We start from the raw sequence: 143,603 nt of genomic DNA, 5'->3' as shown, positions 1-143,603 counted from the left end.
CTGCCAATGCATACACTTTGTTTACTTATGGTGTTTATCACTGGCCTCCTTCACTAGAACATAAGCTCTTAAAGGGCAGGGGCCTTGAGTTCCCAAATGAATTCCAAGAACCTAGAACAGTGCCCTGGTAGATTCTCAGTAAATTTTTTTTTAACGTGTGATGAAAAACACATTTAAGGACCTAGCATGATACTCTGTACACAGCAGCCAATTGGTAAATGAAATATTACAGCTGTGATTTGCTGCCAAAAGAAAACAAAGCCCAGCAGAGCCCAGAGAGGCAGCAGACCCTGGGCAAGTCCTGGTGTTCAACCAACATTCTCCATGTGGTCTGCAGCAGCATCCACACAGGCTGTTGTCCAGCAGAGATAGCCGGCTTTCTGTAGCATCTATCAGCCATGCCTACACAATGACACTATGGGCTGCATCCTTGACAAATACCAAGGAACTTCAAAATGAATTCACCAGGATTTAGAGAAATATCTTCCAGTATAGGTAGCAAAGGCCTCCCAGGTACTGCACCAATGGCTGGTAGGTACACCTGTGTACAGCTGTGGCTAGAAAAGTGCAGACATTGCGCAATCATGAGGATTAGCTGTTAAAAATCTACCTGGAACAAGAATTCACAGCTGGGGACATTAAACCCTTAGAACAGGGACCAAAACAGGGTCAGAAGACCTAGGGGAAGTGTGTGCCCAAGAAAACACTTAGCTGAAAGGAAGGACAGTCCTCTGACTACCTGAAACTCCTCACAGCTCTTTATAGGACACTGGGAACTACCACTCCTTCCTTGGGTGCTAAGATCATTCCTGTTCTTGTGCTCCCAGCCTCTAGGAGGCAGTCTTCCCTCCCTGGGAACTGGCTGACCACAAATTCCATCAATCCAGTGGCAGGCCAGAGAAGCAAAGCTGACATCAGCCTCCTGCCCTTTCGTTTAGAGCCTGTTGTGACAGGTGGAAAAGGCCTTCTCTACCTGCTTGCCCTCAATGGCTCGAGAGGGGACTCAATTCTCCTTGAAGGAGAAGCCTCAGTGCCCTTATAAAGACATGCAGGGTCAATCCCCGGACCTGGGTTAGAGCTCTCCAAACTTCTTCCTCCCCTGCCACCAGTACTGGCCCATAACACCTGCACAGCAGCTGCCTCTCATTTCCTCTCTTCTCTCCAGCCAAGCTCCCCTTCTTTCTGATCAGGGTGCACATTACCAGAGGCAGGGTGGTATCTTTGATGGACTTCAGAATTAGCAAGTGAATATCAGAGCACAGCTCTGCTGGATGCCCAGTGAGCCTCTCCAACCTGCCTCCAGTGGGCTGTGAAATGCCTGAGAGAGAATGTAAAGTGCTGGGCAGGGCAGAGCTGGGCAGCCTCTGCCTCCACAAGGGGAACTGCTGCTGCTGGAGGACCCCTTCAGCTAACCAGTTTAAACCCTCTCATATCTAGCAGCTCATCCCACTCCTGCAGAGGCCTTTTTCTCACCGTTTGGTCCTGCCATGCTTTGAGCTGCGGGTCTCCTCGTGGGTCCCAAGCCCTACCCACAAGGTCTCCCTGCTTTGTGTACTTCTCTCTTCACATCCTCATCCTGCTGCAGAGGGACCTACGCAGGGGCTATGGCAAAAGCCCGCCCATATTGGAATCTTCCTGCTCCCCTTCTGCCAGCACTTGAAGCTCATCACCTTGATCAGACTGCTCCTTTCATCATAACCCTGTAAGGTGGGAACAGAACATGGCCCCAGAGACACTAAGTGCTGGCCTCATCCAAGCCCATGGGTCAGCACGCAGCTAGGTCAACAGAACACCACCTGGCACTCCTCCCCAGGCACAAGCACAAGCACAAGCACACACCAGCAGTCACTCTGGCACACAGCAAGTATTTTCTGTCCGTCCCTAATTCCAGGGCAAAGTTACAAGAAACATTAACAGGTCTTGCAGGAAAGCCGATGTTAAAATGTTACAGCTCAGTTCACTACTGCTAATTCTAAAATGGTCAAAGCTGTAGAAAACAAGTCAGGCAACATAAAAAAATTGACTAGACATGAAAATGCCTGCCACGTGCCTGCTGCTTCACATTCAGATATAGTCCCTCCCCATTTAACCTCAACAACCTTCTGATCAGACTTACATAAACTTGTTCCTATTGTACAGATGAGAAACCTAAAGGTCAGAGACCCAAGCCCTAGCAAGCTCTCTAACCACCCCTGCCTCAACTTCCTTACATAAAACAATAATTAAGAGTAGGTTCCCGAATCAATCCACTTCCAGTGCAAGACAGACACCATGCTAAGTATTTTAAGCAGAAAGGGACTTAATTCAAGGAATCGGAATAATTCGAAAACTATAGGAAGGAGTCGGCTCTGAATCAGGCTCCAGGAATGGCTCCCTGAACAACACAGGAGAGATGCACCAGGGGAGCGGCTACATTGAGTGCACTGGAACTGCTGAATTCAGGGAGTGCTGCTGGCACCAGAACAAGAGACGCAGCCTCCCTCCCTCTGCAACCACTCTCAAAATCCAGGAACTGGTACAGAGATTATACTGCAGGACAGGCTCTCAGCTCTACCACACTGCTAGGCCTAGGAAGCACAAAACAGTCACAAGAAGAAAAAGGGTCTCTGCCTCACTTCTGCCACAAATCTCTCACAAGTGGGAGAATTTGATGGTGCTAATTCACGTTCAGCTGCAAGAAGCTCCAGTAATAGACATTTGCTGCCCAGCTGCTGCAGTCCAGGAAAGACTCACTGGAAGGAAAGTGGCCTGGAAGGAAGATGAGCCAGCCACAGAATCCCACCCCACGCCACCTCCTAAGGCTGCAAAGCTTAAAGAAGGCAGCTGTGTAAAAGCAGACACACTAAATGCTGCCTGTGCCAATGACACAGTCCAGCCGTGTCTTGACAGTATACCCCTCGTGATAAACTAACTCACTCCTCAACAAGCAACAGGCTTGTCCTCCTCATGCTGCTCTCACCCTCCAAAGGATCAGATCCTGAAACCCTAGATCCATAGAGAAACTAAAGCTGGTTCAGCACTTTCATACCAAGTCAAAGTTCCCACCTGAAGAATTTTCTTAAGCCAGTGGTTGCAAAATTTTCATACAGCAGAATTAAAATAAATAAATAAATAAAAGAAGCCAGGTACAGTGCAGCTTGGGAAACTGAGGCAGGAGGATCCCAAGTTCAAAGCCAGCATCAGCAACTTAGCAAAGCTCTAAGCAACTTTGCGAGATTCTACCTCAAATTTTTTAAAAAGTTTAAAAAAGGGCTGGGGATGGGGCTCTGTGGTTAAATGCCCCTGGGTTGAATCCCTAATACCAAAAGAAAAAAAGCCAGAAGCAGTGGCACACACCTGTGATCCCAGCCACTGAAGATCACAAGTTTAAGGCTAGCCTGGGCAAATCAGCAAGACTGTCTCAAAATTAAAAATAGAAAGGATAGAGCATTCCTGGGTTCAATCTCCAGCACAAGGGGAAAGGGTGTGTGTGCATGAAACCAACAAAAACAGAGAACAGCATGAAATCTAGCCTGCACACAGGTTATGTGGTATTCTGGAGGTTTACGTGTATTTTCCCATTTAACCCTCACATTAGCTCTTTATGATAGGTGTAAATGGCCCTGTGTCACCCAAGTGCATACTGAAGCCTAGAGAGGTTAAGTAACTTTCTTAAGGTCACACAGTATAAAATGGCAGATCTGAGGATCAGACTTAGAGCTGAGCAGCCCAGCTCTCAACTGACACTCTCCCACCTCTGTCTTTAAATTATAACTCAGAAGGGTTCTCAGAGATGCAGGAAGCAGGTGCCTCACACGGTCAGGCTGTCCTCCTGCCCCCACAGAAGCCTTCTTTTGGCAAGCTCCCCACGTTCTCCAACCTCAGGTTAAACATTCTCCCCCAGCAAAGGAGCCTCCATAACCAGCTCTGCGAACTAATAAAGGACTATATGAATGGAGACATATGTGACCAAAGCTAATCAATGCCTCCTAGATCAATGCAGATCCACGGAAGCCAACCTGGCTCCTGAGGAAAGGAAGCACACCACTAGTGAGCTCCCACCTCCTCACTCACTAGCTGTGGGGTTTCTAGACAAATACCACACTGGGTTCATGGGAATCCCTCAGCCCAGTCCCTCCCTTCCTAACAAGAGGAGGACCCTGCTCAAATTACATTAGAAAATTTCCTTCGAGGAAGCAATTCAACATCAACAGTCACAACCTGCTAGCTCTGTGGTCTCAAAAGCTGTGCGATTCTGCAAGCTTCCCACCTCCTGCCCCAAACATCTGGCAATGCCTGGAGGAGACATGTCTGGGCATCTTGTGCAGGGAGAGCCACTGGCATCCAGTGGGCAGAGGTCAGGGATACTGTGACACATCTTTCAGTGCACAGGTCAGCCGCCCACAACAGGGAGCATCTGTCCCAAAATGTCAACCATGCGCCATTGGAGAGGTCCTGCACTAACTTAACTTGGCAATGGGTTGACCTTCAGCATGATCTAGGATTAGGAACTAGAGAAAGCTTTAGGAAACAAAACCAAACCATGCAGACTTAGCATCACAGACAGCTGCTGCTGGAAGAGGGCCAGGAATGCAGATGTTTAGCCTACTTGGTCTCTAACCCTGCACAGTAGGCTCAGAGAGGTAACTTGCCCAAGGTCACACAGCGATTAAGGAGGAGAGCTCTAGTGAGGCCCAGCTGGTGTGAGCCCTGAACCAGCACTCCTGACTGCAGTGCCACCCCCAGCCTTGCCCCCAGCTGCTGGTCTGTTTCCCCCACTGGACTGCTAGCTGCATAAGGACCAGGACTCCCTCTACAGCTCAGGGTAGAGTCTGGCTCAGAGGTGTTTGTTACAGTGTGGAGAAGGAAGAATAAATGGCAGCTGGGCCTGTGGCTTCTGCAGGACAGTGGTCAGGCCCAGCCAGTCGCCCTGTCACTCCTCTGTTCCTATCTCACTCAGGTCACTTCATCAAGCTCTGCTCCCTCCAGTCACAAGCTCCCTGACCATCTTCACCTCTTCCTCTAAACTATGTTCTCCTAGACCAGCCTCCCACAACACCACCCACATGTCTTTCTATGGCATAGATACCAAGGAGGAAGAGAACAGAAAGCAGGGGCAAGGGGCCAGGAGGAGAGGCAGATGTCTAAGGCCTGGGGTCCATAGAAGACCAGCTCCAGCCCTGGCCCTGCTCTCCACAAAGACTGACATAGTCCACACTCTCCTGTGCTCCTGCTGCAGGCCAAGCCTGGGGCAGGCTCTGGAGCATTCTCTGTAACTCCACTTACTCACCTACAAATGTTCAGTAGGCTCTACATATGATAGGCCAAGAACCCCCTCCTTCAAAGTCACTCTAGGCTGAAGATCCTCTCTAACACTGAGACCCCAGGACAAACACCCTCTAGAACCTGTACACAGTATCACTTATTGACTCATTGTTGCCATATTCCACATGCTCCCAAAAGCACTTTAGCCTGGCTGTCAGTAACAATGTCACAGCCATCAAATCAAGGATGAGGAAACAGCAACCAAGGAATAAAATAAAGAGGACACACTGTTTTCTGTGGCCCACACCTGAGGAAGGTTTTCAAGAAACAGCAGCTTTGGAAAGGATCTAGAAATTGTATAATTGCTAGAGCTTCCCTCAAAAGGGAAGAGGTTCCAACAGACAACTCGGGTCCTTCAGGACAGAGGAGCAGGGCACAGCCATAATCATCCCAAGTGACAGATAGGTAAAGCCTTCCATGTGTCAGGATCCACAACAAACTTGCACATTAACCCACTTAATCCCACCCCCAGGTGGAGAAGCCAAGTCCTGGGCACAGTAATGTAGGGGACAACAAGGGTAAGGGCAGAGCAGAATCAACATGTGACAGGCATTCTGTGCTAGGCTCTTAATAATGCTATGTTAGGGATGAGAAAACGACTAGAGAGGTAAAATAACTTGTTCAAGGTCACACAGCTAGGTTGTAGGTTCAGTCTGTTGAATTCCAAAGCCGAGCTCTTTCTCTTACCACCCATTTCAAGTAAGTGTTCCTAGATAGCCTAAGGACCCCAGGGGACTGTGGAGGCCTGTTTTCCAGGCCCTTTCCCCTGAGAGCCACACTTAACAGGCACCTATGGTATTCATAAATGGGGAAAGCTAAAAACAGCCCACCAATGAAAATCACACCACCACAGCATGGCACCTGCCTCGGAGGGGATGCTGACAAGAGTCCCCCACGGTTCAAGGACCCCACTCACTGAGCGCAATCACCAAGTTACCAAATTCTGAGACCAGAGACTCTACTAGAGCAGCAGGATACCTGTCAGCACATCAGAGGAAAAAAAGGTGGCTAAAATCACTCAGGGCTGGTCTTAGACTCATCCAATGTCCTGCATGTAGCTGATGAAGCAACTGAGGCAGCAATAATGACTGTGTGCCCAGTCAGACACCTCCAGCTGACTCCAGCCAGCACATCACCCAGTTCAGCAAAGGTCCAACATGGGCTTCGCCAGGAGCATGTGCACAGCCAGGGTGGCCACAAGTGCTTCCAGCTGTGAAGCTTTGGGCCCAGAGGCCCCCGAAAAGCAGCTGTGAAGCTGCTGGCAGTCCTGCACACTCTCTCCTGGTTCCATGCCCTTCTGTACAGCACTCCAGAGTTTGGGAGATCATACTTGCTTCTGTGACTGACTGATGTGTCCACTTGTTTTGGGGGTCACATGGTGACTGCAGATGAAGTGACATCAGTAGTAATAACTCACATTTCTAACACTGTGCCCTCTGGCAGAGACCAGGCTGGTCTATCTGGGTTTTCCAGTTGTGGTCCTGTTCTGGTGCTTATGCCCTGGCCTGGTCCTGCTGTCACTGCACTGCAGCCACATGGGTTCGTGTGGGATAATGTGCAATAGAAATAACCTCATGACCTGAGGTATTTCAATCGCATATTACCCCACACAACCCACCTAGAACAGGGCCTCAAACACAGATGCTTCCTGAACAAAAGCATGAGAGCACAAGCAAGAGGCAGTAGCCGAAGTAGCCAATTCCTAGGACTTTGGGGACAACAGACACACCAGGAGGCCTGTGTGGTAACTGGGGACAGGGTGCCACAAAGTGGGTATATAGGCCAGACTCAACACAGAAGGGAACGCATGTGACTGCAGTGCAGTGGCAGCAGGACCAGGCCAGGGCATAAGCACAAGAACAGGACCACAACTGGGACACCCAGATAGACCAGCCTGATCTCTGCCAGAGGGCACAGTGTTAGAAATGTGAGTTATTACTACTGATGTCACTTCATCTGCAGTCACCATGTGACCCCAAAAACAAGTCATTAGATAAGGGCCCTTCAGAGCCTAAGGCTATCAAACTATAGCTGCTGATTTGGTGATAATGACCACCTATGAGTTACCCAGAGCTACAACAGGCCAGAGACCAAAAAGTGACAGAGAATGCAAGTGAAGCCAAGGACACAGGGAGGAACGAATGATAGAGTCACCAGCAGATCTGACCCACATGACTCCCATGCTGCTGGGCAAGGCATGGCTGTCTGCAGGACACAGCACCTGCTCAACCAGGACACATGACACACATTACACCAGAACAAGGCGACAGGTCTTCAGTCCAGCTCCTCCACAGTGACACAGACAGCATTACCTTGTAAAGAAGCTACTAAATGGTGCCAGTATCCTCAGTTTACTCCCCTCCTCGGTTCCATCAGCCCAGCCCTGCTGGTGCAGGTCACTGCTCTCCTTGATGGAGCTCAGGGTGACATCAGTAAACTGTGGGTCATCGTCATTCTCCAGGGTCACAATGGCACTGGAGCTGCTCGTGACCATGAGGTCCAAGATGTCCTCATTGCTGACAGACAGCGTAGTGGACAGTTCTGTGCCAAGACTAGACACACTACAGATGGAGACATCATCACTACGGTTCAGGGTTTTGGAGGTGGGACTATAGAGCTTCACTGAGTCATAGCCTGTCCTGGGAAATGTGGAGGACTTCCGCACAGTCTGCTCACGCTCTGCACTGGTGGGAACCAGAGGTGTGCAGGATGGTAGCGGGCATGCACTCTGGAAGGCCCGCTCAGGGACAAGCTCTGACTCCAACTGCTTCCTCTTCACAAGGGCCACACTACAGGGGACAGGTTCTGGGTTGCCAACCTCCAAGGTAGGAATGCCAGAGTCCACTGACTGAAGGCTGTGCCGGTCTTCTGAAGCACCAAGTTTCAACTTGGGCCCGTACTCAGGTGTTGAGAGGGATCTGGACCCCTTGGCATTCACTTGCTGCAGGTTCTGAAGGGGTTTTCCCTGATGAGCATCCAGAATGTCCATCAAGGCTATGCCATTTGTGGAAGTGGAAAGGTTTCCATCAGTCATCTTGGTCCAAGGAGAAACTAGAAGAACACAAGACACAGAAATCAGGAAAGTGGACATAAGACCCACAGATGCCATTCCTCAGACACAGCTCACTACTAGGACATCCCTTCTAAAGGTGGATGCCATGCAAAGAGTACCACATAACCAAATTTTGATTCAGAACCAACCACATCAAGAATGTTAACATGCACTATCATATCAGAAAATAACCCAAACAAAGCATATATCTAAAGCAAAAATCATTATCTTCATCATTGTCACCCCACCAGTCACATCTCTGATACTCAGGACAGTGCTGGGAACCTGAGAACTGTGCTAGGCAGGGAGGAAGTTTTCTTTTTTATTTGGGGGTCAGGGAGTATACTATAATTTGGATTTGAATGTCCCCAGAGGTCTATGTGTTGAAAAGTTGGTCTACAAACTATGGCACTTTGGGGAAGTGGTGGCACCTTTGGGAGGCAGGGCAGTGAGAAACAGAAAGTCCAGAGGTCCGTTAACCATACTACTACTAGAGTGCTTAGCCTTAACTGGGAGGTAAGATCCAATCATAGCCATTTTAACTATAGTCCTTCCCTTTGCCCACCCCAATCTTAAAATTAGCCAGTTGTGTAGACTATAACCCTGAACTCCTCCTGTCAGAGCAAGGGGCAGTGCAGCATTAGGGATAAAACTGGAGGACTGCCCACCTAAGCGGGCTTATTAGCCAGACTCCAGAGCACGCCCTCCTGGTAGAGGTAAAGTTGCCTTGCTGAGCTACTTCCCAGCTCATATTGGATTCCTTGTGGCACTCATTCCTTAGGGCTCAATGGGAGGAATTTGGGTCACTAGGAGTGTGCCTTGAAGACGATATTGGGACCCTTCCTATTGCTCTTCTTACTTCCTGGCTGCCTTGAGGGGAAGAAGCCTCTTCCACCATGTACTCCTGCCAGGATGTACCATGCTACCCAGGCCCAAAGCAACAGAGCCAAGTGACCGTGAACTGAAACCTGAAACTACGGGCCAAAATAAACCTTTCTTTCTCATAAGTTGTTATCTCAGGTATTTTGTCACAATTACACAAAGCTAATTCAGGGGGGCAAATGACAAATAGGATACCACTGTCAAATGTTTATGAAACTAGAATTTTAACAAATTTTAAATTTTTTAAAAAGTATATGAATTCACAACCCACAAATAAGTTAAGGTTCTACTCATTACTAGGCAGCACAAAAATCAAGATATCTTCATTAGGACAGAAAAATAGCAAAAAGAATTACATAGACCATCTGTAGTGACACTGCACAACCAGGCCTGAGCTGGCCATGTCTTGCCGTAAGCACAGCCACACTTACCTCATAGGCAGGACAGGCCAACCCTTTTCCACAGTGGAAACCAGGTGCCAAGAGACTTAAAAGTGGGCCCAGGATCCTACTGCTACCCCGTGGCAGAGCTGCAATCTGTGGGCCCCAAAGAGGGTTCTGCCTAGTTTAGAATGGCTACTATAGGGTTATAAAACCCAGGTTGAGAGGATAGCTCAGTGATGATAAACCACCAGTAATGGAACCACAAAGATCAAAACTAGAACAAGAAAAGTCAAAAGCACTGGTGCCACATACATATCCAAGGCCATGTCCAAAGTGCTCTGGCCTAAAGTGAGGGATGGTAGGATACATGAAACATCCTGGAGAAGAGCCCACAGCAGACTGCCAATCCTAACCTGTGTCAGGTTACCTTTTGTTTGTCTTGAAAATGTCACAGCTAAGAATTCAGCCAGGTGCATTGACACATACCAGTAATCCCAGAGGCTTGGAAGGCCGAGACAGGAAGATCACAAGTTCAAAACCAGCCTCACCAAATTAGCAAGGCCATAAGCAACTTAGTGAGACCCTGTCTCAAAAATAAAAAATAAAAAGGGCTGGGGAAGTGACTCAGTGGTTAAACATCCCTGGGTTAAATCTCCAGTACCAAAAAAAAAAAAAAAACCCTAAGAATTCAGATAGCACACTGAAATCCACACTCCAGAGTAGAACAGAATGAAGACAGAACTTTGCACTCAAGACATTCCTGTATTCTGGTCCCAGCTCCACCAAAGGCCTTGGAAGAAAGCACTGAATAGGCACCTGGCCCAGAGGCCTTTTGCTATCATCCGGGTGAGGCTGAGGCTCTGCAGTAGTGAAGGAACAGTGGCAGCCAGGGCTGTTATCTTAGCTTTTGAAAGTTCAGGAGTCAGTGCCAAGATAGAAGCAAATTCATTAAAGGCAGAAAAGTGGGAGGGGAGTATCCTCCCTCTCTCCCTCCCTCCTAGAAACTGAAGGAGCTGCTCAGACAGCATAGCACAGGTGCAAAAATAGAAAAGTAAAGGAATGAATTGAAAAGCAGAATTCAGAAATAGACTGAACTATATAAAAACATGAAATATGACCCAGTGAGTAGGAAGGATTATTTAATCCCAGTGTTGTACTAATTGATTATCAATTTTTCTTAGAAAACTATACTATACTACACCAGGATAAACATACAGACAAAATTAGAGATAGACACAAAAGTGAAATTCATAGGCACTACAAAAAATAAAATATTCCTTAAACCTATAGAGCAAATACTCAGTTCACCTTCCAAAAGGATCTGGGAATCATTTCACCAGGTATAAAATGGTGCAAGTCTGTGCAAGGCTCAGTGCTCTGAACTTCTATCCTAAGTCCACAGCCACGTGTTCCCCTAAGGCAAGGCCACTGCACACTATCTCTATGTTCCCTGATCTGGGAAAACCCCTCAAGTTGTTATGAATAACAGGATTCACAAAGGAAGATGCGGGTATATTCAAACATACATAAATTTGAAAGTCATATTTTTTTTTTGTGGGGGCGGGGGAGGGGAGTAGAGGGTATAGGGGCACTTAACCACTGAGCTATGTCCCCAGCCCTTTTTAATTTCTGAGATAGATAGGATCTAAGTTGCTTTGGGCCTCACTAAGTGGCTGAGACTGGCCTTCAACTTGGGATCCTAATGCCTCAGCCTCCTAAGTCACTGGATTTACAGACTTGCACCATCATGCCTGGTTATACTATCTTAACTGAAAGAAAAATACAACCCCGACCCCCTCCCAAAAAAATCACAGTTAAGAGCTATCTTTGACAAGGTTAAAGGTTAATTAAAGTTATCAAAATACCATCAACACTCCAAGGGATCAAATTGGCAAAGAGCCATAAACAGAAGAGGAAATCCTGACACTGTACAGGGCTGAGCATCTCCAACACTGCAGTTCTGGCTCTGCAACTTAAGTAGTGGGGGGGCTCACAGGTCAGGTGAGATGCTGCACCTTTCTGCATCTCACCTTCCCTCCTCCCCCACAGTACAACAAGCAGCAACACACTGTTCACAGGCTGCTCTAAGTTAAAATAAATAAGATCTGGTGAGAGCCCAGTCAGCCAGCACTGACACACAGTAGGTGCCCAGGAATGTGCAATTCCCTCAACTGTCAAGCCACAGAAAGAGCTATAGCACCTACAAATGATGGCTCTAAACTGTTACAGAAGAGATGTGGGTTTGCCCACAAGAAGTTCTGGCATTTGAGTGGACAGGAACGTGTAGCAAGTCTACCCTTCCTAGGAAAATCAGTGCCTGGGCAAACAAGGCAGCCAATTATGTCTGCAGTATTGGAAACTGGTTAAGTGAGACAATTGTGTTTCACTCATGGCACTCCAAGGACCCTTTCTCAGATTCTCACCAAGAAGAAAGCACAGGGAAGAAGGAAGAGGGGCTGAGATCTCTCAGCCAACTGGTATAGCCTCTGTCCTATTCCCTTCTCCTCTACCATGGAAGCTGGGGATAGCAGCCCCAGGGCCTTACTTCTAGGGAAGTCCAGAGACCTTTGAGGCCTCTACTGGTCCCAAGTCTGGGTTAAGTTCCTTAAACCTCAGGAACAGAGTGTTGGTCTTCAGAGAAATAAACCTAAAAGGGAAAGGTATCTCCTCTTCCAACACACAGTAAGACCAAGGCCAGCTGTCTTCAATCCTTTCTACCTAGTGCCATAAAACCAGAAGCTGTACTTCAGGCCACCTGCCTATTGCTGATGCCACACAAGGGACAGGTTGTATGAACAAGGTACATGCCTGAGACAAGGCTACAGGGTGGACTTTGGAAGGTGGCCAGAGGCAAATGGCCTGCCTCCAAGTCAAATGCATTCTAAACACAGACAGCCTGAATAAGCAATGGTCTCCCCACAGGCTCTGCCTCCTGTGCACCAGCATCTTCGGCCCTGACATGCAATGGGACCGCTCTCAAGTGCACTCTTCCCACCCAGGCCACCAGGGTTCTTGGGCTCCAGCAGTATGTGGCACAAGGAGCCACTCTATCACTGCCTGCAAAGTCTACCTCCCCTGAAAAGCCCTCCCCATCTCTCCCAAGAGCTACAGGACCTCCCTCCTCCTGAATCCTTTTGGCCACACCCCACCTAAAATAACTAGATTTTATGCCTTTTTTCATGTCTCTCTTCAATGGATTCCAAGTTTCAGGCAGGCATAGTCTTTCTCATTTCTAGACACCACTGCATTGCCAAAAACTTAGCATGGATTACTTGCTGAATTAAATATTACTAACTGCTAAGTTCTTTGGTGGGCATGTTTCAGGGACAGTCCCAACCAAGTAACCTCTGTGGAGAGTTGGGTTATGTTCCAAGAACAAGATGAGCACTAGAAGCAGCAACAGGAGGAAGAAAACCCTTGCCATGGGGTTCCTGACAATGTGCACAGACAACAGACACAAGCAACTAAGTAAGCTATGGCCATCCATGCCTACATCGCGTTGGGTACCAGACCTGACAGTGAGGCGCCACTGTCCATACTGGATGGTCAGGAAAGTGAAACATAATCCTTCCTATCACATTTGTCTTCCCAAATCCACATCCTTAACTTCCCAGCAGCACCAACGGTGGCCTGAGCAACCTCAGCTCAGTCAGCTCAGGGAGGAAGAAGCGGTCCCTGCCAGGGAGGCAGGCACTCAACACAGGACTAACAATGATTAATCACTTTCCGGACAAGAAAAAAACATGCAAGATGTGAAATGTGAATAAGAGGAAGACTGTTTTTATTCCACTCAGCAAGGCCATCTGAATTTGATGTGCCTGCCCCAACATTGAGCTCTACACAAAGCAAAAAGGAAAACTGCCTGAGGGACTGGAACAACGGGCGACTCTGGACAGGGCTGTGAGAAGCAATCCCACCTAGAAGCAACAGTCTGATTTTCTTTTCTTTAAAAAGCAGTGAGACTAGGTCTTGATGAAAGTCTGCATAAATAAAAAACCATTTATGAAACCCAAACCAAATGATTTAGTTATGTCCTCAAAGGGAAAAACACGTACTCATGGGCAGCTTCAGGGAGAAGCCTGCTGCCAAATGTGCTGATGTCTTCTAGCACCTTGCCCAGGACACATGCCCTGAGCAGTCCTTCCTGTTCTAGGCTCCTCTCTGGATGGTCCTGAGGGGATCAATCTGCTTGTAACCCCATCAGCAAGGGGCCGCACTGCTCACTTTGACCTTCAAAGGAGAGAGGACTTACCCTGGCTGCAGAGACTCCTCCAACCCAGCCATGCACAATTTTCAGATCCTCATTCTTTAGCATACACAAACCATCTCTACTCAGTCATGGCCTAAGGGCATACAATTCCCAGAGCTAAAGTTGCAGGAAGACAGGAACAGGACTGTACATCAGACACCACACCCAGTTATCACTATGAAACTACAATTTGATGAGTCCTGGGCTTCATTCTCAACTCTGAATGTACCATCCTGGCTCAACCCCATCAGCTAAGTATTATCCCCACTGCACAGAGAAGGAAACTGAGGCATGTGACTTGCCAAGGTCAGCACTGGACCCCAGGTCTGTAATTCCCTGGCTCCCTGGAAGCTCTGCTGCTTACAAAGGCCACATGCAGACAGCTGGCACCTCCTCCAGAGCTTACTATGGCCACAGGGGAGACAGGAGACTGCATTTCACACAGGGAACACCACCTAGATGAGCCAGATGCGTGACCTACTCCGGGTCTCATGGCAGCCCCTCCCCGCTGCTCCCCCAGCCAGTCTTCTGTCCCCAACATGTGCTTCTGGGGGGTCCTCTGTGTTTCCTGGGGAAAAAATCTGGTGGCACTGTCAGCTTTCTCCCAGGAATGGTTGCTGTACCAGGCCTGCAGCTCAACCCCAGGCACGGACCAGTCAGGAGAAATGATCAGCCTCTGACATGAGGAGAACCACAGTGTGTGCCACCTCCATGTGAACCCACTTGCTGTGTAGAGGGCTCATAGGCACCAACCAGCAGCAAGTCTCTATTCTTGAATTAAAGTGTTGGCTGAGGCAGAAAGGACCAGGCTAGAGCTAGATCTCAGTATCTCTACATGAACAATTAACACTAGCTCTGCCTTCCAGGAACATGTGACGCATGGGGCCCTGTGCTCAATGTTCATACCCATGATCTAGGTGACCTCTAACACCACCTAAAGAGCTTTGAGTATTGCTACCACATCACAGCCTTGAGTCTGAGGGGGACATGTGATAAAGCAGCCGTGCTGGTCTAGCCCAAGCTGACTGTAAGTGCTCACTCTCCACCATCAGGCACGATGCCTAAAGGAACCAACAGTGTCCAGTGTGCATTATGCACAGTGGAAAGACAAATCACAAAAACTGCGATTTCTGAAATGCATTATTCTTTAAGATAAAAATAATTCTTAAAAAATTACCTAGATACCTCTGGAAGATGAATGGCAACTTCCAGGTACCCTCCAAGATGCTATTTAAACAGGTTTCATCCATGAATACTCAGTACACCATGCCAAAAAGGGTTAAACTGTTGAGGGTCCCCAAAGGCTCCTTCACAGCCCTGACAAGACACTTCACAGGTCTCAGGTGGTTATGTTTAAAAGTCAAAAGTGGGACACTTTAAATTAAGGAGACTGAACATATGGACTGCTCCCTCTTCTCTAAAATGTCTCAGCCACATTTAGAAAGTGACCAAACCCAACTGTCATAAGTACCTGTGAAGTAACTGGAAGGCAACAGGCTGAGAAGATATTCAGACCACCTAATAAAGGCAACATAATGTATTAATTTTAATTGTTAATATACCACCACTGAGCATTTACCATGTAGTATTCATGGCTAGGGGCCATCATGTGCTGTAATCATCACAAGCCTGCCAAGAACACTGAAGAAGCAGACTCAGAGAGGCTAAGTATCTCATTCAGGATCACACAGCAAAGAAAACTGGACTCAGACCAAGTCTACACCAAAGCCCATACATACATGACCTGTGGAGTACTTAAGAATATATGCTCTAAAGTTTGTGACAATCAATAAAATGAAATCAAGTTTTATATTTCTCTGTATGTATGTTAGATTTCAACAGAAAATTTTTAAAAATAAGCAAGGGAAAAATAACACAGGCTCTAGAAGTAGACTGCCTGGGGTTAAATTCCCAGCTCCTCCACCTACCAGTTGTGTGACTCTGGGTTAGTTTCTTAACCTCCCTGTGCTTCAGTTTCCTTGTAGCAAAGTGGGAACAATACTAGACCTACTTCATTAGGCAGCTGACAACATTAGGAGAAGAAACCCACATAAAGTCTTTAGAACTATGCCTGGCATGAGCTAAGCCTAGAAGCTGTTGGCTGGTGTTATTCTTCACTGGGCACCAGATAGGGCCAGCCAACTCAGCCCCACTATTTTAGCAACACATTTGCATAAGCAAGCCCAGAAACAGCCACTCTGTGCATAGGAAGCCTCATGGTACAGCTTCTTCCAGCTTCTTCCTGTTGCTAACATTTCTCCTGGCACCTGCTGCACAGCTCTGACTGCGCTCTGGACCTCAAATTCCCCACCTGTACAATGTAGTGACAAGCCAAGCAGATCAATCTTTAACCTTAGTTCTCTAATTTCCCAAAGGGTGTGTCCTGGCATGAGCACAGCTACAAGCCAGGTTCCCTAGAGCTGGGTCTCAGTCAGAGTGTGGAGCTCAAAATCTCAAGGGTCTAAAATACACAAAAACTAAGAAGGCAGTTAAGAGAGCTGGAGGGAGAAGCCATACTCAAACTTGAGACTTGGGTTGGTACTGTCCTGATAAGCTGGTCAGCAGGAAGTGTTCCAGTTACGCTGTAAAGACCAGCCCAGTTCCTGCAAAGCACCTGCCGGTGCCCAGCAGGCAATCCGTTCCCAATAAAAAAGCCAAGAAAACTAGGTACTAACATTCTACAGATTGGGGGCAGGGCAGAAGGGTGAATGCTCAGTCCCCAAGACACTATGGTGACTCCCTGGTGGCCTTAGTCACGGCAAAGTTCATGGTTGTCTACAGAACCTTCCAAAGCAACTTCCAATTTTACGCGGGAGAAAACGGTACTCTATGCAACTTTAAGACAGAAATGGTTTCAAGCAGCCTAGTCAGCAGTCGCTGAAATGGTCACTGAAATGCCCGCTGCTTGGGCTCACTCTGGAATCCACAAGGGCCAGTCAGCCCGCCTCCAGGCCAGCGTCCTCACGGTGGCCGCGCCCCACCGCGTTGACACACTCCTGCAGGAGAGAGCCCCGTCCCCGCGCTTGGATAGCGGGCCGCTGGGACACGCGACCGGCCTCCAGCCTCCCAGCCGCCCACCGCAAGGACTCTCCGGCCAGGGTCTCCGCGGCCCCGGGGCTCCCGGAAGGGGTCCTGCGCGCCGAGCGGCCGGCTCTGCCGGGCGCGCAGGAGCGATGAGTCTGAGGGGAAAACTTTCCGCCAAGTTCCGGAGGAGGAGCGAGTCACCGCAGGGTCTCCCCGCGGGCCGCAGCGCCGCCCCCACCGGGCCTGCCGCGCGCCCGGACAGCCCTCGCGCAGAAGGGGGCGCGGCGGTGTCCGGGCAGCGCCGCGCCTCGGGCAGCGTCGCTCCGGCAGCAGGTGGCAGCGGCCCGCGCCCGCCCGCCCTCACGGCCCGGCCCCCGCGGAGCCCTCAGTACCGCAGTCAGCGCAGCTGCGACGCCATCCCCGGCCGGTGGGCCCGCAGCCCAAGCCTGGCGGGACCCTCTACTCGCTGGGCCAGGGCGGCCGAAGCACCACAGGCAGCGGATCCCAGGCAGGTGCGCGCGAGCTGCCCGCGGCCAACAGCGGCACGCTATCGCCACGCCCCCAGGCGCTCTCGCCACGCCCCGCGCCCCGTCACCACGCCCCCTGCCGGACTGCGTCAGCTCTTCTGCGGGAGCCGTCGCCCCCCACCGCGGATTCTGCGAAGTTGCGAGCTCCAAGCCAGTCGGTCCAGCAGCCTCCGACCTCCAGAGCGGCATCCCCGGCGCTTTTCTATTGCAAGGGCCTAACGGAGCTGCGAAAGAGCTCTGAGAGGCCCTTTGTGTCTGCAGAGCCGCCGCAGGCGTCCGACAGGGGCCCTTACCTGATCGGCTCCACCCGCGGCCATCTTGGAAGTGGGAAGCGGCCGGGAGGGGGAAGGGGCATGAACGGGCAAGGACCAGGCGTGGGGAGCCGAGCGGCGGAGCGCATCGATGGGAGCCTTTTCCCTGCAGGTGTGTGGGAGTGATGGCCGGGCTCAGCCAGCGGAGAAAAGGTGGTCTGTGTGGAAGACCCGGCCTCACGTCCGGGGTTTGTGGCTCCGGAACTGCGCTTTGGCACCCTCCCCGCCCGCCCTTAGCCTTTTAATCTGTAAAACGGGCTTTTCTGATTGCTCGCTCTTTGCGCTTTCACTCAGTGCCTGACTTAATTCCCAAATCTGTCTGCTTTTTAAACCTGAGTCTTTTGAAATTCCAAAGCGCTGCATGCCAGTGGCCTCCGGAGGTTTGCAATAGACTTTGCAAATGCATTTTGAAAGCTGTGTTAGGTGCAGACAAGTTTGGGGACCACTGGCCTAACGTTTATATGCCCTATTTTGCTTCAGCGTTGCAAAATCTCCAGAGATGCAATCTATGATCAAGTCCGTTTAACAGAGTGGGAAATGGCTCAGAGAAGTCCTCCTGACGGGTCAACGTTGAGAGAGACGGAGGCCCTAACTGAGTTAGTGTGTAGGAAATCTCACAAGTAACTGATTCTCATCCCCCCTATGGAATATAGGCTCTGAGCCAAACCGAGCTTATTTGATTTGCTGCTCTTTTCCCTGTGCCTGGCAAATACTGGATAGTTGAGTATTTGTTAGATTGAAATTAGATCCTAAGGACATCATAGCAAGAGCAAAGACTTCAGTGGCAGGAGCCGGAAGGCGTGGGTTTATATTAGGAGTCCTGAGGGTTTTCATAGCTTGAATAATTACTAGAGGGGAAACTCCAGAGACTACAGCTGAATCCGTGGGAGGATGAAAGACCAGCCTCGGGATAGGAAGTCTGAAAGCTTGCAGTGGGCCATTGTCCTTAGGGATGGGCGGGGAACTCCTAACTTGTGTTTTTTCCCCAGGTCAGAGTTCTAAAAATTCAGTACCTAGTCTCCTGGCAGGAGAGTGGAGATTTGAAAATGTGGTCTCAATAGAATGCAAGAGAGGCCTCACAGACATTTCTCACAGTGTTTGGTGCATAATAAATGCTTAAATTTCTGGTGGTTTAAGCAAAAACAATAACCTGGCAGCTGGTTTTGAGCACTAACAGGAACACAGACTTGCCTCAGCCCTGCTCAGTTCTTACAACTGATACTTGGGATGAGCAAGCCTGCTTTGATGGTGTTCCATGAGCCCCAGCTCCCTTCCACCCCTAATTCTGAGTCTCAGGGTTTTAAAAGGCTACAGTGACAAGAAACGGCCATTGTCAGGAATCTAGAACTAAAGTTTGTGGTCCACAGGTTTGTGTTTGGCGCCCTCTGTCTGCCCTGCTCTCACCTTCACCAGCCTGCTGCCAGGATTCAGAGCCTCTCCTTGGGAGTCCATGGTCACTTACACTGGCCCTGTGACTTGACCCGTGTCCTGCCTTTTGTCGTAAGAGTACACATGTCTGCTAGATGCAGTCTCATTATGACTTGAGTCTGACAAAATCAAAAACAGCAAACAGCCCTGCACCTCTCAGCAGTTCGGTTCCTCCCCGCTTGCCCCTTGCCTCCGAGAAAACACCTCTGAGTGAGTCCCGACAGCACCACCCGCCCCCAGCAGCACTGAGAAAGTATGTTGGCCAACTCACCACCATGAGGAGAGACCCTCCAGCCTGACCTCATCCTCCCTCAGAGGAGTGAGGATGCCTTTCCTGGGATGTCCAATGTCCATGGAAACCATCTCTGAGCACCTGCTGGGCATTGGGGACACTAGAGTGGTCCACAGCCTCAACTGCTGCCCTCACAGAGTTCCCAGGACAGACAGATGTACATTTATATATGCAATTTTGTCCTCTTCTAAGGAAAATGGTTGTCTGGAAGACCTCAGGAGGCAAGCCAGGGCACCAGAGCTCCAGCAATGAGTATTGAGAGAGAAGGACAGAAGGGCTTGTGGTTGAGTGGGGCAGGATGTCAGCACACAATCTGGAGGCCTCTGCCACGCCCCTCATCTCTCCAGAGGGACCTCATTTCCCCAGCACATATTTGTGCCCTTTATTCCCTGCCCCTAGATGTGGCCTTTATCCATAGGTGTTGACTGGGATCGTGTTCATGCCTTGTCTGCACCCAGTGTCAGCCCAAGTGCCAGACTGTGCTGGCCATACAGTCGAGTTTCATAACCTGCCAAGCTGAGGCAGTGACTCATATCTTGGAGGTGAGGAAACAGGCTGGGAGGCAAAGCCATTCAACCCAGGTCTCACAACCAATGTCTTACCCACTCACCATCCTCCTTCCCACCCAGATTCCTGTTCTGAGCCACCAGGGTCCACAGCATGAATAAAATTAGTAGCAGCATCACACTCCATGCTAGGACTCAACGTGGTTCTGGGCCCATACCGTACTCGCTAGGACTCAACGTGGTTCTGGGCCCATGCCCAGGACAGAGGCCATTGGGGCATTGTCTCTGAAGAGCTTCCCATTGGTCCAAGGGCTGTCAGAACCTCATCAGAAAACTCATTTTAAGGACACAATCCCTAGAATTTGCTTTTCTCTGATTGGTTCTGGAAATTGGGTAGTATTAGGAATTTCTGGATAGGAGACAGCCAGAAATGGACCCAGAAGGACCCAGACTTGGAGGATCTACCTCACAAAGCCCAGTACTTTGCTTATAGGAGCCGCCTTGGCCCCTCACACCCGGCCATTAACTAGAGTTTTACTCAGTTTTAACAAGGGTGTCTATTTCCTAGCCTGCAGGAGATTCAAAGCAGCGAATGTATGGAAGCAGAACTCCTAGAAACAGCACATTCCTAAAAGGAAGAAGCAGCAACAGAATCCCTTCAGTCCAGTGACATATTTATGGGCATGAGCCTTATAAAATCATCCCCAAATTCAGGCAGAAACTTCTAACAAGATGGTCACCACAGTGTTATTTACAATAAAATGAACATAATGTGTCCAACAAGCAGGAAGACTGACTAAATAGAATGACAAATGCAGCCATCATAAAACCTTTAGAAGTGCAGTTGGTTAGGAATAATTCAGCATTCTGTAGCTCCCAGTAGGGCATCTACGGTTGAGAACAATTGTGTATTTAAAAGTAGCTAGTAGGGAAGATTTTGAATGTTCCCAACACAAAGAAATGACAAATATTTGAGGTGATGATATGGCAGTTACCTGATCTGTATTGAAATATCACTGGTGCCCTATAAATATGTACAATAGAATATTGTATCTATTACATTGTATATACTATATACATAATATAAATTTACATATACATATTTATAGGGCACAGTGTGTGTCAAAAAGTTTTTAATGTATTTTAAAATCATAAAGAATGTATTATAGGCCAGAAGAAGAGTTTAAATTATAAGACTGCTGAGTATAATCAAAGGATTTGAAACACCATCCACAGGAAAAATGTCGAACGGAATATGTGAGCATAGCTGCCTATCTTCTGCCCATGTATGTTTGGTAACTTTAAAATTTCCCCACAGCAAACATATGCTGCATTCATAAGGAAGATGTGCTAGTAAGCTGGCTGGGGTGACCAAAGACTCCAATAAGCACAGCCACCTGGGTCCAGGGAATGAAGACTCTCAGCCTTGTCATCAGAGTCCTGAGCTAAGCCAGGGGAGCCCTGTGCTGGGGAAATCTCCAGTCCCAGGGGCTGTCATCTCTGTGAGGCCTACCACTTGCTCCTATTGGGGATGGGGACAGTAGAGTCCTACCACTGTGGTGTGGTTGACCTTCCATCTCTGCTGCATTTCTAACTGTCCTAGGTACCCTGTGATGATCTCAGGTTACTGAGGGCCTTGATCCAGGTAGGGCTGGCTCACAACCTAAGGTCACCCATTCCAGAGCATCCCAAGTGGTTGACTAGAAGAAAAAGTCACAATGAAAGAAAGGGGTCTTCCAAAGCCTGCAGCTATGGCCTGGAGTGGAATGGGGGAGGACTTGGATCTCCTGTGGTCATGGCTCATTGATCCTCAAGGGGTACCAGACACAGGGAGGGAGGAGGAACAGGAAAGCAGAAGAAATGCAGAATTACTGATAAAATTACACTGCATGCATGTATAAATATAACAGTGAATTCCATCTTTATGTATATCTACAAAGCACCAATTAAATTATATAAATGAGGGGCTGGGTCATGGCTCAGTGGTAGAGCACTTGCCTAGCATGTGTGAAGAGGCCCTGGGTTCGATTCTCAGCACTGCATATAAATAAATGAATAAAATATTTTTTTTAATTATATAAATGAGTGGAAGGTAGACCAGAAGAGCAGAAGAGGAGGAGTAGGGGGAAGGGGGAGGTAGGGGAGGGAGAGGAGGGAGCTCCTGGGGACTGAATTGGAGTATATTCCAAACATGTATGATTATGTCAAAATGAACCCAGCTACTATGTAGAGCTATAATGCACCAAAGAAATCAAAAGATAAAAGAGGAACCAGATACTGGAGGCCTCCAGGCTCAAGTACTAGGAAAGCAGAGAGCCCTTGGGGGTGGCTCCAAGTCACCACACGCCTGAAGTGGAATTTTCCAAAAAGCCTCCACTAAAGACACACTGGGTCACCTGCTGCCACCAGCTCACAGCCTGATGCCGAGGTCTGCAGAACTCAGGTCTCGTGGAGCCTCATGGCAGGCAAGCGGGCAGAGGTGGGCTAGGGATGTAGGCCCAGCTCCTGGCCCCACCTGCTGTCCACTGTGGGGGATCCCGCCTGTGTAAGGTCTCTGCCATCAAGCTGAGGTCCCCCAGGCTCACGGAGCCACCTGGGGCTCCTGGAAAACACTGGGAACTCCCTCCCAGGCAGGGTGCTGGGTGGGCGGGGGGCTCATGTTTGTCTGGCAGTGGGGGTGACATGCCAGATAGAAGGGACAGATCCACCTCCAAAAGGCTACTGGTTCACTTCTACTCCCCTGAAGGCCACCAGATGCTTCCTCCACTTATCAGCCTTGAATTTTACCCCTCCCAAGCCTGGCTCCAGCCTAACCTTGCAACCCCCTTGTCCCCTCTCCTGCTGGGCAGATTCCAACTGCATCATTTCCCAAAGGGTCCCAAAGCCCCTTGCACTTCCCCTGTGCCCCTCCATAGCTGTTGGTGGCACCAGAGTTAAGGGGCTCCCTGCCTCACGGCAGCCTGGGTAGGAAAGAACTCTACAGAAAATTATCTGCAGAGTGCAGGAGTCTTCCTACTCCAGCATGTGGAGGGTGCCTTGAAGCTCCCCAAAGGACTAGGAGGTTTGCCCAGAATGAAGGTGCAGCCTGAGGGGCGGGTGGCACCTTGTTGAGCTCTCTGGCCTCTGCTTTTCTCCTGGGACATCTCTTCCGCCTCTTCCTGGTCAGCCTCCACAGGCCTGGTTGTGGCCTCTGGTACTGCCTCTTCATCTGCCTCCTCGCTCTGGCCCACAGAAGGTACTCAGGACAGTTTGAGGATGGCTGGTCTCACCTCCAGACCCCGATCCCAGCGGACCCAATCCTCCTGGGAGATTGTCCTCACCCAATAAGTATGAACCACCCCTGCCCAAGATGGGAGCCCAGAAAAAACACACCTGGGTGCTGAGCAGAGCTGGGTCTTGGTTTACAGAAGGAAAGAAAGAGCAGCTCAACTGACCTCTGCCACACCCCGGGCCCCTACCTGAAGGCCTGGGGAGGGCAGGTGGCTCACACAGTGTAACTCAGCCTCCAGCTCTTGCCCCCAAGCTCAGTCCTCTCCTCAGCACCAGTTCTTGCCACTAGGCCTACAAACAGGCTCAGATGAACCCCTCGAGGTTTCTTAAATGCCCTCTCACCAGGCCTGTGCAGCTGAGCTTCCGGAAAGGAAAGGCTGCCTGCCCCAGCTCCTCCTCCCAGCAGTGTTTCCTAAGGGCCTCCAATCCCCTGTCTCAGTAGGGCTTGGACACACCTGCCCCCAATGGTTCCTCCCAACTTTTTCCTCAGTCTGAGCCTCAATTTCCCCTTCTGTAAAATGGGGATGGTCATTGCCACTCCCTGGGCTCAGGGGAGCTGTGTGGGCTCTGGGGAGCAGAGGCTGGCGTGGATCAGACAGTGATGGTGGGGATCTTTGTGTAGGAAGGGGACCATTAGGGGAATTCCAAAGGACACCACATTCTGAAGTGTAGACTGGCTGTTCCTCTCAAAGAGGACACAGAAGCTACGGAGCCTCCCTCAACTACCCATCTATCACCGTCCATGAACTCATTGTGTACCCAACAAGGAACAGGAGGACCTCAAGGGCAGGTGATGTTGGCATCTTGACTAGCAGGCACCATTACCTCCGTTTTACAGAAGTGGAAACTGTGATTTTGGGGTCACCACCTTGTACAAGGTCACTGGCTAGAGAGGGCAAGAGGGGAGGGCCCTGGGGAAGAGGTTTCAGAAGTCTCAATGGCACAAAGTGCTGTGTGACTCCACAAACTTGCGTGGAAAGGGCTGGCTGTAAAAATCAAACCCAGAATGGACAGTGAGAAAAGCCCCAGGATGTAGCCAGGGTCAGGTGCTCATCGGAGACGAGTCATGCCTTTTGTCAAGGCTGAAGTTTCCTATAACAATCTCCTATCTTTTATTTTTATTGTTTTAATTACAGATAGATGCAATATTTTAATTTTGTTTTATTTTTTTTTATGCGGTGCTGAGAATCTAATCCAGTGTGTCGCATGTGCACTTGTGCAAGGCAAGCGCTCTGCCACCGAGCCCCAGCCCCAGCCCCAGCCCCAATCTCCATCTTTATGATCAGAGTGAAAATCCTGACTAGAGCAAGGTGGTGCTGGGAACAGCATGGCCACGTGCTCCCCAAGGACTGAGCACCTGTGGCGAGAGGTGCAGCTTGAGCCCCCACCGGGTGAGGTTTGAGAGGGAACTGTGACACCAGCCAGGTATTCAGGAACCAGAGGTGCTGCCTCTATGGCCAAATCACCAGACATGCCTGGGGTTGTGGAGGGGGGCAGTGTGGAGAAGTGAGAGCTGAGGTGGAAGAGGGGAGGGGAGACTGGCAGAGGAGGCAGGGCCAAGGCTGCGGGGAGTTGTCTTTGTCCCCCCAGGGCAGCAGAACACTCCACAGGCTGGTGGCTCCTGAACAACAGAAACCGAATTCTCAGGGTTCTGGAGGCGGGGAGCCCAGGATCAAGGTGCCAGCAGATTCGGATCTGCCGAAGGTCCATGTTCTTACATCTAGCATCTCCTCACTGTGTCCTCATTCATGTGGGAGAAAGGTGAGGGAGCTCTCTGGAGTCCCTTTTACATGGCACTAGTCCCATCTATGAAGGTGTCATTTGTGACCCAATCAGCTTCCAAGGCCCCGCCTTCTGATACCAACACACTGGGGCTGGGGGCCACACAGGATAGGAGGTGTCAAGATAAAAGTGGAGGCACTGCATCAACCCTAAAAAATAAATAAATAAAACCGGGAGGTCCTGAAGGAGGGGCTGTCACACAGCATCCAAAAGACGGAATCAGCCTGGCACCAAGACACCTCTGCACCGGGACCTCCCTACAGCTGCTCTTCAGGCTGGACTGGCACCACCCTGCTCACTGATCCTCTAGCCCAGGACTGCCATTTCAAACATCATACGAGGGCCTCCTCCTTCTGCCTTGAAAACCTCCCCTGCCTCCTTCTCCCTCGAACAAACGTGACTTCTCTAGCCCATGGGCTCCACTGCAGGATTCTGCCACTCCTAAGGACGCCTCTCTCTATCCAGCCAGCCATCTAGCTATATATTTTTAACCTCGGATTGAACCCAGGGCCCTTAACCACTGAGCCCCACCCCCAGCCCTTTTTGTATTTTATTTTGCAGAGTTGCTTGGGGCCTCGCTAAGTTGCTGAGGTTGGTTTTGAACTCATGATCCTCTTGCCTCAGCCTCCTGAGCCACTGGGATATAGGCATGTACCACCGTGCCTGGCAACAAATCTGTATTCTATGGAGAAAGTCCATGCTTGCTATTTAGGGTGACACAGACATTCAGATGGTGGCAAGGTGGGAACAACTGTGGGGGAGGCCGTGCAGACAGAGTCAAGATTAGCTCAGATTTGTACTTTGCCAATATGTCCAGTCCACCATGCAGAGACTGGCAGGTGCCTTGAGAGCACTTGGGAATCACTTCCCACTGTCCCAAGCTCCATGTGCTGGCTGCAACAACGGGTTCATCCAGGGACTGGGGTTGTGGCTCAGTGGTAGCACACTTGCCTGGCATGCGTGAGGTGCTGGGTTTGATCCTCGGCACCATCAACAACTTTAAAAAATATTTAAAAAAACCAATGGGTTCATCCCACAGCAGGATTACCCGCTATGTAAAGCATGTAATTGTTTACTTCATAATGAGGCATCTTCACAGGATGAAGTACCTGACCCATGGAATGTTCTGGAATACCATGACAGGGAAAAGCCTTCAAGGGAAACCTCATAATTTCTTTCTTTTCTTTTATGGCCCTGAGAATTGCATGACTGTTCCACCATGGGCTACATCCTCTATCTATTTTGAGGCGGAGGTCTCACTAAGTTGCTGAGGCTGACCTTGAACTTGTGATCCTTTTGCCTCAGTCTCCCAAATTGCTGGGATTACAGGTGTATGCCACCATAACTGTTTTTTTTTTTTTTTGGGGGGGGGGTTGTTTTTTTTTTTTTTTGCGGGGGTGGAGTGTTTTTTGTTTTTGTTTTTTTCCCCCAGTAAGATGATCTGGAGTTCAGTGCGGTGGCACAATTATAACCTCAGCAGGTGGAGGCAGAAGGATCATGAGTTCAAAGCCAGCCTCAACAAAAGAGAGATGTTAAGCAACTCGGTGAGATGCTATCTCTAAATAAAATATAAAATAAGGCTGGGGATATGGCTCAGTCCCTGGTACCCTCACCTCCAATAAAAAAGAAGACCTGGTATTGCTGAGTCTTGGGTCTTCATCAGAGAAGATGTGCTGGCCTTATATTATTTAGAGAAAATGTCAAATATATGCAAAGGAGAGGACAGTGTGGTAAAGCCCCAATACAAATCTCTATAGAAATCAATATCTTGCCCTGCTCATCTCCCCACAGTCTTAGCATTTTTAATTTTTCTAGACTCTTTCAGAAAATATCCCAGGTATATCAGTTCACATGAAAATATTTTAGCTTGATATGTGTCTCTACTGTAAGGAAGACTTTTTTTTTTAAAGCATAATCACTACCATCAGCATACCTAACAAAATTAACCATAATTCCTCAATATCTTCTAAAGTACTTTTTTTTTTTTTTGGTGGTAGAAATTGAACCCAGGGTGGCCTAACCACTGAACTACATCCCCAGTACCCCCTTTAAAATTTTTTTTTAGTTGTACGTGGACACAACATCTTTTTATGTATTTATTTTTATGTGGTGCTGAGAATTGAACCCAGTGCCTCACATGTGGGAAGCAAGTGCTCTAACCACTGAGCTACAGTCCCTGTCCCAGCCCCATCCCCAGCACTTTTTTTTTATTATTTTGAGTCAAGGTATCTCTGAGTTGCTAAGGCTGGCCTTGATCCTCTTGCCTCAGCCTCTTGAGTTGCTGGGATTACAGGTGTGTGGCACAGCACTGGCCCCAATCATCTTTAAAAGAAGTCTTTTTACAGATTGGTCAAACGTGGAGCCACAGGCCACACACGGAGCTGGGTTCATATTAGGGCTGTCAGATGGCAAGACCAACTATGCTTCAATACAACTACGATTTTAAGAATTCCTCACAGATGCTGACATTTAATCCCACCTGTGATCAAATGACAAAGCCTACCACCAGACTAAAGGTGGACTGGCTGATCCCCATTTTCTCCACAGGAGGGAACTGAGGTCACGGGAGGGAACGGCCTATACAGGGCCCTCAACATGGGGATCCAGCACTGGAGTAAGCCTGCCGGGTCGCTGGTAGGACTCGTCCACATGTGTCCACTGAGCTTTTAACACTTTGAAACACTATCAAAGTCCTAGCCAATCTCTGCTGTGCAACAGCTGATTCTAAATCTCCTACCCAACCTCAGGGGCCATGGCTTACCCACAACGTAAATGGTGCACCTGTCTGCCCCTTTGTGATCTGTCAGCTGCAGGATGAAGTCCAGACTACTGCAAGAGGCATCAAGGCCTCTCATGGGCTGACCCTTGCCATCTCTCTGTTCCCATCTCTCTCTCTCCTCAGCTAAGTCAAGCTAGGACTCCAAGGATGGGATTCTGAGACATGAACTGGTGACTGCGGGAACGGTGTTCCCATTTGGTTTCAGGGGTACTAATGGTGGAGTCCACACCCTGTGGGGCAGCCTCGTGTGCCAGACATGTTGCTCCTTTCATTCATTCCTTTTAAGGTTCTGGGAATGGAGCCCAGGGCCTCCTACATTCCAAGCGCTCCCACCGAGCCAACCCCCAGCTCACATTACTCCTTTTAGTCTCGGAAGTCAAACTTTTGCAGATGAGGCCACTCAGTGCCCCCAGTGACTGACTTGCTGTAGGGCACAGGTGGAGTGAGGTCCTAGGTGGAGATGGCCAGACCCTTTGTGCTGCTCCATAGGCCTTCCTGGCTGGCTCCCCTAGTGCTTGAGTGGGCTTGGCCCAGGAAAGAGGAGGGAGACCCTGTTTCTTGTCATCGACGGGGACTTCATGCCACACTCAGGCTCCAGTCTCAGGGAAGTTGTGCCCAACTGGGGCTTCCACTGCTTGCTTTGATCTGCGGCTGCCCCATGGCAGGTCAGATACTGCCCATGAGGAAATGCATGTCCACAACTGGTCTGCAGAGACATGAGGTGGAAACAGACCCTCACATGTCTCCTGAAGATGAACCGTGCAACTCCTCGCGCAGGAAGGAAGGCACACCCCCTTGGATATGTAAAGCCCCTTCAGCGCCCACCCCTCCCATATCCTCCCCAGAGACGCCCCATGGTCTTGGCCACCCAGCTGGTCAGGGCAGAGCTGGGGCCAGCAGGCTTCACTGTGTACAACCAGCCAGCTGACTTCACAAGGTCCCTGCCGGGCTGCCAGGCAGGCCAGTAAGGGCCAAGGAAGGAAGACGGCTACAGAAGCTGGGAGGGGCCACCACTTGTTTCTCCAACTCCTGCAGACCTGAGGGCTGTGCCCAGGCAGCCTAGAGAGACTGCGGTTTACCAAGGAGACTAAAGAGAAGCCATGCTGCCTTCATTACCATAGAACCAGGTGGAAGGAGCTTTCTTGGTCCAGAAGAATGAAAGTCACTACTGATCCCAGGACCGGGGCCTAGCACAGGATAGGTCCTGGTTTCATGAACTGAAATTGCCAGACCCTGTTTGCAGTGGTGACTCCGATTTACTCTCCCATGCCCAGCTTCATTCTTGTCTCATTTTTACCGCCACCTCAGACCCCAGTTCACATCAACCACATCAGCAGTCTAGCAGATGCTTCAACTGGAACATCATCGTGGCTGCCAGCCACCTGCCTCCACCCTGCTCCTGGGCCCAGAGCACCAGCCCACCCAGTCAGGAACTTGCTGGCCTTGCTAATGCCAAAAAAAAGCCACTCCATTCTTCATTCTTCAAATGGGGGCGTAAAACCGCTGCCCGCCTTTTTAATATTACTGGAAGTCAACATCTGTAGCACACCTGATGGGTGCACAGTTGGATTTGGGGCTTCTCCTCTGATGTCCAAATGAGGACTTGTACATACCCAGGTGGGAGGAGTGTCAGGCAGCCTGGGGCACATCCTCTCTCTCTCCACAAACACTGGGCATTCCATGCCAGGCCTGATGCCACACCCTCCTGGGACACCTCCGAGAATTCTCCCTTCTCCCTCAATGGGGAGCGACCCAGCTCTCACGGGTGGGGAGCCCAAGGCCCAGGAGGCTTCTCTTTCCTCACTGTTAGCAGCTTAATGTTCAAATGAAGACAACCTCGGCCCCCCAACAACTCCAACCTGCTGTCCCTGTTCCCACTTGATGCCTGTGAAAGGTCAAGGCAAAGAAGGGCAGTAGGAAAACTAGGCTTTCTGCCCAGCAGCCCTGTCCAGACAGCCTGCCATCTGTCCACATGGGATGCCACCCAGGCCCGGCAAGAAGTAGGACCTGTTTGCAAGCAGAGGGACCTCCCTGGGCCTGCGTCCCTCCAGGTCCTCCCCAGCCTGAGAAGAGGAGGTAGAAGGTAAGTGAGCCTGAGGAAGCAGGGGAGGCAGGAACACACAGAGCCCTTGAGATTTCCACCTCATCTCAGTGGCGGAAAGGAGGCCAGGCTCACCCTGCACTCTGGGCAGCAGGACTGCCAGGCAAGCTTAGGCTACCAGAGGTGGGACACCGAGAGCAGCTCAGGCATGAGTGAGCAGCGCAGGTGTGAAGGGCCGGAGTCAGCCTCACAGTGCAGTGCTGCTGCCAAGATCCAGGGACTGTCACAAATGACTTTGTCATCCAGGCAGGGTCCTGACCTTTCTGCGCAACTTCCCCATCTGTGGCCTGGGGAGAGAGCCGCACACAGCAACAGAGCATCAGGCAGCCTCCAGGGGTCGCCGAGGAGTGCTGCTCCAGTTATCGTGGGTCTGCAGGGAAGTTTGTGGGAGGACATGGTGGTTATGTTTGACATTCTGACCACCAGGAACTGGATCCTGAGAAAAGCCACAGAGGGTGCCCTCAGGCCCCTGACAAGAAGCCAGCCACTCATTGCTTAGGGGCAGAGCCCAAAGATGTGTGAGAATCAGTGAGGTCCCACTGAGCACAGGACGTCCTTGGTGTGAGTCTGGGTTTGACAGAGGGCCCAGGTCCTCACAGGACTTCTTCTTCTGTAAGGGAGGACGCTCCTGGCTCTGGCACGAAGCTGGCCAGCACTGGGCATCTTATGCTGTCTTGCTCAGGTTCCCAGCCTGTGTCCAGGCAGATCCATAGCAGGGTTCTATAAGCCCTGGCAGTATCCCCAGACTTAGCTCTACAGCTGGTTCAATCCCCTAACCAGATATGGGGGTCACTGTGGGGACCTTCACTTGGGGCTCTGATGAATCCACAGCAGCCTCCAGCTCACCACCACCGGTGAGTGATCTGGGCCAGTCCCTTGGACTCCCAGCCACAGCAATGGGTACCCTAGGTGTGCCGGGGAGGACCCAACATGGTGCACATGCAGGTGGGTCAGTGAGCAGGCTGGAGAGAACACAGGAGCTCCCAGAGTCCAGTGCTGACCTGCGTCCCCTGCCCCAGGACTCGGGCACCAGGTCTTCCCAGGCCCTGGGATAGAGGCCCAGCTGGTGGAGAGGGCCCTTCCCACGGTGCCTTCCCAGGTGGCAATGAAGGGGAAGAGCAGCCCCTACACACATTGACCCAGGATCCTGGCCTTGGTCCACTCTTGAGGACCAGCAGACAGATGGCTCTCAGCTTTGATAGTGGCCTCATCTAAGCCTTGAGACTATCTAAAAGGGGACCCTATCTCCATCTGTAACAGGGCCTAAGGGTGACAGGCCAAAGGGTGGGGCCTATTCTGTCCCCCTCCAACAGGCCTCTCCGACTCCTGGGGCCCCTAGTGGTCCCTGGGTGTAATGTGAGGCGCAAGACCGCACCATTGTCTCCCCGACAGGGATGGTGGTCTGTAGGCCCTTGGCTCAGCTCTGATGGACACTTGGTTCTGTTGTTGCCCTTGGTCCCCGCCTTTGTGGCTCCCATGGGATCCAGGGACTGCAGAAGCTGGTTTGCCATCTCAAAAGGCTGATGTGACTTCCCTTCAAGGTGAGAGGGTGACATGACTGTGGTCAATACCCAGACAGCACAGTGGTCCATGGCCTCTGTGGGGCCTGGAGCCACAGGCCAGGCAAGTGCCCTCAGAGGGCGCTGCTAACCAGTGGAGGGAGGATGGGAGGGGCAACCTGAGCAGGCGTGACTTTCTCGAATTACTGGATTCATGGGGTGAACTTCCCTTTTGCACGTCCACCTTAGTTGGATTCCTGCCAAGGACAGCAAACCCAGGGAAGGCAGAGGCCGGACAGCCTAGCAGACAGGGCTGTATCTTGTTCACCTCTGCGTTCCAGCAATCTGTGGACTATCTTGTCCCTGTGACCAACCCTGATGAGAGGTCCCATTATGAAACCCACTTACACCTGAGAGAAAAACTCACTTGGGGGTATACAGTGGTGGGGGTGAGTGGGGGTGGAGGAGGACCCTGGGACATGACATCCTGCCAACAGGCAGCAAGTACCCAGCACCGGGGTTAGAGAAAGGCTCCTGGGCGGAAGGAAGCAGAGGGCCCATGCCTCCCAACACACTGTTCATAATTAATGGGATCTTGGTGAAGCAAAAAGTGTGGTTTTAACAGCTCATGGTGCCTCGGTTTACCCACCTGTGCAGGGGCAACTCTACCTGCCTCACAGGGTTGGCCAACACCACAGAGTGCATGGAAGACTCCGGGCACTCAGGGGCCCCCAGCTCACATCAGCTGATGCTGTGAGCACCATCTGATGTGAGGCGGTGGTGACATTACCGTCATTGCTAGCCTGACAATGTGAAGCAACTGTCCCTGGAAATGCTGTAATCACCCACACCAGTGGCTACGGCTGCAGAGGCTCTGAGGCAACAGTGCCAGGCTGAGAGGTCACCTGACCAGCTGCCTGGAAGAGAAGCTGGGGGCTGGGCTTCCTCTCTGTTCTGGGTTTGGTGCAGGCACAGGCCTCCTGGGCACTGCCATGGCCACTCACTGCATGTGCCTTGAAATCATGGTGACAGACAGCAGTGTCAGCTGCAACAGCAGTGGCCTGAGTTCTTTGGGTGACAGAGGTAAAGAAAGGCCTTTCCTAATTCTACAGTTCTGTGATATCAGAATTCCTGGGGACGGGAACAGGTCAGAGCCTGGGTGATAGGCCACCTCGGCACTGGCCCTTCTCCTGCAGGCACAGGCATCTGGGAAGTACTACGTGGACACCGTGCCAGAACCCCAGCGGGTAGGGGCAACAGTGCACACAGCCACTCGGGGAACCACGGCAAGCCACCAGGAAAGCACTGCTCCACCTCAGGCACACCTCCTGTGGGTAGCCCAGCATACCCATGAGGAGGGCGGTGCAGCCTGCTCCAGCATGGCCTTGGGGGACTCCGGGGAGGGTGTCTCTACCCCTGGTGCCCCACAAGGCACTGCTGATGTTTGATGAGGCCACTACTAGCTGCTTCACAGGCAGACACAGAAGCTGGGACCCACATGAAAGAACCTTTGAGATGATAAATAAAGACAACGCACTCTTTTTAAAACTTTTTATTTGGTGTTAACTCCACAAGAAAACAAAACAAACAAACAAAAAAATCAGTTACTCTGGTGTACGTGAAATCAGAACAATACAACCACGGGAAAAAAAATCTCAGCCCAGGAATGGAAACTGGTACTTCAGTGCCATGGAGATGCAACGCGCTTCATACCACAGTGCGCTTCAGCGTTTGCCAACTTTATTTATGTTTTTAATGCTTTTTGTGATCATCCATTCACAAAACCAAAAACCACACTTTCAACTCTGTTGCTGAAAGCCTCTGAGTTTTAGTCACTTAACTATTAAAACAAATAAATACAGAATTTGTTAATCCCTTGGCCCATCTATTATCCATCCCCATTCCCTGTAGAAGGTGCTCCACCGTCCCACGCCTGAGGAGGCTGGCACTCTGCCACCTGGAGCCATTTCCTGATGAACAGCAGCTGTCCAAAACCAACTGAGCTCAAGGTTGTGTCTGAAATCTACTTATTTGGTCTCTGCTACGTAAGCAACGATTTCTAAGATCATCGTTGCCGCAGTGATTTTAGGAATTTTACAACTTCCAATCCTTTTCTGCTGTTGCTGTTAAATTATATTTCAGTGCAGATGCTAATCAATTTTTAGGAAGCTCCAGAAGAAAGAAAAATACATAAAAACTTATCTGATATCTGTAAATAAATAATAGCAACATAAAACCTCACACATGCACACACGCACACACAAACCCACTGTAAAGTGTCAAAAGATGCGCTGTATAAAGACAAACCCCCACGACGGCGAGATGGCACCAGAGGATCACATCAAGCCTCTCACGGTGAGGACACACGGAGCCTCGGCGACTCCACAGCCTTCCACGGTGTTTCTGTTATTGGGAAAAAGGCGATAAACTCACATGCTCAAAGCAAGTCAGGTACTTCACAGGCAGCTCAGCTCCTAGCTAATCAGGTGCGTCTGCTGCCTGAAGCAAGTGGTGAAGCTGTCTCGGCCATGTCGGGCGTCACCGCCATTCCCGATATCACAGATGCTAAACTGACTTCACAGATTAGGTGTTTTTAAAATGATGCACTGATTAAAAGAGAAAAACAACCTAAAACGTCCAGGCTTTGCAGATAGTGCTCCTCCTGGCTTCAAACTGTTGTAGTGTTGGGAGAGCTCGAGGAGGTGTCTGCACTCACAAGTGCGACCTGCACGAGGTGCACCGACTCCCAGACTCACCAAGGTGCTGCAAAGCAGGTTACATGAGGGGCCACATGGGCATGTGGGAAAACTACTCTACCCACCCAACCCACCGCACACACAACTCATCTAGAACCTTCTCTCCAACACAAGATGATATAAGAAGCTACATTACATCACAGCCACAAGAGCAGCTAGCTGCAGCAGCCAAAGATTTCTTTGGGGTGATAAGGTGGCCTTTATCTCATGTCAAATGTTTATAACTTCAAGTTTTGGGGGCTTTAATTTAACGTAGTCACCAGAAAATAAAATGTGCAACCAAGGTCCTCACTGTGTGCTGTCAGACTCTCCACGAAGAGCCCTGACGGCGTTCTGGTGTCCACGCACTGCAACACCAGCGCGGGGCAGGCAGGGTGGGTGTCTCACCCCACCCACTCTGCCTCATTTACCACCCCACGGCCCAAGTCCTTAGCATCTTCAGTTAGCAAAAAAGTCACAAACCACAGTATCTTCATGATACTTTGGGGTGGGGGATCCTAAGACAGAAACACGGTATTTGGTGGGTCTCTAAAAGCACGCCTCTGTGGTTTCTACTTTGAATGCACATGAGATCTGACTGAAGGGAGACCATGGCCATGTCACTCAGGCTTCCCTCCTGCCCTCGCAAAGGCCTGATCCACAGAGGGCAGGACGCATCTCCCAGGGACTGAGAACAAAGCCACGTCTCTGAGCAGCAGGAGTGGTGTGGACACTGCGATGCGACGGTGTACCGACATGACTGCAGTGAGGGGCGGGGCTGCAGGGGTGGTGCAGGCGCAGCGGCACCTCTACGACAAGCACATGCACACCCATCTGGATTCCACAACACAAGCTAGTCTATTTCAAATAGCCAAGAATTTAACAGCTTGGAAAAAAAATCTTCAACAGGACAGCTGTCCTCAACTCTAAAATAAGCAAGAAGAGAAAGATAATTACTGATCTGAATCAGTTAATTGAAGAAGAAACCTATTTGTTGCTTTAGATTAACAGGCCTCACAGAAGGGCAATTCCCATCACATATCGTTTAAAAATAATTTGTACTACTCTGCAGGTTAGAGGTGAGTGCGGGAAAAGAGGTCCTCTTCGCTGGGGCCCACCCACTCGCCACCACCTTCGGAGCCCGAGTCCCCCGAGCTGGAGCTGGCGCTGGAACATGTCTTCCTGCGGAGGCCGTTTGGATTCGCCCCAGAACCTCTCTCTCCTGTGCATCTTGCTTCATAAACAGAAGACACCTGTGAGTCAAGAAACAATTTTCAACAGATCAAAATCAGATTTTGCCTCCAAAGGGCTGACGCACCCTTTGTTCACACACAGAGATGAAGAAGGAGGCCCTGGTGTCCTGCTGTGCCGCACAGCAGCACAAGCTCCACTGCCTCAAGAGCACCTCTCCCTCAGCCCAGGAAGGACCCCGGCCCTCGCTCTGCACATCAGTCACTTGGACAAACGTGGCTCTGCAGGGTAGGATAAAAGGGTTGCTTAACTTCCACTGAGGCCTGCGTGCTGCAGGACAGCACGGCCACACCCTCCTGGGGCTCGCGTTCCAGTGGAGAAGACCAACAAGCAGACCAACACACACAGTTTCAGACTGCAGATGCACAGCACGGGGGGAGGGCACGGGAGTGGCCGAAGGCACGGCTTTCAAGGAGAGGCAGAGCGCATGCTCATGGCTGCCTCAAGGCAGTGCTTCTGAACTGGGTCCCGTCTTCGTGAACGCTGTTTAGGCACATTCTATTGTATGAGACTGCCCCCACCATATGGCTAGCATTTCTGGTCTCCAGGACACTAGATGTAAGTGGCAGCCCCTTGGCAGTCACGGCAACTAGCAACACTCCCTTCCCTGTCATCGCCACTAGCACCAGCCCCACCCCACTTCCAGATGGCAGCATTGCCCCTTCTTGAGAGCCCCTGAAGCAGGAGCACAGAAAGCCAAAGAGGGAGGAGAGTGTCCGGACATGAGGTCAGAGAGGGCAAAACAACAGGGCCTCACAGGCGCACAGGAAGTCTGGATTCTGTCCCAGTGCAGCAGGTACAACGTATGTCCTACAGTCTGACTGCTGGGCTCACAGATCAGGTCCATACTGACTCAGTGTCTCCACAACCTTAGATAATAGCATTTACTCTTTCTTCTTCTTCTTCTTTTTTTTTGTACTAGGACTTGAACCCAAGGCTCTTAGCCACTGAGCCACACCCCTAGCCTATTTTAGTTTTTATTTTGGAAATTAAAATTCAGGGCCTTGCTGAATTGCGGAGGCTGGCTTTGAACTTGCAATCCTCCTACCTCAGCTCCCCAGCTGCTGCGATGACAGGCGTGGCCATTGCACCTGGCAGTGTGTACTCTTTAGATGCTGCAGTTTTCTACTGTGCAAGGTGGACATGCCAGCAGAGCCTAGTGCACAGGGTGCTGTGACGCCACCCTGCACTGCTGGCTGGAGAGGTCGGGGGAAGTTGGAAGAGGGAGCTGGAGTGGCAGCTATCGTGGACTGGGAGCAGTGGTGTGGCCTAGTTGGGTAGAGGGGAGGTGAAGAGGCTGAAGGCACACTCTCCGGGGGTAAGAGCAGGGGCTGAGGAGTGGCACTTGATTAGGTTTGGGGGATCGAGGCTGGTGGGGCAGGTGACAGGAGCTGTTCACTGAGGCAAAATCCCTGGAGAGGCCTCATGAGGCAGCCTTGCTGCGCCCAGTCTGACAGGTCCACGGTACCAACACCAAAGGGCACCTGAGAGGAGAGCCCTCACTGGACTTGAGCTGACACGCAAGATCAACACTGGGAGGCAGAGGGGCTTCCCATGGCCATTCACCTGTCTGCCTAACGGCAAGGTTAGAGACTCATTGAACCAGGCCCAGCCAGGCCTTGTTGTCCCAAGGCGCTCACTGGCCCATCAGGGAGGCAGACATCAGAAGCCACACACAGCTGGGTACCAGGCCAGTAGGATGCTGCACAGAGTGTGGCAAAGGCCCCCAAGAGGTTGGACAGGGAGAACTGGCCCTAGGACGGTCTCCCCTGGGGCACGCCTTGAAAGATGAAAGAGGTACCACTGAGGGACCAGCAGTGGGGTGACAGGGGCAGCTGTGCATTGAGAAATGCTCTGTGGCAGCCCTGGGAAGGAAAGGCTGGGAAAGCCAGGGCTCCTTAGGAAGCTTGGCCAGGGATCATCAAGGTAGGCCGTGAGGCAGACCCCAGGCCCAAAGAAGGGCCAGAGAGGAGGAAGTCTGCACCTGGGGTGGGGTGGCATGTCCCAGGACTCCCAGGTTTCTGACTAGAGAGATAGGGGAGGTGGTAGTCATTCTATGTTAATAACGAGGAGGACAGTCCACTTACCCTATTAAAATCTAACAGACGCTCTTCATTACTGGGTATTTCTTTAACATCTGGATACTCTTCTATACCATTCTCTCCCTTGGCATTTGTATAACATTCTTAATCATTTTGAGTGGAGAAGGGAAGAGAGGGAAAGGGGAAATTCCATTAAGACACAGTTATGAAACACACATTCTTGTTCCGTTTTCACTGAAAACCTAGGTCTCCCAACCCTCTGGAGATTTTAGGTAGTCATTAAAAGCATAGTTGGCCAGGTGTGTGTGAGAAGAAAGCCGCACCAACAGCAGCTTCTTGGACCCGCCACTCTTGAGTGAGTTCTTAAAACCAGGCCAGCGTAAGCTGGTACTCCTACTGCTCCACCACAAGACGGTCACTCAACAGTACACCATCACACTTGCCATGTGACAGGCCCTGGGGACACAGGACAAAAGGACCAACGAGGTCTGTGCTCTCAAGAAGGAACGTGGAATGGAGGAGACAGACGATGCACCATGGATATGCTCATAAAACACAGGAACAGAGCAGCCCAGACAGAGGGAGGTGCAGTGAGGAGACACAGTGGGGCAGTGTCCTGGCCTCCTTCTGACTCAACACCAAGCTAACACGTGTTCACGCCATCTCTGGGGCGGGGAAGGAAGTCAGGCCCGAGTTCCAACTGCACAAGTGGCCCACTGGATGGAAAGGAATCGAACCCAGGGAGGGCAGCCGTTCTCTGCCTGGGCTGCATGCCCAAGTCACCCGGGGGGCTCTGGTCTCTGGAGCTGCTCTCCAGCAGCACACCTCATTCCCTGACTCCCTGAAGAAGGCCGCTGTGGCAGAGGCACGGTGAAGGGCGGGGAGGACTCCAGCAGCGCTGGGTTTGACCTGTGAGCCCTCCACACCTGGTCCTCCACGAGTGCTACCATGAGGCATCAAGCAGATGCTAAGACTCCCCCACCCACAGCCACGGGGACAAGGTGGGCCTCGAGGAGCACTGCACCACCTCTCCATCGGGGGTGGACCTAGGCCAAGAGGTCTGGCAGCCGCAGGCACTTGAAGTTGCTAGGTCAGGTCAGGAGAGCAGCCCAGGCCCCAGGCTGGTCAGGCTGCAGCTGATTCCATGCTACGCCATCCACATGCAAGGCACGTCAGAGAGTGATACAGCGATCACACCCTCTACAGCTGCTGGCCAGGACAGGCTTTGGGATGGTTGCAGAGAAGACCACCACCCTCTGATAAGGCTGGAGACCCTGTCTCACCCCTCCTGGCCAATTGCCACTCACCCCGCACCCCTCCCCACTGCTGCCAGGGGAGGGCTATGAGGGGCAGGAGGCTGTTCCCTAGACGAGGATATGCTCACGGGTGGAGCGATCCTCTGCCCCTTCATGCAGGGAATCGGGAAAGGGCAATGGTGAACTGCTGTCCTTGTTTTCCTACTGCTCCACCAGGTTTTGAGTAACATGCATGTGTCAGGCACTGCTCTAGGTACTGGGCCCTCCACAGCTACCAGGAAGGCATTCCTTTTAGGTCCTTAGAAATACAGCAGTGGAGACACAGGAAGACCTAGGCAGTGCCAAGGCTGAGCAGCTGGACACAGTGGCACTGGGCTCTGGCTCAGTCTGTGTCAGGAGCCTGGCTCTAGCCACTATCTGTGCTGCTCCCCTGCAGGGCTTGCTCTGCAAGGCTAAGGCCACACACATTGACATCAAATGGGCCTTCGAAGTACCAAGAAGCCATTTCCCAGAGCCCTGGAGAGTCTCAAGGCTCTGTGAGTTCCCTGCCAGTCCCTGGCTGGCCTCATCCCACTGTACTCCTGAGTGCCCACTCTGGCAGCCACACTTCTGCTTGGCCTCTCTCCCTGTAGAGCCCCAGCTCTAAGTGGTTTGCACCGTGCCCTCAAGTCCCTGCTCGGAAGGCCCTTGAATAGGAGGAGTGGGACAGTTTGCCTGTGTTCCCAGAGCCTGGAACAGCGTCCAACAGAATAAAGCTACGCATCTGCAGAGTGGAAGCACCTACCATGGCAACACAGGTGAGGGCAGAGCGCCGAGGGCGCTCTCAGGCCTGATGGGTGCCAGTACAAGCAACCCCACCTCCAGCCTGTCTCTGCACCCTACTGTAAAAGGGAACAACCCCCTTCCCAGCAACCCAGAGGGCTCCAGGCCAGCCACTGGCCCAGGGTAGCACGTGCCTGTTATGAACTACTTGCAACAATGGAACAGGAGTCCCTGGCTATTTCTGCTTGGTGGGTGAGGGGCTACCTGTTTTCTTGGCTAACCCTCTTCTGAGGCTACTTGTCCCCATCCTGTAAGTCGAAAGAGGGGTGCTTCATAATATCACTGCAGGGCAAATGCATGGGATTTAGCTCTACCACTATCTGTCCTCTGAGTGTTCCTCTAGTGCCACCCCACCTCACACACAAAAGCACCATGGACGTTCATCTGCTAGCAGCTACTGAAAGACTGTGCAGGTGACCAGGGACCTACAGTTAGGAGCTAGAGCTGGACTTCCACTAATGGAGGCAGAAAACTGAACTCAAGTAAGGGAAGCATGAGCTGAGTGTGTTGGAAAATTGCTATGAGGAAGGGTCTCCCACCACGAGACAGCAAGCACCCGTCTCTCGGGGCCCTTCCTTCTGTGCACAGCTCTGGCACTTCCCACCTGCTTCCCAGCACCTGCACCTGTCTTGTCCTGACCCAGCTGCAGGCTATATGTTCAGGAAGACAAGGTCTGTGCTGCCCCAACCCTGGAGTCCAGCTCAGTGCTGTGGTGGAGGACAAAACTTCTCGACCACAGGATATACAACCTGGCCTCCAGTCACGCTTAACAGTTGACTTACAAGATCTGGGCAAATTGCCCACCTTGATACATAGCTTGCTCTTCTGGGAACTAGGCCCAAGACCCTGCCAGGCTGCTGCAGAGCAGCTTGCCAACCCTGGGGCTGCCAAGCCACTAGCTAACACAGGAGAGGAGCAGCCACCACCTTGGACGGGGCTCCCAGGCAATCAGAAGCCACATGAAGACTCGGCCCTCTGCTCTTCTCAGGACCCCTGGGGAGAAGGAAAGGACTTGGGAAGCTGCCACAGCTGCAGACCAATGAGAAGCAGACAACCCCCAAGAAGAGTCTCGATGCTAACCCTGCCTCTGTCCCATCGGTTCTGTCCAGGCATGGGAAGGAAGGCTGACTGTGGGCAAGTATGACAGAGGCAAACCCTTGAACACATATGAGAGCACGGTGGCCCTGCAGGGCTCTGACGGGAGAGACTGGTAAGGAACCAGCATGTGGGAGCCAGGAGGCCAGGAGCCAGGCAGGCTAAGCAGCCTGACCTCACCCTCACAGATGTTTCTTTAGCTCTTGCTTCTCCCCAGACTCTAGGTAGAAATGTCTTATAGCTCTGCACAGGTCCACCTGGGAGGCTCGGATGGTGCTCTCAGAACATGCCCCAAACTCGTGACCTTTCTCCCAAATCAGCAGCTGTCACCCCCTGGCCACCATCTCCTCGTCTATCTGGTGCTCACTCCTCACAGGAAGTTGCTTGACAAACATCTCTACACATCTCGATCATGTTCCCTTTATCCCTGCCACTGCCACCACCTCAGTTCACACCTTCGTCTCACCACTCCAACTTCTGCCACAGCCCAGGCACCCTGGCAGATGCCCTGCAGGTCCAGTTCCATCTCCACTGCTGCTGCAAGTGTCCTAAACACACACCTGACCTTGACGCACAAACTGAAGTCCCTCATCAGGCCCTCCCTACACCCTCAACTCCCGACAGGACCTTCCCCGTCTACCACAGCCCAGCTGAATACAATGGCTCCCTGCTCCTTCTGCCTACCCCAGTTCCCTCACCCTCTTCTCCCCAGGCACTGCCTCATTACCTCTTCCTCCCCAAGTCCATATAGCTTGTATGCATCTCATCAATGGTTGGACTTTTCATGAATTTCCTGTCCTTTCCTTCCATCAGCCCATGGCTGAGTTCCAGAGTGGGGTCTGGCTCTTACTCATCGCTGTATCCCCAGAGCGTGGCAAAGCACTGGCCACAGAAAACCCTCTAAGAGTCTCCTAGACTGATAGTCACAGCCAGAAAACTTACTGCTCTTAATGAACTCAAAGTCTGAATGCATAATGAATAACACAGTCCTCCTTACCTTCACACTCTGATGCAGGGAAGAGAGGAGAGTACAAGGCTTTTTCCCACCAGGTCTGCTTTTCTTGACTTCTATTCATTTCTTGTACATTAGTGTTCAATACAGGAAACTGTTCAGATTAAACCAAATATAGAAAACATTGATAAATTTCAGGATAGAGGTAAAAATATAAGTTTTATTTATTAATTATGGACTAAAACCCAGGGCTTTTTTTTGTGTGTTATGTGGTATTGGAGATTCAACCCAAGGCCTTGTGCCTGCCAAGCAAGCACTCCCCCACTGAGCTACATCCCGCCCCCCAAATCCAGGATTTTTAAATTGGTGAGTTTTTTACTGTTCTGGATATGGTAAAGAAAAAGGCCAATATGTTTGTAGAAAATAAAGAAAGTCTTCCACTGAGTGATAGAGCTAACCCTTATCTGTAAGTTTTGAATTTATATTGTTTCATCTCTTGTACAAAACTGTTTTTTTCCTACAAAAAAAAAAAAAAAGAAAGTCTTCTTTAAAAAGCACTCACACTGTAAGTGGAATGACCATCTTGTAAGCCCAGAGAACTCTTAACAAGGCAAAACTACAACAGAACAGGAAATACTCCTAAACTAAGGCAAATTTCTTGACTTCAGCAGTGCACAAAGATAACATGCCCGTGAGCTTGAGGTGTTCTAAAGAATGGGGGCCTCTTCTTCACACATAAGGCAGGAGGTAACAAAAGAAGAGATGGGATGCAAGGTAGGTTCTTACAGGCAGTTACTAGCCTAAATGTTTTTCTTTAGAACAAAACTATTTGCTCAGGTGAGAACTCAAAAGGAAGCTGGGACAAAAAGAAGACAAATCACAAACTCATATTCAAAACCCACAGCGTTGCCCAAAAGCCATGAGGGCATGACTCCTGAAGAGCAGGGGAACTCACACCCTGAGCGCCGGTGGCCAAGGCAGAGTGGAAGCACCCAGCCTAACAGGAGGGACCCAAGTCTCCAACTCTCAAAGCCCAGCAGGACCCTGCCACCAACCTGGGCAATGAGGCAGCATGGCTGGTGGTCAACAGCGGCTCTCCTCAGTGACCCAGGAGAGTCCTTGAGAGTACTCATTAGGAGATTCCTAGTCAGCCTCGGTCAGCAACTGCACCCTGGTGGTGTCTTTCCACTTGCCTGCCCAGCTCTCCCAGATGAGGCCTGGCCTCTGCATCTTTGTACTGCCCGGGGCCCCTACACTGTGCTCTCAACAGAAGTCTGCTCTCGGAGCAGCCCTGGACTCTGCGTGAGTCTTTGCTGTTTTAAGATGTGCCATTGTGGATTTGAGTTTAACATTATGTGTTCTGGACTGTTTTAGTAACTAATAAACAATTCTCCAATAGGATTCTGTTATGCTTATAATTGTAAATTACTTTATGGGTCTAAAATTGCTTGATTCAATAACATGTCTTTTACAACATAAGAAACACTAAACTTTTTGTTCTCATTTTATGCATCTTTTCAGATATATTCCTCAATTAGGAACTGAAGGAAACCGTACTGTCTTCCCAGGTCAGTCAACCTGCACTGTTTTCTCCACAGCTTATCCTAACAATAAAAACTAGTCCTGCTGTTAGATGATAGATGCCCAGGCCAAAGGAACAAAGTTCTACCTCATGCAAATGAGGTGAGAAACGCAAAGGCCTCGCCTGTCCTGTGATATTACTTAAAGCCATTCAGGGCAGCAAGGAAGGCTCCCCTGGCCAGAATCCTCTTATCATCCCAAGGCACTACACAGAGAGCTGGATCTGGAGGTGGCAGATCAATTTTCTCTAGTGTGAGTTCAGTAAGACTGCTTATCTTTTAATCCTTTATTGAGACAGGAAGCAAGGAAAGGATGAGAGAGTTCATTGTGGAGGATGGGGCACGGCAGGAAAGCAGGCTGGAGGGCCAGGACACCACGGGGCTTGGAGCCCAAGCCAAGCCGAGGCCAGCTGCCAATGGAATTGAACTGGAAGCTTTTTAAGGGCAGGCCCACATCTTACTCATCATCTTTGCATCTCCAAGCACAAAGTAGATTCTCAGCATCTACAGAGCTGAACACACCAATTCCTGGGCCTAGACTCATATTACTGAGCACACCAATTCCTTTCTCTCCTGTTGAAACCACTGGTAAGAGCCTATCAGTTTCTACTACAATTTTAGGAGTCTTTCTGCATCTTCAATTTGAGTGTCAATTCCTGTGGTAGGCATTTAACAGGGCCAAGTGACTCTTGACTGAAATCTCTGAAACCATAAGCCAAACAAATCTTTTTTTTTTTTTTTCTTTTTGGTGGTACTGGGGATTGAATCCACAGGCACTCTGCTACAATTACAAGTGTATGCCACCATACCCAACCCTAACCAAATCTAAGTTGATTTTTTCCATAAGCAATGAAAAGCAAACAGAAAACTGATACTGAGAAGTAGGGTCATTTCTGTAACTATACTTAGTGATGTGATTCAGAAGCCTTAGGAACTGGTTGGCGGAAGAAGTTTGGAAAAATTTGGAGGAAAGACTAGAATGCTATAAGCAGAGTTAATGGGTGATTCTGGTGGGAGATCAGAAGACCAGAACTCTGATAGGACTATGGAGAGTAAAGGCTGTGCTAACAAGGCTGCAGACAGAAACGAGGACTCTATTGGGAACTGGACTTGTGGCCAACCTCAATATAGAAAGAACTTTTCTACATTATGTCCATGCCCAGAGACTTTGTGCAAAGCTAAATTTAAAGGGGATGGACTAATTAATTTGGTAGAGGAAATTTCAAGGCAGCACAGCACCCAGGTAGTGGCATGGATATTGCTGGCTTTTAGCCAGGTTTACTGTGAAACTGGGGAGCAGAAAGCAGAGTGGAAAGATATGAAAAACTTGACCAGAAAAGGAGTGAAGTCCCAGCCAAGAAGAGTACAGTTGCTAGAGATCAGCACCATTAAAAATGAGCTAGCAGGGCTGGGGATGCGGTAGTGATATGCCTGCCTTGCATGCAGGAGTCCTGGATTGGCTCCCCAGCACTGTGGGGCTGGGGTGACCAGGGCAATAGGAACAATGCCTTGAGGGAAACTTAGGAATCAGCAGGATCCCCCACCCCCACTTCAGACTCTAAGTTGCTGTTTGAGACCAGTGGCCCACTGTTGAATCCCCACCCCTGATGGAGTCCCACTATTCAGCATCAAGGCATTCAGAATGCAGCTCGCTGGCTCAAGTTCAAACTGGCAACAGGCACTGGCACATCTATGTGACACAGTTTTGTAGACATGCAGAATGTAAGAGTTATAGGGTCATGGAGGCTGCCACTTAGATTTCAAAACAAAGCCTGGGAGGTCAGGCAACATCTGGCAGGTCAGGAATCCCTACAAGCACCTCTGACAGGGTGAAGTGTGAAGCTTTAAGAGTCAAACTGAAGCTCTAATAGAGACCCCAGTTAAGTTAGAGATGCCAGGAAGTTAGACCGGCTGCCAAAGAAAGCTGCATGCGGTGGGCAGAACCATCCCTAGAGAGCGTCTATGTGGGCTGCAGCCAGCAAGGCTGTGGGGTGGGGCTGCCCAAGCGCTGAGGAGCTCACCTCACACCACCTTGTGCCCTGGATGCCGAACAAGGAGTTAGTTACATGATTTAATGTTTACCCTGCTGAGTTCCAGTCTTTCGTTGGTCCAATTCCTCCTTGCTATCTTCCTGTTCCTCCCTTTTGGAATGGGAGTTTACCCTGTGCCACTGTATCCTGAAAGTACATAACTTGTTTCCTAATTTTTAATAGGGGCTCACAGCTAAGAGTTTGCCTTGACATTTAAAGGAAACTCTGGACCTGGATTTTTGAACAATGATGGACAGTTAGACTGTAGGGGTTCTTGAAGATGGACTAAATGCATTTTGCATCATGGCAGAATGTTGTGATTTGGATCTTAACGACCCCCAAAACCCACGTGTTAAAGGATTGGTCACCAGCCGGTGGCACTATTACAAGGCCTAGTGGAAAGAAGCTAGGTCATTAGGGATGTGCCCTTGGAGGAAATACTGGCACCTCAGCCCTTTCTCTCCCTCTTTGCTTCCAAGCCACCATTAGTTGAGCAGCTTTGCCCCCGCCACGATGCTCTCCCTTGCTCGCGGCCCGAAAATAATGGAACTGACCATGAACTAAAACTCTGAAACTGTGAGCCAAAATAAGCCCTTCTTCCTTGCAGCTATTTTTCTCAGGTATTTTATTACAGCAACAGAAAGATGACTAACATGACCAACGTGCATCATTGAGACAGCCTTCCCCTCAGCTGCTGCCAACTTTTAGGTTGTGAGGCAGAGACCACACTTTGCTCATCTAACGTCTAAAGAGCTCACACTTTACTCAACTTCTGGTTTGGTTGTGACTAAAAGGAATGCAGAAAGGACAGAGGGAACAGGAAGCAAAGCAAAACAGAACAGGCCTGCCCCGAGGAGACAGACACACACACACCTGCCTGCCTCTGGGTGTCTTCTGGGCTCCCTCCCTCCAATGGCAGCTCTGCAAGGAAGCCTGCCGCATCACTCAACTAACCTGGGAAGCTCCTCCCAGCAGTCCCAACCCACCACATGCCTCTTCCAACTCTTCTCCTTCTTTCAGATACCTTTTATATTCTAACACAGCACACAATATGTTTGCTGTTAGCTCCCCAAGATTGCAGGTAGCTCCCCAAATGCAGGGCTCTACTTATTTCCACTCAGAGGCACTTAACACATCTGATGGAAGAAACGGAACAGGGGTGGGTGCGCGTGAGAGCAAAAAGACATAAACTTAATTAACCCCAAAAGCCTGACCATAAATGCTTCCAGCCGCAGACATCCTCCTCAGTTCTGTTCTTCAGTGCTGGAAATAGAACCCAGGAGTGCTATACCATTGAGCTCTTTTTTGTTTTTTGAGAAAAAGGCTTGCTGTGATGCTGAAGCTGGCCTTGAACTTGCCATCCTCCTGCCTCAGTCTCCCAAGTAGTTAGAACGATAGGCGCCAGGCCTCAGGAATTTTTTAGAAGGTGGAAAATGGAAATCAGGTAAATGAACAGGCTTCACAGCTTTAAATTCTCACTGGACATACAAGTTCTGAGAGAGCAAGCTGCCAGGGTTTGGTTTACTCAGGGACCCCTGTGCCTCTGTCATTCAGCTTGCAAAAGCAAAAGGAAGCCTTCCAAAGGCAGAGACCCGAGTCCTGCTTTGAGACTCTCTTTGCTCAGAGTGGCGGGAGGAGCACTGGCTCTGGGCAGGCCTCCCAGCCCTCTGGGCCTGCATGTCCTCAGTAGTCGGGTGGGAAGAATCTGTCTGGCCCCAGCACAGGTGAGCTGGGTGCCCTGCCACCCAGATCACCCTCAGTCCCTCTCTGGCCTCCAGAACTGGTGACCTTCACAGAGCAATGTTTGCCTGTGGCAAAAAGACCTCCTCCCCTGAACTGGACTGGAAAGTCCCCAAAAGAGAGGAGGAAGACTTCTGCTGCTTTTCTGGGCTTCAAAGTGCTTGGCACCAAGTGGGCAACCAAATGAATGCAAAGGACACTTGTGCCACAGATTTATGCACCAACAGATACATGCAGCACAGTGCTTCTCCTGCTACTCCTGACTTTCCATCTATACCTGGACCATGAGCCAAGCTCATCGCCCCATGTGCCTGTGGTGCAGGCCCCCTGCCTTGCCGTGCCCTCTGTTCTCAAGGTCTGCCTCCTCCTTCTGACCCTGATACCCAGGTGTGCGTAAATAGCCTTCCTCACCTCTCAAAGCCTGGGAGGATTCTCCAGAGGTTCCAACAGCCTCCTGGGCTCACCTTCACTGCTCCACCTACCACATTACCAGAAAATTTGCTGGCCCTAATGCCCTGAAAGATAAGGAACTGGCCAGTTAAATTGTGGTGCACCCATACAAGGGAATAGTATGTAGGCAATAAAAGAAGAAGGGTGACTATAGTGTGATGCCAGTTTAGTTAAAATGAGAAAAATAGGAAGAGATAGGTGAACAGGTACTTGCTTATCCATGCAGAAAATACCCAAGAGGAGCCCAGTGGAGCTCACACTAGAGGTGGCTCCTGGGGAGGCTTGCACTGTGCCAACACCCACTGGCAACTTCTGCAGCTTAACCAGACATAAACCAGAATAAACTGCTTACAAATAGGTTTCCTTTCCTTGTCTGAACTCCTCATGGGCAAGGACAGTCTTGTTTAGGGCTCACTATACTGACAGGCAGGCATGAGACAGGTGTCTAATAAATGTCTATTGAGTTGAATTAAAGCATGTTCAAAAAACATCTTATGCTCCCAGACACCAATGCTATTAGAAACCCTGCGTTTTCATCCTCTTGCTCTGAAACAGATGGACCACTAGCGAGCTTTAAGTGGTGCTCCTGAGACTGACCAGGCAGTGTGACAAGGCAGAAGGGCACAGGTCCCAATCCTGCCTGGTCTTAAACCATCCTGCAGGCAACTCTCTCCAGCTCTCGTCCCCAGCTCCAAGCACTGACAAGACCTCTCAGACACCCACACGTCCTTCAGAGCTAAAAGCTTTCAGGAAAACCCAGAATTCTGGTAGCAGGTAAACGTGTCAACATACTAGAAAGCGAAGGAGTGTGGTAGTGGTGTGATGCGGAATCGTGCTTCCTTCCTCCTTTTCTTTCTTCCCAATCTGGAACCAGGTGAAATACAAAGTACATAAAGGAATATTTAAGGAGGAAAATGGGGCAATAAACAACAAATAAGGCTAACAACATTACTGATTTTTCCTCAGTTCAGACTTCAGTGTTGAATGGGATGAAACTCATCCTTTGGGGATCTCTAGAATAGTGATTCGAGTCACCTGGGGCTTCCTGCAATCACAGGCAAGCAGCTGCACACCTAGGCACTGACTCAAAGAATAAGCAAGGCACAGTCCACAGCCACAGGAGCTGACAGTCGGGTGAGAGAGAAGGTGCATAACTCACTTGTGAGACACAGAAGTGCAATTAAAGAGCCACAACGTGCAGGAACATCAAGAAAATGAAGAAATTAATTCTGATGCAGGGTGGGGTGGGTAGGAGAGAAGAGGAATTGAGGGCATGTCAGGGAAAGGTGGTATGTGAAGAGGGCCTCATGGTGTGGGTGGGACTCGCATGCAGGACAGACGGGGGGCGGGGGGGGGGACACACCAGCTGCTCTGCCTCAGATGGCACACTGCTAAAACTCCAACCCTGCCTGTCAAGTTGGCCACTCCCAGAGAAGGGCCAGGCGCTGCTGTGTCCAATCGCAGCCGGAGGAGGCAGGCTGCTATGCTGTTTTGGGAAACAGGTTACTGCTTTAAGTGTTAGCTCTGGTGCAATCAACTTAACCTCGAGCCACTTTTAGGAATGTGGCTGAGGACTCAATGATTCCTATTAACAAAACTGTCATTGGGAACCTCCCTTGACAGACTCAACAGAGCTTGCAGCCAGGCCCCAGTTGGCAAGTGCATCCATCACTGAGCTACATCTCCCCCCCCCCCCGCCCCACCTTCACTTTTATTTTGACACGGGTCTGAAAGTCGCTCAGGCTGGCCCAGACTTTACAGTTCTCATGTCTCTGCCTCCCAGGTGCCGGGGATCACAGGCGTGGCCGCCGCCCAGCTGTGTAGGCTTCTGCTCTACACATAGCACATGTATGTTAACATAAAAGAATCCCAAATCCTGTGATTTAATGTAAAATGTCTTTCCTTTGAAAGAATATCTGCTAATTCAAATTTATAATCAAATCCATTTTCCGTCCTTAAAGGTAAAATCATAAGAACAACTCTTAAAGACATTTGGGCTAGTCTCCCCAATAGTTGAACCCTATCTTTTGCTGTCTGATACAGCTATTCCTGGTAGTAGGATGAACAGTGGTGATTATACCTGATCCAATCCTGTGCCAAATGCTGACGTGCACAGACATACCTCCTCCAGCTGTCCTGAAGAAACTGGATCATCTTCATAAGCAGGGAACTGACAACCTGCTTTGCAACTGCAAAAATTATTAATTTCTTCCTCACATTGTGCCATTATTTTACAATTTGCTTCTGAGCTTTCTAAATCTATTTCCAGAGATTCATTCATGCTACATTCCAAACATTGATTTTGCTTCCCGACTGGCAAAATCCCAGTTGACTCCTCCTGGGAATCCAGTGATGTCTGAGCACTCTTTTCCATTCCAGACTTTTTTAATCTTGGAAGGAATTTTCCAGACTCAAGTTCTGATTTTCCATAGTAATGGCCTTCTTTCTCTGCATCTTCTTCCAGAGGTTTGAGATCTGCTTGTGGATCTTCAAATACATCAACCTGAGAAGGAATGGGAATATTTACTTCGTCTTTCTCAGATTCAAATTCCGACTCGCTTCCTCCTCCTGGGGACAGTTCAGATGCAGAAATTGGGCGAAAGTGAGTCCTAGGAGAGATCCGAATAGCCCTGTACTGCGTTCTATCAACTCCACATATCCTAGGGTGGAAAGCTTCACTGTCTGAATCAGAGCAGAGGATTGATTTGGGTTTAAAACTGGGGCTGAAAGATGCAATCCCTTCAGGTTCAAATGAACATTCCACATGAAGAACTTGGGAAAATGGATTGCTTAAGTCAAAGGAAGAGAATGAATATTCAAGTCCAGGATCTTCAACTTGAAAGTTACTGCAAGCTCCTAGCAAGTCTTCATGGAAGATAAAAGAAAATCCCTTATTTAATCCATTTTCCCCACTCTTCGGCTGATCATTCTGTTCAAATGACATGAAGGGTTTCCATAACTGCCTATGGCCAGGAGCAAAGCTGTTTCCTGGGGTCATGAAGACATCTGTTCCAGCTATTGTCACAACATCAGACGCTGCGCACTGTAACAAGCTTCCTTTTGTGTGACCAGGTGGTACAACTGCCCACTCCCCATCGCTGCTGAAGGTTTTGAGTTCTCCATAAACCCCTCCAAGAATGAATGCGTTCTCTTTATCTTGGGCCACGTCCCAAGGTTTAGAGGGTGTAGTATAATCCCCACCGTCCACCTTTGATAGCTCACTGGAAACAAACGCTCTCTTCTCCAGGTTCTCCTTCTGTCCCTCCCAGAGATGATACTCAGATCGTTGCACAGCTCTACGAGGCTCCTGAAGGGTCTCCATCTTTGCTTCAGCATCCAGACAGCAGCAGTAGTTATTTACATCGGTGGAAAACAACTCGTCATCAATTCTTTCTATTTCTACTGTAGTCGCAGAATTTTCATCTGCCATCTTTGTCCAAATGTCTTTGATAACCCCTGAGCTGTAGCCATCTCCGTGTGGACTGCTTTTACTACATACTTGTGTAGTTTCAAAGTTTTTGTTTTCTGTTTTTTGTTCTAGCTGAATACCACAGACAGATTCTAGCTTAGATCTTTTTTTGAAAACTAATGTAGGAATTTCTCCTGAAGTTCTACTGTTCTGCTGGCAAGTTTCATCTTGCAAAAAATCTAGAAGTTCTTCATCTACATAATTTGACGAGACTCTAGGAACTACATAATTAATATCTTCTGCATTAAACTGTGTGGACTCTTCAAACTGAATGTTTAATGTCTCATTGTCTGAACGTGTTTCTTCTGAATGGGACCATGGACTACAAGTTCTTGTTGAAAGATTAGAACAGTGTTCATTTTCTTCAAAGGCACTATTTTTGGTCCATATTAGTAATCTAGACTGTGTTTTCCCAAGCATATTAGCACTAGAATCTGTATTTTCATTTCCCAAGTTGAGTGTTTCAAAAGAAAATGGTAAAACAGAATTACTGCATTGCACTTCAAACACTGAAAAACAAGAGTTTATACCAGATCCTTCATTAATATCTGAGAAGAGCTCTTGATTGCCAGCAAGCAAGTGTGAATTGAGCATTGTGCCATCCAAGATCGGAGAGAGTCTAATTGGAGAGTCTCCTCCAAAGCTCTCTCCGTCGGCATCGCCGGAGCTGGACGAACAGCACTCCCAAAACTGAGCCAGATTGCCAAGGTCTTGCAGGAACAAGCCCTCAGCACCCACAGAGCTGGTAGAATCTGTCCATATTGCACGTTCCCCTTGCAACTCCACACCATCTAACACTATGCAACATTCTGCCTCAAAATCTGTATTCTCTTTGCTTTTTTGTCGAATCATATTCAAAATCCGACTTTCTCCTTGCATGGTTTCTGAGGCACCAGGATCCAACATGGATTGATCAATATCCACTTCATAGAAGTGTGTTAATTCTGATAGATGAATGTCATCTAGGTATTTGTTGTCCTCTGGCAGAGAACATAATGAGGTCCCAGTGAGGTCAATATCCTCATTTATAACTGCAGGCATTTCTACAAAGTGACCATCAATGAAAGTACCTGCTGCGAGGTATGTTCTGTGAGTATTATTGTTGCTGATACACAGACCATGCACTGACTCAGACAAGTCTTCCACCACCTCTGACGTCAGAGCACTTGACTCTTGTCTGTTTCTGTATGTGGTCTCTAGTTTGCTTTTTCTGCTCAAAGGAACAAAATATTCAGCAATTGGTTCAGTGTACCACAACGGCTCCTCTTTATACTCGGTGTCGTTTCTGCTCTCCGCATACAGGTCCCTCCCTGCAGTGCTGGCCGGATCTCTCCTGCCTGTCTCCTTGGCTGCTCTCTTGCCGCGCTTGCACAGCTGCCTCACAGACCCGCTGCTGCTGCTGCTGCCGCCTGCGTGGATGCTTCTCTCTGTCTTGTCACTATGCTTCAGTGACAGCCTGCTTTGCCCATTCCGCCCTTTTCTATTTCGAATTTCTCGTGCCTTGTGTCTTACTTTGACATATTTCATGGATGCTTTTAATTCTCCCTGATTCCCACTTGAACTTGAGCCTGCTTCACTAGAGCCGGAAGACCAGGAGCGAGGGCGGACCTTCCCTTCAGGTTTGTGCCGCATTTGCTTTCTATACAAGGGAGGCCTTTCTTCAGCAGGGCCACTGCTCAGCTTGTCCTCCTTCTCGTGTCTGCCTCTGCCCTGGGCTTTCTCATGCACAGCAGTGGACACTTCAGAGCGTCTTTCCTTGATGACTTCGCTTTCGCTATTGCAGTCCTTGGGAGAGGATGTGTCTGTGCTTGCTGGGGGGGCTGTGGATGATGAAGAGGAGCTGGAGTAAGAGCAGGCTTTGGACTTGTTCCACACAGTCATGATTTCTTGCAGGCAAACTGGCTTCTCAGAAAGTGGTGGAAATGCTTCGTAGTACCTGAAAAGCAGTGAAGAGATTGAAATGAGCACTTTGATGTGTTACATGCAGGAAAACAACGCTGCTAGTCAGCAAAATGGAATATTTCATTTTAACAGAGTCAGCGCTCACATCATTCAAGAACCATTAGCCAACATGGTTCACAATAAAGTACACTGTACATTAACACTGCCCTGTGCATCAAGCAACTGTTTTGCTGAGCACTGTGATAAGCACTATACTCTGAAAATAAGTAAAAGGAGAGTTTTTATCTTCAAAGCTCAAATTTTAACAAATATCATAGTAAGAATATGTAGTGTTTTTAGTAGGAAATGTTGGAATTTGAATCTCAGCTGAGTCACTTATGCTTGTGAATTTAAGCTCATTACTTAGTGTTCTGGTCTATTTTCTTAATTGTAAAATGGTGAGCATATGACTTACCTCACCAAGCTGTTGTGAAAGTTATAAATCAATGTAGCTGGAAAGCTGAATGGCACCTGAGTCAACACTATAAGCTCCAAAGCCACATTCCCTAAGGTCAAATCCTGGCTCTGCCACTCATTAGCTGTGTGACCCTAGGCCTGTTGCTTAATCTCTCTGTGGCTCACTTTCCTCACCTAGAAAGTAGAGGTAACAACCATTTCTGCCTTACAGAAAAGCACTGCTTATGGGACTGGCCTTGCTCCTGTCACTTTATCTCAGGATGGCAGCACAGTGCCCTGGCCACTGAGGGCACTGCTACTCTGGAGGCAGTGCTCAAGTCACACAGGAAGCGGCCATGAGGCCATGCTTTCAAGGGCCTGGACTTGACCCTCCTTTCCATCTATGTGAGAGCTGCACAACAGAAACATAATGTTTCCCATGTGCTGGCAGTCTTATTAAGGAGAAATGAGTGAAGTTAATTCCAATAATACATTTTATTTAACCAAGTAAACCCGTGATATTACCATTTCAACGTCAAATCAATATCAATCTAATGCCATATTAAACACTTCTTTACATGTTTTTGAAAGCTAGTGAGAATTTTGTGTTTAGAGTACATCTCAAGTTGAATGAGCTACTTTCAAGTGCTCAAAAGCCTCCTATGGCCTGTGGGTTTGATTTTTGTTTTGGCACTGGGGATTAAACCCAGAGGTGCTTAACTGCCGAGCCACATCCCCAACCCTTTTATATTTGGAGACAGGGTCTCGATAAGTTGTGCTTAGGGCCTTATAAAGTTGCTGAGGCTGGCCTTGAACTTGCAGGCCTCCTGCCTCAGCCTCCCAAGTTGCTGGGATTATAGGTATGAACCACTGTGCCTGGCTTGGCTGTGGTTAGTGTGTTGGACAGCATGGGTCTACACAAACCAACTAAATGCATTTTTTTCTTGGGTTTTAGAGGTTCAGAAGATTAAAATAAAATGTATAACAAGAAATCTGCTTATAATGCATTTTACAGTAACACTATTCATTTACAAAGAAAGAACTACAAGTACAGGAAACAGGTCTGGTTAAATCAGGGACTTGCCCTTGTTCCCTGTGCAAAAAGCAGTGAGAACTAGGTTTTCTTGTTATGTGGACAAGGATAATCATAATTTCTTACAGCTGTCTCAAAGAACTATTGTGAATTTCAAAAGTAATAGTACATAAATGGACTCTCTCGGCAAACAGCCACTTTCCTTGTCTCATTCATCTCATAAACATTTATCGAACATGCGTGATATGCACAGAACCCTCTTGTTCACCTCTGAAGAGGTGTCAAGCACTTAATAACTACTCAGTAAATGTTTCCTAAATTATGAAATATGAAATTAAACAGAAGATGACAAACCAAAAATGGAAACCACATAGAGTTATTAGTCTGATTTTAACAAAAGCACACTTTTACATACATTTCCACTTGATCCTTTGCTGTAGGGGATAATTCTGCCTCTGGAGAGGGAGACCCCTCTAACTTTTTGTGAATCTTCTCTTCTGTTATGAAACAAAAATTCAGAAAGATTTGTCTTACATCTAGTTAATAAATACCCATATTGTTAAAGTTTCTCATTTAATTTTAAACAGAAATGATACAGGCTTCTGTGGCTTAAAAATGAGAACTCTAGACCAATTTATCTTTTAATAAAAATCTGTTTCTTCAGGAATTTTCTGGCTAAATCACTTTAACATCAGGCTGAGAGGTGAGTTGTTCATCACTGATACGGTGTTCTAGAGGCGCTTAATTAAAAGGCTGATGTCCCTGTGTACTATTAATTAGACCAGATGGGGAGAATATCTGTTTAGATTCCAAAAATATTTTCTCACAAAATTCTGACTGATGGACTTTATATGGACTCATTTTTAAACTAATACTAATCTGTAAAGAAAATCCTTCATTATAATTAGCTCTGTTACTTGACAAGGTGGCGAGCCATGGCTATGTCTCACCTTACCCAGAAACAACTGGCTATCCTTGTAGCTTAGCCTTAGGTCAAAATCAGTCGCACCGATCCTTCAGCAGGAGGCCAAGCTTTGGTGCACAGCAAAGTGACCATGAAAAGGGCAAGGAAACAAGAGTCTCAGCCTTCAGCGTGAGCCTCCTTCTTAGGTCTCACACAGTCATCAGGAAAAGCAGCAATGAGGTTCCCAGACCTAAATGACTTCATGGGCTTGTCAAGTCTGCCTATCTAAAAAATTAAAGTCAAAGCAGAAGTTTCTTCCAAACCTGAAGTAACTAGTGTCCCCATCTTTAGAGGACTTCACATGGATGGGCAGATGTTAACAGTTGGGTAAGGATGGAGGAGGAGAAGGGAACGGTGCTCCTGGTCTCTGAGCGTCAATGTGAAGACACACACGGAGGAATCTTCCTGTCTAGGAAGGCACCAGTGGATTAAGTCCCTCTTCTCTTCTGGGAGCAGGGAACTCTACAAATTGGCTGCTAAGGACCGTGGCAGAATCCACAACAGGGCCCATGACAGAGTAGCACGCTGGCTTGGTGGGGTATGTTAGGCACAAAGGTTTGCTTCTGCTTTCTTTCTTTCTTTTTATTAATTAATTCTACGGTTTTTCTCACTCTAGATCCTGGGGCTATCATCCCTGAGTGTGGCCTCTGCTTGTGAACTGCACGCTCACCTTGCTCACTCTGCAGGTCTTTCAGTCTGCAGCAGAGTTCTTCCACCAAGGTCTCGATCCCAGAGCTCTGCGAGATGACAGAAAGACCAGGGGTTACCTCTGGGTTCAGCAAAGCAGGCATCTGTACACTTCTGTTTAACACAGAGGTTTGCAAATCTCAGACGTTCCAAAAGAAATATATCATCAATACTTTAATGAATAGCAGAGTTTAAAAATTACACAACTGCAGACCTAAACTGACATATTTTACTATTGAAAGACATTAAGTGGAACTTACAAAATGTGGAAACATTAATGTATCTCCTAGAATGGCTTCTATCTTCCCAGAGGCATATCACTTTACTCATTAAGACAGATCAAAGGCCTAACTGCCCAAAAGCCAGTCACCAACAAAAAGAATCTAAGTGAATCAGATTAAGAACATATGTGAAGGGGATGGGGTTATGGTTCAGTGGCAGAGTGCTTGCCTAGTATGTGTGAGGCACTGGGTTCGATCCTCAGCACCCCCATAAAAATAATCAAACAAATAAATAAAGGTTGGGCTGGGGATGTGGCTCAAGCGACAGCGCGCTCACCTGGCATGCATGCAGCCTGGGTTTGATCCTCAGCACCACATACAAACAAAGATGTTGTGTCCGCCGAAAAGGAAAAAATAAATATTAAAAAAAAAAACTCTCTCTCTCTCTCACTCTTTCTTTAAAATAAATAAATAAATAAATAAATAAAGGTATTGTGTTCATCTACAACTAAGAATATTTTTAAAAAGAAGAAGAGGAACATATGTGAAGTTGGGTGTGATGGCTCCTGCCTATAATTCCAGCAACTTGGGAGGATAAAGCAGGAGGATGGGAAGTTCAGGGCCAGCCTCAGCAACTTAGTGAGACCCTGTCTCAAAATTTGAAAAAAGGAGACAGGGAGGCTGAGGATGTGGCTCAGTAGCAGAGCACCCCTGGGTTCAATTCCCAGTTCTAAAAAGAAAAGAATTTATGTGAGTACAACCTTGTACAAACTCAATGCAAAGAAAATTTAAAAACCTCATCTTGGTCCTCTAGGAGCTCACAGTCTAATACAAGAGGTGAAAAAAAAACAAAACAAAACATTTTTTAAGTGAACTCTTCATGACGGCAACAACAAAAGCAGCCCAGACAAGTGGCTGCTGGGAGCCAGCGCGAGGACCTTGTTTTCTCTGCAGGGTCGCACAGGTACAAGCCTCTGCTAAGAACAGGGGCAGGACTGCAGAACACCAGGAGGAGCCTGGGAGTGAGAGGGTGGAAGGAGGAGTCAGGTTTTGGAGAAAAATGAATGCTGGACACAGGCACAAGCACGTCTTTCACTAAGCAGACTTCCAAACTTTGTGAATTCTCGATTTCTCACAAGAAAGAAGGATCTTCTACAATGAATAAAAAAATGAATGTGGTTTTAGGAACTTTTGATTTATTCAGTGGGCAAAGTCCTATTTAAGTTGGCATCAAGTATCTTTCGGTGGGCACAATCAAACAGATGCACATGACCCAGCCCAGCGGTCACTGGGCCTGGGGAAGCTAAAAATAGAACTTTACCTCATTCACTTAACCCAGAATGACTCAGCACAAGTATTATAGATATCCTAAAGGAGAAACCACACAGTTATATAGTTTGAGCAGCAAGAAACAGATTCCATTGAAAAGGGATAACTGCAAACATTCAGTTACCCTCTATCCACATCACACCACAGTTTTAACGGGGAGACAGGAAAACAGGCCAGACAAGAGCTGCCGTCCCTTAAAAAAACACTCTTAAAACCCAGGCCAGATGTTAGTCATAAACATGGGTCAGCTCGACAATTCCATTAGAGAGGGTCTGCTTACCATGATGTTCAAGGTGTGACAAGGACAGCAGTTATATTCCCTCTTCCGGATCAAACAACTGACACCGGGGTCAGCTGACCTGCCGCACGACACTCTGAGCTGCAAGCCCATGTCACTGTGCTGTAAACCCTGCGGTCTCCAGTGCAGGACACTGAGCCTCCAGGGACTGCGTGCTAGGCTTCTTTCAACACTAAAATGGGCTGCCATGTAATAAGCTACCGCAGAATGACCACTACCACCCAGGGGCTTCGTGGAGGGTTGTTATGCTGTGTCTCGGACACCAACTACACATATACCATGTTGATCTGTATGTGAGAACAAAGGTATATACATACATGCACGCACAGACTGATATGTGTATATATACATATATTTGTTTTCATATAAATAAGTAAATATCTATGATGCTTTCCTATATAAATAGCAAGAGACAAACAACTTACTTCTTACCTTGTGTGCAGAAATAAGCTTTACCAACCAAGTTTTGCTTTTCTTTCTTAACTACCTGCAGTATCCTATTTAAATTTTTAAAAAATATATTTTTAGTTGTTGATAGTCCTTTATCTGTTTATTTATATGTGGTGCTGAGAATCAAACCCAGCACCTCCTACATGCTAGGCAAGTGTGCCACAAACCCAGCCCCTGTTTATGTTTTTTTAATGAACAATTAGGCCACTACATTATTATGATCATGACTGAGAAGCTCAAAAGGACATCAGAAATGGGCATCATACTCTGTTGTGTCCTGGGAGGCAAAGTGTTAATTCAGAACTATTAAGGAGAAATTTCACTCACTTTCCCAATTATGTCATAAGCTACTGAAGAATTTTAACATTCATATTTCATAGTAGGCCAAATCCATACAGCATTTAAGAACACTGCAGCCTACAGCATCCTAAGACACAAGGAGAGCACAGTGCCCAGTCTTTAGTAACAACTCTGAGGGGCACGGGCTGGGGAGAAACCCAGACCTCTGCTGATGAGCTCACCTTGCTTTCCCCATCGCGTTGATAACAGAGGGTGCCCGCTACTGGTGGGTATCCAGCAACACAGAGGCACACCAGGACGCAAGTCAGCACTCCAGACCTGCAGAGCAGCCAGCTCTGCACAGGGACCAGCTGGCCTCCAGAGCTGTCCAGCAAGTGCCCACAGGAGCCGGTGGCGGCCAGACCTGCTCACCACACACGCTCACCCACTGCACGAGCGGTCACAACCCCACTGCCAAGCGGCCGTGCAGAAGACGACAGCCTGTCCTTCCAGAGTGCACGGGCTGCTCACCTCCTTCTCAGGCAGCAAGACCAAGGCGGCTGCATTTCGGCTCCGGGTTCCGCAAACCTAGGTCTGAATGCCTGCCCTGCCATGCTCGGAGGCGGCCAAGCAGTTGGGCGCGCATCAGAGCCCCTGTCACCCTGCTCACTTAAATGTGGGTTTACTGCTAGATTTTATATGTCTTTCACTTTCCAGAACTCAGTTTTGGATTCATCCCTTCAAAAATGCCTTCAGGGCTGCTATAGCTCAGTGGTAGAGCGCCCGCCTTGCACGTGTGAGGCACTGGGTTGGATCCCCAGCACCACATAAAAAAAAAATAAAGATATTGTGTCCAACTACAACTAAAAAAAAAAAGCCTTCAGGTTTTCCTGCTTTGAGTTTGGGGTGAGGAGTGGGAATGGGCACTAACCAGACGCAGCACGGCGCACCCCTCTGGGTCCCACCTGGGCGCCTTGGCTGAGTCCTTTTCTCTGACCAACACTGGGTCCCTGACAGTACCCACTCAGCTCTGCGGTTGCAGGCGAGGTGAAGGACAGTGACATAATGGAGACTAAGCCTGGGCCAAAGTGCAGCTCATGTCTGGTACTTCCAGAGATTCTCGTTGCTCCTGACAGTTCCTACTGTTTCCCACTCTGCGACATATCAGTGCTTCTCCACCGGCTGCACACTTCCCGTCCCTTTAAATTCGTGACATAATCATCGCTGCAATGGCCTGCTCTGCTCATTATCTGTCCTCTGCATACCCAGAGGCTTCTGCTGCTGCGGAAACCTTCCCACAGCGCACTCATCTGGACGGAAGAGTCCCTATGTGCTGGACAGTGCCCCCGCCCCTCCCCTGTGACCCCTACCCAGTACAATACTCTGGCACATAACTGCTGGTTCCATTTGGACACTGAGAAGTAGAATCAAAGAGATCTAGGTGTGAAGCCAAGGTGAACCACACTGATCGTACAAAATCCACGGGCCTACTGCAGCCTCAGTCTCTACATTGAGAAATGGTCACTGGAATTTCTGGAACGGTCCCCATTTCTTTTTCCCTCCTGTTCACCATTTCTTTACTTTTTTGTTCTACTTCAGGTGTACACTCCAAACCTTCAACTCAGTTTTTCACATCTATTATGCTCACAATCTTCAAGAGATCATCTTGTCTCTTGACATCTTTGTCTTCTTGAAAGCAACCTCTGTGAGAGAGCAACCCCACCCTCCGTCACCGGTACCCAGCAGCTGGGAACAGAGAGGGACGGGATCAGCAGGAGTCCACCGACTTCATCCAGTCCCCGATTTTCATTATGGAGTGCCCATGTTTTCCCTCAAGGGTGTCTGATGTCTCAAAGCCCAGAACCTGCCCCTTCGATCCCTCTAGAAAGTAACTGCGAGGACAAAACCAGCTATTCTGGTGCTCCGGTGAACCTGACTGCTGGCACTCACCCCTGGTGGGGTCCCCTCACACTGTGACGGGGCTTCATAATGACTATTAGCAAGCAGGACACACACCTGCTTGGAATGCCGACTCCTAGGCTCCACCTGCCATGCAGAGTCGGGTGGCAGCTCAGAGCCCTGCTGCTGCAATACCAGTTCCTCGAGGAGTGCCACCCTGCCCTGCCGCTACAGCTGCACGGACGGCAGCAGGACCAACACAAGAACTTCCCAGCTGAGCGCGCACTAACCTATACAATCAAGAGCAAAGGTAATGGGTGCTTAAAGCCCCCAAGTCTTCAGTTCTTTGTCATACAGCCACACCAAGGCAAAGGCTTCCCAACCACAGCTTCCCCACAGCTGACTGTGACAGCGTTTCAGACTCCCTGACAGTACCCAAGGCAGAGCTGGGGGGAGGGAGAGGAAGCCCAGTCACATGCTGAAGGGGAGGCCACTGGCGGCAGCGTGCTGGACAGCAAGGGTGCATTCCATACTTTAATGATTAGCTTTTTAAGTTTTATTAAAACATTTAGAACAAAAGTAATGTTACAGTTAAGTCAGTAAACGAGCACCAACAGAGAGGACTAAGGGCAAGACTGGGGTCCCACACTCATGCCTTCAGAGGCCAGGAAAGGAATACCAAGATTAAAAGCCCCCAAACCCAAAGCCATTGCTGCTAAGGACATAGATGGCAGACTTCTTGAATGACAAAGGAAAGCATGTCAAGAGTTATGACGAGAAGTAGAGGGTATCACTGTGCTATCAGTAATGATAAACTGACATGATCAAGTTTGGAAAAAGATAACTGTTTTGAATCAGTGTTCAGCAGGGTGATGTATGCAAAGAGAATCTTTGCATGATGATCTGGACTCATCAGACATCCTGTGCTGTGTGTGGCTGGACAAGTTACTTAACTTCTCTGCACCTCTATTTCATCATCTACAAAGAGAAGGAAACACTTCAATTTGAATTAAGTCCTTCAATGTTCCTATTTCATTATAGCATCCTGTTGACATAAGCAAACCCTATTTTTTAATATCGCCCCATTTCTTACTTGAACCTGGAGATAGCAGTCTTTCTTCCTTTCAGATAGCTGTATTCCTTCAGGAAGAACTAAACTCCCTGAACAAGACTCAGACCCAAAGGCTTGGCTCTGGGTTGAGGGTCTGGATACTCTTTGTTTCTTAAAAAGTAAAGTCAAGATCTTCAAAGTACAAATTAGAACAGTTATTTTTAATCCAGAAGCAAGGCTCTGAAGGAGATCCCTAATAGGCATGTAAGAGAGGAAGGCACAAGAAAAGCCCATGTCTGTCTGTCTGGTTAGGTCCTGACTTCCATCAAATACTGCAGGCTATGAGGCTTCACAATGGCTTTTCAAAACTAGTGCTGAGGCAAACTCCTGTGGTCCCGACTACTCGGGAGGTTGAGGCAGGAGGATTACAACTTGGAGGCCAATCTAGACAAAGCAGTGAGACCATCTCAAAATAAAATAAAGAAGGCTGGGGGTATGGTTAGTGGTGGAGCATTTGCCTAGCAGGTGTGAGGCCCTGGTTCAGTCTCCAGGAACACACACACACACACACACACACACACACACACACCAAAAAACAAACAAACAACTGACTTCAATGTAGCAAACTGATACACTAGAGAAAGCACCTTGGGGGCAGCACGGCCAGGGCCCGGGGCTCCTCTGCTGCACTCCTGTGATAGCCAACAACCCCAAACTCTTGTGAGTGACTCAGTGCTAAGAAAACAGATGAGTGCTTCACAGTTTCCCAATGGACAATTAGTTAGGAATGAAAAGAAATAATAAGAACGATTACTAACAGATAAATTTTAAAATGTTAACTAAAAGAGGAATATTGCAGAATATATGTATACAGTGTGGTACCATTTAAATAAAGATATGAACATCCAAAATAATGCTCATATCTGCACACAACTTCAAGCAATATTTAGTAGAAATAGAAACATAACAGGAAAGACAGATGCCAAGTCAGGTCCTGAGGACATGAAGGCCGGGCCAGCAGGCCGGGGAGCACGGCCCAGCCTCTGTTCAAGCCCTCTGCCCCTCACTCCCCCGCTCCTGCAGTCGCCCCACCTGCTTCATTTCACATCCTCACTTTCTAACATTCGAAAGATCAGGAAATTTCTCAGAAGAAATCCCAATTTTCCACCTTTTTCAAAGGGAAAGCAGAAGCTCTGGGTCAGATAAATGAGTAAGAAAGAGATGCCTGGGCTGGGGATGTGGCTCCAGCGGTAACGCGCTCCCTGGCATGCGTGGGGCGCTGGGTACGATCCTCAGCACCACATACAAAAAATAAAATAAAGATGTTGTGTCCACCAAAAACTGAAAAATAAATATTAAAAAAAGAATTCTCTCTCTCTCTTAAAAAAAAAAAAAAAAAAGAGAGATGACTGAAGGCCTAGTCAACCTTGGACACCCACAAACCCTGCCTGGACTTCCAGCCACCTGGGAGGAGGCTGAAGCAAGAGGATGGCGAGTTTGAAGCCAGCCTGGGAAACTAATCAAGACTGTCTAAAAACAAAAAGGGCTGGATGCGGCTCAAGGGGTAGAGTCCTTGCCTCGCATGCGTGAAGCTACAGATTCAATCTGCAGTACCAAAAAACCCTAAGCCCAGCTAGCTCTCTCATGGAGGCACCATCCCACACAGGCTCCTTCCTGGGGACTCTGCTCCTCACCAACAGGGAATTCCAACCTTGCAGCTGCCTAGACCAAGGAGCTGACCTCAGGCCTCTACTCCTTCCTCTTCTCTACCCATGCACAATTCTGCCAGCTCTGCTTCAAAGTGTATCACAGACCAACCAGTTTCCACCTTCCTGTCCCTTCTGGGTCTCTCAACTGGTTCCCCCAGTCTGCCCTCTGTCCCCCACCTACCCGGCCTCAGCCACCCTGTCTAGTCTCCACACACTGCCACACGCCCTGATGCACATCTGCACCAGGCTGTGCCACCCTCTCCTCCAAACCCTCCGATGCTTTACAGGGCCTTTAGCTCTGTCTACATGCCAGAGAGCCAAGGCCAGGCTTCCTTGGGCAGGGCTGGCTATGACTACACAGCAGGAATGTGTGTCCTTTGCTCTTATAACCACTGGCTGCTCCTCAGGGGCCTGGCCTGAAGAGGGAACAGGCACCACTTCTCCCAGGTACAGAGCACGTGTACATAGGGGGCCCACACAACTCAAGTCTCAATAAATGCTACTCATCATTGTTTGGTGTTCTTATTACACAGAAAGAATTAGATTAAAAATGCTCGTGCCAACAACATACATGTTCAAGATCGGCTGTGAAAACGAGCTGTCACGAGACACCTTCTCTTGTACATGGCCTTGTAATGCACACAGACAACCCGTGCAAAACATGAAGGTGAGTTCTGCACTTCTAATGGCAAAAAGAAGTTCCCAATGGGCTCACCTGGATGGGAGAAGCCGAGCAAGTGAAGGCAGAGCCCTGCGCCCAGGGCATGGGTGCTCCACGAGGCCCTCTGAGCCCAGAGCCTGGTCTGTTGGCTGCAGCAGCAGCACTGCTCTGACACTCCCGAGGTGAACTCAGTCACCCTGCACTTGGCGTTGGCCACCCCCAGACAGGACCACACTGCATTTCTAATCTTCTAGCCACCCCAAGTGCTGATGATGGGCCAGCTTCAATTAAATCTTAGGGGCCCAATAAAAACAGAACAGAAATAAAATTAATCATTAACAACAAAAGCAAGCAAACAACATAAAAAAGCCCTAACTTTGGGAGTAGGGAAAATAGAACCAGGTAAACTTGAGGAATTCAAAAAACAATGGCTGGGGCACACTTCAGAATTCTGTTTCATAGTTTTTTAAAGGGAGGGAGGCCTGGATTTATACAGCAATTTCAGGCATGAGCCATGCCCACTGATAAAAGCCATCAGACAGCTTGCATAACATCACTTAATAAAATCTATGCATCTGGCGGAGGGTTGGAGTTATCTATTATCAAGTCTCAGTACCGTTCCTCTTTAACAGACCCCACTTCTAACCACAACCAAAGCAAATGCAAAGTGTGTTACAGAAAGTGAACACCCGGGAGACCTGCATGTTATTTGTTATTTGCATGTATAAATGAAAGGGGATTCGGCAAAGGCAGCTTTAGCGGGGACCCAAGGACTAGAGGTCCATCAAAGGTCAAGACCCCAGAGGAGTGACTCTTCAGCAAGAGCTTGGGGATACTCATAGGTGCTGCCAAACTCTCCTCCAAGTACAAAAATGCATTTGACACCCCTGAGTTGCCATTCAGTTCTAGTGATGCCTCTCAGATATAAAATACTGAGCCAAGCAGGCCAAGAGGTGCACTAGAAAGTGGTGAACGACTCGCTACGAGACAAAGGGAGGCAGAGGCAGAGTCACACACATGGGGAGGTAGAGTGAGGCAGGCCAGCCATTTCCTTTAAATCCCGACACAGTGGGCAGTCTGCAGTACAGATGCAAGTGCGGTGGTCAACCACACACCAATACAGGGAGGCAGGGTCCCGCCAAGCTGCCCAGGCAGACCTGGGACTTGTGGTCCTCCTGCCTCAGCTTCCTGAGCATGTCATGAGCATTTTAATCAACTGGATGATAAACACGGATTGCCAGTGGGTTTCAACTGTGATCAGTTGACAGTGACTGACTGAAGAGCGTACTAGGAAGAGCTCAGAGAGGGCATCTGGACTGAGCAGGCAAGCAGGGCACAGCCACGGCCCCTGCTGTCCTCAGTGTGTGGGAATCAGCCACAGCCACCCACTATCACTCACGGGGCAGGGCAATAAGCTTCCTCTGTAGGTCCTCCTTGCTCCTTTCTTTGCACTGAAGCCAAGAGATTTGGAAAAGACAGCTAGGAGACACATTCATAAGTTGCCGCACCAATCCTTTCTATTGCTACAGAGTAAGTACAGTGTTCTTCTCTTTTTTCTTTTTTGTGGTGTTGAGGATTGAACCCAGGGCCTTGTGCGGCTGGGCAAGCACTCCACCCACCCCTGAGCTATATCCCCAGCCTGCACATTCTTTTTATCGGATTTCAAAAGCCCTAAGAACAGTTTCCAGGGTCTATAAGTTGATGCACAAACAAGGTGTATGGCTATTCATTCTATAAAGAGTCACGGAGACCTGGCCCATGCTCAGCACATTCACTTCCCCTGCCAACTCCAAATCCATCTGATAGGACTAAAAAGAATTATTAGGAAAAGCAATGGACTAATTCTTTTATAAAACGAGAAGGAAAGACCAAGATAGGATGATATGTTTTATTGCCGGGCAGAGGAGAACACGTCTCCTAAGCAATGACCCAAGGCAGCAAGGACCTTTGCAGGCCACTGTCCTTCCCTGCATGGTGTCCACCTCCTGTCAAGTTCTTCCCAGCATACAACATGCTCAGCTAGTATGAAGGAGACCCAGGCTCAACAAGCTGCAGAGAAGGGTGGTGACACACGTTCTCCCACTCCTCCTCCTCTCACAGCAGACTCCAGCCGCCTTGCTGCTCACTCAGCTCAACCAGTCATTTCTCCGCGCCTTGGTCCAAAGGAGAAAGGAGATCTTTTCTCAGATTCAAGCTCCCAACCATGACTCAGCAGCTTTTTTGGACTTTGTTCAAAGCATTTACCTGAACTAACCTCTCACTTGCTGAAGATCACGGCACTCTGGATCCTTTCAAAAGTGCCAGCTGGCTTATCAATCTACCCCCCGGGGTGTCATGAGGAAAACACATCTTGGGCAATTGCCTGAATGCACACCTCTCTGCAGGCTGCCCATCACCTGCAGACCCTGCTGAAGGGGGTGGCCCTCCACGCAGCCTGCCCCTCACCACAGTTCACAAAGTTAGGGGTGCTCAGAGGCTCTCTCTAGCTGAATGGTGTTGGGTGCTACAGTTTGGCGGCCATGCTGGGCTGGGGCTGGAATGGCCATCCTTCACCATGTGTGCGCCAGAATTCAGAAATGGGAAATGACCCGGGAGCGGGGAGAGAGCAGGCTCTGTGTAGGAGTAGGGTCATGATACAGTGGTCTTCTATTCTTCCCCCTCTTGCAGCAGATTTCAGCTGCCCTGTTGCTCATTCAGCTTAACCACAGTCATTTCTCAGCAACACTGGTCCAAAGGAGAACGGCAAATAAGACCATGGCTATTAGAGAAAGTGACTTTATCTGCCACTCAGAGCTTCCGTTGTAGATCCCTCCTTAGCCCAGTACTGTCAGCCCTTGGTTATAGTGTGTACCCCTGCATCCTTTATGTATATTCCTTTTTCCCCCTTAAACTAGATCAACCATGTTCCTACTTGTAGTAACGAAATGGTGCCCAATTAAGCCATACAAGCAATACTTCCAAAGTCCTATCCAATCATGTATAAAGTAGCAGTTTTGGACAATTCAGAAGTTTAAAAAAAAAAAAAAAAGTAGGGATAAAGGAGAGGAAAATAGTTGGGAAGAAAAAAGGGATCTGATGGAGGGGAGGCTCTTAAAAAATTGAGACTAGATTCAGTTCAGGAGACATTCAGCAACTTCCACAGGCAGCACACACTGTGCTGGGCACCAGGGAGTAAAAACCACACAACGCACAGTCCTTGCCCACAAGCGGCACAGCCTGGCAGGGGCAATGAGGACGCCAGGGCTGCGACACCCAAGGCACACACAGGTGCTGTGACACCTCTGCGTTGGACAGGAACACGGGTCAACACTGAGCAGCGAGGCGCCCAGAGGCATGTGCACTGTGTAACAGGCCAACAGATGACAGGGAGCAAAGCTGGCTCTCCTGGAAGAACACCCAGACCACCTGGCTCCAAGAGGAAGTGTCCAGAGATGGGAATACCTCAATTTCATCTTGTACCTTAAGAGGTATTGAAACCACCTTACCTCGAACAGCACAGTCAAAGTAAAACTACTTTTTAAGAAGTTCTTATCTCAGAGATAACATCCTAGAGTAGGTAATAAAATAAGAATTCATAATATTAATTTAAATAAATGATCATATTTTAGAGTTATTTTATATCAGGATGCTAAAAGGTCTGAGAAATATTTTATATAAAGTACTAAAAGAAGAATTTTTAAAAATCTTATAATGTTTTCTAAAAAACAAAGAAAAAATATAAATCATAAGCAAAAACAGTACTCTTACAGTGTTAGAACTGCAACCTTACTTCTAGGAGTATATCCAGAAATAATGAAAATCATGGATAAAACCACCCATGCGGGCTGCGGCTGGGGCTGTAGCTCAGCAGTAGAGCACTTGCCCAGCATGTATGGGTTTGATTTTTAGCACCATATATAAATACATAAATTAAATAATGGTCCACCGACAACTAAATATTTGTATATATACATATATAAAAACCACACATGCAAAATGCTAGAAAGCATAACCAAAAAACCAAGAGTAGGCTAAATATCTAATGAGATGATTATGTTAGACTGCTAAAAGAATATTATTTGGGAAATAAATTTAGACACTAAAAAAAGTAAAGACTATGTAATAACAGGACTAACTATATGATTTTAAATTGGAAAAAGTGGAAATTTTTGTATATATGCTAATTAGAGCAGTATATACAAAATGATATATTTTACAAACAAGGCGTGAGAACTTCCATAAAGAATGATAATGCTGTTTGTCCTTTTTAAAGCTGGACATGTGATTCTGATTTTCATCTTTGTTTAAAAATTACCAGTTATGCATAATGTTTAAGATGAGTTGGAAAAATAAAAGAAGAAGAAGAATGATAATGCTCACATTACAGTGGGAAGATAACAAGTGATTCATTTTTCTGAGTTTTCTGGGTCAAGTTGTTGTATTTGTCAACTTTTCCAATGTTTCTCTGTGTTTGAAATAAAATGTAAACTCACTTCATCAGAAGCAGATCGAAGACACTGGACAGCAGCCTGTTTCTTCATCTCCTCCAGCGTCAGATCAGAGCACTTCTTCTTACTCTTCCCCCATTTCTTAGGAGCTCCTTTTTCCCAGCCCAGGAAGATGTCATTCTCCTACAAGAAGAAGGCACCCAGTTAAGGGACCAAGACTAAACAAGCCTCAAGAACCACTCCACCTCCTGACACATGCCTCCCAACAGGACTCACTCACAAATGAGACCCTGATGACCAGGAGGCCGCAGAACACTGCCAATCAGGACACTGTGGCATAACCCAGGTGGTACTGCCACATAGGTGGCTTAGGGCTTACTGTTTATCAACTTACCAAGCCTGACCACTTACGTTTATAGTACATGCCAAGAAACAACCCTAATGTCTGTGTGTAAAGAAAATATAAATTTCAGCATAATTTCTAAATTATAAACAAAATTAAATGGCCTTTTATAATTCCTACTCTTTGATATGGGAGTTCAGGTTATTATTAGATTTTAAAACTTAAAAAATGATTCAACCGGGCTGGGGATGTGGCTCAAGCGGTAGCGCGCTCGCCTGGCATGCAAGCGGCCCGGGTTCGATCCTCAGCACCACATACAAACAAAGATGTTGTGTCCGCCAATAACTAAAAAAAAATAAATATTAAAAAAAAAACCTCTCTCTCTCCCCCCCCATCTTAAAAAAAAATGATTCAACCCATATATCTATATCTTATAGTCTAAATAATCAACAGGTAAAAAATATTATAATTAGGATTCTGTTTTTTCTTGCTTATATGAGCCGATTATAAAAATCTAAAGAAAATTTCAAAAAGCAGCAAAAAGGAAAAGAAAGAAATCACCTGTGATCCTAACCTCAGTCAAAACTAAATCAATTAACTATGCTTCATTCAGTCTTTTTTATATGTTTTAAAAAAACATGCATGAACTCATACAACTTGTATAATTCTGCATCTGACTTCCTGCACAGCAAACCTTACCCTGTGTTGGTGTAGTTGAATATTTCAAGATGTAGGTTCCTAGGATTGTCCCAGACGGAGACTAAGGAAGACAGTTTATTGCTTTGTTATTTTATTTATTTATTTTTGCCTTTTAAGCCTTTCACTTGAAAATTATGGTGAAAACCAGTGGAGAAAGATGTTGAAAGATGGGGAGGGAGAGGGAGGGAGGGAGGGAGAGGGAGAGGGAGAGAGAGAGAGAGAGAGGGGGAGGGAGGGAAAGAGAGGGAGGAAGGGGGAGGGAGAGAGAGAGAGAGAGAGAAGAAAAGAAAAGAAAAGATGTTGAAGGAAAGAGAGAGAGAGAGAGAGAGAAAGGGACAGACAGACCAGACAGAAAGGCAATGGAAAGCCACAACCTGGAAGAGGCCCTGGGGGCAGGAGGCCCCGGGGAAAGAGCCAGGCGAGTGCAGAGATGGAAGAGGAGGCAAGGTACCACAACAGCGTGCTTAAAGATCTTCTAAGATCAAATCACACCCCACCAACCGCCTAGCCCCATTTTCCCTTCAATCCAATCTATGAAGTCCAATTTATGCTACAAGGAAGACAGAGAAAGAGCTTCCCCTGTACTCATCATGAACAGCATGCTTTGTAAGCAGGTTTGGGGCATGGATTCAGAGCTCATGAACTTGAAAAACATATTCTTTGGCTGAAAGGTTTTATTTCCCTTTTCCCAGGAAAAATATGCTTTAGGCCAAACAAGAACTCTTGGTGTTTCCACTCATTGAACATAAGTTTACTAGCTGGACCACATCTGGGCCTGCTGCTCCTCGGCAACAATTCCTCCTAGAGGCAGAGCTCCTCCTGTACAGGAGCGCACAGAACCCGAACAATGTCCACACACAGCTTCTTAAAGGCAGAGAAAGGTGTAACTTCCTGTCGTTCATAATATATAAAAGAACAAACACAGGAAAATTATTTGTAAATTATTGAAAACACCACTCATTTTGTCTGGCCTGCTACGCCTGGCTTCTCCTTACTGAATACTTACAAACATATTTCTCTATTGTTGTATATCATAACTCAACACGGGTAAGGGACACTCACTAATCCTAGCACATTTGTGTTATAAATACAAATAGACTTTCAGAATTCTGATGGGCATGCTGTCCTTTTGGAGCTCAGTTTGTCAATACATATCAAGCACCTTAAACATGTACATGCAATTTTGATCCAATAAGTCTACTTCTAGGAATTTATCCTAGAGAAATAATCACTAAGTGTGCAAATATTTAGCTATAATGATGTTGACTGTACTGCTGTCAATAATGGCAAACATGTAGAGACAACCTAAGTGCCAAATGACAGGGCATGGTTAAATAAGTCATGATTCATCCAGTGGTATTACGGACACTAAAATGGAATTATGAAGTGTATTTATTGAAACAGAAAGCTACTGACAATGTAAGAGAAGTAATCTATACAACAATATAATCTCATTTTTGGTTAAAAACACACACACTTATGTGCATTAAAATGTCTGAGAAAAATGTCATCAAGAGATTACCAAGGAGCTTTTCTCTTGGTGAGGGTAGGCCATTCAGCGCGCGCTCTCTCTCTCTCTCTCTCTCTCTCTCTCTCCCCCCCTCCCTCCTTCCCTCCCTCCCTCCCTCTCTTTTGGGTGCTGGGGATTGAACCCTGGTGTGCTCTACCACTGAGCCACACACACCTTATTCTTTTTGAGACAGGGTCTTGTTAAGTTGCTTAGGCTGGTCTTGAAATTGTAATCCTCCTGCCTCAGCCTTCAGAGTCACTGGGATTATAGATAAGCACTACTATATCTGGCCAAATTTTTATTTCCCAAATTTTTTTAAAAAATAGAGTCATATGCTCTATTTTTTTTAAGAGAGAGAGAGAATTTTTTAAATATTTTTTTTTCAGTAGACACAACATCTTTATTTTAATTTTATGTGGTGCTGAGGATGGAACCCAGCGCCCCGCACATGCCAGGCGAGCGCGTTACCGCTTGAGCCACATCCCCAGCCCCGAGTCATATGCTCTTAATGGTCAAAAAGGTTTACTGTTGTCTTAAATAGAAAACTGCTAAGACAAAAGAAAAGAGAAGCACTCCTTCAGATTTTCACCGTAACAGGTATCTGGCATTACTACATTCATTTCCTGTCTGGGGACCCTTTGTTTACACTTGGAAACATTCGCCCATTCACCCAGAAACCAGGTAAGAGTCAGGTAAAGTCCAACAATGAATACGACTTGCCAGAGGCAGAGTCTAGTGGGGAAAAGACAGACATGCCAACAGGTACAGTGTGACTGCGGCTGCAGCAATCACAGCCCTCCGCACAACCACTGAGGAAATAAATGCCTCAGCGCTGTGGCCTCCTCTTGGCCTTGGTGCTGGCACAGGCTTCCTGTGGGAGGAAGGTCACTAACTGCAATTGCTGTTGCTAATGTTTCCCCCACCTCTTTTGTGTGACAAATTTATTTGGAGTTCAACAATTTCCTTAGTTTTCCATCCACTTCCCCTCTTCTAACATGCACAGTCTCAAAGAAAGAGAAGTTTGGGCTAACAAAGTGGTGAGTGGGAACCCAAGCAGAACTCTGAAACAGTGTGCTAACGCAGGACCAGCAGGCCCTTTTTGTAAGCACTGCAGGTACCTCAAGGCCAATGTGGTAGGGAAGGACATACAGGAGAAGAAGGAGAAGGAGAGGAGGAAGAGGAGGAGGAGGAGAAAGAAAAAGAAAGAGAAAGAAAGAAAGAAAAAGAAAGAAAGAAAGAAAGAAAGAGAGAAAGAAACTACATAAGTTCCAGAAATTTATAAAAATTTAACTCTTTCCCACTCTGTGTTATATGGCTCTAATGACAAGAAGAATGCAATTCTTTCTGGGGGAGACGATGTCATCTGATAGAAGGGGTTCCAAGCCTGGGGAGGTGACACAGAAGCAGGAGGACTGCCTGAGCTCAGTGGTTCAAGGCCAGTCTGGGCAACATGGTGGCACAATGCCTCAACAAAACAATCTACCAATATTCAACTTTTAATACTAACTTTTTTCTTTCCAACTTTTTAGTTATTGTGGTGTTAGGAGTAAAGTAAAATACACATGAATGTGCTACCTTGGCCATTTTTAAGTGTATGTTTTAGTGTGAGTACTGATGTTTAACACTTTTGTGAACCTATATCATAAAATTGACTTTGGGGGAGGGTGCTAGAGAAGCAACTGGAAACCACTGATGTGTCCCCTGTCTGCAGTCCTGCCTATTCTGGAAGTTTCAAACCAATGCTGAGAATGGTGCTCTGAAGGTCTGTGAATGCTATAGCCTGTATCAGAACTTCATTCTCACTCAGGAGCAAATGATACTCAACTGTAGGATGGACTCTGTCTTGTTTGTTCATTCATCTGCTGATGGACATCTGAGTTTTTTCCACCTGTGGATATTATGAATTATACTGCTATGAAGACTCAAGGAACATTTTTGTACGGACATGTATTTTCAATCCTCTTGAGTACACACCTAGGAGAGTTGCTGGGTCATACTTTGATTCTATGTTAACCTTTTGAAGAACTGCCAGGCTATTTTCCAAAGCAACTGCTTTTACAATCACTCCAGCAATTTATGGGGGTTCCAAGTTTTCCACATCTGTGAAGAGATTTGTGACTGACTGGGTTTTTTCCGCCATCCTGATGGATATGAAAGAGAAGAGCATCACAGTTTTGATGTCCTTACCAACAAATGACACTGGGAACTTTCCATGTGCCTAATGGCCAATTGTATATCTTTTTGGACAAGCTGAGTTTTCTTTCCATTGTTGAGTTGTAGAGTTCTTATCAATATGGATACATGTGCCTTATCAGACATATGTCCTACAAAAATTCTGTGCCATTCTGTGGGTTTTTTCTCACTTTTTTGATGCTACCCTTTTAAAGCACAAACTTTTTAATTCCAATAAAGTTGCATTTATTACATCTTCTTTAGTTGCTTGTGCTTCCGGTGTTGCAGAAATTACTGGCCAAGCCAAGTTATGAAGATGCATTCCTATGTTTTCTTCTAAGAATTTTAGTTTCAGTTCTTACATTCAAGTCTGTATTCCATTTTGAGTACATTTCTGCATGTGGCCTTCCTTCATTATATTGTACTCCCACAGGTCCTCAACTGAACAGGTTAATAGATACTGAGATAGAGAAATGTCCTTTGCATTGTCTTAGGTGTGCAAAGCACTGCTAAACTGCAGTTTGAACTCGGACAATAGAATCATTGTAAATTTGTATAGGAACAGACATTTTGGTTCACGTTTTAACTTCTGACAATATTAGACTATACAAAGCACCTTGCTATTATTTATGAATCAAACAATTCCTTGTTAAAATGACTTTACCACATTTTAATTTTATATAAAAGTACTATTTCACCATGCAAATTTTAGGTGGAATTCAGTAAGAAACCTCTAATCTGTAGTAAAAGCTGCATGAACAATAGCATGCCACATGCATTTTATGGGCATTTCTTTTGACAGCTTTCTCATTCTGTTTTTCTTCTGGATTCATGTTAATTAATATAACATAACTTATTAGCCAAAATTCAACTGCAGAACTGTACAATCAGATTTTAAGAGAGCATACTATAAAAAGATCCAAGATATTTCTATTTTATTTGTTATCTTTTCAGTTTGCTGTGCTGTTCTGAAAGTCAACTGACACGTGCCCAGGTCACTTTAAAAATGGAGTAAAATCAAATATAGTTTTCTAAATTCCTAGTCTTGAAAACAAAAACACAATTATTAAATACCAAAAGCAGATGTGGCAAAAAAACTTCCCAGCGTGAGAATCTATTTATTACCAGGTACATTTTGGACACTATTGTGAGGTAATATAAGGCTGGAGTTTTGACTGACTTCCTCATGCTGTCTTCTATCAAAAAGGAGACAGGGGACTGGAGGAGGAAAAAGAACACAACATTCTAAAATACAGCTGGTATCATGACGTCTGCTGTTAGCTGCAGAGCACCCAGCCCCCTGCCTCCCACACCTTCCTGCTAACAGCCTTCGGGAGAACAGAGCCCTGGTGGCCTGAATGGGACTTGGCCACCCCCACCGGCAGGCCCCAATTGGTCAAGTGCAAATCAGTAGGTTGCGTCCCTTCTCAGCCACAGGGTAGATGCGAGAGGCAGGAGAACAGTCAGAAAGAAGCACTTGCTGGTTTCCAAGGAAGACGTGTGAGACTGTGATGCTAGAAACACATGCACTGTCACTACCCTCTTACCCACAGGATCTGGTTCAAAACCAAGCCGTAAGAAGGCAGACTGGGCCAGTATAGAAGCCCCAATGACCAGTGAGGGCTCCATCAAGTCAGGCAGGAGATTCCTTCTGAACTTTCAGTCATGAGGACATTTTCCCTCAAGTCAATTCAGGCCAAATTTTTGGTAGCTTGTGAATAATGAAAAATACGGTCAGAATTTGAGGAAAGGACTCAGCAATAAATCAACACATCTCACTGCTCAAAACCATTTGCCTCTAAAAAACAAGAAGTTCCAATCACACAAGCATAATTTGAGGTTAATCACACTTATCCCTTCTCTTTTCCTGCTAGGTCTTCAGCCCCAATCCCTATGCCCACACTGCGTATCTGCCCCTACTGGCTCTTCCTGCTCAAGCCCCACCCATGCTTTCCCCTGCTCACCTCTGGCCTCACAGAGCCCCTTCTGTTTCTGTGGCCTTATATACACAATTCCTCTCCCCTTCCTTTATGATGGTTCTTCTACCTTTATCTCCTCCAGGACTCCTACTGTGACTGCCCCCACGCACTGCCAACACAGGATGGGTGAGCTGTCAACTGCAGCTGTTCCTCAGGAACTATTCCTATCTGTCTCTATACTCCTGATGCCTGACAGAATCAGGCAAGCCCTGAGCCTTCACATTTGAATAAAAAAAGCAAAATGGGGAATTTTAAAGATATTTGCATTCAAAACTTCTTTGTCCCATGAAAAGATTCAACACAAAAAAATTTTAATATGATACCTTGGGCAATATGTGGATGAGTTTGTGCACATACCATCAATATTAATTCCTAATGATTATTTTCATATTCCTTATGCATAAAACTTTTGTACATTTTGCTCATGCAAAATAATTCTAAACCTCGGGGTTGGGATTATGGCTCAGTGGTAGAGTGCTTGCCTCACATGCGTCAGGCACTGGGTTCGATAGTCAGCACCACATAAAAATAAAGTTATTGTGTCCACCTATAACTAAAAAATAAATATTTTTAAAAAAGAAATCATCACTTCTCATTACTTAAAAAAAAATAATTCTAAACCTAATGGGAAGTGGTTTTTTTAAAAAATATTTTTAGTTGTAGATGGACACAATACCTCTATTTTATTTATTTATTTTTATGTGGTGCTGAGGCTTGAACCCAGTGCCTCACATGTGCTAGGCAAGCGCTCTAGCACTGAGCCCCAGCCCCAGCCCCAGCCCCAACCCCAGCCCTAGCCCCAGCCCCAGGAAGCTGATTGTATTATTCAAAATCGTTCCTCAGAGTTTCAGTGGGGAAGTCTCTTGTTTTATTTATTTTAGAAATATCAACTCATAAACTGCAAAAAACATACTTTAGCCATAATCAACCTTTATAATAATTTTGAAACGGACTAAAGAATTTTGACATACAGATTTCTTGGTTAATTTTATTATAAAAATATTAATAAAGTTAAATATGTAGAAGTTAAAAAGTAGCTCAAAAAAAGAAAAAGTCAGTTCCACCCCATTGTCAACTCCCAAAAGTAACTATGGTTAATAACTGGCACACAACTAGATGCTTTTAATGCTGAATCTGTCCTAGGCACTAGAGTATACACAATGTCAATGCAGGGTATCCGCACCAGGCTGCTCTCAGACCTAGAGCACCCCAGCAACCTCAGACACCTTCTCTGTCTGAGTCGTGTTTGTGAACCTTCATACTTAATAGCTTGGGAAAATCTCTTAGATTGGAAATAATTTTCCTCAAATCTGAAAGTCACTGCTCCACTCCATTCTCAGAAGTAACATCAGAAATCAGAAGTCCCAATTCTTTGAGGCCTGTTTTTTCTACCTGCAGGCTCCTCTTTGTCCTTGGTGGTCTAAAATGTCAAAGCCACATGCCTGGGTGGAGAGGAAGGTCCTGTACCAAGAGGAAAAGTAATGCTCCTCTTGACTAGTGATGGTGTGTGACTTCCCCAGAAGCAGCAAAGTTGCCTGTATTATTCAAGGTCATGGCCCCTAATCCACATAAGGGGTCTGTCAGCAACCCCAGCTGGGCCCAGCCTTCCAGCACCTCTCTGATGTGACAAATGTATCAGCAATGCCACCTTAAGCCCTCCAGAACAGCTCATCTACCAGCCGACAGCAGTGAGTAACTTTAGGTAAAGCTACAAAGAGTAGAAGAATAATCTGACTGAGCCCTGCCCAAATTCCTGACTGACTCATAGAATCTGTCAGGTTTATAATAGAGGATTTTAATCATCTAGCTAATAAGTTTTGGATTTTTTTTTTGGTGTGGGGGGTTACTGGGGATTGAACCCAGGGCTGCTTTAACACTGAGCCACACCCCCAGCCCTTTTTATTTTTCATTTTGAGGGTCTTGCTAAGTTGCTGAGGCTAGCTTTGAACTTGCAATACTCCAGCCTCCGCCTAATTCTCCAGATTATAGGCCTACACCACCACGCTTATTAAGTTTCAGGCAGTATATTATGCAACAGACTCTAATATAAATATATATATATATATATATATATATATATATATATGTGTGTGTGTGTGTGTGTGTATGTGTGTGTATATATATATATATATATTTCTTTTCTACTAAAACTTTTTGCTTTAAACTCAAGAGAAAGTCCCCTAATCCTCCTACTACAACTCTGGGTGAACAAATCCAGATTCATTCTATCTGCATTTTACTTTAGCTTCTTAAAAATTTATTATTTTTTAACCTGATAATTATTTCACAAAGAAATAATAATAATTGCTACCAGAATCTTTACTTCTCAGTTGGGGGGCGGGGGGGGCAGGGACAAAACACCTTTTAAAAAGACCCAACTATGTCAAAGGTAGCAATTATATCCAGAAATGCAACAGGCCCATGTTTGCTGAATCCATAACTAGGATACATGCAAGGCCAAATATTTCAAATTGAGATTATTCTGGAAAATATTTGAAATACACTATCAAGAGCTTAAGCCTACTTTAATAAATGTATTTGCCCAGCAGCTTAAAGATGGGTAGTTAATAGAGGAAAAGCCACTTGCTGGGGAGATGAAAGGTCCCGCTCTAACTGTAGAATCAGTGCCTAGAATGATGCCTAGCACCTATAGCAGCTCAATAAACACGCAGAGAACAAGCCTCCTCTAGCCCTCAACAGTGCCACTTGACCTGCTACACAGGACACGCATCACAGCAGTGCAGAGACAGGCACAAAGACGCTGCCCTGCCCCAGTCAGGAAGTAAAGAAGGTGGCACCAGAAGGCAGGTCTTCAGCTCCACAGCCCATGTTCTTTTTAACTGTGTGACACTGACAGCAAGGGAGGATCTCAGAGGTGGAGCGGAAACAGCCATCTGGGATAAATGTCATGGCGCAACAGGCACAAATTTGGGTAAGGTCAGCAATATGTAGTTTCACCCTCTAACCCCTCCCATACCACCAGCTTAATTATTCGTGAATGATCTGAAGAGGTGCACTCCACAGCAACCCTCTCAGGCCATAATGCTCCCTGTCACTTTTTAGAGTCAATGTGAACACTGGTGGGCACCATTCATCCATTAGGAGCAAGGGCAAATCCTGGGAAGGTTCAGGGCTAGGAAGACACTCCTGGCTTCCTTCCTCACACTCTGAAATTCAGACTGGAAAACTATTAAGCCAACTAGGTACATTTAAGCAAATAAGGGAATAAAGAAGTGTTCTTTGAATGCAAATGTCAACACTTGTCATGTAGAACAAACGTCTATTAAATGGAAAGTTGCTGAAAAACTGCACAGATGCTTAACTTATGAAGAGGCTGCTATAAAGACAAGATAAGTTGAAGATTCCCTTTGTCAAGCAGAGTGTGGTGGTGCATGCCTGTGATTCCTCTGGAGGCTGAGGCAGGAGATCCCAAGTTTGAGGCCAGCCTCAGCAACTTGGTGAGACCTTGTCTCAAAAATAAGAAATTTTAAAAAGGGCAGGAATATAAATCATGGTAAAGTGCCACTGGATTCAATCCCCAGTTCCACAAACAAAACAAAATAAACCACTCCCCCAAAAGAAGATATCCTAAGTCAAAAAATGCATTGAACACACCTAACCTGCTGAACATTCTAGCATGGCTTAGCACACTTTAAATGTGCTCAGTATACCCACATTAGCTTATAGCTGGACAAAATTGTCACACAAAGCCTATTTTATAATAAAGGTTGAACATTTCGTGTAATTTATTGAATACTGTACTGAAAGTGCACAACAGAATAGTCATGAGGGTACTCACCAATAATGTACACCAGCTCAAAGCATTCAGGGCCTAAAGAATGTTTGAAGAATTGAACTAAAATTAATTGATGGATGATGGGATAGTACAGCAATAGGGTCATCAATTTCTGTGGCTGGTTGCCACTGCCCAGCATCAAGAAAAAGTAGCATACCAACACATTACTAGCCCAAGAGAAGATCAAATTCAAAGTATGGTTTCCACTAAATGTGCACTGCTCTCACAATACTGTACAGTCATTAAGCTGAACCCCAAGGAGCAGAGACCTCTGTGCCTGCAGTGAGACACCCGAGGAACCCAGGATGGATTCAGTTTTTGTAGTTTCTACTTCAAAGACTAGAATAAACTGGGCACGGTGGCGCATGCCTGTAATCCCACTGGCTCCAGAGGCTGAGGAAGGAGGATCACAAGTTCAAAGCCAGCCTCAGCAACTTAGCAAGGTCCAAAGCAACTTAGTAAGACCCTGTCTCAAAATAAAAAATAAAAAAGGCTGGGGGTGTGGCTCATTGGTAGATCAGTACTGGGGGAGGGGGAAAGTTGGGGGCAGTATAGCTTGAGGAAGTCTCTGGGGTCTAGAGAGCGAAAACTACAGGTGCCAGGATTGGGGGAGAAGGAGGGGTGGGAAACAGGCCACTCTGCTGGATTCCCTTCGGACACAGGACCCCTGAAGCTGGGGGGCACAAGGGACTTCTAGATGGCCAGCAAGTTTCTATTTCTTTATCTGGGCAGAGTTATACAGATGTGACCTTTGTGGACATTCCCCCACGTTGTGCGTCTTTCTGTATGCAGTTACGGAGGCACTACCCTTCTCACTCTTGGACAGCATCCACAGTTGCTCCATAGCTGAAGTGTTCATTGAGTCCTGGTGGTGCTGAGATCTAAAACCGCAGCAGCTCAAGGACCCCGAACCCTGCCACAGACTGAGGGCGTCCTGGAAAGACTGTGGGAGAAGTCTAAGAAGGTCAGACTCCTGCATGAGGAAAATGGTTTATTTGAAGACCAAATCTTGGAATGTAGTACAAATTGAAACTACTTCCTAAAATTGAGAAGCGGTAACAGATCATAAAAAGGAAGAATACCTTGTACAAAGGAATTTAGAGAAGACCTTTACTCTGAAGGTTCAGCACTATCATTCTGGCTGCCTCTGGAGGACAGCCAATTCCTAGCCATCGCAGCCCCCTGATCACAGTGGCCAAGGCAAGGACAGGCCCATGGCCAAGTCGACCTGCAAGGACAAGAAGCCTCATTGTTCTGCTGGACGTGCGAGTCTGAGCGACAGCAGGCAGGAGAGGGATGAGGCTTGTGAACAAAGGCCAGAGGAGGCAAACTGAGAGCCAGGCTCTGCATCAGGCTGCCACTGAAGTCATCCTAACCCAGGGACATTTTAAGTTTTCCAAACCAGTAAGTGCTACACAATTTACTTAGCTGTGTGACCCTGAACAAGTTACTTAGCTGCTGTAACTGAGTATTCCACTTATAAAACACAGATAACATCAGCACACCGTGAGGACTGAGTTAGTATAAACTGAAAAATCAGCACTTACAACAGTGGCTGGCACACGTGTTCGTTTTTACAGTATTTCCATTTAAACCACACTGACCTGGGCTTTCTGTTTTAATCCCAGACTCCTTGTATGAATAAGAAACAGAATTTATAAGCAGGAAAATATTAAACTCTTCGGTGGTAGTTGTGCTTTTCTTCTTTTCTTTCTTTCTTTCTCTCTCTCTCTCTCTCTCTCTCTCTCTCTCTTTCTTTTTTGTGGTGCTAGGGATTGAACCCAGACCCAGGGCCTTGTGCATGCAAGGCCAGTACTCTACCACCTGAGCTATATCCCCAGGCCAGTAGTTTTAATTAGTTAGCTATAAAGGAAAGTCAAGAATGCTTGGTGGCTGGGGTTGCAGCTCAGTGGTAAGCGCTTGCCTCACATGTGTGAGGCGCTGGGTTCAATTCTCAGAACTGCATATAAATAAATGAATAAAATAAAGGTTCATCAACAACAAAAAAATTTTTTAAAAAAATGTCTGGGACTGTAAAATGATCTTCCTGAACAGCCCTCCCCTCCCTACCTGGAAGGTTAATGAGAGCTTGTTGCTGCCATCAATCAGCATGGCTTCCGGGCAAGGAAAGCCCCCAGCACATGCAGGTTGACAATTTACCACAGCTCCCCTCTTAGCCACTGTTGAGCAACATGCAAAGTGTTTTGAAGTGACACAACCTAGGGTGCAGGCCTACCTTCCCAAGTTTCCTGGCACTCACTTTCTCTCTGGGGGAACTGTATCCTACATCAACTGTCAACAGCGAAGACAAGGAACTTTCCCCCTTCTCTAAAAGCTTTACCAGTACATGAAAAAACAGTAACCTAACTCCACCTGGTCTCTAAAGCTTGCCCTTACAATGCCTCTGTCACCACTTCTTGAAACACTGGCCAGAGAAATTAGACAGATGATATAAATTAAAGAAATACAGATAGGAAAAGAAGAACTCAAATTAGCACTATTTGCCAACGATATGATTCTATACCTATAAGACCCAAAATATTCCACCAGAAAACTCCTAGAACTAGTAAATGAATTTTCAGCAAAGTAGCATGATACAAAATCAAAACCCATAAATCAAAGGCATTTCTGTATATCAGTGACAAATCCTCTGAAAGGGAAATGAAGAAAACTACCCCTTTCACAATAGCCTCAAAAAAAAAAAAAAAAAATTCTTTGGGAATCAACTAACAAAAGAGGTGAAAGACCTCTACAATGAAAACTAAAAAACACTAAAGAAAGAAGTTAAAGAAGACCTTAGAAGATGAAAAGATTTCCCTTGATCCTTCTTTAGGCAGAATTAATATTGTCAAAATGACCACACCACCACTATACAGATTTAATGCAATTACTGGTGCCAATACCATGCTGTTTTTGTTACTATCGCTCTGTAGTATAGCTTAAGGTACTAGAACCAAAATAGACTGGTAGATCAATGGTACAGAATAGAGGACACAGAGACTAACCCACATAGTTACAGTTATCTTATATTAGACAAAGGCGCCAAAAACATACACTGGAGAAAAGATAGCCTCTTCAATGAATGGTGCTAGGAGAACTGGAAATCCATATGCAACAAAATGAAATTAAACCCCTATCTCTCACCATGCACAAAGCTCAACTCAAAGTGGATCAGGAACTAGGAATTAAACCAGAGACCCTGCATCTAACAGAAGAAAAAGTAGGCCCCAATCTCCATCATATCCGATAGGCCCCTACTTCCTTAATAAGACTCCTACAGCATAAGAATTAAAATCAAGAATTAATAAATGGGATGGATTCAAACTAAAAAGCTTTTCCTCAGCAAAAGAAACAGTGAAGTAAACAGAAAGCCTACAGCTTGGGAACAAATTTTTACCACTTGCACAATAGATAGAGCACTGATCTCTAGGGTATATAAAGAACTCAAGAAACTTAACACCAAATAAATAAATAAATAAATAACCCAATCAATAAGTGAGCCAAGGAACTGAACAGACACTTCTCAGGTGAAATACAATCAATCAACAAATATATGAAAAAATATATTTCATCTCTAGCTATTAGAGAAATGCAAATCAAAACTAAGATTTCATCTCGCTCCAGTCAGAATGGCAGCTATTAAGAATACAAACAACAATAAGTGTTGGCAAGGATGTGGGGAAAAGGCTACATTCATACATTGCTGGTGGGACTGCAAAATAATGCAGCCAATATGGAAAGCAGTATGGAGATTCCTTGGAAAACTTGGAATGGAACCACCATTTGACCCAGCTATCCAATCCTCGGTCTATACCCAAAGGACTTAAAAACAGCATACTACAGGGACACAGCCACATCAATGTTTATTGCAGCACAATTCACAACAGCTAAACCTAGATGCCTGTCAGTCAGTAGATGAATAGATAAAGAAAATGTGGTATATATACACAATGGAATACTACTCAGCAATAAGAGAATAAAATCATGGCATTTGCAGGTAAATGGATGGAGTTGGAGAATATAATGCTAAGTGAAGTTAGCCAATCCCAAAAAATTAAATGCCAAATGTTTTCTCTGATATAAGGAGGCTGATTCATAGTGGGGTTGGGAGGGGAAGCCTGGGAAAATTAGACGAACTCTAGATAGGGCAAAGGAGAGGGAATAGAAGAGAGGGGGCAAGGGGTGTAAAAAAAGATGTTGGAATGAGATGGACACCGTTACCCTAAGTACACATATGAAGACATGAAAGGTGTTATACTTTGTGTACAACCAGGGATATGAAAAATTGTGCTCTATGTGTAATATGAATTGTAATGCATTCTGCTGTCATGTATAACAAGTTAGAATTTTTTAAAATTTAAGAAAAAAAAGCTTGCCCTTAACAATAGAGTCTGCTATGTATCTGACAATGATTTGTTATATATAAAAATAAAATTAAAAAAAAACAAACCACAAAGTCATCTGGTATAAAAAACAGCTCTAACAGGAGCAGACTGAAAGAATCCTGGTATCTATAACCATGTTGACCCAGGATCCTCTAACTGCTCTCTAAGTAATAAGGAACACCATCTTTACCTTCAAGGCTTACCTTGAGAAAGAATAAGGCAATCCCTACATGAGAAATAGCTAGCACCACATCTGGTGCGCTGGAGTGCTCCCTGCGTGACCTGGTTACTCTACTGATTTTAAAAAGAGAAAGCGGAAGAGGAAGGCCCTGCAGAATGTAAACCACAATGCAGGGGGCAGAACTGAGGTAGGAAATCACCACCTCCAACCACCACGGTAACAGCTGATGTAGGCAGGACTCAGCAGTGGACTCCAGACTGTCAAGCTCGGCTCGGCTCATCACAAAGAGAGGAGCACTCGGCTCTGGAGTGGGACTCTGGTGGGCAACACCTGAAGCAGAGCCAGCATCAGCCAGAAGGCACAGACTGTCATACAGCACATGCCATGCTATGGCGCACAGGGAAGGATACACCATCACTTAGGTCACAGCATTGCCACAACCTCAGGAACTGAGGCCAACGCAACACACCAACCTGAAGGACACCTTGGAAAGCAAATGGCCTATACTCTCCAAAAATGCCAATGTCATGAGACACAAAGGGATGATGAGATTAGAGATGTGACCACTAAAACCAATGCATGACTCACTGGACGCTAGAGTTAAAAAAAACAAAACAAAACAAAACAAAACTGCAATGAAGAACACCATTGGGACAACTGTTGAGAACTAAATGCTGACTGGGTCTGAGACAGTAATGTTGCACTGATAGTAATTTTCCTTAATTCTATAATTGTACTATGGCTGTCCAGGAGATACACTGAGGCCAGGCTTAGTGACCATGCCTGTGATCTCAGCTCCTTGGGAGGCTGAGACAGGAGGACAACAAGTTCAAGGCCGGCCTGGATGATTTAGTTAAGACCCTATCTTAAAATAAAATTAAGCCGGAAGTGGTGGTTCATGCCTGTAATCCCAGCAGCTCGGGAGGTACAGGCAGGAGGATCCCAAGTTCAAAGTCAGCCTCAGCAATTTAGCAAGGTGCTAAGCAACTCAGTGAGGCCCTGTCTCCCTGAGTTCAATACCTGGTACCCCCACAAAAAGACATTAAATTAAATTAAAAAGGAACCGGGCATGTGCCCTGAGGCAGGATGCTCCAGGTGCCACCAGCACGTGCACATTGGTGCACTCAGGAGGTGGCATGCACAGGAGAACAGAGATAAAGCAAAGAGTGAAGGCACCACCAACTGTGGCCTGAGTGACCACCACAAAAGTGTACACTACTCCTGCTGCTCTTCTGATGTTAGAAATGACTTTTCAAGGAAAAGTTGAAATTTTCTTAAAAAAAAAAAAAAAAAAAAAAAAAGTGATTTTCTGCCCACAAGGGTATTGTAGCTGACTGAGAAAGAGATCACATTCCAGCAAACAAAGTGAAAAGCTGCACAGAAGCGACACAGTCGATCGTGGTAAAAGACATTGCTTTTGAGAAGAATCGAAAGTTTCAAAGAAAATGTGACCTGAGCTTTGAAGGACGAGGAAGAAAAGCAGTTGATATCATCTAAAAGTGATACACAGGGAATTCTTGTCTGAGAATATACCTACCAGAGCACAGCAGTCACGACCAGAGAAGGAAAGCAGGAAAGCCCATGAGGTGAAATCCCTGCCAGCCATGGCACCTCCACACCAGATGAAGCGGTTCACCACCGCTCAGCGCGCAGCCAGCACCACCAGCCAGAGGGGTGAATACCTGCCTCGGCACCGAGTCACCTCTTGTCAGGTATGGTTTTCCATCTGAACTTCTTCATCAACACACGACACGCATGTCTGCTTCCCAGGACTGAGTGGAGCAGTATTTTAGGGTCTTTTATTTCCCTGTGGGTCCTTCTCATAACTCCAGATACACTGTTTTCACCAACCTGTACCTTTTATGTCCTGATGATGAACCACAACTGAGCAGGGAGGACCAAACCCAGGCAGACCCCCACCAGCTGCAGCTCATAGACACCAGCAGGTCCACCATCAAATCTCATCAGAGATGTGCTTCACCACAGTCTTATCAAGAACAGGCCTATGCTTTACCCTAAATGTCTTACAGCCCTTAGCACAGGAACACTTTGGGTTAGTAAATGTACTAATTTAATTTTAATAACTTATTAATTTATTGATTAAATATTCTAAGCTGAAACTGCTGACATTGAAATTATATTAAAGTCCTACTAAAAAAAATCACTCATTCCCATGTAAACACAAGTACATGTTTATAACTGAAGTATGTGATTATTTTAATTATAAGAAAGATATTTCTTACTTCTGGAAAGTTCTTCCATGCTTGTAGATTTAATATTTTACTTGTCCCTAAATACTCTATTCTGCATTTGCTACAAAGATGGAGGCAAATCGTCAAGCTTTAGTAAGGAAACTACCAAATACCGAACCCATCTGCTGATCATCAGGTTCTGAGTCAACCCTCTGGAAACCTCACTTCCCAATTCCCTCTGGCCCAGGCTGTAAGCTGCTTGGAAGTCATGTGTCCAGAGAGACATGATGAGACACCTGCAGTGGGAAGGCCTGTCTGTACAGGGACGCGGGAGACCCGAGGAGATGTTCTGCATGTTACACTTACAGAACCTCAGGTGCTTTGGTGGCTTGGAAGGGCAAAGGCAGTTTCTCTGTCAATGAAACTTTGTTTTTGTTTTCAGTGTTAGTAACAATGGCTTGAAAAATAAAAGTCCACAAAATAGCCCCTTCTTCCCACCAAGGTTCTATAAAAACCAAGAGTTTATGTGAAATTTGCAGGCAGAGGTCACCCAGAGCCCATCCATTGGTGGCTGAAAACTGTGCTTCCCTTCAGCAGGCCACACTTGAGGAGCTCCTCCTGGAGAATGAGACTGAGGTTGAGTTATTTTTCAAGAACCCAGATTTGGTTGGTTTCTCACTTTAAACTCAGCACCCATGTCAAAAAAAAATTCACAATGTCTGAATTACAAGGTGACATACAGTGACTTCTGGCAAAGTTATGAGCTTTACAGAACTTTAAGTCTACTGATTTGTCACGCTATTTAACATCACTCTTCCCAATAAGATCCAGGTGTTAAACTTTGGGATGATAAGAAGTGAACAGGAACAATGACTAAACACCTAGCTGTGATATACAACTGCCTGAATGTGGAGCCAAGGCTGCAGGACAGTGCTGCTCAAAGAGCAGGCCATCAACTTATCGGCAATCCAGGCAACATCTCGAATGCCCGTGACACAGAGAAAGCTGCCAAGCAAACGACGAACTGAACAGTGGACTTGCCAAGTTCCAACCCAAGTTCCAACTTGTCATCTCGTCCCCGACAGAGTCGAGTCTGCACAACACACACTGACTGGCCTGCTCTGGAGCACAATCGCCCTCGTTAAGAACGTAACACATGCAAATACAGTCATGGGTTTTCACAGGACATTTAAAACACGTAAATGAATGAATACCTGTTCCTGCAGGTCGTAGTCATAGCTGTCATGCAGCAGGAGACTGAGGACGTACCGAGTATAAATCATGGCATCGATGCCACATTTCTCCAGCTCTTGTCCCAGCCAGGTCTGCACTGGGCCCAAAGCATGAAGCAGAGACATGTCAGAAACAGACACGGGGCCTGGATAGAACTCGAGGAGCTCTCAGATGGCAAACCATCCACAACTGTGCAGACAGGTACATGAATCTAGGTTGCTGACATCCTTAGAACACAAGGCATTTTCTGTAGTTGGTGTGCTGTTGTACCTGGAGGGGATTTTCACTCCGGTAGAAAGGGTAGAAGCTTGACACCTAGGACCAGCATCCACCTGTGCTGGCCATCAGCTCTCTAGAACAGCACCTCCCTCTTTAGGCATGACCACTGAACCAGCATCCTGACAGCAACAGATACGCGCGTGCAGTTTCCTACTTTCATTTCACATGGAGGCCAAATCTAAGTCTCCGGCAGAACCTACAAAAATGAGAGAAAAAAAGATATGCATTATATATACATGTAAACCAAATTATTTATCTTGTGGAAAAAAAACAAACTGTTCCTCTTTATTGAAATACCTTTGATCTTAGAACACTATTTTCCCCCTGGAACCTTTGACATTTAAAACTAAATGACACTGTAAACTTTTAAAAGCTTACTATCTTTTAACAGGAAAATTGAGAAGTTTATGTTCTGTCTGTGCTCAATTATACTGATGGTTTATTTTGTTATCTCAAGAGACAGGACTAATAAAAACATTTTATTAGATTACAATAAATTTTTAATAATAAATTTTTGTTTATATGTAACACTGAAAGAATTTACTAACAAATCACTAGTTCACATTTAAGTGTAACAGAAATAAGCAGTCAAATATTAATTTTATTGAAACACAGGCAAAACGAATTAGTCCTTTAAATTTAAGTTTTATACAGGTGATCAATTCTTTCATATGCCTAAAAATTTCAGGACTAGTCATTGCTTATTTCATACAAATTAAGGTGAAACACAAACATTTTTATACCATGGCAGGCTACACTTTATACCTACTATAACTTTTCTTACATACGTAGGTTGAATTTCCGATTGTTTGTGATAGATGACACTCTTGATTTAACAGCATTCCCTTTAACATATTTTAATTGTGAAACTAATCTAACAATGAGTTTATAAAATCATAATGTTCTTTGTGGCAGAGTACTGATTGATGTATACTTCTAGCAAAAAACACCAACATAGTTAGAGGTGAAGCTCATCAGCTCAGCTTCTGCATGAACTTTAGCAGACAATAAGAAGGCTACTGAAAATAACTCTTATGAAGCAGTCTTAGTGTTCACTGTTAGTAAAAGCATCAAGTCAGAAAGTTAAATACTCTTCCCCCAAAGATTTAAGACTGAGTTTCTTGCATTCCATCTACAACTACATAGTAAACTTTACATACATCAAATATTTTTTAAAAAATTTAAATCCACCGTAGGACTAAGTTGCTGGATTAATGTATCACTAATGAGTATTTGGCTATTTTAAAAAACTCTTTCTAATATGTTATCTTTTCTAAATTATCAAAGTTGATTAAATCAAAGCAAAGGTTTTCTATGAGTTTCATCAGCTGACTCTTAAAATGAAAACATTTTCCAGAACTCGTTTAACAACTATTTGGTTCTCAGGATTACAGACAGATCATCAGTGGAATAATCTGGGATGTCACATGTAGCAGGCTGACAAGTTGGTTATCATTCAAGGAGATTTGACACAATGGCTGAAGAAACTAGAGGGGAACCTAGGTCACTGGATTCACAGGAAGAAGTCGGAGAGGGCTGCAGAGAATGGAAATATCAGACACTTGTGCAAAGGGTTGTCCACAAACATTCACCAGTGTTCATGGGTGTGTGTCTAAGTAAGGACCTAACCCTTCGCGAGCAAGGAGCACCATGAAGAGCAGGAGGAGACAGGATTCCTGCTCAACAGTGGGGCAAGCGACACCCATCCGACTAGAGAACCTCAGTGTAGGGGACCCTGGCTTGAACACTCAGGAGGATCTAGTGTTTATGGTGGGCATTAGCCCTAAACAATGCTCTGGTCCTGCCTGACAAATCTTAAAAGACCCCAAAGGACCAAACTATTTCCAACTAAATTCATAATGGTCCCAGAACAAAGCTCAATTTTTATAGGAAAACAAAAACATCCAAAATGAAATTGAGAATTGTCAGAGAAGTTAGAGGCGGAGAAGACATTGAAACAGTTATTGTAACTGTTCAAAAAGATGAGAAGAGAATGGAGGATAATGTAAAAGATGTACAACCCAATACCTGGAGATGAAGATATGTTCACAGGGAGAAACACAGGAGAAGTCTGTTAGAAAAAAAAAAGATCACTGAACTTTACAAAACAGAACTAACTGCAGGATGGATGAAAAAATAACTTAAAAGCCTGAATAGAGCACGTGAGCTGTGTGACAACTTTAGAAACCCAACATACATGCAATTGGTGTCTGAAAAGAAATGGAGGAGATAGAGAAATATTTAAAGATTAACACCTGAAAATTTTTCTACACTGATGAAGCTTTAAAAAAAAAACTCACAGATCCACAATGCTCAATGAACTCCAACCCAAGAGACATGAAGAAAATGACACTCCATAACAAAACACTGAAGCCTGAGACAAAGAGAAAAAGCTTAAAGCAGCCAGAAAGAGAGGCACACTGAGGATAAGAAAATGATGACCTCAGAGCTCCTGTTGGGCCCCACGGGAGTGAGAAGACAATGGAGCAAAACTTTTAAAATACTGAAAAAAAAAACCAAAAAAACCCTGTCAACTGAGAGTTCTATATTCCTTAAAAATATCTTTCAAAATCAAGTTGTGGGGCTGGGGGAGTGGCTCAGTAGTAGAGCACTGGCCTAGCACAGGTGAGGTGCTGGGTTCCATCTCAGCACCACTTAAAAATAAACAGACAAAATAAAGGTACTGTGTCCATCTAGAACTAAAAATAAACAGATAAAACAACAACAACAAAAAAGTTGAAACAGACTTTTTAGACATGTAAAAACTGAGGAATTCATCAGCAGCAAATCTGTCCTACGGTAGTATGAAGAGAGAAAAAAATGGTACCAGAACAAAATGTGGATCCACTCAAAGCTGGAAATGGTAATTATATTTGTTTTATTATTTGAATATCCTTAAAAGATAACTGACTTTTTAAACAAAAATAACATACGTGTAGCACATGTACAAGCAAAGTGCAGAACAAGGAGCAGAAGCACCCAGGCTGGGAGAAGAGATGCAGCACACTCCTACAAGCCTCTCCTTTTTTTTTTTTTTTAATAATCGTGAAATCTATTTATTTTTATTTTTGTTACTGGGAATTGAACCCAGGGCTGTTCTACCACTGAGCTGCACCCCAGCCCTTTTTCCTTTTGAGATGGGGTCTCACTAAGTTGCTGAGGCTGGACTTGAACCTTGATCTCCTGCCTTAGCCTCCTGAGCAGCCACTGTGCCCAGATACTGCAAGGTTCTTACAGAGGACAGGAAAGGGCATTTCACTTGAAGACAGAGTCGGATAAATTAGCTATTAATAATCACAACAAATATATAAACACACTGATTTAAAAGGCAAAGAAAGATTGGATTTTTAAAAAATATTTATTTTTTAGTTATAGGTGGACACAATATCTTTATTTTATTTTCATGTGGTGCTGAGGATTGAACCCAGTGCCTCATGCATGCTAGGTAAGCACTCTACCTCTGAGTCACAACCCCAGCCAACAGACTGGATTTTAAAACAGCAAGACCAGACTATGTGCTGCCACTTTAAATATAAAAACGCAAATGTTCCAAGGGAAAGGCTGGAAGAACACAGATGATGCTATGCTGACAAAAGCCCAATGTCCACACTGTTACTGTCCGAAAACACAGATTTCAGAGCAAAGAGGTCAGCAGAGACCAAGGTCAATGTGTGAAGATGAAGGTTGATGCATCAAGAGGGATTTAGCAGCTCTATAGTGCACACCCGACCGCACAGTTTCAAAATATATAAAGCAAAAGCTGGGAGAACTGAAAGGAGAAACACAAAGTCCCAGCTACACAGGGAGGTTCAACACCCCTTTCTCAGCACATCACAGAAAACCAAGACAGAGAGAAGAACAGCCCCCCGCAGCTTGACAGGGACAGACTAGGTTCTCGGTCCGAAGGCAGTCTCAAACAGCTGAAAGAATTCAAGTCACACAAGCATGTTTCCTGACCATGGAATTACATTATAAACAACAAATGTATGGAAAATCCCCCAAATATTTTTAAAAATATTTTTTAGTTGTAGATGGACACAATGTCTTTATTTATTTTTACATGGTGCTGAAGATTGAATCCAGTGCCTCACATGTGCAAGGCAAGCACTCTACCACTGAGCTACAGCCCCAGCCCCAACCCTCGCCCAAATATTTGAGAAATAACAGATGTATTTCTAAACAACCAACTGGACAAAGGAGAGATCAGAAAATATTTTATACTGAATGAAAATGAAAACACAATGTATCAATATTTTCAGAATGCCACAAAAGCAGTATTTACCTAGGAAGAAATTTAAAACACTACCTATGTTAGAAAAGGTCTCAAATTAATGATCTCTGAGGTTTTTACCTTAAGAAACTAGAAAAAGAGAAGCAAATGTAGCCTAAACTAAAAAAGAAAAAGGATTAGAACAGAATGAAATAGAAAGCAGAAGAACAATGAAATAAACCTGATTATTTTAAATAAAGTAGACAGGCCTCTACTTGGACTTATCAGCAAAGAGAGAAGGCAAATTATAACACCAGGATGGAAAGAGGAGGTGACTACAGGTTCTGCTGACATGAAAAGGATATTAGAAAAACCTCACACCAGGGACAGCGCTTGCCTAGCGTGGAATTGGCCCTGCGTTCCATCTGCAGCATCACACACACACACACACACACACACAACTCTACACCAATAAACTCAACAACTCAGACAGAAATGACAAATTCCTTAAACAAATTACCAAAAGCTCACTTGGAGACACTTAATGAATATCTCTGTGTCCACAAGAGTAACTGAATTTACAGTTAAAAACTCACAAATCTCCAGGCCCTGAAGCTTCAAAGCTGAATTCTACCAAATATTTAAGGAAAATGTAATGCCAATTTTATTCAAATTTTTCCGAAAGTGAAGAGAAGAGAACGTTTCTTGAGTCATGTTATAAGGCCAGCATTATCTAATACCAAAAGCCAGATAAATATAGTACAAAAAAACTACGGACCCACAGGAAGAGAGATGAGAGATTCAGAAGTTCTAACCAAAATCTGAGGAAACTGAATCAAACAATATCCATCAAACGGAGAGGGCACAGGCTAATGAAATATACAGTCACCTTTGCCACTCACCTTCAAAATGTTAGTTTACTATGAAAGGCTCGGCTTATACTTGTTTCCCTCATTACTGAAATGGATAAAGGCCTTAAGCTTTTATGCTGTGAAAGACCTGGTTCACTGTAAAGTTTGACATAGAAATGTTGTCGTGATTTTTATCCCATTTCTTTAAAAGAGAATCTCAGCCCAACCACAGGATGGCCTCTTGAAGGAGATTTTCTTTAGCCAAATGATACCAGGTAGCGCAGGAAAAACTGGCATGCAAATTGCAAAATGAAGCCACTCCCGAAGCCAAAGTTGCACGACCTCCAACTGTGCTATTAGCCACTCAAAAGTCACTCTTTCTGTGACTTTCTCAATGGCCAAGCGCAAATACATGGTCACAGCCATAGAGTCACCAGGAGATTATAATCTACAGAGCACAGATGGCTGAGGACCAAGGAAAAGAAAGAGGAAGCAAGTCTGGAAACTTCAGACAAGGCTGCGCACACCTCTCCAGTCCCTTCCCATCCACACAGGACACACCAGTCACTAGACGGCTTACTTCTTCCTGTTTCTTCCAGGGGGAGCCATTCTTGGCTTGCAGCTGGCGTCTGCCCTCCTTGCTCTGAACCTGGAGCTACTAGCAGGTATTAGGCTCCCTTTCCCTAAACACCAAGCTTCCCGTAAAGGGCGAACATCTGACCAAGTCAGAGAGCTGATGCGGAGACACCCAGCTGAAACTTACCTCTAGCAGTCAAAGCATGGGGCCGGGGGAGTGCGGTTTTACCCACGTAAACAAAACCCATGTTCATCTACCTGGCAAGCTGAAGAACACAGCTGGCAAAAGTGTGACATTGTAAAGTCCCCAAAATGGCTAGTGGCAGAGGGCGAATACAGAGATACACAGCCTCCCTCTGCCGTCCAGCTTTCTATTTATTTTGGAATGCAGACATTTGCAAAGCAATCTCTGTGCATTTAAGCCACACTCTACCCAAACAGTTCAGACTCAAAGAAGCTCAGCACAAATTGGGCTTTTTCTGTCTAGTAGACATTTTAAGGACCTTGGGATTAAAAACAGCCCTTGTAGTCAATGAAAATTATCCCCCAAAGACTGAAGCAACGCTGTGCAGGCTTTTGGGTCAATATTAACATGTATTTTAGTCAAATTTTTCATTGCTGTGACCAAAAGACCTGACAATAACACAGAGAAGGGAAAGCGTATTTGTCGCTTATGGGTTCTGAGGTCTCAGTTCACAGAGAGCCAACTCCATTGCTCTAGACCCAAGATAATGCAGATCATCATGGCGGAAGGGTATAGTGGAGGAAAGCAGCTCAGGACACGGCAATCAGGAAGCAGGGACAGAACTCCACTCATCATGGACAAAATATAAACCCCAAGTCATGTCCCCAGTGACCTATCTCCTCCTGTTGCACCTACCAGCCTAAAATTACCACCCAGGTAATCCCTATTAGTGGATTAATCCAGTGACTGGGTTCCGACTCTCCTCCTCTAAGCGTTTCACCTCTGAACCTTTTTGCATTGTCTCACACGTGTGCTTTTGGGGGGACAACTCATATCTAAACCATAATAACATGGCTCTGTGCCTGGCAGCCAGAGTGTGGTGGCTTGACAGAAGAACAGCAGTCAGGCCCAGCTGATCCCCCAGGTAACCCTGCACTGAGTTATAATACACGCTAGCCTCAGTCTTCAGGAGTCAATGCCAGCGCCTGTGACGTGAAGATCTTTCTTGGAACCAGAATAACAAAGTCGATTTTTAAAGCAAAGACACTGACTCCTTCCACCATCTAGTCTACATGTTTTCAGGGTGATGCGACATTCCCCAAGAGGTTTGGCCACTAAGGAAGAGAAAACTGGCCTAAGTACTCAAGCTATTATTACCTAAAACAAAGCTCTTTCAAAAAATAGATAAAACTGATAATGTCACAAATTTAAAATAAGTACTTCAATAATAAAGTGGTTTTTGTTTTTTTTTTGAGGAGGGATCATTTTGAGAAAGTTCACGAATTTTCTAAGTCTCATCCCTATGTGACAATGTTCTGAGAAATACAGTCATCTTTCTATAAGCTTTAAACGCCACATGTTATTACTGAAAATAATTCAAACTATAGCTCTTGCTAGGTTTTTGAGATAGTTGTTTGGAGTGTACTAGCAGCAGCTCCAGTAAGAGATATACTTTGTCTACAGTGCAATTTCTTTGGTGTTCAAATACAGCAAGGTGCTTCTCTCTCTCTCTTTTTTGCAATGCACTATAAGTATTCTAGGTGTGATCACAACACATGCAAATCACTGCAAAATACAACAGTGCACAGGCATGGTGACTTGACTGCCTTGTGTGATATCCTAGCCAATCACATAGCACACAGGGAGGAGCAGCTGTGAATCCACGCTGCTCTGGGTAAAATGCGGGAGAAAAAGCTGGGTAGCTCTGTGCAAACAGTGCATTCATATTTTGAAGCAGCCGACTGTTGACTTCAGAGTATTTCTTTCTGCTCAATTTTACCTTACTGGCTTTCCCCCCCCCCCTTTCCTGGTACTGGGGATTGAATCAAGAGATCCACCACTGAACTATACCAACCCTTTTTATTTATTTTGCGTCAGGGTCTTGCCAAATTGCCCAAGCTGGCCTCAAACTTGCAATCTCCTGCCTCAGCCTCCCACGTTGCTGAAATTATAGGCATGTGCCACCATGCCTGGCTTATATTATATATTTTTTTGTGGTGCTGGGGATTGAACCAGGACCTTGTGCATGAGAGGAAAGCACTCTACCAACTGAGCTATATCCCCAGCCCTCTTATACACTTTTCTTAAAAGTTTTAAAAGATTTTCTTAAATATGAAAATAGAAACACACAATTTTAGCACCTTGAAGTACTTTTTTTCAGTATTTCAACACGTTAAATAATAACATACAAATATTTTCATATTCTGCTTTTTTCATCAACACTGCCCCCCATGTTGTTCCAGTCTTGAGGCACTGTCCAGTGTGGTAGACTCTAGTCATATGTGGCTATTTAAATTCAGGTATTTAAACTCAGTAACTCAGCGAGTCCTGTCCCAAATTTAAAAATAAAAAGGGCTGGGGATGTAGCTCAGCGGTGAAGTGCCCCTGGGTTCAATCCCCTGTACCACAATAGTGAGAAAACAAAAACAGATTAAGCTTACTGTCAGAGGAAAAGGAGTAAGAGGGCCCCTGAACAAGAGGCCAATGGAAGAAAGTTTTAGTTGAAATAGGGCACATGATACTTCGGAAACAACTGCCCCCAAATTGTAGCAGACTAAAACAATGGTTTATACTTTTGTCATGCTATATGCCCATCCTGGGTTGGCAGGGATGATGAGTGTAATCACTCAAAACATGATCATTCTGGGACACAGGGTGACAAAATGGACACCATCTTGAACTCTATCAGTTCAGGGGCCAGAAAATAAGATGTGATTGAGGTGACCCTGAGGTTTTGACTTCCAGTGACTGAGGCCTTCTCAAGGAAGTGAGTTGCTCACACTCATCAGTCAAAGCAAGTCTCCTGGCCTCTCTTCAGCAGAGACAGGTGCAACCAGCCCTGAAGACCACTTCATGGGACAAAATATGGAATTCTTAATAGGAAATATCTAACATTGTTAAAATCAGCATTCTGGTAAACTAAAAATTAAAGCACAGATGAATTAAAATAACGTAAAACAAAAAATAATTCGTAAAAAAGAGACAAAAGCAATACACTCAGAAAGGTTCCAGAAGGCCCCAGTGCTGCTGAGACAGGACTGCCCAGCAGGCGGCACAGTGCGGCCTGCCCTGCCTCCTGCAACCCTGCAGCCATCCTACTACTCTCTTCCTGCCCACTCAAGGCAGCTACTGTCCTCATGCCTTTGTCTTGGGATGAGACCCATTCAGACTGTTCTCTAGCTGCCTCCTGGGGATAGGCTATTTCACAAAAGAAGGCTGAAAGTTCTTCAAGCCAAACTGACATACTCCATGTTCCACTGAGCGGCATGCTCCCATCTTGGCAGATAATTAAAACTGTTGGACTGATAATTTCCCAAACCTAAATGGAGATGAATAAATTCTGAAGAGAGTTTGAGAAATAAATCAATATTTGAAATATTAACATGTGGCACAATACTCCCTCTGGCCCAAGTTCTGAGCCCGTGAGCAGGGGGGACTGTAACCTAGGAACTCCTCATTCTTTCCCACTCTCATATGCACTGGAGATTCTTGTGTCCCAGGCACTGTGCATGGCGCTGGTGGTAAAAGATAGTGACCCTGAGGTTTTGACTTCCAAATTCACCATCCTGTATATGCAGGCTTTGGCTTTATGCTCAGGTATTAGGTAAAACAACTCACTCTTCTACCAGCTGAAACCCTCTGCCATTCCCTTTGATCTAGTATGGTACTTCCTCAATTTATACATCCACTCCAACTACATATTTTTAACTGGTCATTCAAAACTTCACAATAAGTCTGCAGAAGAGCTCGGGTTCAAGGGCATTCATGCCCTAAACTTTCTTTTCATAATTATTCAAGCTGGGTGCTGCAGCACTTTCACACAAAAGTACCTGAGGGAAGAGGGGAGGATATAACAGAAAATAGAAGACCGCAGAAAAGAGAATTTTTAAAAGTATGTTTGAAATATTAAGGCTCTGGCTTTTAGATGCTACTACTTTTTACCAAGATCCTAAATAATACTTGCCTAGCAAACCAGAGAATGCAAACACATACCAAGGTTTTATATATTTTAAATAATTTTTGCCTGTTATTTACTCACTTTGGTGCTACAATTTGGACCACAAAGTATTGCTTACTTTCTTTAGTAGGGAGTCTGGCTCCCAAAGCCAATCTATAGCCAGAAGAGGACCTCCATAAAGAATCGGAACTGGAACTCTACCACTAACAACAGGAGATGGGGGCTAAAAGCTGATCATGTAAGCCTGTTTACTCCATGTCTGAAAAATTATGTATGTTGGACATTCAGACCCCATTCTAGAGATGTATCCTGTGAAAAATGAACAAGGCTTATTTTTAAGATAATGTAATATTAAAAAAAAAAAAAAAAAAACTCGTGAGGGACCTGAGTTCCTTTCATGAAAACAGGGAGAACTGAACAAAGAATAAGACACTGCATCCTTACCAGCCAAGGTATCAGAAAGGAACTGCTAAGTACAGGCTCTCCAGTGATACAATGAATTACTTTCATAAATACAGGATTGTTCTGATAGCTAAGACTACTACTTAACAGTAACAAAACTATTAAGAATTTTAAAAATTTGCAGGCCTGTAACCAGACCTGAAGATGAAGGCAAAAAGAAGAACCAAATGTGACAACACAGGATAGGTGAAAGCATTGCTTCCATGTAGAATCAGCAATTTTCCATTAAAGCAAAAGGAGAGCAGGTCACATATGAAAGGAGATGGGAAAGGGAAGGGCTTTCCATCCAATCTGGGTAAATTCTCTACTGACCCTGCTACTTGCAAATGCATACAGACCAGAAAGCTTTAGTTAGCCTTTCTGTCCTTATTGTTTAAACTCAGCCATTTAGGAGATAAGCTGCTTAAGTAAAGTTGCACTATTTTATATCTAACTTTTACCTGATCTCCAGTTATCTGATGATCATACTCATCTGTTAACATTTCAGGTTTGAAAAACTGGACTGCCAGATTAAAACTGCTTGCAGGTTACTATGTTATTAATAACCAATACAGTTCACTTAGATGTGCTAGATGTCAGAATTCATTAGCAGGGCTACAAAATGGCAGTTTTTCTGCCTGCAAAATGAAATTCCTTATTTAAAAAATAAGTTCCTTATTTAAAAAAAAAAAAAAAAAAAAAAGTCCTAATGGGCCAGGTGCAGTGGCACACACCTGTAATCCTAGTGACTCGGAAGGCTAAGACAGGAGGATTACAAGTTTATTTTATTTTTGATATTGGGGATCGAACCCAGGGCCTTGTGCATACAAGGCAAGCACTCTACCAACTGAGCTATATCCCCAGCCCCAATGGATTACAAGTTTAAAACCAGCCCTCAGCACCTTAGCACAACCATAAGCAACTTAGCAAGACCCTGTCTCAAAATTTTAAAAAATGGGAGATGGGGATATGGCTCAGTGGTTATACATGCCCCCAGGTTCAATCTTTGGTACACACACACACACAAAAAAGTCTTTATGTGAATTTACAAAAATTCATTTTTTCCTAGCAGAGGCAAATTGCATGTCAAACAGGTTACAAAATTTTAAAAAAGCATAAACTATTTTAGCCAAAGGGATAGGGAAATGTACACACTCACAACTACAACAGTTCTCCTCGCCTGCAAAATGCAACAAAACAGCCACCACACAAGATCCAAACACAAGACAAAACAAAGTTCATTATCATGAAATTCTAAGAGCTTTTGTTAGAAAGGTAGTAAATGAAATTAAATGAAATGAAATTTGTTGCAAAAGTAATGAAACAATTAAATTTTAGAAATTTTAAAACATCAGATAGGAGAAATTAAAATTTATCTTCACTCTAGGAAATTAAAAATTTCAAAAATCCTAAGCAAGTTTATTTAGAAACTAAAACAAATAGATTTTTAGAATTTTTGAAAATACAAAAAGCTCAAATATGATGAAAAGCACTGTCAAAGCTGAAACATTTTATCATATAAAATACTAGATCACACTGTGCCAAAATGATCTTTCAAAGTGATACTCTTGCTTATCAAAATGTCTAAGCATAATCCCAGCGGCTCCGGAGGCTGAGGGAGGAGGACTTCGAGTTCAAAGCCAGCCTCAGCAACCACGAGGCACTGAGCAACTCAGTGAGACCCTGTCTCTAAATAATACAAAACAGGGCTGGGGATGCGGCACAGTGGAAGAGTGCCCATGAGTTCAGTCTCCAGTACCAAAAAATAAAAAATGTCTAAGCATAGGTATTCTAGTGCTTTCAACTTCTAAACTCAGAACCCAAGGCAATCTACCTCTGAGTTTCAAGAGAGGGGGAGAGTGGCCCAAAACTCTCCAATTGCTAAGACCATGGATTTTTAAAAATTACTGTAAAAAGCTATAAAATATTATAGTTCCCCAAAATGGGCTTAGGTAATAAGCAACACTTCAACAATGTTTTATTATCTGCCAATAAAATCTCATTTAATATAAAAATTGTGTGGACTGTCTGATACTAGTTAGAAATTTCAAAGGGTCTAAATGAAATTCTATTTGATTATGCAAAAAGATACAGTGGAGAACTCAGAAAGTACCAAAGTATGTGTGCTAAATTTTTCATACATTGTTATATGCTTCAAACATTAAATCAAGTATTCAGATGTAGCTCTTAGGGTAACTACAGTAATTCTTCTAGCCCCTAGAAGCTATTTAAAGGAACAATGTTATCATTTAAAAGATAACAGGCTGGGGGGGGGGGTGTTCTCAAAGTTTATTCTGGATGACACAACAAATGTATTATATTGCTTTAGAACTTTATTTTGCATAAATTAGGAAAACACCAGAGCTTCTTGAAACTTTCAATATGTTAATATACATCTAGGACCTCCAAGAAGGAAGGAAGTAGGTAGTTTGTGTGCTGAGTTATTTATAGACCTCTTTTGCTTCCTTGGAACAGAGGAATTTCAGAATGAAATTAACATTTTCCCCAAAGTCTAAATTATAAGTAAGATATAGACCACCTGAGGTCCTTCCATCCTGAATTCTCCAAGACTGAAAAGTTAAACTAATGGCATAATTTAGGAATAAAATTCTTAAGTATCTCTCTTCTTTACTTCCCCTCAAATAACTTGCACAGTTATTCTATACAGCAAACCAACCAGTACTCCTTTTTATAAGTATCAGAATCCTTCAGCTTTCCCCTCTAACCTGGACAGCCTCCGGGCACATCTACTGTCTCTGAGTACACTAGAGTGGCTTTCAGGTTCCCACCCTCACACGGGGTGTTCTGTGCAGGGGCAAAGGCCCTCCACAGCGCCCTGCCTCCCCCTGCACAAGACCAGCAAAGCCGACCCTCAGTGGTGGATGGCTTGAGCCTAGGAGTTCAAGAGCAGTTGGGGCAACACAGTGATAAGCCAGGAGAAAGGAAGAGAGAACGGTGGGTTGGTTGGTGTGATTTATACAAATGTCACCCCTACAAATCTCTTTTTCCTACCTTGTCCTCTCAGTCTAGTAGTCCCAAAGACCCACAGGATATTTCCATTTGACCTCAGCTAGATGAAGAACATCCACACAAATACATGGACTCAGAAGTGCCCTTCACCCTTCCCTCCACCTTCTGCCCTGAGAACCTCCTGCCAGTTAGTTTCATTCCTTTGCTCCTTCATCACACCACCTACCACACCTTGCTCCACATCTGAATCACCTCTGCATTCTACCCTGTTAGGCAAAATCCCATTTCTATCTTTTTGCCCTTGGAGAAGGGGTGAAGGTGACACATAACCATACCACCTATGAAGACAGGTGACGAGTGCTCTAGCAGGAAGGTGCTAAGGAAACACCCAGAAAGGACTAACTAAACTCCTGGGCACAGTGGCACACGCCTGTAATCCCAGCAGCTTAGGAGGTTGAGGCAGGAGGTTCACAAGTTAAAAGTCAGCCTCAGCAACTTAGCAAGACCCTGTCTCCGAATTTTAAAAAAAAGGAACTGAGGAAGTGCCTTGGTGGTTAAGAGCTCCTAGGTCAAATCCCTAGGTACCAAAAAAGAAAAAAAGAACTAACTAAAACATGCATGTCCCCCACCTTCCGCCTCAGGGATCTGAGGCACTTTCTAAAAGAGCAACCCCTGCATTTCATTTTTTCTATCTGGAAAACCAACAATCCTACCTCATGGAAGGACCAGCCTTCCACCGCCCTGCTACCACCACTGCTCTCATCAAGCTCAACATAACCTCAGGTCTGTCTGGGACTCAACCCTACACCAACACCACACTAGTCTTCATTACGAGACCTTTACATCAAGTCTTGGAATTCTGCTTCAGGAGCATATTCCCTATTCTTTATCCTTTTCCCTTTCTTACAATTTTAGGATCAGTGTGTCATATTCTAGGAAAGGCCCTCTTGGGGTTCTAATGGGAAATGAATTGCATGTAAACCGACTGCTTTACGGCACTGTCTTCCTGTCAGGAATAAGAGCCATCCGCACATTTAATTAGGTCTCCTTTTATGTCTCTTGAATAAACTTTAGATTTTGATCCAGACCCTGGCTGTTGGATTTATCCTAGATACTGGGTTACAGATTCTCTTTAGTTTTCTACACATTATCATCTGCAAGTGACAGCAATTTTGTTTAGGCATACAGCCCTTGTGCCTGTTAATACCGTCCTGTCAGATTACTGTGGCAGTCAGCTAGGCTGGTGAGAAGTGGCACCAATGGGGCACCCTTCGCCCTGCACCTGACTACACAGGAAATGTTCCCACACTCCCCCATGAGACTGACAGGCATTCTCTGTAAGGCCGGTTTCCTTAGACACTCTTCACGGATTAAGAACATTTCCTCCTACTTGAAGCTTGCAAGATCACAGTCACAGCTCAGTCACCTCTGTCAAAGACTCAGTGACAAAGGCGCTTTCTTCCTTAGGATATAAATGTGGTTTTCCTGCAGCAGGAGGAGCAGGAACTCACGGGAATCCTTAACATGGAAGTTTTGTACATGGATGTTCATCTCACTTCAACTACCCCAAGAGGTAGACACTGTTATTCCCTTTTCACAGATGACGACGTGAGACTTCAAAGAGACCATCTCCCACTGAAAGAGGAGGAAGAACTGGGCAGAGGCACAGGCTGCACTGCCTCGGGAGCAAGCGGTCCTTCCCTGCCACAGTGGCTCAGCCAAGGGCCCTTCTGGCCACAAAGACTACAGCAGCAATGATTCCAAAGTGAACTTGGGTTTCCAGCATTTACCTTCTACTCTACCACAGTCCAAAAGGCCACAGGTTCCCTAAGAAGTCTTTCAAGGGGCTGGGGCTGGGGCTCAGCAATAGAGCACTCGCCTAGCACATGTGAGGTACTGGGTTCAATCCTCAGCACCACAGAAAAATAAATAAGACAAAGGTATTATGTCCATCTACAATTAAATATATATATTAAAAAAAGGGGTTGGGGTTGTGGCTCAGCGGTAGAGCGCTCATCTAGCACCTGCGAGACGCTGGGTTTGATCCTCAGCACCACATAAAAATAAATAAAATAAAGGCATTGTGTCCACCTACAACTAAAAATATTTAAAAAAAAAAAAAAGAGGGCTGGGGTTGTGGCTCAGCGGCGGAGCACTCGCCTCACATGTGTCCTCAGCACCACATAAAAATAAATGAATAAAATAAAGGTATTGTGTCCAACTACATCTAAAAAATAAATATTTTTTAAAAAGAGAGAGAGATGTCTTTCAAATTATCAAAGCAGCGCAAATTCAACAAGGGAAAAAGAAAGGGGACTAAATGAGCTGAGAATTTTAAGTTCACCTGACATACATTCCAAATTTTTGAGAATGAGCTATTGCTCCAAGGCCTTTAATGCCACTGGTGTCTGAAAATATGTGCAGAGACGGCTAAAGAGAGCCAAGACAATAGCAGGTTGAAATGGACATCATGTAAAATGGCACGTTTGAGAAAACCAGTACATTTAGTCCAGGAAAGAAGAGGTTACTGAGCACAACAATTCTGTCACACCAAGCAGAGGCACGGAGAAAGGGGACTCATTTCTGTTATTACCTATATTTCTCCTGAAGGCCAACAATGGGTCAAATCAAATCAATCAAAACATTTCTAAGAAAAATACTGTTGCACTGTGGTAGACACCATGCTGAGTCACCCAGGATCCACCTGAAGGACTTGGCCGGGCTGCTCCCCTCTCAATCAGCCCCTCAGAGAGCTCTCCGGCTGCAGAAACCAGCTCCAGGCAACCACCACGCCTCTCAGGGCTCCCGAGGCTGTGCCTCCCTGGGCCTGTCAGGCAGTTCAAGGGCTCCCTCCCCCACACATGCCCTAACCAGCGCTCCACGTGCCTCTGTGTCCAGAGAACCAGCATGTGACACTGAGGGAAGAACTGGCTTCCCCTGCCCACTGAAGTACCTCTTCACTAACTCCAAACAGCAGAACCACCACCCTTTGGTGTACATTTACCATGGGCAAAACACAGCGAAGGACACAAGTGAGTTTAATCTAGAGGCAACAGCAGCATGTTCACTAGCAAATTTAAAACTAGGACAATATGATTTCATCACGTACATAAAATGCTCATCATCATGGTCCTGGGAACTTTTGCACCGCGGGTAAACCAGAACCCACAGTTCCACCCACAAAACTGTTTTTCCTCTAAGAACATGGATATACTCATCCAGGTCTGAGGCACCACAGCGACTCTCAATCAGTAAACACCATTGCCTTTTCTTAAAACCTCAATGCATTTCTACTTCACTGGGGGAGAATGCCTCACCAAGATAGAGACAGACTGGAGTGATGTGCCCATGAGCCAAGAACACCAAGGACTGCCAGAAGCTGCTGGCACACAGACCAGGTCCTCCCTCAGAGGGAACCAGCCCTGCCAACACCTGGCCTCCAGAACTGTAAAAAAAATAAATTGCTGCTGCTATAAGCCCCAGTTCATGGTACTTCCTTACAACAGTCCCAGGATGTAATGCTTAATTGAATTCTCGACTTGATTGGATTAAAAGATACCGAGGATTGACAATTATGGGTTGTCAATGAGGGCGCCTAGGAATGACTGGCATGTGGGACAGTTAACAGAAATGGAGACCCTCCCTAAGTGTGGGCAGCACCTACCAATAGGATGGTGGCTTAGATGGAATGAAAGTTGGAAGAACAAGGGAGCCACAGCAGACGCGATTGCTGCTGAGATCTGCTGAGGATATCGGACTCTCGCTCCTTCACTCTTCCAAAGCGGATTCTCCAGAAGCTTTGGACTTGAACTAGGATGGCACCATGGATCCCTCTTGTTCTGGGGCTTCAGCCTCTTGGACTGCGCAGCTACTGGTTCTCCCCACTCTCCAGCCTGCAGACAGCCATGGTGGACCATCCAGCTTCTGGTGGCATGAGCCAACCTAATCGTCCCCCTTTCAGAATCATACTTCCTGTGGATTCTGTTCCTCTAGAGAACCCTAACTAATACACAGGAGATGAATGAAGCCCCTCTGATTTTTCAGAGGCAAAGAAACCTAGACATGTTTTCAGCGTCCCAATACGCGTCAAAACCAGGGCAACCATGTGCCCCAGCTCCAGAGCTGGTGCCTTTCCCTCATACTATTACCCCTATCTTACTGGAGCACTTCCTTCACCCGCTTAGGGAGGACTGCAGCAAAGCCTTTCCCCTGCACTAAGCAGAGCCTCCTTAATTCAAGTTTTTGGTTTGGCTATTACTGTTCACTATCCCCAAAGGCCTGAATCCAAAAAGAAAAGTGAGACCCACTCTGACCCCACTGTAGCCAATGACAAACCTGCTTCTTCCCAATGCCACCTTTTGCCAGTCCTGGTAAGGCCCAAGCAAGAGTCAATCAGGAGTTCCAGTTTCCATAACACCGCTCTGTATATGCAAAAGGTTTGTTGTTTTTTGTAAACAGAAGAATGAAATTCAGAGGGAAAAAGTATAACATCATAAGAAAAAATAACTGCCCAATACTGATACAGCTATCAACAAAGTAAAAGGCAGTCCACAGGCTCCACCGGGAAGATCTGTAGTCCCACTGTTGTAAATGGCCAAAGTCTGTTTCTCTGCCAAATGAGCAGGACAAAGGTGGATGAGGTTCCCAATGATTCTGGCTGAAGTGACCAAGTGGTAAACCAAAAAACCAAACCATGAGATTATACAACAGAAGGACACAAAGCCCTCCCCTCAGGGTAGCCAAGGCCACACAAGAAGCCTAACTCAACACTCAGTGGCATCTGAAGAGCTCAGAACTAGCAGATGGTGTCCACATAGAGCAGTTTCACCAAGTGAAGACTGCAAGGTGAAAGCCCTGCGGCCAGAGCTTTAAGGGTCATGAGAGCCTCCTTCCTGAATCAGCTGTGTCAAACCCTATTGGTGTGTGCTTTCTTTTTGATGGACTCCTCAGGCTGCAGCAGAGCTTTCTCTGAATAGGCTCATGAAATTCATTTTATAAAAAACAGTATAGGGAAATATTTTGAGCCTGCATCTCCACAGCTCTTTCTGGCCTATGAACAAACAATCCCATCTATTACATACTCCTCAGACCCGGTTTCTCCCTGACACTTCTCTTTTACCTAGTATGGTCACCCATGCACAGTCCACAATTGCATGGCCACAGGCCCAAACTCAGGCTTTCCCTGACTACACACAACTTCTCCATCATGCCTCTGAGAGCAATTCTTCTCTTAGCAATATCAAGAAGAAACAAGTGCAACTTTAATATATTTAACCCAAAATATCCAAAATAGTGTCACTCCAAATATAATCAAGGTGAGATTTTTTTACTCTTTTTTCATACTGTCTTTGAAATCTGATGTGTGTGACAATTGTGACACTTCTCCATTTAGATCAGCCTGTGCCAAAGCTCAAAGCTCCATGTGGCTCCTGGCTGCCTAACTGAGCGGCACAATCCTGGCTGACCTCCTCTCCCGGGGTTTTATGTAACATCTGTGTGGTGACTGCTCCAAACTCTGTCCACCCTCCTCTCTCCAGAACACCAGAATTCTAATGCCATCAAGCTACCAAATAGGTGTCTGACTGGCACCTCAAACTTATAGCTAAGGCGCTTCACCCATTCTACCCAGGATTCCAACCAACTACTTCGCAACTAGATAATGCCATGAATCCTCATTCAACTGAACCTAACAATAAACCTTATTTTCATTCTAACTTACCTATGCTGTGTTTAGTGTTTGTCTGACTTCATTTTACAAAGTGAAATTCCACCAGAGATGGACAGCTCAATACTGTGAAACTTAAGTTCTAAAGCTTCAGGTTAAATATGATTTTTTAAAAAATAAAAAACAGGGCTGGGGATGTGGCTCAAGCAGTAGCGCGCTCGCCTGGCATGCGTGCGGCCCGGGTTCGATCCTCGGCACCACATACAAAGATGTTGTGTCCGCCAATAACTAAAAAATATTTAAAAATTCTCTTTCTCACTCTCTCTCTCACTCTCTTTTAAAAAAAATAAAAAATAATAAAAAATAAAAACAAAACAATACAAACCTGTAACTGCAGTTTACTATCAACCTCTTATAACTTACAAGACTTTTAGAGCCTTTTCCCCCCTTAATTTTAAAGCTTGTAGCATTTAGATCTATTATGGAGTTTTCCAAGAAAATACATATGGACTTTCCATGGATCTCAAATTAATTATACTTTTTAAAATAGCATGGGACATTTAAAGAGACATTGTATAAAGAGTCTCCAAGTAAATACATTGTTAATGTTAGTCATTACGGAAACAGGATTAGGAGGTGAGAGGGGCTTTACTTTACATGTTTTTTCATAAAGTCTTCCAAGAATGATTTCATAATTTGTAGGTGCAGTGGAGCATAATAATTTGGCTTCTGGTTCAAAAAGGACTATCAAGATTGTAGCAGGACATCATTAAACCAAGCAGGGGTGGTATGTGACTGTGCAGGAAGCAGGCTGAACCTGGGCCTTCACAAATGGAATAGTAGACATTTTTTTTTTAAAAAAAATGGTGAGCTGGGCATGGTGGTGCACACGTATAATCGCAACAGCTCGGGAGACCGAGACGGGAAGATCTCAAGTTCAAAGCCAGCCTCAGCAACAATGAGGTGCTGAACAATCAGTGAGACCCTGTCTCTAAATGAAATATAAAGTAGGGCTGAGGATGTGTCTCAGTGGTCGAGTGTCCCTGAGTTCAATCACCAGTACCCAAAAAACAAAGCAAAACAACATGGTGAGCCAGCCACAGTGTCACACACCTATAACCCTGTGACTAGGAAGGCTGAGGCAGGAGGATCACAAGTTTGATACCAGCCTCAGCAACTTAGCAAGACCCTAAGCAACTTAGTGACACTCCACCTCAAAACAAAAAATGAAAAGGGATGGCAATGTGACTCAGTGGTAAAGTGTCCTTGGGTTCAATCTCCAGTACCAAACCAAATAAAACCATGGCAAAGCAGGATCTATGTCTTGTATAAAAACCGCTCCAAAATATAAATTTAGTGTTTTTTAAAATCATAACACAAGAATACTCTCTATCATGATTACTTTTTAAAAAAAGATATATAGGCAGCTTTTCCCCTGATATCCAAGAAATTAATCATTGGTTTTCAAGGAAAGATGAGTACAGGATGGGATGGGGAATAACAGAGGATACTTGCTTTCCGTTTTATATTTACTACATCTTCAGAATTCTTTAACCTGTACATATTTTTCAAACAGGCTTTCTACCAGCTACTTATATTTAAAACAATGTTTTGGTAAACCACACTGCAGGAGACCCCAGAAAAGTAAAGTAGCCAGCAGAGTGCATGGCCTACCCAGGTAAGCTGCCAATGTCGGCATGCAGCCTGGGCATAAGCAGGTGGGCCAGTAGGGCCACAGAGCGGAGATGCCATGTTGGGGGCTCACCTGTCACTGTATTGTGCACAAGAGCTACAGATCTAGTGCCTGGCCTGTGGGGGCTCTGGTCTTGTTTTGGGTGATTACTCCTCTCTATTTCTTATTCCTTCGTTTTGGAATAGGAATGTTTAACCTGGGCCTCTCCTGCCATTTTACCTAAGAAGTATGCAACTTGTTTTTTTTTTTTTTTTTAATTGTGGCTCACAGGTGAAAGGCTTTGCCTTGAGTCTCAGACAAGATTCTGGACTTAAACTTTGGAACAATGCTAGAGCAGTTAAAACCTGGGGGCTACCTGGGGTGAGATAAATGCATTTTGCACTTGTGAAATGTACATGAAGCCTTTAGGTCTGGGACAGATGCTATCCTTTGGATACATGTGCGTAATCCCCAGGGGTCCATGATGAAACTTAATCCTCAGTGTGGCAGTCTTGGTAGATGGTGAAACCTTTAAGAGGTGAAGCCTCATAGGAGGTCCTCAGATCTTTGGGTACTGCCCTACAGAGAGATTAAGGTAGTTCTCCCAAAAGGGCTATAACAAAAGGGGAAAACCTGACTTCTCCCTCTCATGGCTTCCTGATTCAGGAGTGGCTGCTTACTCCTGCACACATTCCAACCACAATGCGATGCCATCTACCATCCTCACCAATGGGCCACCCCATCTTAACTTTCAACTTCCCAAACTGTAAGCTAAATAAATCTCTTTTCTTCATAAGTAGCTGACTAATATACATACAAAAAGTCCTTTAACAGATTTTACTTAAACTTTACAGTTTATGACAACAAGAAACTCCTTTGGATGGAGTATTAACAAAACTGTAAAGTTGGGCACAACAGCACACATCTGCAATTCCAGCAATTTAGGATGCTGAGGAAGAAAGAGCAAGAGTTTAAGACCAGCCTGGGAAACACAGAATGACTCCATCTCAAAAAAAATTATAATCCATATTCAGCTATCTATGGTGATGACCAAAGAAAGCAGTGGCAAATAACAGCCCGAAACAGACGGTCAAAAAGTGGCTCAAGCGGTAGCGCGCTCGCCTGGCATGCGTGCGGCCCGGGTTCGATCCTCAGCACCACATACAAACAAAGATGTTGTGTCCGCCAATAACTAAAAAATAAAAAAAATATATTAAAAAAAAAAAAAACATGTCTATTCAATTTCAACTTTCTCTCCATTAAAATCTTCAGGGAAATGCTAATGAGGAGCAAAATGCTAATAAGATAGTCAAGAAAAGGCTTGTAACTAAAGAGAAAAACATTCAAATAAATTTCCAAAGTGGGCAAGCAACTTTGAAATAGTTATGTACTGACTATGAAATTCAAAAGGTGCTTTGGAAAATGTAACTGAGTCAGAAACAAACTCCTGGATAAAAGGGAGAATATTTTTTGAGGCACTATCCGACCACTCTATGAGAGGGGACACACTGAAGCCCACGGCTCCCCCACGGATTCACCCCCAGGAATCTGTCCTCCACCGTGCTCACTGACTGTCACACTTCATTTAACTATTACTTGGCAACCCCGCCCCAACCCTACCATCATAAAGTGATAGAGAGACAGTGCCTAGTTTCTCTTATGGTCACCAGAGAGAAAAATACACACCCTCAGACACACACACACACACAACGCCTGTGTGTTCTCCAAATTCACATTCCTCCACCACTCCAGCTGGAAATGCACACAGAGCAACACATTCTCAAGCATTTTTTGCAATTATTCATCTTCTAACTGTCCTAGTGTCTTCTATTTCTAATACAAACACTAGCAATATTAAGTTCACCCAGAGATAATCCCATCGTGTGCAAATCTTTAAAGCAAGTTTTAAGAGATTCATTAGAAATATGTAATTTACAATGACTGAAAAAACTGATAATCATAAATAAAGCCAATGTAAGTTAATTCACCATCAATACATCTCTGGATACAACCTGTTCAGTTTGAGGCCCTATATAATCAGTAATCATACAAACTTAAATACAGTAACTAAATATTAAAAGTTTCAAAATTAAAGCCAGTCTTCCTTATCAATATGTTCCATGTCCAGCCAGGGACAAGACTGCTAACAGAACAGAAGAGCAGGGTCTGCAGAAAGCCTAGAGACAGGGAAGGGGTTCTGGAGAAGATATAAAAAATAACTTCCACAGCCACTCTAAATCCTACACAGGGAAATTCTATTATTCAATGAATAATTACAAGATGTAAGATTAAAGTGAAAACATCTGCTTTACTGAAAAATAATGTATATGTAAAATTTTGACAGCTTCAATTTTATATGATTTTCTTAAACCACATGCCCCAAAACAAAAACAAATGAACAAAAAACCCTGTAAATCTAAGAGAGGTTTCCTGCCTTCAGAATAATTTAGAACCACCATTACAAATCGTGAGAAAGCCCTCTCCACTGTACTCCTAAGAATAATAAAAAATGTACGTGCAATTCAGAGAACAAATGTTTTTATCTCTACATACAAATGCCAGAAACAAATCAGTGAACTCTAAGAAAACAAACTAGCACACAGAATCAACCACTTGCCCCACCTCCAGGGTACTCTACAGTTACTCCACTAAAAGCCAAAAGCTGCCACTTACTGAGTAGCTACTACATGCTGAGCCCTGCTCCCAGGGACTGTCCCTGCCCTGTGGATTCACAAAGTTCTCCACAGAAAGACATTCCAACCCCATCCTCTCCTGCTGAGCTCACCAGATGGGGACCACGAAAGACACAGCACACTAAAGGGAATCAGCAATGAATAAGATTTTCCTCTCTTTCCTCAAGGAATTTAAGATCCAAGATAGGCATCCATGCAAATAAACTAGGAAAAAATACCTGAGTGGCAGTATCTGTCAAGTCCTGTGTGGAAGAACAGTAAAGAGGAGTTAATTCTGGAAATCAGGTTACAGAGTGGAAGTAGCAGCATTAGTCTTCACTAGTTCTGACAGGAAGAGCAGGGCAGGAAGGGCAGTGCAGACCAAGGAGTGGGCCATGGTGGAAACAGCCCGAGGTATCAGGGACAGGAAGACACTCTGCAAGAGATGCAGCAAAGATCTCAGGGATTTCCTAACAAGTCACCTCCTGCTCCAGCGGCAGGTGTGGATGGTGGCACCCCAGGTGAGCCTGACCAATAGAACACCCTCAGGTGTGCCGCGGTGGGGATGCTGAGACCCTGGTGCACAGGTACCTGGGGTCAGAGCACAGTATACAGTAAAGAAATCAGGCTCAGGGGAGGACCAGAGGAACCAGGGAAAGGAACCAGTTAGGAGATTCAGTAGCCACCTTCCTAAGAGATGGGGACTGCCTCAGAGAGTGGATCCAGGAACCAGGAAGGAAAGGTGGGACAGAAAAGTGCCAGGGGCCCAGACCTGGTGCAAATCTGGTCATCAAGGAGGGAAGTTTTTGAGGCTTCCTGCCTGGGAAATTTAACTATTACTTGGCAACCCCCCCCCCAACCCTACCATCATAAGGTGATAGAGAGACAGTGTCTAGTTTCTCTTATGGTCACTAGAGAAAAATACACACCCAAAGACACACACACACACACACACACACACACACACACAAGAACAAAATATGCTGTGAAGCAAGACATCTTCTTACCTCACACCTGTACAGGGATTGCAGCATGGCCTCACCACTCTAAGGCTACAAAACAAAGAGACAGAGACAGAGACAGCACACTGGCCCTTGGTGACCCAGGGCCAAGGCACAAACGTGGGTCTTTCGAATCCAGTGCTAATGTTCTTCTTAATAAACCCCACCAAGAATTACCTTTTATGAGTATAATAAATTTCCAAAAGAGGAAAAATATTAAACAAAAACATGTTATCTTTTCAATTTAAAGAATATTTTTAAACTTGTTCTCTGGTTCCCTCTACCCAAGAAATGCTGCAGAAATTCAGTCCACAGTGTAGACTCTGAGAGTTCAAGTGAGATGGGAAAGTGAATGGGTTCATTTTGTGTAAAATATCACTTGTTATGAGATTATGTGAGGGCCCAAAGATAATCGCAAAGAAATAAACAGTAACTATATTCAACATAGTGAAACTACATTTCTGACATACTTGACAACATTCATATATTCTTTAAGGTGGATTACTGACTTTGATTTTACTTAGCAAACATTTGAGCACCTTCATATATTTAAAAGGTGTTGGGCTAAACTGATACCTCTAGCACCACAGCCAGTGTTTAATATAAATAACTTATAATATAAAATGATGGAAGTGAGTAGTAGATGACTAGGATTAGTGAATAGAAACAATAATGGAAGTGAAATAGAGAACTAGCATTGCAGTAAGGAATAACTCATTTTGATACTACTTCCACATTGCTTCAGAGAAGATAAATTTGATATGAACTTCTAAAAACTGAAGGAGGTGGGGTCAGGGCAATCCAGTCAGAGGAAAGAATATAAGGACTAAAGTAGTGTGGACGGAGAAGCAAGAGTTGTATAGTTAGCTGGACAATGTGGAAAGGAGACATGACAATACTTTAGGGTCCTTAGATGTGATGCTGGTTTGTCTGAATGTTAAGCTCAAAACAACAGGCGCTCCTGGAAGACTGCTGAGCTGGAGGCTGGCAAGAGTTGCTCTGCCTTTAGGAAAGGGCATGCTGGCAGCAGCCAGGGAAAGTGTGCATAGGAAGGGGCAGGGAGGAGCCTGCAGACAGAGCTAAAAGAGCTAAGTAAGCTGAGCAGAGGAATCTGAAAATAAGAGCACTGATCAAGTCATTTTAAAGGGTTTGAGTGTTGATGAAATCATTTTACATCTTCCCTCACTGACCATCCTAACTATGCTGTGAGACAGGTGTCCTCATTCTTCCCATTTCACAGATGACAAAACTGGCTCGAAGGCCATTAACTGCTCCATGTCAAATGCTACCAAAACAGGGACAAAGATCAGGCTCAGTACTTTTCAAAAAAAAAAAAAAAAAAAATCTCAATTACTTTTGAAGTACTAAAAATTCATTTCATATTCTTAAATATTTGCACTTGTACAATAATAGTTAGATTTGCCTTATGATGTCATATTAAAAACCTGCATTTTAAAAAAAAGGAACGCAAAGATACCTACACCTCTAATTACACCTCCTATGGAGACAAATATTTAAGAGTAATATTCTCCTCACCCTTCAATATTTCAATGCCCAAATTGGCCCTTCCTTAGTACAGGCTTCCGTAAACACCTTATACCCCAAACTGAAAAGTAAACTACTTACAGAATTATGGAAAATTCATGATTTATCAAGCATGGTAACCGAGTCCAGGATGTAAAGATTCCCAAGACCTACTTAAGAATGGTTCCGTCCAAAATGACTGATGGGTAAATATTTGACCTTCAGGATGCAAACGGATAGGTATTTCTGTCCCTTTAAATTCGGAGGGTACGAAATGGCCAAAGTGCTCTGGAATGAGTCGCTGCATCGCAGACACCTCGCTGGGGTTTTTCACCGGATAAATGGTGTCTCACACACAGCATCAACTGCCATCAAAACTGAGGGTCCCCACCTGCTCAGCGACCTTCCGCCACCGTGCTCAACACAAGCGCAGACCCCGAAGCGCGCGGCCCGCTCCGGGAGCCCGGGCGGTGACAACGGGGCGAGCTGCAGCCCCCTCCCCGCCGCCCTCCGCTCGCGCCCGGAGGACAAAACCCGGCACGCCCGCCGCGCGCCCCGACCCGGCCGGCCCGGCCCCGGCGCCCTGTCACGGCGCGGCGCCGCGCCGCAGGCCACGCCGCGGGCAGCAGCACCGGGCGGGCGGCGCGGGGCCGCAGGGGAGCGGGGCCGCGGAGCCCCGGACGCGGCCTCCCGCCGCGGAAGCCCGCCCGCCCCGCCCGCCGGGCCGCCCCGCGCCGAACGCCCGGCCTCCGCCTGGCCCCGGACGATGCTGGCGGCGGGGCGGGGCGGGCCAGCGCGGCCACCGGACGCCGCCCCGCCCGCGCCCCCGGCCCCGGCCCCGGCCCGGCAGCGCCCGCGGCCCATTGTGCGCGCTCGGCGCCGCCCGGCCCTGCGCGGCCGCGCTCCGGGCTCCGGCCGGCCGGTGTCCGCGGGCCCGCCCTCCGCCGCCCGGCCCGGCCCGCGCCCCCCGCGCCCCCGCTCTACCTGCCGAGGCTGCCGGGCGGCGCGGCGGCGCCTGCTCGCGCTCCGGGGCTGCGGGCGGCTGCCGAGCGCCGGGCGGCCGTGGCCTGCGCCTTACGTAAAGCGGCGGCGGCCCCAGCGCCACTTGGCGGAGGGCGGGAGGCGGCGCGCCGCAGCCGCTCCGCCGCGTTGCCCGGCAACTGGCCTCAGCGCCCCGCCGGCCCGGCCGCGCTCCAGATCCTTCCGCCCGGCGCGGGATTACATCAGCGTGCCCGCCCCGCCCGGCCGCCCGGCCGCGGGGCTGCCGGGGGCTGCAGGGCCGGGCGCCGAGCCCGGGTGCGGGCGTCGCCAGGGCCACGCCCCCTGCGGAGGGGCACCGCGGGCTGCCAGGCCCAGGCCCCCCGCCCCGCCCGGGGTGCGGGGGCCCCCGCCCCGCCCGCGGCGCAGCCCCCGCCCTCCCGGGCGCACGCTCCACCTGTCCGCGCCCCCTCCTCGCCGCGTCCTGGGATGGCTGGAGTGGGCGGCCTAAAATGAAGACTTTCTCTTTTTCTAAGAAGCCCAGGAGAAATGTGACATGGCTTTTTAAATTTGCTATTAAGTAGGCAAGAGCTAAAAGACATTCTGGAAGATTCGGAAGTGGCAGCCAAAAATGTGCACTAACCTTCTAATCAAGGTCTCTTCACACCCACCCACCTTCCCTAAATGTGACTCCTAGCCCTGTTCTAAAAAAGCAAATAATTAAGTGTCATAGATACCAGGAAGGAAGAAGCCCTGGAGATTACCTACTTTCAAGGAGGAAACAGGTCCGGAGCCGGGTGCCTCGCTGGGTCATTTCTTCATTGTTTCATTTGTGGAGCACATGGTGGGTGCCAGGCTCGGCTTTTCTGTTCAGAGCCTGTGGGCAAGCTTCCCGCACCAGGCCCCAGGCTTTGTGGGAGAAGCAGGCTGAACCTGGGAAGTGCTGGTCCCCTAGGTAGGCTGCTGGGGGGAGAACCCAGAACTGTCTTTATACACAGTCTCGGAGATGCTTTTCTGCAAACATTCCTTTTGTTTTTCACAAGATTCCTAGGATGCAGCCATATCACCACCCCCCATTTTACTGGTAAGGGAGGTGAGACTCAAAGAAAGTGATGTCCCCAAGCCTGACTGCTAGTGGGCGTGAGGCCATTTTCCTTCCCTAGCTCCTCCCAGGGTCCAACCCAGGCCCTTGGCTTAGCGATTGGGGGTCTTTTCCTCTACACAGCTCTTTCCCTTCATCAGCTCCCTCCCAGGTCACTCCCAGGCACATTCATTTCAGTGACTGTCTCGGGTCATAAACACCCTGCACTCCACCAACATCTCCTGGGCACCTGTTCTGAACCTGGATGTCCCTGCATTCCTGGAGAATGCGTTCTGCAAAGTGGGGAGAGAGTGGGAAAAGCCTGGGAATCCGAGGCTCCCTGGAAGCAAAGGGGAGGGTAACTTGCTTCAGTATCTAGTTCCCAGCTGCCCCAGGCTCTGGGGTTCACAAACTAGTATTTTCCAAAAATATGGGAGATATTCAAAAGGTGGCCAACTCTCAATCTTTGCCACATTAGTGACATTACTGTCATCTCCATTCATATTTTATGAAAGGACATTCATTGTTACAGCAAAAATTTTAAGAATAGTAACAGTATATTTCAGATATTCTCCCAGGAAAGAAAACACAGTTGGCAACTTCATAGCTACACACACCCACAGTTTATTGATCTTATTTTCATCGTTTTGTCACAGCCAGTTTTTATAAACTACGGACTAGTAGAACCTGAAGTCTTCTTAGAAAACGATTTTGAACCAAATCAGAATTAACTAAAACTAGTAGGATTTGGAGGTGGTGAGGAAGATTGAAGATTAAGGAATGAAAGTCTCATGGTTACTTTGTTTCCTTAGCAAAGCAGCCCCCTATGGTTCAAATTGTTTTGGGAAAGGCCTAGAAAGAAGTCTTGGCAGATGCCAGCCTCAGGGCCTTTGCACTTGTTGGTTCCTCTTTGCAGAGTACCTTCTCTCCAAATTTTCACATAGCTGGCTTCTTCTTGTTCAAGGCTCAGCTACAATGTCACTTACCCAAGGACACCTTCCCTGTTGCCCAGCTTAGCGCAACCAGCCTTCCCAGTCTTGATGCCATCACCCTGATTTGGCTGTTATGAGTATCTGAAATTACCTGGTGTGTATGTTTGGTAGTTAATATCAGCCTGACCCTTAAGACCTGCATCCCAGGAAAGCAGGCATCTTGTCCCTGAAGTTCACCTTTGCATGCCCAGGGCCCACCATAGTTGGCCAGTGAGTGACTGAACTGTCTACATCTGCACTGTAGTCAGAGTGGACATTCAGAGAGAAGCCATTCTGCCTGCCTGTGAATAATCGGGAGCAGGGTTCTCAGGTGCAGAGCCTGCATCTTTAAGTGTGCTGCCCGCCCACGGCCTTCCTTTAAGCTCCAGGTAGGGGTCAGCCAAGTTAAACTCCGGAGAACAAGACCTTTCCCAGGTCTGGGCTGAGATGCCCAGGAATGCACAAGAGGACTCTGGTTAAAGCAGAGTATGGAGGCCAGGAGGACACCCCCTCTGGAATTTTCTACAGAGCAGCCGTCTTGCTTTCCCATGTGTGTCTGAGATCATTTCTCCACTTCCAGAGTTCCTGCCACAATCCTTCAGCCCCTGCACAGGGGCACGTAGGTGTCAGGGGGAGACGTCAACCCCTGGTGCCCTCTGACTCGGATGCCAGCAAGGGTCTCGAAGAAGCCAGCAGAGCGTGTGGTTTGTGGCATGTGCACGGTGAACAGTGGGCCGGACTGCAGCCCAGCTCTTCATGACAAGTGACTGTGGGAAGGCAGGGCTCCCTGGGCTCAGATCCTGGGTGCAGAGCCTTTCTCCTGGACTCAGTTTCCCCTTCACCACGGCCATGGATTTGGGCAGGCAGATTTTAAGTCGTCATCTCCCCCGCCCCCCACTGCCTGCGAACTTTGGAAACAAAATTTTGATGAAGTGACGTTTTGATAAAAGAATATGTCTAAACCCTCCCCTGTCACCAACACTGACAATGCCACTTCCTGTTTTAGGACCTCAACTGCCTTCCAGATACTTTACCTGTTCTTAGACCCCAGGGTGGCCACAAGGGAAAGGTGATCCCTGCTTAGTGGGTAGGGGGTCCTGAGGCTCTGGCCAGGTTACCTTGCTCCCCCCAGGCCATACTGCTGTGCAGTGGCACTGCCATATGTCATCCCAGCCCTGTTCTTGCTACTATGCCACACTGCTTCATTCAAGTCCCTCCTGAGTCAACACTCTGATGATTGGTGGCCAGATAAGAAGCACACCCAGACACCCCCACGGCTTCCGGCAGGACCAACACCTCATTTAGGATGCACACAGCTCAGCTCCGCTCACAGGCCATCAGTCAGGGCGGCCAGTGGCTTGGCTTTGTGATCTTCTCTCTTAACCTCCCCAGACCAGTACCATTCCTGGTCTCCCTCGTCTCAGTCACCCTCATTCCACTTAGGTGGCTGAAAAGTCAAGACACAGCCTCACGGTGTGACCTTAAGTAGTTCACTGACCTTCGAGGGTCTTCCTTTCCTAGTATATGGAACGACAGAGGAATAATGGCCCCGTGCTACTGCTCTGTAGGCTAGATTTGGGGCCAAAACAAGTCGTCTGCAGCCTCTACAATGCCATGTAAATGTCAAGTTCATCACTATTCCAAGCTCGTTTCAAGGACTGATGGCTTTCCCCTCAGTGCCACCCTGATCCATGGAAAACCTAACAATGTTGCCAGCACCTGTCCAACCCAGGGGACGGACGGGCAGCATGGAGGCCGGGCCCCAGCCTCACCCAGGGTTGAAGCTGGCCTCCACTGTGTCTGCCTGGTGACCTGGGGAAGCTACTTTCCTCATCTGTGAAGTGGCATTATCATGGTACGAGTCTCGGGGGGCTGTTGTGAGGGGGTAAGGGACACCATACAGCAGGCTCGGACCAGTGCCCTGCATACAGTGAACAGTCAATGCCAGCACCCACGACCAGCCTTCCCCAGCTCAGAAGGGTGCCCCATCTCCAGATCGCACTCTTCCTGGCCCCCTGCAGTTCCCCACTCCAACCTCGGCACTCTGCGTGCTCCTGGGGCCGCCCCATCCACTCAGAAAGCTATCAGCTGGATGTGGGGTGACATCCAAAGTGTCTCTACCAACCTGGCCTTTGTCCAAGCTCAGTCCTGCCTCAGGGATTTGCCAGCTTTGCTGTGGCCCTACCCCAGATGATTCCTGGCCTTCTCCACACAGTCCCCAATCCTAGGGGTACTGGGGGGTGAACCTGGGGCTGCTCTACCACTGAGCTTCATCCCCAGCCCTTTATATTCGAGACAGGGCCTCACTAAGTTATTGAGGCTGGCCTTGAATGTGCAATCCTCCTACCTCAGCCTCCTGAGCCTCTGGAATTACAGGCATGCGCCACCATGCCCAGCCTCAAACACACATTTCTTGATTCATCCGTCTGGTATATGAAGCGCCTCCCTGTGTTTGGGGAAAACCTCTCCCTTACCCTTGCAAATCTGGGTGTGATACAAAACTAGCACTCCTGCATGGAGCTGAAGGCTGGTCGCTGGCCACACCTCCCTCCTCACCTCCTGGCCTCAGCCCTGATGACTTACCGTCATTAATAACAACCTAAAGCCACTCATGAGGCTTCATCTGCCCTGGTTTGATCTTCCGTACCCAGATACCTGGCATCTGTTCCTCAGCAAGCAAAGGAGGCGGAAATGATCTTAATCCATCTGGCCAACCATGAGCACAGGCTCCCTGCCACCCATCAAGACCCAGGCCTTGTGCAGAGGAGGGTGCTCCACCAGGTGAGGCGGAAGGGCCTGGAGCAGGTGAGCGAGAGGTCATCCTCTCCAATCAGCATGAGAGCTGCCCCGCTGCTGGGCAGTGGGAGGGCCTGGAAAGGCCTGAGAGGAGCAAGTGGTGTTCAGAGAACCAGGTCCCACTGCTCAAAAGCTGGGTGGACCTGGGCCCTTTCCACTGACCTCCAGACCTCAGGCCAGACTAGTCCCCATGACTTCCCTTCCAGTGCACAGCACCAGGTGGGGCCTGGCCATGCAAGGGGACAGCAACTTTGTCCTTTTCTTCCATCTATGGCTCACACCTCAGTTCCACAGGCACTCCAGGGCCAGCCCTGGGCTGCACACAGGGCACCCAGATGCCCCAGACACCCACCTTTTGATAATGGCCTCCATTCGTTACATCCCTGAAGACCCTGTTTCCAAATTAGGTCACACTCTGAGGTTGGGGATTAGAACTCCAAAGGTCTTTTGTGGAGGGTCATAATTCAACATCTGTGATATTCCTGGCCTTACGAATTGCATGCTCTGTCTCATTTATTCTTCCCAAGAAGGGAGGGACTATTATTATCTTTGTTTCACTGATTAGAGAACTGAGGCTTAGAGAATTGAAGTCATTTTCACAAGGTCACAATTTCAGCTGGTATAAAATTAAAACAAGAAGTCAACCCCAAATCTAGTTTTCTTCCCCTCCATCCTTCCACCCATTCATTTAACAAGCCTCTTCTGAGCAGTGTAGCAGACACTGTGCTAGACTCTCTGTAAACCTTAGAGAATAAACCAAAATGTCTCCATGGATCTTTGGATCTAAGGATGAGGGATGACTATAAAATGTGAAAATGCCTCCCTGCTAATTATGAGAAGAAACAAGTGGCAGATTTAGCCGTGATACCAATAAAAGCTTCACCGAAGAAGTGATGTTTAAGTTGAGACTTGAACAATGACAAGGACCAGCTCTTCATGATCAGGAAGGGTAGGCTGAGGGGAACATATCAGACATGGGAACAGTACATACAAAGGTCCTGAGGCAGGAAAGGTCATGGTGCACTGAGGAAATGAACGCAATGGGGCATGGCTGGAGAGCTCCCTATGACTTTGGAGAGGCAGGGGCTGGGGGTAACAGGGTCCACATCAAGCCAGCGCTAGTGTACTATGGCAAGGAGTTTGGACTTTACTCCTAAAGCTGATGGGAAATGGGAACTGCAGGCAAGTGAGCTGTGGAAAAATCCACTTATCTATTCAACAAGTTTGGATGGAACTCCCATGAGGCATCTGGTGCTGCCATCAGTTCACAGCTGAGGAAGTTCTGGCCTGGGAGGTATTTGGGTTCTGGGGTCTCTTGGATGTCCACTTGGCAAGGTTGCTTTCAGAGTTGTCTCTATCTAAGGGGCCCTGCGTTGGGAGGAGGACCTGCAGTTCCGGGTCTTGCTTTCTGAGTGACTCTAGGCCAGTTATGCCCCCTTGGGACTTCCGCCTCTCCGTTTACTAAGGGGGTGCTATGGTGCTCCCTCTGAAAGACAGGGAGAAAGACAAAGATCCCATTTGGTGACCCTTTGTCCTTGACATCTCACAGTATCTTCAGCTCATGTGAAGTTGCAGGTTTACATAAGGCCAGACTCTGGCCAAGACTGTGCAACATTGGGTGGTCAGTGAGTCTCAGTATCTTCATCTGTGAAACAGGACTAATATTACACACCTGGAGCAGAGACTGGGTGGCTTCTGGGGACGTGCACTGTTGCCAGGGGATGCTCCTGCCTCCATGAGCAGGGACTACTGAGGACTTCCACTTCCCTCCCCTTCCCCCCGAAGCCCCCGTTAAAAGGGCTCAGAGATGTGGTATGACTTGTCCAAAGTCACTGGGCCCAGCAATATTAGCCAGGTACCCTCTCCCCTTGTGACACTCTTCGACTTTGGACAGCCACAGGTGTCCAGAGCTGGGAGACATGTCCTCAGGAGTGGTGAGCAACTGTGTCAATTCCATGCAAGACCCAGTCATCCTCAAGTGCTTCATGGGCCCACACAGGATGATCCCCAAGGTCCTCCCAACCCTGCAGGTTGGCACTCTAGGATCGACGCGTACCTTGGGTATGTTTATGAAGCTTTCCTGGGTAGGAGGCAGGCAGGGTGGCAATCATTCAGAATGCCAAGGATTTACAGCCCTATTTGGGCTATAAAGAATTGCTACTAACAGCTATTGATGCTGTGGTGTTTGTAGGGGAAATGGTATAATTGTCATTTATTAAGATGGATATTATATTATATTTACATGCCATAATTATTTCAAAGTCTGATTACAATGCTTAAGTCTCTTTGGCAGGATGCTAGCATCTTCCAGAAAGAAGTGACCGTAAATGAGATGACCCCCAGGTAAGCACCTGGCACAGAGCCTGCCCAGAGCAGGAAAGGCAGGCGATGGGGCTTCTCGGAGCCTCTGCGTTCCACATGCAAAAGTCGGCAGGTGACTGATCCTAAGAGCGCTAGACCTTGGTGGTGGGAACCCCTGCTGCCCTGCCTCTCCTGCCTTCCACACTCAGCAGCCCCCTCAGGGTCCCTGACCTTGAACAGGAATTCTGCTCATTCTGGGCCACCAGTGGGGTTTGGATGTGTTTTAAGTGTGTCCCCTAGTGGGTTGAAATCTTGGTCCCCAGTGTGGTAACACTGAGATGTAAACCTTTAAGGGTCAGGGCCTGGTAGAGGTGGTTAGGTCATGGGGAAGCTGCCCTGGGAAGGAGTTAATAGAGTTCTCCTGTCTCTCTATGGCTTTGAGGCTCTAGGAACCTTATATAACTGAAATCACCCAGTAAGCATCCTTTGCTACTCAAAGTTCACCCATATTGTAGCAGGCATCTAAATGTCCTTCTTTTTAAAGGCTGACTAATATTCCATTGTATGGATGTTTTTTTCCAATTGTTAATCTGTTCGTCTGTCCAGGCATTGGGGTGCTTCCACTTTTTGGCTATTGGGAATAACAGCCAAAAAGCTGCTATGGTTCATTTCTTTTTAAGTCTTGTTCCTTATTTGCAAAGTAGTGTCCCTGTCCTCACGTTCTTATATGAGTAACTCTGCCTGCCATTTTCTTAACAAGCCCTGGAGCCCTGGAAAGCATCAACACAGCCTGTGTGGTGTGTGCTCGATGTCCACAGGCTGTGTGGTGTGTGCTCGATGTCCACAGACTGCGTGGACTCACGGTCACAGAGTCTTAGGAGCGCCCTTGCTAACCCAGTTTACAGAAGCAGAAAGAAACAATGACCTTGCCCAAGGTCGAGCAGCCAGTTGCTGGGAGGACTCAGCAGAAGGATCTGGAAAAGCTGACTCATTTTGGAGCCAGGCTTGTGACCAAGCTGCAGAGAGTCTGTGCCTTGGGTTTGTCCCAAGCATTCTCGTATGGGGAATGGGCCACCCTGCCGATCAGATCCAGTTGCCCAGGGAGGAGGGTGAGAAGCGGGCCTCGCAGACTCGCAGCTGCTCCTGCCGACTGAAGGCATCCCACCCCCGAAAGGTAGGTGCTCTTCAGTTCCATCTGTTGAGAAACAGCACAACCTACCACGACAACCCGTTTGGGAATTACGTAAAAGCTCCTATTTCACACATCTTTTTTGAAAATGTGCTAGAAAAACACATTCTGTCTAGTTGACATGATCAAGAAGAATATCAAACAATATCCAAAGAGAATCCTCCTCTTAATTTAAGGCAAAAAATAATAATAATAATAAGCCAACACCCATCACCGTGCTCACGTCCACAGAGGAGTGGAGAGAAGGCTGGACGCGTGGCTGTCAGGGAGAAACTGTTGCTGGTCTCCACGTCTGTCCCGCGGGTGGCTCCACATGCAGGTCACGGGGACTCTTGGAATTTCTGCCTTGAAACCCTCTGGCCTCATTACCTCCGGGGCTGGCTCATGGCCCACGATTGCTACTGGTTCCAAGGTGGAGGTGCTCTGCGGAGGAGACCTCTCGGGTGCCACTCAAACTCCAGCCGTGCCTCGGCCGGGTCAGCGCGGGCTGGGTGGCTCGTCAGCCGGCACCAGGCCTGGAGAAGTCAGTCAACTGGTACTTTGCCTCCAGGAAACAAGCAAACAAAAGTAACTTCTTTACTCCTGAGAGTGCTGACAGTTCGGGTGAGAGCCAGGACGTACTTATGATCACTGTTGGTTTCTGTGCAGGGAGAGGTGACAAAGAGCTGGCACTTCTGGTGCCTGCTGACCACTCTTGTTTCCGGAGCGCCCTCTGCTCAGGGATTCACACCATCGACTCTCCAACCTGAGCAGGGATCCTGCAGGGCCCATCCCCATGTTTGTCAGATGAGGAAACGGGGGCTCCGTGGTGAGGGCAGAGGCAAGTAGGTGGCAGAGGCTGGCTGGAACCTGGCTCTGTCCCTGACTGGCCTGAGAGACCTTCAGAGCAGAGAGGCCCTGCTGAGACCCCGAGGGGGACACATGCAGGGGAACTCGGAGACCAGGATTGAAGCTGGGGATATCTTAACCCGGGGACCCTAAAAGCCAACCCTGGGCTAGTATTCAGAGCAAAATGTTGATCATGAGGTGAACTCAGAGAATACTGACCCCCAAAGTCACGTGCCTCCTAATTCCCAGACCTGGGAAGATGTGGACGGCACATGGCAAAAGGGACTTTGCAGTTAACATCATGGATCTTTTTTTTTAGCTGTAGATGCACACATAGACCTTTGTTTTATTTATTTATTTCTATGTGCTGCCGAGGGTCCAACCCAGTGCTTCCCACGTGCTAGCTAGGCAAGCGCTCCACCACGGAGCCCCAGCCCCAGCCCACGGTCATGGACCTTGGGACAGAGAGGTCATGCCTTCACCTGGTCCTAACCTCAGCTGGCTGGCCACTGCCCCACAGTCCTGGTCTGTCTGCTTCCCCAGCTGCTGCGTGTCCTAGCCCAACAGGCCCCCACCTGCAGGAGCACAAGCCGCTGGCCCCTCTTTCCCCATGGGCTGTGTTCAGGAACCTCTGCTGGGCTAACGCTGGTCCTGCAGCTGGATGCCCCCACATCTCTGCCGCACTCTTCTTTTCTCCCTGTGACTGTATCTAGCAGCTTCCCATGCCCACCCCCAGGCAGGTAAGAGGCCTCTCGCTTGCTTACTGCTATCCCTCTCAGGCCCCCTTCCAGGTGTTGCCCCTGGAAGCATCTGTCCCACCCATCAGGCTGCAAGTCCCTCTGGGTGGGGTTTCTGGGCGTCCAGCCCAGGGCCTGGCACCCAGGGTGGCTTAGGGAAGGACGCTCCTCTGTGGAACCAAGTCATAGGAAAGGCACGCGCTGCTACCCACAGCCCAGCCGCCGGCCTCTCCGCCTGGCTATTTTTATTTCTTACCCCTGCAGAGCAGAGGCCTGTGGGGCAGGTTCTCAGATGGAGCCAGGGAAACCTGCCAGACAGACCGGGGCCACTTGCTGGGGCTGCCCGAGCCAGGCCCGCAGGAGCGGCCCAGGCTCCTCCTCTCCAGCGCAGCCAGAGAGCTGTCCCTGGAGCCCAGATCTGCCTCACTCTTGCTGTGACCTGGAGCAAGCCACGTCCCCTTTCTTCTCCTCCTCTGTCAGGAGGGTGGGGATTGAGCTCTGGTAGCCACTTTGAGGATCAAATGATAAATCACTGAGTCTGATTCTAATTTAAGCTTCAAACAGGTAAAATAACCACATGATTCAAAATTAAAATGCAGAAAGGGGTGTTTCCTGAGTGCCAACCCAGCCCGTGACTCTGCAGCATCCGGCCAGCTGTGCTTTGGGATGTTAGCGGGTGCACCGTTCTCCTAGGGAGACAGGTAGGTGGATAGATTGGCCCACTCATGGGCACCGAGCACCTACTTGGTGCTACATGCTTTGACCCATAGTTGGAGCTCAGAGGTGGTCATGCTTACGTGACACCTTCAACATCCTCAGCTTCTTATTTCCAGCTTCGACAGCCAGCTGATCATTGAGTGAGCAGCTCACAGACACCGTGCTGTGTTCCTCATAAATGTGTCCCCCATTTTATGGATAAGGAAACTGAGTTTCAGAGAGGCTGACTTGGGCAAAGTCACACAGCTGGCTGGTGGCAGAGTTAGGAGTCAAGGACAGGTTTTGGACCCCAAAACCTGCTTGGCTTCATTCCTGTGGCTGTTGTGATGACCCAGAAGGCTGCAGCCTGCTTGATATAGTGTCACACATTTGCAATGCCAGCAACTCAGGAGGCTGAGGCAAGAGGATCGCAAGGTCAAGGCCAGCCTCAGTGACTTAGCAAGACCTTGTCTCAAAATTTAAAAATAAAAATTAAAATAACAGAAAAGGATGTCCAGAGATATGGCTCAGTGGTAAAGTGCCTCTGGGTTCAATCCCCAAGTACCAAAAAAAAAAAAAAAGTGGGGGGGCATGCTTTCTCCAGGATCGCTGCTGGGCACCTCTCAGGGTGCAGGCAGGAAAGTCAGGTTGAGCTGTCCCTGTGAGGGCCCCTCACCAATGGGCATGCAGTAGTGGGGACAGTGAGTGCCCTGCCTCCTACTACCTGATGGACTGCCCTGTCCAGATATGAGGGCCCCATTCCAGGCAGCTCACCCCACAGAGTTTCCCAATATCCAGAGAGACCAGGGCCTTGTCCTAAGTCACACAGCATGGGAGTGGCGGGCCCAGAACTGGAACGTGGTTATGCCCTGCCCTGCCCTGCCATGCCCTCCGAAAGGGTGGCCCACCTGCACCTTGTCAGGGCACCCCAAAGCATCACTGGCATTCCTGCTCTTGGGACTGGCAGGGACACCCACAGCTTATTCATCTCCATGGTCCCATTCATACTACTACTGGCCCAAGGCTCTGGGACAAGGCCTAGAACAAGGTTGGACCAGGGCCCAAAAGATCCTTCAACTCCTCTGACACGACATCATTATGACTTGAATCCAGACTCATAAGAACTCATTATGTTTAAATTCTACAACATGTTGTACTCCCTCGTGAAGAGGAGGCCCTACTCTAAGAATCAGGAGGGTTCTTTGAATTCAGGTTGTCCCATGTATCAGCTGTGACTCTGGGCAAGTTGTTCAACTTCTCTGAGCCTCAGAGCCTCTTCCTCCTCTGTAGGCTGAGAGTATTAATATCTACCGTCCAGGCCACAAGGAGGGTGAAGTCAGAAACTGCAGGTAGAAGCATCTGGCAGTTAAGGATGATGTCACATTAGCCACACGGCTCAAACACACAGGACCCCCTTCCGGGCAGGTGTTGTGCTGGGCTCTCGCTGCTCCCTCTGTGGAAGGCAGCGCCATCTGAGTGGCCACTGCAGCTTGCTTGGAGTTCTCTCACCTCCTCTGCTGCTGCTCATCAGCTGACACAGGAGATGCTTGTGTATCTGCTCCTTTCCATTCTGCAGGGCGGGCAGGGTCTTCGTCCCTCTGTACCCTACTCTACCTCCAGCACCTGGAGCTGGCCGGTGAGCTGTCCCCTTGGGAACCAGGCAGGGAGGTATCTTTCGCCCATCTTATGAACAAAGAAGCAGAGGCTCAAAGAGGAAGGGGCCTTCCCCAGAGCCAGACTGCCTGGACTCCCCGGTCACTCTGTGCATGACCTAAGGCAAGTCCCTTCAGCTCTCGGCCCTCGGTTTCCTTATCTGTGGTAGTAGGAGCTGCCTGGTGGGGGTGTCCTAAGCATTAAATAAGCCTCATCCTGTGACGCGCTCTGCGTGGAGCAGATGGCCAGCTCTGCACAATCACAGTGACACCAAGGAGCAGAAGATCCAGAGAGAAGAGGCTCAGCCACCGACACCTGTGGACTCCCCCGAGCCCCACTCTGCGCGAGCCTCACCAGGTGAGCCAGGCTGAGTGGTGGGCTCCCGAGGCAGTTGGGGTGTTGAGGTCTCCATCCTGGTCAGGGCCAGGCTGGAGCTCTGTTATCAGCACCACCTTCAGTTCCTGGAAGTGGGTGTGCCCACAGGGCCCGCATGCACCCCGTCGCCGTCTGGGTCCACGTTGGCTGCAGCAGCTGTGGCCCAGGTTGAGTCCCGGCAGGGACAGCTGCAGCCTGGCAGGGGCTCTGCGGGAGGGGAGGGGGGCACAGGGAGGCAGCCACTACCTGGAGGCTCCTGGCTGCCCAGCCCACCTGGGCAGCCCCCATCCCAGCTCCCAGAGGGCCCCTCTACCCCACACTGGAGGGCTGACTCTGGTCCAGAGTCAAGGGAACTGATGGCAATTCTAGGTGCCAGGCTGTGTTTACCATGAGCCAAGGATCTGGTGGGCAGAGAAAAACTGTCCCGTCCATGGTGACTGCTCTCCAGGGCAAGATGAAATTCTGGTTAAGAGCGTGGATGTAGATTCCCAAGTCCCCTGGAATTAGACCACTTTTGAGAGCCTTGGGATGAGCTTCTTAAAGCATTTGTGCCATATGATCGAAGACCTATCTTTGCCACTTGCCGTGTGGGTGACATTGGGCACCCGAGGACCTCAGTCTCCTCATTTGCAAAGTGGGCATAGTGCCATTTCCTCTTCGCCGTCGAGGTGATAAAGAAGGGGTGTGTAAAGCAGGAAGGGGCAGCGATCTGCCATTCCCCTGGCGTCCCTGGGTGGGCTGTGAGCGGCTCTTCCGGGGCGGGGCTTTCAGAGGCTGCCCGCTGGCCATGATTGGCTCCCTCTGCTCACCAGGGCGAGAAGACCCCAGGAGACACCGTCCTGACCCCTCCAGTTTCCCCAGCACTGGGCCAGCACCAGTGGGTGGAGGGTCCAGAGCTGTGACCGTCAGCGGCAGACCCCTCTTGGGGTCAGGGACTGAGCCTGATGCTGCCTCCACCGGGTGAGGTTGGGCAGGACCCGCCGTCTCCCTGCGTCTACTTCTCTCCTCCCAGCCACACCGAGGGCTGAGCCTCCCCTGCTCCAGGAGGTAGCCGCCCTTTCTCACCCAGACTTGGGCAACAGAATCCCCAGAGCTGACCCTGAGGAAAAGGCCGAGCACCCAGGAAGATAGGGGACGCCTGGTGAGGACACCTCAGTCATGCCAGCCGAGACTGGGGGACACCATGATGGGAGACCATGGCCTCAGAGGGAAGGATGGCTCCTTCACCCCCACTGGTCACCTGACCTGACAAGCTCTGGGTCCCAGAAGGAGAAGCCCCACAGGCCCATGGTCACCTTGGGTGGGGGCCATGAGTGGGGACAATGCCACTGGAGTCCTGAACACAGGCTTTGCCTTGTTTGTCCCTTGTGGTCTATTCCTGTGTCCCTATAGAATGAGCAGAGCCGGGGTCCCTGGGGCAGGGGGGAGGGGGCTAGGGCGGGGGAAGGACTCCTGGGAGGGCTGGACAGGGGCATCTGATGGGGAGGGGAGGAAGGGCCAAGCGAGGGAGGGAAAGGAGGTCTCAGTGCCAAGTGGGCTGAGAAGGGCCAGTGCTGGACAGCTCTCCGCTTCCCGTGGGCCCCAGGTGCTGTCCCACGCGCCTTCCATTCTGGGCTATGGTCACGAGCCCCTCAGCCAGGGGCTCCCAGCTGGATCTGAGCCCAGGCCCTAGGATCCTGCAGCCAGGTGACCTGCTCCCGCCAGACAGCTAAGGAGCAAGGAAAGAGTGGGCTCTGACTGCACCGCCAGCTCCTTGCTCTGGGCGAGGAGACTGGCCACCCCAATCTCACTCCGAAGACAGTGACCAAGGCTGTGGAGAAATCACACCAGTGGGGACCTCAGAGAGAGGCAAGAACCCTCTTAGAGTGTTGTGCTGTCAGTGTCAGGGGTCTGCTCGGCCAGGGGCCAGCCCCATTTACTCACCACAGGAATCCAGGTGCTGCTGGGAGGATACTTTGTAGCTGTAGTTAACATCACTGTCTGTTGATAAGCCAAGGAGATTGTGCTTGATGTCAGGGTGGGCCTCATCTGAGCAGTCGAAGGCCTGAAGAACAATACTGAAGCTTCCCTGAGAAGAAGAACTTCTGCCTGAGAGGCTCCAGCTTGCAGGCCGCCCTGCAGACCGGCAGCCCTGTGAGTCAGTTCTTCGACATCAGCAGCGCTTCCCTGTAGGAGCCTGCGGGGCACCAGGAGAAAGCCGACATCCAGGCCTCTCCCCCTGATTTCCCTCTCCACTGGAGTCTGTGATGAGCTAGACGCTGTGCTAGCCCCAGGAATGTAGTGGACTCCTCACCGAGCGTGGGAACAGTGACATTAAAAAGGTCACACCTCAGTTTGCATGCTCACTGTGTACTGCAGGGTCACCACAATGCATGCAGTTGGCTCACATGGTTAACAAGACCTGCTTGCACACAGCTCGGAGTTCAGTGATGTCACACTGGCCACTTGACATTAGCTGTGGTAGGAGCATCTGCAGAATCAGCAATTGGCAGAATCAACAATCCGGGCTTCCCAGCTGTTACGGTCTGGAGGTGAGGTGTCCCCCAGAAGCTCAGGTGTGAGACAGTTCAAGAAGGTTCAGAGGAGAAGTGATTGTGTTGTGAGAGTCTTAACCTAATCAGTGGATTGATCCCCTGTTGGGATCAACTGGGTGGTGACTGAGGCGGGTGGGGGTGTGGCTGGAGGAGGTGGGCATGGGGGATGTGGCTTTGGGGGTAGATTTTGTCATGGTGAGAGCTCTCTGCTTCATGGTGGCCATGTCCTGAGCCGCTTCCCTCTGCCACACTCTTCTGCCATAATAGTCTCCTCACCTTGAGCCCTAAGGGATGGAATCTGCTGTCTAGGGACTGAGACCTCTGAAACTGTGAGTGACAAACTTTTCCTCCTCTAAAATTGTTCTGGTTTGGTCTTTTGGTCCCAGTGTTGACTGCAACAGCAGCTGAGGCACACACCATCGGCCTCAGTGTGAAAGTACCCAGAGCCCCTTAGGTGGGGGGTTGGAGGAATCAGGAAGGCTCTCCTGCTAGAGGGGGAGGGAGAAGGGAGTGCAGGTGGCCAAGGAGAGGGGAGGGCCTGTCACTGTCCTCCTAGGGGCTTCTGGGGCGGGGCTGGGGCCAGTGCTGTGTCGTCTAGTCTTGTGTCTGCGTGCCTTCTTTTCCCGTGTGCCCACGTGCCTTCTCCTCCGGCATGTGCACGAGTCCCTTGACCCCAGGCGCGGCACCGTGGCTCAGCCCGCAGAGGCGAGGGTGAGGGGCAGGCCTTGGGGTCAGCAGGGCAGCCTTCGCTAAGTCCCGTAGGAAGCCACGGGACACAGGCGTGAGCAGATTGATACTCTAAACTTCACTGAGGCTGCCGCGGGGGAAGCGGAAGCAGGGAGCCTTGGGCACGAGGGGACGGCGACTGGGCGAGACTGGCCGCAGTGGAACGAGCATCCCGAGCATCCCGTCTGGATTAGAGATACATCCAGAGGTTCAGCTGGAAGGGCTTGCAGATGAGAACGAAGAATGAAGAGTGACACACTCTCCTGGCCAGAAACTGGGGACAATGGAGCACTGACAGAGCTGGGAGGATGCTGGGGACAGGCTAGAGTGGGCCTCAAGTTCTGAATAGGGGTAGAAATCTAAATGCATTTTTCTTGGGGCAGATAAAGGGTTAAGCCACCAGCGATCTTTGGGCTAGTGGCACTGGCTTGGGATCAAGGACAAATAACATCTCTTTGATCTGCCTTCCTAAGTTCTGACCTCTAACCTTGGGGTTACTTCATAGCCCAGAATAATTGCTGGGGTTCCGGTGATCATGCCTCCATCTCAGGCAGAAAGTAAGAAGAAATGGTTAGAAAGGGCTTTCACCAGCTCTGAACTCTGTTTTGTTTTTGAATGTATGTTGTTGGGGATTAAACCCAGTACTTCAAGCACACTAGGCAAGTGCTCTGAATCACACCCTGGCCCGTCTCTTAATGCGCTTTCAGCAAAGACCCTCTCCAGCTCCTAGATCTCATTGGTTGGAATGCAGTCACATGCCACACCAGGTGGCAAGGGACCCTGTGATGTGTTGTCATCCAGCAGACCCTTTTCTGCCCGACTGATTTCAGGGGCCACAGAGGGGGAGTGACCGCCATCTGTGCTGCGCTCTCTTCTTGCTATTCTCCCCCTGGCTCACCCGCTCCTGGCCCCTCTGGGTGGCACTCACAGTCGGACCTCGCCCCCACGCCCAGCCTCCCCCTGCCTCCGTGCCGTGGTCCTTGTATTCTGGCTCTAGACAGTTTCCATTCCTAGTGGAAGTCACATCATGGTGACTCCGTGTCCCGTCCCCTCTGCTGGGTTCTGGCAGTGCCTTCTAGAACAGTGTGTGATCCTGGGAGAGTCAGGGATATTAGAAAGGCAGCTCTGTCCATGGCTGGGCTGTTGCCACTGCTGTCCTGAGAGGCTCTCCTGTGGTTTTCCTGGGGGTTCCGAGAGGTCAGGGTGCACAGTACTGGGCCACCACCTCTGGGAGAGGGGACTGCTGGCCACATGGTCCCAGGAGAGAGAGAAGTTAATACAACTTGGCTGCAGATAAAGAAGCCTTCCCTCCCTCCCTCCCTCCCTCCTCCTCCTTCTTTGTGTGTGTGTGTGTGTGTGTGTGTTACCGGGGGACTGAACCCAGGCCTTGCTTCTGTGAGGCAAACACTCCTTCACTGAGTTGCATTCCCAGCCCTCACTAAGTTGCTGAAGCGGGCCCTAAACTGGGGATCCTCCTGCCCCAGCTTCTGAGCTGCTGGGGTTACAGGTGTGTGTCACTGCGCCCCGCTTTATGTGCACTTTAGGAAGAAAACAGAAAGGGATGTTTTAAAGATTGATATGGCCAAGGACAGGGACAGGATGGGGGGCCCAGGCACGGGCAGAGACCCCTTCAAGCCAGCAGCAGCCTTTCTCAGCTCTTTTTGTCCCTTGTTCCCATGTCATGGGTGAGAGGGACCAGTGGCCAAGTACCCTCCTACCAGGCACTGTGCTCAGAGATCATTTGCTTTTACAAATGGAAAAAACAAAATGAGGTTCAAATATTAAACAACCTGTGGGCTGGCCTTTGTGTTTTTCTGACACTTCATCTTTTTTTCTTTTTTTAAGAGAGAGTGAGAGAGAGAGAGGAGAGAGAGAGAGAGAATTTTTTTAATATTTATTTTTTAGTTCTCGGCGGACACAACATCTTTGTTTGTATGTGGTGCTGAGGATCCAACCCAGGCCGCATGCATGCCAGGTGAGCGCGCTACCGCTTGAGCCACATCCCCAGCCCCCTGACACTTCATCTTGCCGTCACCTCTTCTGTCCCCCACCCCCCATATTTTTCTTACTGTGTCTAACTATGCAGGGTGAAATGCACAGAGCTCGAGTGCTTGATGAGTCTCCTCTAATGTATCCGCACCTGTCAATGGATGGTATCTCAGCCCCCAGGATGTCCCCCACGCCCCTTTCCACCCAGCCCCTCCCCTTCGAGAGCAGCCTGCTGGGAGCTGTATCCCAGGTCTGGTTTGCCCTGGGTGTCCGGGGATGCAGGCTGGCTCTCCTTTGCTTTCATTGCAAAATGGAGACTGGACGAGCACTCGAGGAGTGCTGTGGCCGGGTCCACTGGCCCGGGTGCTGCATCTCTGAATTGCCACCTGTCCCCACCTGTCCTCGCTCACGGCCGGCCTCTTGCCTCTGCAGGGCACACTGACCCACTTTCTGCCTGCGAAGCCTGCCCTGCCCCATGCTGCTGGGTGCTCCCCTCGCCCGAGCTTTCCTTCACCACCCTCTGCACAGCCAGGATGAAGTGGCTGGTCACATGTCACTTTACCTTCACCACCTGTGACCCTCCCCCAAGTGGCTAACACTTGTAGGGGGAGTGTGGGTCTCAAGGAGGGCTGTGAGGGGGAAGGGAGGAGGGAGGTCGGGGGACAGCACCCCAAGGTAGGGTTGACGGGGCTGCCTGAGCCCGTGCCTTCTCTGCCAGTGCCCCTTCAGGTCCTGGGGGTGTCCCTGGGGAAGGCGCCTCTGTCTGCACCTTACAGTGGCTGGAGAGGTGGGATGGTGTGCTCGGGGCTGCTGCCACAGGAGGCGTAGAGACCACAGAAGTGACTCCTCACAGCTCTGGAGGCTGGGAGTCCAAAGTCCGGGCATGGGCAGGCTCAGCACCTGGCAAGGCCCGTTCCTGTTCATAGATGACGGCTTCTTGCTGTGTCCTCCAGTGGTGGAAGAGGCGTGAATCTCTCTGGGTCTCTTTCCCACACAGGAAGGCCCTGCTGTCATGGCCCCATCTCCCTCTGAAGGCCTCACCTCCCAAGGCCCTTGCCCGGGGCTTAGGAGTCAACATACAAATTTGGGAGACATGGGCCTTCAGCCTAGAGCAAGTGGACAGACAGCTTGACCCAGGTCCCACAGTGCTGGCTTCTCCCGTCTTTTGGTGGCAGCCATCACAAGAGGGGACACTGCCTCTCAATGCAGACTGCACCAGGCATTTCAGGGTCACGTTTCAAAGCCACCACACACATAATTAGATCAACAAACATCTCAAATTCACTGAGTGTCACCCAACTCTGTCCTAAATCTAGGTGGATGATTTGATATGAAACAGACATTTACATAAATAAATGTAAAAGAGAAGCCGCGCAGGAGACAGCTCCAGGAGCTCTGCTGTCTGCTCCAGACACGCTGGCCACGGGCCGCAGGTGGTCAGGGAGCCCGGTGCCTCCTGCCCATGCCCACAAGCCCCTACAGCCCCCTCTCTCAGGCCCTGAGCTGCTCTATTCAAGACCTGCTGTCCGACCTGGGAGTCGAGTGTGGCTGCCCTGCTGCCCCTGCCCTCTGCTTGCTGACCGCCAGGCCGTGGCCTTGGCCCACCAGTGTCCGAGGTGGCCAGTGCATCCCTACAGCAGAAAGCTAGACCCGAGGGCCCCCCGGGAGGCTCCGTCCACCTTACACCCCGCAGTGGGAGGGCAGGAACACAGAGATACACGGAACATCAAATGACCACTGGCCTGGGGACAGAGCCGCCTTTGTCCTCCGCCTGCCAGGGGACACCTCCCCTCAGAGGCTGGTGACACCGTGTTCCTTCAGAAGCGGGGGCCACAGATTCAGGCCCGAGGTGATCAGGTTCCCTGTTCCGAAGGGGAACAGGACGGTGAAAGTGTGGGAAAGGGGCAAACAGGACGCCCAGGGCCTGGAGTGGACATGTACAGGACCCTGGGCACAGACAGCTGAGCCATCAGCCTGCGGGAGAGGAGGGGTGGGTGGGCCATGCCTCCTGGTTTGGCAGGTGAAGACGCCGAGGTCCCGAGAGAGGAGTGGCCTTTCTGAGCTCACACAGCAGCCCAGGCTGCCCACATCTGGGTTGGTCCATTCCAAGGATCCTGCCCGTGTCCAGCTGATGGCCCAGAGCAGGGAGGGAAGCTGGACATGAACCCTGCCCACACACGAGTGCCATTTCTGTGCCAGTACTCTGGGTTCCTCGCTCGGTCCTAACAGCACCTGACCATGGGTGGAAGTGCTGTCACCAGTTGGGCGGCTGCAGAGAGAGGGTGGGCTGGGCTCACCCACCTGCAGAGCTGGCATGCAGGCCGAGCAGGGATGGCGCTGGGGCCAGGAGGGTGGGGCAGCGCTGGCCTTCAACAGCCTGGCCGGTCGTGACTTGACCTGGGGCATAATGGAGCCACCCAGGGTCTTAAGCAGAGGAGTCGGAGGTCAGGCTTGGTGTCTGGGGGAGGTTGAAGTGGGAGGAGCGCGGCGGGTGGCTGCAGCCCAGAGGGAGGAATGGTCCAGGAGGCTGGGATGAGGGCTTCCCCAGCCACAGAGCTTTGAAGATCACGGCTCCTAGACCGCCCCTTCCAAAGCAGACCAGGGAGGAGAACTAACTGCCCAAGTCCTAGCTTTGGGGACTGTGCTTGAGTGTTCTGGGCCCATCCGTGGTGTCTACTGTTGCCTCCCATTCAATCCCTGGTACCGCCCCCCTCCCAAAAAAGGTCTATACTAACTTGGAAGACCAAGACCTCGGTTGTTTTTTTTTTTTTTTTTGGGGGGGGGCGGCACTGGGGATTGAACCTAGGGGCGCTTAACCACTGAGTCACATACCCAGCCCTTTTTATATTTTAGTTTGAGAGAGGGTCTCACTGAGTTGCTTAGGGCCTTGCTAAATTGCCGATGCTGGCCTTGAACTCATGATCCTCCTGCCTCAGCCTTCTGAGCTGCTGGGATTACAGGTGGGCGCCACTGCACCCAGCTAAGACCTCAGTTTTGAAGTATCAGATAAGGAGCCAGGAGGGCAAACCACTCTTTATTTTATGACGTTCTTGGCCAAAGGGGCAAATTACCCTCCTTTTATGGCTTTCCTAATGTACACATGGGCATTTCCAGCTACCCCCGGGCCCTGAACAATCTTTGCTCCCAAACCTGAATGCCACAACACCTACACAAGGGCTGGAGGCCGTGTAGTGACATCTAGGTGGCCTCTTTGGGACATTTTTAGTGAGTGGGAGGGAGCCATGCTACAGAAGTCAGGGTGTGGTGAGGTTAGAGCCCAGAGACTGGGTCTCACCCTGCCAAACCACGTACTCTGTGATCTCCAGAGGTCAAGGCCGCTGCTCTAACCTCTCTGAGCCTCATTCCTTCACTCAGCAGTGCCAGGCGTCTTGCCGGAACCGGGGATCCGGGATGAGTCAGACAGGCCCCTCCGTCCAGGCCCTCCTAGCTTCACGGGAGAGGCAGATGAGGAAAGGCGGCAGGCAGGGTGCTCCTTTCCATCTGGGGAAGGTGGTGTAGCTGGGGCGCTGGGCCTGTAGAAGGACTTCCTGGAGGAGGTGAGGCCCAGGAGCCACGTTCCTCTTCGGTTAGTTGGGGTGGTCATAAGAGTTAAAGCTTCTTGTTTCAGAGCTTAATTACATGTTAAACTGTTACTTTGTTACAAAAGTAATACATGCTCATGGTGAGAACTTAAGTAAAACATCTCCTTCCTGCTCATCTCTGGAGGGACTAATTGCTGTCCACAGCCTCCCCGTGGCCTTCCAGAAACGACCTGCGTATATGGAAACATGTGGGCAAAGCATTTAAAGCCCAGAGAAGTGGCAGTAGCTCCCACAGGTGAGCCTTCAGCAGGGCCAGGCTCCTGGCTGCCCTCGCTCTCCCACTTGACCCTACACCTTGGACTTGAACATGTTTCTAATCCATAAGCAACTCCTCAGGAGGCTGCAGAACAGCCTGGGGTGTCTTAGGAGCACATGGACAAAGGCTCCCTGTGCCTCTGTCCCCAGGTGCCTAGCACTTCCCGCACCGTCCCACAGAAGCCTCCCTGGACTGTGTTTTCAGAGGAGGAAACTGAGGCTGCTCAGTGACCAGAGGCAGCTGTGTTGTGACGAACCCCACAGGGCTCTGGAGCCAGAAGGAGGCCACACTGTCCTTGAGTCCTGGTTTCTGGAAGCAGCAGGATTAAATATAACCCAGGCAGGCAGCAGGCAGGGGTGGAAATCTCAGGCTCAACCAGAAAGTGCAGGCCAAAGGGCGGTCCACCCTCGCTGGCTCTGTGAGCAGTCCCCTGGGGTTCTGGCTGGGCCAGTGCTCCCTCCCACCCAGATGCCCACGCAGGGAGAGGCCCAGTCCCCAAATGTGTCATCTGTGTGTGGGTTGTTACCTTTGACCCAGTGACTCCTCTCCTCAAAATTGGGTCATGGTAAAGGTCACAGGCTCTGGCAAGTGGAGAGATCTGTCCTGTGGCCTGCACTTGGCCCAATGGGGAATCGTTGCTCTGTGGTGTCACTCGTTTCCCTTGTGACCCTGAGCCCAGGCAAGTCTCTACACCTTTTTTTTCATTTTTTAAAAATCGAGGCAAAATCACCCGAAGTGTAGAATTTGGTGGCACTTGTACCTCACAATGCTGTGTATACACCACCTCTGTGTGGTTCCAAGACATTCTCTTCTGGAAAGCACCGCCCGGCAGGATGCCCTCGCCCCACCCTCCGGCTCCCAGCCTGGCAGCTAAGCCGGGCTCGCTCCGTGTCCTGGGCCCAGTGCTGAGCTGCTTTAACTCCTTCCTGACAAAGCTGGGGGTTCGTTCTGTTTCTCTGGATTCTCCTGCTCAGGACACTCCTATGAAAGGATTCAAACCCCATGCGGAGTTTGGAGATCGGCCTTTTTACCTGATGTTCTCAGGGCCTCATCTTGGAGCGCTTACCAGAACTTCATTCTCTCTCTGGCCATGTACCACGGGGTCGCACGGACACCCCGTACTGCTCGGCGTTCGTCTGGACCCACGCGTGGGCCTGCGCCCCCGGAGTCCGTGAAGGTCTGGGGATTACAAACCTGCAGGCTGTGGCGAGCCCTGGGCCCGTGGCTTGCTGGGGTTACTGCGCCACCTAACATTTCCTGTGCTTCCTGTGTGCTGTCCCACGCACTGGGCTATTTTAACCCTTTTGGGACAGTGCTTCTGGTTCATTCTTGAATTCTGCTCTCGGCTTTATGAGGCAGGCACCGGTGAGGTTGGTTCTGCTTACAGAAGACCGAGGCTCAGGGAGGCCAGCTGGGCCTCTGGGAGGAGTGGAAGCCAGGCCAACCCGACCCCAGGCTCCAAGTGCCTCCTGGGTCCACAGTGCCAGGATGTCTGAGGAGGTCGTCCTGGGCCGGGGTCCCGGGGACCTCTGCCTGCCTTCCCTGGATTCTCTCTGTTTGGAATTTCTGTAGCTGGTAGGCTTTACAATGGCCACATTAAGTTTATAACAGAAAGAAACGGTAAACACCACCCTAGAGGCTCACGTTCAACGAAAAGAGCTGAACATGAATAAATTCCATGTGTCACTTTATCTCAACCCTCAGAACCAGTGACCAGAAAAACACCCAGAGGGCTGGGCACCGATGTGTCCAGAGGGCTATTTCTGGTGTGCTTAAAATTGTGCAATGAAATTGCGATTAACATCTAAGTTTTCCACCTTTATTTTCATGATGAACACATAAATATTACTTTTTATTCAGAAGGAAAGCAACTCTAAAGTCAAAAGGTGGACATTTCCAGCTCAGAGCCCAGGGTGTTCCTACCCGGGGCACAGCTGGGCAGGTGACCCTAACTCCCGAGAGGGGGTCTTGTTCGGAAGCTGTCAGATGGGATGTTCCTGCACCTGGGGTTGTGGCCAAGGGTTGCTGGCCTGACCCCAGCCCCAGCCCAGGCTCACCAGTCAGGGCGTCCAGCGCAGCCCCTGTGGCAGGGGTATGTCAGCCTGGACCCGCCCACGCCTGGCTGTGCTGCCCATCCGGCCCCTTGGCTCTGCACGGGCACTGCCCTCGGCCTGGGGCTCCTCCCTTCCAGCTCCGAGCGCCTCTTATCCTCGTGGTCCTTCAGTGGTCCTTGGGCACTAGCAGAGGGGCATTCAGAACAGCCACAGGCAGGAGGTGCTTGTCCTGCTACCCTGGGGCTTCCACACCCAGGTTTGGGTGGTCCTCCCACCTCCCTGTGAGGCAGGTTTTGCCTGTCTTCATGAGAGCTGTGTTCTTGTGTTCTAGAAGGAGGCCTGATACTTAGAAAGTGCTCAATTAGTGCTAAATGGATGGTCACTGCTACCATCTCTACTCTGGAAACGAGACATCTGAGGCTCAGAGAGGTTAAGCAACTTGTCTAAGTCCACACAGCTAGGAGGAGGCTTGGCCACAGACCTGTCAGATTTCACACCAGTGGTCTCAGCCTCATGCCAGCCCCTGCCCCCCCCCCCCGCCTGTGGGCTCTGGTTTGCAGTGGAGGTGGATTCTCAGTGATAGGTAAAGGGCTCTAGGGGAAGAGCCATGTGGGCCTGGTCTGTGGCACCAGACGCTCAGTGTTTGAGTCCTGGTTCTGCCATGTACCGTGTGACCTTGGGCAGGTTTCCTCTGTCCTCCGAGCCCCAGGTTCCTGCCCGGCATGACTGTGGGCCTGGCCCAGAATAGACAGGATACTTGCTGCTTAAATAACATCAAGCTTCTCCAGGGCTCAGTGAGCTTCTGGGGAGAGCCAGGTCCCGTGTGGGGGAGGCGGGGGGCCACCCACATGTAGGACAGTGCTCCAGCAGAGCCACACTCCAGCCTCCAGGTATCCCCACCCTCAGCAGAGCCTGCTGGATTCTGGCTGGCAGCGTGGCCAGGCCTCCTCCCAGCCCGGGGGTAGCCATGGAGTGCCTCCTCCCCCCCCCACTGGACCCTCCAGAGCTCTCTCCTCGGCCTGGCACCCCCTTGAGTCTGGGGCCCCCATGCCCCAATGCCCTGGTGGAAAGAGATCTCCATCACCCAGGGAAATTGGAAGTTGACACCCCCCCTAGGGCTGGGGACCTCTGCTGTAGTCAGGATGACAGGAGAAGGGAGAGGGGCCACGGAGCCCCTGAAGACACAGCAGGGAAGGCGCCTCAGGGGAACTGTGGCGGGGGGAGGTCCTGGAGCAAGGCCACTTGGTGGGGATGACAGACGGGTGGGAGTTTGGGAGAGAGGGGAGAGGCTTCCCTGCCATGAAAGGAGCAGCGGGCAAAGGCAGGGCAGTGGGGAGGGCAGAGGACACTGCCTCTGACCTCACGGCCACCTCTGCTTTGGCAGGACACCAGGGCTGGGCTGACCCACCCTGGCAGCAGCTGCCAGGGAACAGGTCCGAGCAGGCGGACCCTGGCAGGATGACTCAGGAGCCTGGCAACTTAGCAGAGCGGCCTAAGGGGCCAGCTGGACCCGGCCTTTCTGGCAGTGTCCCCCCTGGCCTGACCCCTGGGCCACACTCAAGCTTGGAGACCAGTTAGAGGCCTACCAGGCAGCAGGCCGAGGAGCAGAGCTGGGTGGAGCCCTGTTCCTACCCAGGAGCTAGGCCAGCCTCTGTGGCTGGACACGCCCCTGCGCGTGAGGCAGGACCTGGCCCTGGGCTTCAGTGTCCCCATCTCACAGAGCCCTGCTGAGATAATGCAGGTGAAAGTCACGTAGGCTGTGCGGCTCCTCCTGAAGGATGTGCTGTGCTGACTGTTATTGTCATGGCTTCATACAGGGCTGGCAGGCAGCGTGGGGGGGTGACGGCACCATCTGGTGGGAGGAGCCGGAGACTGGGACCCCAGCTCTGCTCCTGGGGAGCCGCGGATCTGTGCAAAGCCCTCCTCTGGCCCTCAGGTTCCGCGTCTGTCAATATCTAGGGGCGGGGAGTCCTTGGGCTCTGTGGTTGGGGTGGCCAGCCTCAGGGGAAGTCAAGGTCACCTGGGAGGCCTGGACCTCACTGGTTCTTCTCCAAAGCCACAGACAGCGTTCTCCTGATGCCATCCTGGCCTGGCTGACCCGGCCCTCAAACGCACGGGCGCCCAGGCAGCCTCAGGGGCTGGCGGGCCTCACCCGTGCATGACCTCCACGGGTACAGGGCATTTCGCCTGAAAGGGCGACCCCGCTGTCTGACAGCAGCACTGGGACCACAGCAGGCCGGGAGGCAGGGGCCAACCCTGGGGCACTGCTGGGACAGCCCAAGCACAGGTAAGGCCTGGGGCTGGAGGGGCAGGAGGCCACCAAGGCTCTCCCTAGGAGGCAGGGCCTCCCTTCTGCCCCTCCTGCTGCCTCCTGGGTGCAGATTCCTGGCTGGCCCCTGTGCCCAGCCCAGGCCTGGGTGCCACAGGTGCCCATGAGGGGCGTGGGTGGATGACATGAGGTGGAGAATATTCTGATATCTTTATATCAGGGAAAGAACCTGACTCTGGGAGACAATGAAGCCGAGCCTCTCAGGGGTAATGGAGGTGAGGGGACCTTTGGTGCTTAATGGTGGACAGACCCCTTGGCTCCTGTGCTCAGGTCCCCCCCATCCCCGCCTCCTCATCAGGAGCTGGGTGGGGCTCTCCCCAGCCTGGGCAACACAAGGACAGGGCAGTCTCCACCCGAGATGTGCCGTGCAGTGGGCCTCAGACCAGGTACTGACCCTCCCTGGCCTTGGTTTCCCCATCTGTGCAGTCTGCCAGCAGTCGTCCCCAGGAGGCAGGATGCGCACCTCAAGGCTGTTACAGGCCTGGCTCCCCGGAGCCCCAGGGCCTGCACAGAGGCCTTTCTCCCTCAAGCTCCTGGTGCCTGGTGCAGCCGTGCAGGCAGGCGGCCCCCGCTCCAATTAGCACCCTGTCTCCATGTTGTCTGCAGCTCTGTCTGCCTGGATGGGCTCAGTAAGGCCCCACAAAGTGGAGTGACAGCACACCATGTCAGAGAGAGGGACAGGCTTCCCAAAGGCCCTTCTGACCCACGCAGAGTCCTGGGGAGGGAAAGCAGTGGCTGCTGGGCCAGCCCTCCCCCGAGAGGGAGCATGAGAGGTGGACAGAGGAGGTGTGGGCAAGAGACAGGAAAGGGCCACAGAGACTGAGAAAGGGATAAGTCCAGGACGGTGGGAGGAGAGAGGCAGAGAAAGAGCACAAAGACAGGCCATGTCATGGAGACAGGCTAGGCAGAGCAGCTCGAATGGACACCCAGGCACCTGGTCTGGGCCGCCACCATAACACACAGAATCCTGGGCCATGACAGAGCTGGAGAGGGAGGTGGCTGCTGGGAAGGCCTGTCCAGGCTCCCAGCCCCTCCCAGTGGGCCAACCCCCACACGCCCTCTCACTCACTGGCCTTCACACACTCGCCCACCCTCCAGCCCGCCTCCCATGCACACACACCTTCATGAGCACGGAGCGTTGTTGACAGGACTGAGCCCCTGCACCCTTGCCCATCCCAGGCTGCATGCGGGAACAGGCAGCAGGGTGTGTGTGTTTGGGGGGTTTAGATGTCGTATCCCCCAAAAGCTCACGTGTGCCAACACTCACACAGGGGGACCAGGTCCCACGCTCACATTCAGCAGCACACGTGCACTGCATGAGCCCAGGCCCAACCAGGTGCAGGGGCAAGTGCGGACCCAGGCCCACAAAGGCACAGTTGGGGCCCTGGTCCCTCAAGGGTTCATTGGTCCTGAGCTGACAAATGGTGGACAGACCCCTTGGTTCCTCCTCATCGGGAGCTGGGTGGGGCTCTCCTCAGCCTGGGCAACTATGTGTGGTACAGTCCCGGAACATTCTGGAGCTTTGGTGGGAGTGGATTCTCCCACGGAGGCTGCAGTTTACACTCCAGAGTTCACTCCTTCCACCACCTGGACATCCACCAGTCTTGGAGACCCCCCACCTCCTCCCTCAGGGTTTCTAAGTCCTGCTTCTGTGCTATCCTGCTGGTCCCTGTTGCCCCTGCTGTGACACTCAGCTTCCGATTCAGGTTGCACACCAAAATCTCACTTCCAGCCAGCGTGGGGGACAGAGCAGGGCTTTGGGTACTGGGGAGGGACAAAGGCTGCAAGGGCCCCACGGGGTGATGGCCACACAACTTCAAAGGGAAAGAGCGTCCATGACCTGTTCTGAAGACGCTGTTCAGAAGTGGACAAACTTCAGAGTCCCCAGGTACGGCCAGAGCCAGGATCTGCTTCTCGGTGCCTGGGTTCTGCTAAATTCAGGAAAACTGGAGGGGCCAGAGGTTGAAACAGGAGGGGTCAGCTCACACAGAACGTTCCGCCCCAGGTGGAAGCTGAAATGAGCGCTGCTTGCATTTTGGTCACCCCACCTCTGTGAAAATGGATCTGTGACAGGTACAGAATCCAAGGCAGCAGAGCAAGGTCAGTGTGTGCTGTCGGCTGGCTGTGCTTCTGGGGAGACCACTCGGGCCGGCATGCGCACAGAACAGAACTCCGTGTTCTCCTATTTGCACAGTCGCACTCCTCTATTTGACGTTGAGTTGTAATTGAGAGATAATTCATATCATGCAAAATGTGTCACTTTGAAGTATACAACCCACACATTTTAGGACATTCACAGTGCTGTGTGACTTCACCATAACCTAATTCATCGACCTCAAAATAAACCTCACAACCCATCGTGGTCGCTCCCCATCTCTCCCTCCTCCCAGTCCCTGACACCCACTGTTCCGGTTTGCACCTTGAATGTCTCCCAAAGGCCCAAGTGTTGAAGGTTCGATCCCCAAAGTGCTGCTACTGGGAGGCGGGGAAAGTTTAAGAGGTGGGGCCTAGTGAGAGGAAGTCAGGTCATTGGGTGTGCCCTCGAGGGGACATTGGGACCAGGAGGTGAGCAGAATTCCTCACTGTGCTTCCACCATGATGTTCTGCCTCACCACAGCTCCAAGCAACAGGGTCACACGACTGAGTACCAAACCTCTGAAACTGGGAGTCAAAGTCAATCTTTCCTCCTTATACGTTAATTTTCTCAGTTATTTTGTCACAGTGACAGAAAGCTGACATAAACACCAATCTGCTTTCTTTTCCTGTAGATTTGACTGAACATTTTACATACGTGGAGTCACACCGCACGTGGGTCCATCTCCTTTCACGTAACGTGATGCTTTTAGGTTCATTCTGATCTAGTAATTCTCAGTCCTTCCTTTTTACTGCATTCCACAGTGAGGGTGGACCCCACTTCAGTTGCCCACTCATTAGGCGATGGATTTGGGGGTGTTTCAAATGAACGTTTCAGATACACTCTTTACAAAATCGTTTGGGGAACGTCAGGATGCAGTTCACAGCTTTTTGTTACTTTCCCTATTCTGAGATGAAGTCCTATGACTGACTTTTTTTTTCTTTTGAGAAATGGTGGTAACCCTAGATGAAAGGTCTCAGCAAGATGTCTCTGGTAAAGAGAAAAAGAGCTGGGATCCCCACAGCCTTTCCTCCCAGGAGCCAGGGGCCTCGTATGGCCAGGTGGTGTTAGCAGCCAAGGCAGCCCCTTCGCGTTCCCCTGGGGTTGTGGCTCAGCGCTAGAGCGCGTGCCTAGCCTGTGCGAAGCCGAGGGGTTTTCAGGACTCTGCATCTAGGTGGAGACGTGGCAGCCTGGGCTTGTGGAAAATGGACACTCTGCGCACATCCTGTTCCAGCTCCTCTTCCTGCGTGTGTCTCTACGCAGGGGAGATAAAGAGAGGCGGTCTAGGCTGGAGGGCCCGTTCTCCATGAGAGGCCTGACAGAGTCCCTGGGCACCTCCCCAGATGTTCACCGTCTCGCCTGTGTACACCCTTCCTGCTGCTGACTCAAATTAACAAGAGAGGGCCGCTGTCAATCATGGACTGCTGCGCCCAGCCAAGCTCAGGTCCTAGTCATCTGGAAACAGGGGTGACCGCTAGAATGGTGCAAGGTGACAAGGAAAAGGCCCGATTCAGTGGATTAATAATGACAAGCAGGGCACTAAGTTCCACTTAGAGAGCAGGAAGAAGTTCCAGTGTGTTTCTGTTCCGTAGGGCGATTGTAGACAAGCATGATGATGGATGTAAATTTCAAAGAACTAGGAGAAAGGATTTTGAAAGTTTTCACCATATGGAAATGATAAATGTTTGAGGAAATAGATGTATTTGGCCTGATTTGAACATTGCA

At 48.2% G+C, this 143,603-nt stretch overlaps 2 protein-coding genes, 1 long non-coding RNA gene and 1 other non-coding gene across 23 annotated transcripts in view; all 4 read right to left on the bottom strand.

Moving 5' to 3' along the window:
* Tbc1d14 (TBC1 domain family member 14) overlaps positions 1 to 17,835 on the bottom strand; it is a 106,783-nt gene extending 88,948 nt beyond the window's left edge. For 4 of the 5 annotated variants that reach the window (XM_058572439.1, XM_046423464.2, XM_046423466.2 and 1 more), the window contains exons 1-2: positions 17,287 to 17,425; positions 7,617 to 8,355 (exon numbers count right to left, since the gene is read on the bottom strand). In XM_058572439.1, the coding sequence (XP_058428422.1) occupies positions 7,617 to 8,338 (722 nt within the window). In that variant the 5' untranslated portion in view covers positions 8,339 to 8,355; positions 17,287 to 17,425. Of the gene's footprint in view, positions 1 to 7,616; positions 8,356 to 17,286; positions 17,426 to 17,714 lie in introns of those variants that run through there. The other variant, XM_046423468.2, reaches the window with a different exon arrangement.
* Positions 17,836 to 29,091: 11,256 nt separating this feature from the next.
* LOC124078847 (small nucleolar RNA SNORD104) lies at positions 29,092 to 29,161 on the bottom strand. Its single transcript, XR_006847077.1, has one exon. It is a non-coding gene; the product is annotated as a small nucleolar RNA SNORD104 (small nucleolar RNA).
* A 3,765-nt stretch (positions 29,162 to 32,926) lies between these two features.
* Positions 32,927 to 113,734, bottom strand: Kiaa0232 (KIAA0232 ortholog). Of its 15 annotated transcripts, none has more exons than XM_046423558.1 (10): positions 113,634 to 113,734; positions 86,628 to 87,121; positions 68,202 to 68,339; positions 55,816 to 55,882; positions 54,597 to 54,678; positions 49,423 to 52,747; positions 48,135 to 48,206; positions 41,588 to 41,696; positions 37,463 to 37,560; positions 32,927 to 35,377 (listed from the first exon to the last, which is right to left on the bottom strand). In XM_046423558.1, exons 2-10 carry the CDS (start codon positions 86,769 to 86,771, stop codon positions 35,198 to 35,200), a joined length of 4,215 nt encoding a protein of 1,404 aa, XP_046279514.1. In that variant the 5' UTR covers positions 86,772 to 87,121; positions 113,634 to 113,734; the 3' UTR covers positions 32,927 to 35,197. The 15 variants fall into 15 exon arrangements, 12 of the variants coding, with proteins under 12 accessions (XP_046279514.1, XP_058428415.1, XP_046279515.1 ...); XM_058572432.1 differs by lacking the exon at positions 113,634 to 113,734 and adding an exon at positions 112,752 to 112,998 and having other exon boundaries at positions 86,917 to 87,121; XM_046423559.2 differs by lacking the exon at positions 113,634 to 113,734 and adding an exon at positions 112,752 to 112,993.
* A 20,790-nt stretch (positions 113,735 to 134,524) lies between these two features.
* Positions 134,525 to 136,784, bottom strand: LOC124078731 (uncharacterized). Of its 2 annotated transcripts, none has more exons than XR_006847027.2 (2): positions 136,393 to 136,784; positions 134,525 to 135,275 (listed from the first exon to the last, which is right to left on the bottom strand). It is a non-coding gene; the product is annotated as an uncharacterized LOC124078731 (long non-coding RNA). The 2 variants fall into 2 exon arrangements; XR_006847028.2 differs by having other exon boundaries at positions 136,428 to 136,784.
* Between the last annotated feature and the right edge of the window lie 6,819 nt (positions 136,785 to 143,603).

This window comes from Marmota monax, unplaced genomic scaffold, assembly GCF_021218885.2.
Source record: "Marmota monax isolate L192 unplaced genomic scaffold, Marmota_monax_Labrador192_F-V1.1 WCK01_AAM20220418_F8-fsc00009, whole genome shotgun sequence".
Classification (NCBI taxonomy): Eukaryota; Metazoa; Chordata; class Mammalia; order Rodentia; family Sciuridae; genus Marmota; species Marmota monax.
This window is presented reverse-complemented; position numbering and strand designations above follow the sequence as displayed.

Coding starts and splice junctions, on each gene's coding strand:
- Kiaa0232 (XM_046423558.1), bottom strand. CDS start 86,771: ATGTCTCTGCTTCATGCTTTGGGCCCAGTGCAGACCTGGCTGGGACAA. Junction 68,340..86,627: donor ACTACGACCTGCAGGAACAG/GTATTCATTCAT, acceptor TTCTTCTTGTAG/GAGAATGACATCTTCCTGGG. Junction 55,883..68,201: donor TTCGATCTGCTTCTGATGAA/GTGAGTTTACAT, acceptor GTCATCTCGCAG/AGCTCTGGGATCGAGACCTT.